Here is a 144,179-nt window from a genome sequence, read left to right as displayed (position 1 = left end):
CTCCAGGTGCTGGGTGACGATTATGATATATACAGTGGATAACCACATAACACATACAGTCACACAAGTTTACAAAGTTTGGTTCAGGGCTCGTGGCCCGACAAGAAATTCAACAGCGCTTTCGTGGCACGTAGCGCACAGGTGCTGCTTTGCCATGGGCCCAGAACATGTCGCAACTCTACGCACGATCCCCGTTGAAGATGCAAGGCTGCCTTCAGAGACTGTCTCTCTGATGCGTATCGCTTGCATTCACAAATAACATGATGAATTCCTGGGTTCGCTACTGGACGACACATTGCAGACTACCGATCGCAGCGCTGCCAAGCGGATTGACCCTGGTCTGGGCTTCACTTTTTGTACATTGGTGCTGCGGCCGTTCCGAGCACTCCCCTGTTCTAGTACACTCTAGTATAACGAACTGTTTTGCTGATGATGTTAGCGCACATTTTGCGTATACGCAGGCACTTGATGAACGCGGAGCAGGTTTTGTTTTGTTTCGTTAATTTCTTTTTCATTCTTTTTCCAGTGCGATTCACAAGTGTCCGTGTACTAGTGCAGGCGCAGCGCCCTGAGTCCACTGCAATGCCGAGCTGGAATGGCCTGCTAAGGACCGACCTGTAGCCAGCGGCATGGAGGGCGCGTCCTTCGCCAACGGCACGTGGCCATCGCCCGAGGATCCGTGCGGTGACGCAGATCAGAACGCCAACCTGAGTGCGCTGTGCTCGCTGCTGCGCAACCTGTCCCTCGAGGCGCGGCCGATCCTACGGCAACCGCGCGACCTGCTCGTCATCCTGCTCTACGGCCTCGTCGTGCTCGTGTCGGTGTTTGGCAACACACTCGTGTGTCACGTGGTGTTCTGCTCACGTAAGATGCGCACAAAAACAAACGTACTCATCGCCAACCTCGCCGTGTCCGACCTGCTCATGACCACGCTGACAATTCCGCTGAGCGCGTCGCGGTTCTTGCTCGACAACTGGCCATTCGGCGAAGCGCTGTGTTACCTCGCACCATTTTTGCAGGTGACGTTCGTGTACGTATCGACGCTTAGTATGGCGTGGATCGCCTGCGACCGCTACAGCGTCATCGTCTACCCGCTGCGTCTGAGGCGCCTCTGCCCGAGCCACCGGGCCATCGCGGGCATCTGGACGCTGGCCGGCGTCCTGTCGTTGCCGCACGCCGTCTTCAACCGCGTCGTGTCACTGTTCACTTACCGACCGCTGGTGCGCTGCCAGGTGCAGTATCCGCCACCACCAGCAGAGTTCCGCAAGTGGCTCACTCTGGCCACCTTCCTCACGCAGTACGCTTTGCCACTGACACTCACCGCACTCATGTACAGCCGCGTCAGCTACGCGCTGTGGTCGCGTCAAGCGCTCGGCGCGCTCACGCGCGAACAGCAGGCCTGGCACACACGCTCCAAGCGCAAGTCGCTTAAGATGCTCGTGCTGGTAGTGTCGTGCTTCGCCGTTTGCTGGCTGCCGTTGAACGTGTACCACCTCGTGGCCCACTTCCGCGCTGATGACGGTCCCGACCGGCACAACTCGAGCCTTTTCATATTCTTCCACTGGCTGGCCATGAGTAGCGTCTGCTACAACCCGTTCATCTACTGCTGGCTGAACGACAAATTCCGCCAGGGTGCGCTGGCCTGCTTCGCTTGCCTGCTGCATTGCACCTATCGCCGACCACCACATAAATCGCTCATGAAGCCAGCTTCCAGCCGATGTCACTCGGCCAAGCGTAGCTCCACTCTGCGAAGTACATCCATGGGCTCCACGGACAAGACCACCTCGGTTTGACTGCTGACGGGCCCCGTGTAGTGTGTGCTGGGGAAGCCAATTTTGAGAACAAACGACGGAATAGCGAGAGGTCAGCAAAAGCGTGTCATGTATTAAACAATAGTCCCGTTTTTTCGCAAGAATATTACGTTTATCTTGTTATATTTGTGACCGGAAATAATGGTTTCACGTTCGAATGAAAGGATGAGGGGTAGTGAGAATTCGACATATTCAAAAGCGTTTTCATTGGCTGCGAGCTTTGAGGGAACCCGTAAATGTAGAGTAGACCAAATCACATATGGCGCACGGGTTTCATACGGTAGTTCTCATGTCTGACCTGGTTTTAAAGAAAGAAAATAGCAACGACGATGGCGTACGATCTTTCCGCTTCACTGCCTTGCGAGGAGGGAACATACTGCACTCAAGCACGAGTGCTGCATCAAGGTAAGCGATGTCCGCGACAGATTATGGCTCCGACCAGTGTCTCAATCTGCTGGCCTTCGAAGGCTTTACCCGAGTAACTGTAATGGGGTGTCACTGCTATATCCTATCACTGCGAAACTATTTATTAAACGCGATACAGTGGTTACGGTGCTCGGCTGCTGACCCGGAGGTCGTGGGTTCGATACCGGCCGTGGTGGCCGCATTTTCGATGGAGACGAGAATGCCAGAGGCCGTCTACTTAGCTTTAGGTGCACGCTAAAGAATCCCAGGTGGGCGAAATTTCAGGAGCCATATGCTACGGCGTGCCTCATAATCATACATCGTCGTTTTTGCACGTAAACCCCGAGCAGTTGTTATTATATTAGAAGTAGGGGTATGCAAATATCCGTGTTTCGAATTCGAATCGAATACTACCCAATCGAATAATTCGATTCCACTTTCGAATAGCTACTATTCGAACTTTCGAACAATTCGACAGGACGAATATCTAAAACTCGAAAAGGCCAATGGTGCAACTTGGTGAAGGTGGGGTGGCTAAAACTAACGCTAACGTCATTACAATAGGCCTTTCGTTAAAACTTTCACCGATTTCCTGGTTCGAAAATGAGCGCATGTTTACTTTAGCGGAGATTATGTTATTTCAGCGCGTAAAAAAAAAGAAAGACAAGAAAAGTGGCAAGCCCTTCTCAACTTCGCTTCTGGACTTCTTGCATAGTTCGGTCGCATATGCCGCTAGGGCCGTAAAACATCCCGGCTTTGGCCCGCGAAGCCCTTGATGATTGGTTTCAGATGGGAACATTTGTTCACGCTGCACAGTCGCCACTGCTGCACTGACCACTCGTTCAGAAACTCCGTTCTATCAGAAACTCCCATCGTTTCGGCGCGCAGTCAAAACGCTGCTGTGAACGGGCGCCCGAAAATTTTCGGGCCCAGAGCACCCGTGGAGATGGAGCACAATAATGTGACCATTCTCAGATGAGCCGTATTGCATGGCCGTAGGAAAAAATAAAGCTATCTACCGTACCACCCTCTGTTACCCATTAGGAGGTTAAAAGTGGCGCTGCTGACTAGAATGGCGGCTCTTCTATCAACATGGTTGGACACCCATAAAAGCTGGAAAAAGTAAAAAAGAAAGACTCTCGAACAAGCGCGAAAGCTGTCACCACGCCATAGCTTCCTTGATTTTTTTACAGCGAAAGCTGTTATGAGATCATTTCAACGGCCGTTTTCGGCGCCGTAGTTGTCCGCCGCCGCCGCCGGTGTCCGTAACCGCTATCGCACGAAATAAGAAAAAAAAAAGGAAATCAGAAAAAAATTCTAGGATGGAACGAGGCTCGAACCTGGGCCCTCTGCGTGGGAGCCCAGTGTTCTACCTCGGAGCCATGCCGATGCTTGAAACTGCGCCGCAAAAAGACCCTATACAGGCTTCATGTCGGAAAGGAACCACGTTAACATATATTCGCAACTTCCAGGTACCATGGCGCCGCCGAGCGGTGGCCGCCGGAAGCTCTGTTGAGATTATTGAAATGTTGGACCCGCTTGAGTCAGCGAATGTTGTCACTTGTTTTGTCTCGTTTGGGGTCGTTTTGCGACGGTGTGCACGGTCTCAATACGTGACACTTTCGGTTCCTCAATGTGAACGGAAAATAAAAGAAAAAGGCAACTGATTTTACTGCGGGCCTCGGTGCTCACAGAGTACAGCGGGAGGCAAAGCAAAAGCCTCCCCTTCAGATTAGCGCCTCGAAAAGCCGTGAGTGGTTAAGCGGGTTAAACTTCGCAAGCAAATAACCAAGACCCACGAATGTATGCAGAATCCCATTTTGTGTTTGAGTATATGTCTACTACCTCATATCACCTTTCTCGCGCTTCGTTCCTCCGCTCGACACAGTCGCTGTGCAGACAGTACCAGAACTGATAAGGAATGCGTTCCGCCTCTAGAATATAATGAAAAGTCCGCTGTCAAAGCGTCCATTGCACCATTCCACGTCTGAAGTGGCTGTGAAGTGCCTCCGTGACCTTCACATCTCCAGCTCTTTTTGTTCTGTATTACTTGCTGATGGCGCTGTTTTTTCGTCCCTGTCCCGTACGATGTTACTTATTGCACTTCTCATAAACACCGAAAGCGTAGGATGATAACAGAAACGTCCCTTCTTAAACGTGAAAATTGCGTCTTGCGCTGGTTTCATTCGCTGCTTGTCGGCCCATTGTGGCATTCCGCTGTTTTTTTTTTCTCTTTTTTACTAAGAAAGCGCAATAAAATCGTATTTCCGATAATCGCACATGCCTCAAGTGGTTCTTGTGCTTCGGTCTCGAAGGGCAACACATTTTTTTTTTCGTTTACTTACATTACTTCGTGCTTTGAAGGGAGCTGAGCTAGCTACGCGGCAGAATGCAATGCAAGCAAAAATGAGATAAAGCATGTCTCCGAGAATGTCTCTGATATTACTGAGACATCTTTACTGAGTCTCCTACTACCATACCGTGCTAACAACACAGCGGGGGTTGCAACGCGCGATTAAGCGCCGCAAGCAACGCGACCAGTGTGTTTGCTTTATTTACAGTTGTGTGCATATTTATCTTCCTAATGAGGTTCCAATCACGTACCCGACATTCGTTTACTTATTATAATATGTCACCGCAACCCTGCTTTCACTAAAACATAAATCGGAGTGCAGCCGAAGCGCAAAGAACTGAACTCTTCGCCAAACATGTACGTTCCTAAATCGTCTGCAGCGGGCCGAACGACCGCCATGTTGGATGTACAGTCGCGCCACCTATAGGCCGTGAAAGTTGCGAATAATGTAGTGTGGTCGAAGAGTAAAATAACAACCAGGCGTCACACAAACGCGAGTTCTGTAACCGGGCGTCACACAATGCGAATTGCGCAACGAGTGGGTTGTTGAATGCTTCCAACCCATTACAAAGGCCTCTGCGATAATTCTTCATCGTCATCAGCCACAGCATCAACAAAGTGCACATAATGCCTTACAGGTGTTTAGCAGGTACCACGGTTCTCCGCAGAATGACGAAAAATTGCACAGTGGCTGCTTCCCTATTTCACAAAAATTATGATGATTTATAGCGTAGTGGGTTCCTCGCAAGTGCACTTCTATTGGTTGCCAAGGAAGCCCATAAGGCTCTCATGATCCATTTCCTCAGGCTGTCAATAAAGTTAACTCCCTCTCTTCCTCTCTCTCTCTCGCTCTCAGTTTCTCTGGTTAACGTATGTTATAAAGCGCGGTGGGACAGTTAAATAACGACCGGGTGTCACACAATATGAATACGTAACTAGTGGGTCGTTTAAAGCTTCCAACTCATTACAAAGGGCTCAGCCATAATTCTTCATCCCCATCAACCGTCGCATCAACAAAGTGCACATAATGCCTTACAGATGGTACCTCGCTTCTCCGCAGAATAACGAATAATGTCGTGGTGGGTGCTTCCCAACTTCCCAAAAATTATGATTTGTGGCGTAGTGGGTACGTTGCTAGTGTACTTGTATTAGTAGCCACAAGGGAGTTTATAACGGGCTCTAGAAATGCCGCTCTTCCAGCTTTCGCTGTGACTGTGCTGCACTTTCCGGGCAGGCCTGGCGTCTTTTTTAAAGACGATAGTCTTTCTTGGGGAACTTAAACGCAGAAGTTTTGGTCTGTCTTTCTGTCTGTCCTTCTGTCTGTCTTTCTGTTTGTCGGCACGTCCCTCGATTCAGCCACTCGGCCAAAGTCGAACCACTTGCCCAAGGGCCAGCCATCGTGAACGGCTGACTAGGTTCATACTTGTGTACATTGTTGATCAAAAAGCAAAGATTACGCATATCTGAGGCGCAACATCACTAGGTAAGTATTAGGCGGTGTGTTCCTTTAACAGAAAATACATAGATACGCAATTTTAAAGACCTTGATGGTATGCGTTTAACGTTGAGACAGTAAAGCGTTTATTAAAAGATTGCCACAGCTGAAGCGAGCAGCGGTACAAGCCGAGCAAGCGCGAGCGCCAACAACAACCGTCTTCGTCTTCTTCTTTCGCAGGCGTTCTTGTCTGCGCCCTACCATGTTACAAATCACTCCCCCGCGGAAAAGGAGCCATCCTGGCGACCTAAGGAACAGGTACAACTGGTGGGTCATAATGCGGCTTCAGTCGATCGACGTGAACAGTCTCGCGGCCGCGACGACGGCGGTGCGTAGATGATTGAACAGGCTCAATCATATAGTTAACTGGGGATGCTTGACGTAGGACGCGGTAGGGGCCTTCGTACTTAGGCAGTAGCTTTGTGGAAAGGCCAGGAGCGGAGGAGGGAACGCGAAGCCACACCAACGTTCCAGGCGAATACGACTGAGGAGGCAGGTTTTCGTCGTGACGGTCCTTCTGGCCCTACTCGCCCTACAATGTTACAACCCTGGTTTCTTAAGGTGCGCTGAAAATGCGACTGCGCTGAAACTTGTCTTCCTCCGTGCCCTCTGCACAAGCTCATGTTGTGTTTCGGTTTCGGATCAGTATTGCATTGTACGAATGACAGGGGGCGCCGCTCTGGCATTCCTGTTTTACCCAGGCGACGTGTAAGTAAGAGAGCTTGTGGAGAGTACTCGTTGAGTGCGGACGTTTCTTCTCCTTCTTCTCCTCGGGCTGGTTTCTTCTCCTCGGGCTGGCCGGCGTCCCCACCGGTCGCGTTGGTCACCGCTGGTCTTCGCCTGCCGCTGCGCCGGGACTACCAGCCCGCAACACAGCACTCGTGTTTCCCGACGTATTGCCAGATGGCGTCCATATCTCACGCAGCGCCTCTTCTATCGTCTTTAGACGACATTTGCAGCGAAGCACGCAGATACGCGGCCAATTTTTTTTTTTTTTTGTCTTGCCGTAACTGGCGGGGCACGCTTCGACACTATTCGATATTCGATTCGATATTCGATATTTTCGACCACTATTCGATTCGAATTCGATTCGAGATGAAATTTCACTATACGCACACCCCTAATTACAAGTCCCGTTGCTCCGGGCAGAGTGTTTTCTCCCACCCTTGTATTAGCTGGAGCAGAATTCGCCGTCGAGAAGATGGGAGCGTCCGCAACATGCACAATCGTTCATTTTGCTGTTTAGAAACAAGCGTTGTAAGCAAATTTCCACCGCGAGGTGTAGGATTGAACCCAGCATCATCCGGTTAGAAACATCGGGAAAACATGGATGCGATGGAGGTTGACACTGAAATGCGAATTTTAAATACCAGGAGCTGAATCCACAAAGCTTCTCTTTCGTAAAAAGTTCAGGGGAAGCTTGAAGAGATGAAAAATACTCGAACAGGGGGTGTCGCTGGAGCCTTGAAGACAAGTCCGCTTGTCGAAACGTCGGCTCCAGCGACAACCCGTGTTCACGATCGAATTTTTCATGTATTTTGTAAGTTTCTTACCACTGGCCGGCGGGCTTCTACAATGACAAGTCAACCGTCACGGTGATCTAGTGGTATGGTGCTCCAGTGCTGACCTTAAGGTCGCGGGATCGAATCCCGATCGCGGCAACCACATTTCGATGGAGGCGAAATGCTAGAGACCCGCGTGCTTAGATTTAGGTGCACGTTAAAGAACACCAGATGGTCAAAATTTCCGGAGCCCTCCACTACGGCGTCCCTCATATCGTGGTTTTGGGACGTAAAATCTCAACAATTATTAAATGCAAAGCATTTCTTAGTGAACCCAATGCACTTTGAGCGTTTCTATCTACGTATATATATATATATATATATATATATATATATATATATATATATATATATATATATATATATATATATATATATATATATATATATATATACTGTGTGCTCTCGTGATGGCCTCCTTAACTTGGTGGAGACCAAAATTATCATGTGAGGGTAAGAGGATTTGACGAATATGACTGTCGGGTCATCACATGAATAACGTGAAAAATCCTGTCATGTACGTCTTCAAATCCTTTCCTCCAGACACGTGTGGCAGATACCCGTTTACCACGGGCCGCGGTGTGCGGGTATGCGCCACAGGTGATTGACAGTTTATATCTACTCAGGAACGGCGAAAACAGACATTGGTAACTTAAATGGGAGAGCGTTAAGAAAAACCGACATCGGCAGCGTTGACCCGACTAATGGAAAGAATGAAAAATAGGATCCCAGCAGGAACTGAACCCAAGCACTCTGCGTGGCAGTTGGGTATTCTACCACAAAGCCACCCCAGGTCTAGAAACTGCTGTGTAAAAACACCCTATGCACACGTAATGTCGGTGCAACGTCAGTTGTGTTTGTGGTGCAGGCTATCTAATTTTATGACAAAGCAATAAACACTACATATGTACTCCTACGATACAAGCGTCATGTCAGGTTAACGTCTGTGGTTCCAGTGTTGGTTTCGGTTTTATAGCAGTCTAATAGAGACCCGATTTTAGGCAAAATGCCTAATTTGTTCCTTGCGCTCCTATCACGCCACTTTGATACATGAGCATGAATTATAGGCTAAGAAGTGTTTTTATAGTGTTTTTATAGTGCCTATAAATGCCTATTTTTTGGCGCTTGTGCCTAAATGGTTACAAATGCCTATAAATGCCTATTTTCTAAATTGGCGCTTATATGGGCACTATCTACCCTCAAGTTTCGCTCCCGGGTGCAGCTTGAGACCTTCTTTTCATGTCACCGCGCAACAATGACTGTTCGGAACTATGCCGTTAAACCTAGTCCTCTAGTTCAAGCTACTCCCGGGAACAACCGCTAGCAGCAGTGAAGTGGGACACGCCAGCGAGCATTCGCCGCCGCACTGACATGGCGCGAGCGGTTGACGAATGCGAGACCGCGGAGACCGCTTCATTGGAAAGGAGAGTAAAGAGCAAAAAAAAAGAAAAAATGGGATGTGCACGCGGCTTTTGTTTTGTTTGTAATTTACTGTAAAGGAGCAGCGCAAGATTTGATACGACTGGCGGATTAATTAGATGCAGCGAGGGAGAAAAAAAAAAACGAGCAGCAGGAGGTTGGGCGGGAAGGCGGAAATCCTGCCGAAGGCACAGGAAGTGACTAACGCAAATTTGACACCCAAAACATAATCCGCGCCATAGGGCACGAAAAAAAAAAGGGAAAGAAAAGAAGAAAACTTTATTAACTTCGACTCCCTGTCAGGAAATGACGAGCGCATAGAAGTTGGCCAGCTCATCGCCCCAGAAGCTCATCACAAATCGAGACTCCCGAGGAGAAAGGGGAGCGCGGGATAAAGCCACGCAGGGAAACCCGCCGCGCCGACCGCGTCGGGCAGCCAGCGGGCCGACAATAGCATTGTATGTAGTCCCGACTGGTCAATGAAATTGTCGTGGCTGCAATGGGCCTTATCACGCACCATATATACGAATGCCCAGACAGGAGCTCCATGCAGTTGGCGGAAAGGAAAAGTGCACAATAAGCGCGGGGCTGCGTTCGGCGAGCTCCAGAGAACACGCTGGAACGAAGTCAGAGATGTTGGAGCGTCTCCGTGAACGCGAAATGGCAGATTAAGCCCGTTGTGGCGAGACAAAGGAGGGATTTGAACCGAACTTGCCCACGCGCACCGAGCGCAGTGACAAAGAGGCACCGCGCGCTGCCGTCGTGTCAGTGATATACTATTCTGCCTGAATGAAAGTAAGAAAGTTTGCCGTCTCATACATTTCGTTCAGGATCGTTCCTTTGTTAGTCAAGGGCAGTAGCGGTCAGTAGGTCGTAACTAAGCTGACGTAGTAAATGAGTGACAGTTTCTGTGCGACTACAATGTGCATTTACTTTACTACGTAAGGGTCATGGTAGAAAGCGATCTCTTAAATTTAGGATATCGCAGGTAAAGATTTCAAGGGGGCGGCCCCCTGTTTCATTATTCGCAATAATCGCGTGAAGTGAGCAGTTGAATGCTGAATAGTATGGAAGATGACCAGGCCAGCACGTTTGACATCCTCTTTATATCCCCTCACGACTTGGAGCTAACGATTAACCAGAGCGCTGGCACATTCCCCACTCAAATAGTCGAACATTTTGCTGCCTCAACTGGCCAGTTCATTTATGCCTTCGTCATGCCTTTGTAAATCGCTTTGCCAAGTCGCGGTCCTGTACCGTGAAACGTATACTACTTGCGTGTCGGCGAGCGTCCTAGGGGTCCGCTTGGCGCACGGCTTCGCCGAAGGTACGATGTAATGGAGACGTAAGATTAAAAAAAACAAAACTATTCTTTCACATATATCTGTAACACACGCACACACACACACACACACACACACGTGTGTGTGTGTGTGTGTGTGTGTGTGTGTGTGTGTGTGTGTGTGTGTTACAGCATAATTCAGAAAAAAATTTTTCTGAAGCGCGCGACCGGGGATTCGAACCCGTGCAGCTTGCTCCGCAGCGCGCGGAGTTTAACGCCTCGGCCACAGAGCATACTTTCTTCAGCGTACTAACGGCGAGCTATTTATATACAACATTTACCACTGGTGGTACGCAGAGCTCGGAAGCGCTTCAGCGTGTTCTCTTCATCACCAGCGAGATGGCGCGAAGTGCACGCTTTAGTCGTCGCCCTGCTTTTGTCGTCGCCCTGCTTTAGTAGTCGCCAATTCGTCGCCCTGCTCGTTGCGATGTGTGCACACCTCCTACCTTAACCACCTGTACTTTGCCGTATACATGGCGTGGTCGCCCGTGCGCGCGGATTTATCTCGTGATGGAGGCGGTTTGTACGTATTGTGTTTTCACCGTAAAGTTTACGTTTAAGTTAAAAAGCGCACGAAGGTCACTTCGCTCGCTGCAGCGGCCGCGTTTGCGAAAGGAGCGCGCTGCTCAAACAAAAAGAAGTAACAACTGTGACAGTTGTTAGTTCGCGTACGTCCTGTGTGTTCTTTTTGTGCGTCCTTTGTGCATTGAGCAGCGCGCTGCAAGTTTCAAGCTGCTTCTTCGCGTGACATTCCAATTGGTTGCTATCGCATTCATTGCTTCGCCCTTGCGGCGAAACTGTGACTTTTTCAAAATGAGGTATACAAATTCTATGCAACAAAATCAATCATCATCACCATTGTCAGCCTGTTTTAGTCCACTGCAGGACGAAAGCCTCTCCCAAAGATCTCCAGTTTACCCTATCCTGTGTGAGCTTGCATTCCATTTTATCCCTGCGAACTTCTTAATTTCGTTACTCCATCGAAATCTCTGCCTTCCTCGACGGCGTTTCCGATCCCTTAGCAACCCTTCTGTTGCTCTTACTGTCCACCGGTTTTCGTCCTACGCATTACGTGGCCAACCCAGGTCCATTTCTTTCGTTGGATATCAACTAGGATATCTGCAACACATGTTTGTTCCCTGACCCATTCTGCTGTCCTCCGATCTCTTAAATGTTATTCCTATCGTTTTACGTTCCATTGCCCGCTGCGTCGTCCCCAACTTTTTCACTAGTTGTTTTGTTATCCTCCATGTTTCAGCCCCATATGTTAGAACTGGCAGTGTAGAGTGGTTACATACCTTTCGCTTTAATGACAGTGGTAGATTTCCTGACATTATTTGGGAGTGCCTGCCGAATGCGCTCCAGTCCATTCTTATTCTTTGATGAACTTTTTTTTCGTAATTAGGCTCTCCTGTCAAAGCTGATCTCCTGACAAAGCTGATCAACAAGAAAGTCAGTCACATAAGGAACTACAACGTCAAAGCGATAGAAGCTGCAGTAAAAAAAGGCACCAGCATCAAAACAGTGAAAAAGAGACTCTGTACAGGAAGGAGAAAAATGCACGCTCTAAAAGACAAGCAGGGAAATATTATCAGCAACTTCAGTGGCATAGTTCATAGTGACAAAGTGACATAGTGACAGTGACAAAGTGATAAAGGAATTTTACGCTGAACTGTATAGCTCGAAAATAAGTCATCCAACCTCGAGTGGAAGTGGCGACGAGCAAGATACGAAAGTCCGATATGTAACTACCGACGATGTTAGAAAGGCCATACGCGACATGCCACGCGGAAAAGCAGCTGGCGATGACGGAATAACAGCAGATCTAATTAAAGACGGAGGAGGATTTATTTGGAAGAAACTTGCTACACTTTACACTCAGTGCCTCAAAATGGCAACGGTTCCAGTGAGCTGGAAAAACGTCAACATTATACTAATACATAAGGGAGACATAAAGACCTCAAGAACTAATGCCCATCAGCTTACTTTCGGTGATATACAAAATATTTACAAAGGTAATTTCAAACAGGATAAGAGAAACACTTGACATGGACCAACCTAAAGAACAAGCCGGGTTCAGGAAAGGCTATTCTACGATGGATCAGATTCATGTGATAAATCAGGTAATGAAGAAAGGTGCTGAATACAACAAACCCCTTTATCCAGCCTTCATAGACTGCGAAAAGGCATTCGACTCGCTAGAAATATCTACAGTCTTAAGAGCAATAAGTCGACAAGGAGTACCTAAATCCTACGTCAATACCTTAGCCGACATCTGAAAAGACTCCACAGCTACCTTACTTATCCACAAGAAAAGCGATAAAATTGCGATAAAAAAAGGAGTGAGACAAGGAGATACGATATTTCCAATGTTGTTCACTGCGTGCTTGAACGAAGTGTTTAAACAGCTAGACTGGGAAGAAACACGAATCAAGGTTAACGGAGAATGGCTCAACAGCCTACAATTTGCAGATGACATAGTGCTCTTCAGCAACGATAGCAATCAATTGCAAAAAAAAATGATCGAGGAATTAAACAGAGTGTGGTGTCCGGCCGAGCGCCGCATTTGATCAAGTCGATAATGCGCAGGTGCGCGAAACAAATAAACAGCATGCGCCGCATCTTGCCGGCGCTTATAGGGACCGGGCCACGCAACGATGAACATGTGGCAATAAACGTCACTCGCTCCTAGGAAACTTGTCTGCTCCTTCTTTCGCATCAACCGACGCTGACACAACACAGAGAAAATATCAAAGTAGGCCTAAAAATTAATATGATGAAGACAAAGATAATGCTGAATAGCCCAACGAAACAGAAAGAGTTTAAGATCGAAAACCATATATATTGGAGTGTATACATGAATATGTATACCTAGGACAACTACTAACAGAAGAGCCCAATAAAATTCATAAAGGCTAGCGTAAGTGACATGGAAGCTCAAACGTTCATAAATGACCGAGCTGCTCATTATTAAATTAATTAAAATGTATTAAGGTATGTCACCACCTTATTGCAAACTTTTTTTTAATTTTGACCTTTACAATTTTATTTTAAAATGGGCTTATAAAGGATCGTTTTAAATATCAGAATGGGATTTGTTATTGACAAAATATTACCCAAACTCAGCCTTTACGCGAACAGTCATAACTTGAGAATGGAGCGCCGGAATTATAAACTTTTTGGCACGAAGGTAGCCAACTTAACACACTGTGCAATTATCTAGCATGTTTGCCATTTGATGATTGAGAATCAAGTTACACTAGAAATACCAACGAAACCAGAAAAGTTGGTGATCTTTTTCTGCAATGCTTAAAATAAAACATTTTTACATAAAAACTTACCAATCGTTTTTATTGATCCTAGTTCATTGCACAGGTCAGTAATAAATGAACGAGCATACAAAGTTTCACTGGAAAAGATATATTCTTTCTAAAGTTACAACTGTTTGTGCAGCAAAAAAGTGCAAGAAATCAAGTTTTGAGAAAAACGAGTTTAAAGGTTTCCAGTGCTTGTACAAACAGGATGATGATGCCCTAAACAGTTAAAATCCACCAGGCTCATAGCTAAGACCCTCCTTAGATGCCATGAGCTCTTTTTTGGCTTTTCTTGCTGCCCGTCTTTTCATCCAGTGTTGTTTTGCTTCGCCAGCAGACTGACGCTGGGCTTTCCTTACACGGTATTGGTCCCTAGTGTAGCATGCTACGATAGTGTGGTGGCCAGGTTCGATGCCTGCTTCTCTCAAAATAGCTGCTACACTTCTATTACCATCATAAAAATGACACACTATGCAGCAATGACAGCAGTAGCATGAAGCACGCGCAAAGTAAACAACAGAGACGCTCCTAGCTTCACGCGTCCCCCTTAGGGATATTCAAAGCAACGTTTGAAAAAACAAAGACTTACAAAGTTGTCTTTAAATAAGTTTGTACTTATCAAACCAAAACATAACAAAAAATTACAACATTTGCCGCTGATGCTCGCTAACTTATCAGTTTCTGTGACCACACAGCACTAGTTTCGGTTTCGCAACAGTTCACCACATGTTCGAAAATTGGCTATAACTTCGTAAGTACATAAGATAGAAACATAATTCTTTCGGCAAAATATCTTTGAATGTTTGGGGATTCTTGGAATCTAAAAATTTTTAAATCTGTTTTTTTGGAAAAAAGAAGAGTAAAGAGGTTCCAGTTTTCGCCACCAAGGCTAGAGTGCTCCACATCTTAGTGACAGCGAAAGTAGTTTTTTTGTACGCAGTTATGGTACGCCTTAGGCAGTAAAGTATTATTTTAGGGGAGAGAAACATGTATTATTACAATTAGTAATGAATATATTTCGTATAACATAAAGAAGGTTCGCGTTACGTACCACTCGGTAACTAATAGTGCTTAAGGTGTAGGAAATAAGTTTTCAAATGTGTGCAATGTCCAATTGATGAATGAGTAAGTGTTATACGCGAGACCTCAGGATTTAATGAAATTACCACAAAGGAAATCTTAATATTTAATAGCTAGAGTACTGAGATTATTGATGGGATTTCTGAATAACTCGAGTGCCGTATGCGGCCCTCCTTTTTTATTTAACTAATTTGCGCATTAAAGTGTAAAAAAAACTCAAGTTTGACACCGAGTAGTGTGCATTGGTCACATGTGAATACTGCATAGTCGCTGACACACAAACGCAGCATGTTACAACAATTTCTTGGTTGCGGGCGTAAAATAAAACACTTGGCTTTGTAACAAAGCTAAGCGCGCGCGCGTCTGTCTGTGTGCGCGTGCGTGCGCGCGCGCGTTTCCTCTTACGTTCTGCCTGTCTAAAACTTACGTTCCTTTGCACTCTTTTCTTCTCTGTTCTGTTCTAGCTGGCTTGCTGAGGAGAGGTTGACGTGTTTATAGCCTCTCGGCTACTCCATTTCTATCGGTTTTGCAGCGCAAAAAAAAAAACGAAAAAAAGAAAATAAAGGAAAAGATCAAAAAAGGAAATTGTTACTCGAAACCGAAATGAACAAGTAAAGAAATAAGATATACCGAACTGAAACAAATAAAGAAAATAACGTTGCAATGGACAGTTCGCTCGCAGGAGTTCGCTTTGCAATAAAACATTCACACGCACAGATTTCTGTCCAAGTTTACCCCTTTTCCGCCACCTGCGCATCATGTCATATTGGCACAATTTAGACATGGAATACTTACACCAGAGCCAGCCTTCTTCGTAGCAGCCATCTTTGTAGCGACATGTCGCGGTTGTCTCGAGCAATAGCGAATACCGATCGTTATACTCGAAGTTATGGTGTCGCGTTTTAATCCGTAAGGACTGTACATATGTTTTATCAACTGTTCGGAGATTGCGTGATATTTGATTATACATATAATGCTTTCCCTTGATTTTTTCTGCACAACCCTTGTTTTAGGTTTATATGTAACCGGAATTTACCTCCTTACCCAAAGGAGAGAGTCACACAGGCGCTAAGGTATACCGCTCGTATCCGTCTTGTCTTCTATACGTTCGTGTCTCAATACTCTGCACTAAACAGTGCAAGAAGATAACAAATAACTGCACAGCGAGGACACAAGGCTCACAATCCGACCCGACCTACAAGAGCGGCATCCCGACCCTAATATCGCAAGCTGGAGAATTAAGTTGCTCGCATATACCATTTCGCGGCAGCAACGGGTCGAACGGCTGTGTTTGTCTCGACAGCCACGCGATGGCGGGTGTGCACGCGAGTGCACACCCGCCATCGCGTCTCAGTCTAGACGTGATGTACGGGCAAATGCAACAACCGTGATGAAGTGGAGACCCGCGACCACTTGTCTTGCGCTGCGGTGCATTTGTGGCATTCCGGGAAGCACTATATAAAGCGGTTAGCGTGAGCACGGGCTGGTGCCTCTGCACTTCCTCGAGGAGCAGGGCCTGAATTCCCGGCTGCCAGTGTGTACAGGGTCGGGTGACGAACTCCCTTGAGGAAGCCACTAACCAAGCGAACTGCTCTGCTGTATACCAGGCGCCCAGCTATTATGCGTCAAGCTAAGCTTCACGAAAGAAGCGAATAAGTTCTTGCGCATGAAATCAACTGTGTTGGTTGTCAGTGGCAACCTGAGGAAGCGTACAGTATCTTTTTTTTTCATTATACCTAAGTATAATGCTAAACAACAACCGCAAGTTTCTAACATTTCAATTGGTATATACAACGTGGTATCAAAAGGTTTCGAGACTATATACTCTAAGATAAAATCGAGTACTTGGGGAGTATTTCTGCCGCACAACTCTAATCTTCATCTACCTCGCGTACAATTCCCTTGCGTTATCCCCGCGGTCCCGGCACTTCGCGGTCACGAAGGGCGCACGCGCTACCAGCGTGACATAGCACTCTTGATAGGAAAGTGGCGAGAGCAGGGTTTTCAAGACCGGAAACGCGAGTGAGCCAGATGACTATAGTATATGTCTGTTTTCAGGAAAGTAATCTATTTGTGCACAACACTGTCACCTACGAAATTGTCCTCTAGTGCTGATATGCTGCGCCTTCAGCGTCCTTGAACACTTTGCAAGTATACGTCCCGGAAGTCTTGTTTTCTGCACCGAGAAAGTACCATCTATGATTTGCAACTGACTTCAGAAAACACGTCAGAACAGCGTCCTTTGGGTTGGGTTTTTAATTTCGAGAAGAGAGCGAAGTCAGTGGTGAGAGCCGCGAAAAACCGTGTCGTAATACAGAGCTGCCGCAGCACTTCCCCCTTCCGACGACCTTGCTCCGAATGGGGCTTTGATCAACGCGGCACATTACGGTCATTTCAGCAGCAGGCGTAAGACGGATCGCCTTGACTCACGGTACGGAAAGCTCCCCTTTAGGCCGCCCTATTACGTCCCATGCAGGGTCGAGCCACACACTTCACGGTGTCATGCGTGCGAAAGATGGGAGATTAAACGAATAATTTGACACATATATACACATGGACACCTCGGAATGTAGAAACGCGGAACTGAGCTATCATGACAATTCCCTACAATTGCCTTAAAGTTTGTAAGTAAAAAGATTATTGATATCGTTGGTAGAATCGCTTCAGTTTTTTTTTTCTTTTCATGTGATAGCCGTCCTTTCTTTTTTCAAAGATTCGAACCAAACACACAGTGTATATAAAAATATTCTCTTGTAAATCATACCAAGTCTTTCACGAAATACACTCGAAATTGCTTTAAAATAGGAAATAATAGATATTTCATGAAGTCGATAAAGTCTCACCCAGCTGTTAGCAGCACAAATATATGAGGAAATCCACACGAATTTCTCAGAAAGAAAGCTTCCCAAGTGAAAAATTTGTCCTAGTTTGAGGGTCAGGCCTGGAACCAACGCCTTTCCGGGGCGGTTGCTATCAGGAGCAGACTGAGCGCGGGGGTGAATGAATCGAGACGTCGAAGCACGGACAGTACACATCGCAAAACCAGTTCCGCGGAAGCTCGCAAGGTAGAAAAAAAAACCCATTAAATTCTGGGGTGTTTCGTTCCATAACCACGAAGCACACCATAGTGGGGGAAGAGAAAACGATGTTTCTAATATTACCAAATTACTCTTTCACAATTCCAAAATCAACACGCTTGCCACGAGAAGACGCTTAATACCTGAGAAAACGCGCAAGAAAATGCGGGTGGCGACGCTGGCTTGAAATTCCCGCACAAAATATCGTGACGTCATATATTTTGAGACGGCATTTACTAGGTCCTACGTAGTTCCTAACCAATAAAAATAAAGTATATTGTCCTCCTCTGAGGGGGCCACAGACCTAACATACAAGTTTCAGGAAATTTAGTTGAGCCAATGTCGCCAAAATACGCAAAATACGCTTTGAAATCCGTGACGTTATGGAATGGCACGAAATTTAATAATGAAACATTGACCTTGACTTTCTCCTGTATTGATAAACCTATGATGATTAAATTAATGGCATTAGAGTTCTCAGAGTACAATTTATCGATCTAAACCGATTCCTTATTTCACTTTAGTGTCCCTTTAACGTGCGTCCAAACTTAAGAACCCGGATTTCCTTTTCTTTTTTTTTTTTTTGCATCTCGCCCCCGGCTACAACGAAGCCCCCGTGGCCTGGAATCGAGCCCGCGGCCTCCCGCTGAGCACTAAGTGGTGTTTATAGAGCGCTAACCCAACATGATAATCAGAAGTACTGCTCCTCCTGCGTAATAAAGGGTACGCTAAATGAGCCAAGACGATTTCCTTATTATTGCATTTCTTCGTTTTATGGGCAGCATATATCGCTGGTTTTATATACTGCAGATGTCAGTAAGGTATTTCTGCCCGTATAAATGTAGGTGGCAATTTACGGTTGTTTTAATGCACTAACCACGCCACCATTGTAAAGTCCTTATTACATAAGGGCATTAGGACTTTACTTCAACGAATGAAGGGCAGCAGTGATGAAAGCATTTTTCATTAAGGTCACCAACGCCCGCACAAATAAAACGAGAAAATGCGTACGCACTTTTTTAGAGCGCGTGCGGCAAAGGACAGCGACAGTTTTGCGTTTTATTTTCTTAATGGCGACTGCCATGCTAACTGACATAGCAGCATATATTTTCTTTCATATATATATATATATATATATATATATATATATATATATATGGGCGCATATTGGGTCGCATTTCTAATAAGTATTACAAATGCAGTTTAGAAATATATAGTTTTGAGCCGTTGATTGCACAATTTATTCCTCTCCTTTCTGCCACTTTCAGAACTGCATCATTGTCTTAAATTAATTTTTGCTATCTCGTTAAAGCATAGAATGGTACATTTTTAAAAATAATTTTGTACAACAATACATAATTACGTATTTGCATATGTAGAGGTTCATGGGTTCAGTGTTGGCATATGGGCGAACACTATCATCGTATCTTGTCCTGTGTTAACTTTGGCGAGGTTTCAGTGGGCATCATCGCGCACTCGCACTCCTTCCTGCACGCTGACGCCGGAATACAGTGACCGATGAATCGCGATACACTGATCGATGATCGCGATGCCGGCAAGCATCGTTTATTCTCGCGAGCAAGTCATTCTATTTTTTTCTCCGTGCAAAACGGCGGCGGCTGTAGGGTAGCGGTGGCATCGAGGCACCTACATCAGGGTCGAACGCACGACCCTGAGGTTGTATATTATATGACAAGCGCGTGACAGTGCAATGAAAAAGCAACAGCAACACCGCAATGAAAAGCACCAATGTACTAGATTATTCACGGGTGAGAGAATTAAACTTTATTGTACGACCAGGCACGCGTTCTCTTCGCCCAGAGGTGGGTGACTTATTAATTCCAGGTAGCCATGGCTAGCATCCGAAAAAAAGAAAAACTTAGCGCAGTAGGCGCTACCAACAGAGAAATCAGTGCAATGCGACAGTAAATGTTGCCTAAAGTACTCGCTGCAAGGCCTTTCCTTTCTCTTTACCAAAGCGCTGAAAAAATTTCAGCTCTCTCTCACGAACGTCTGACAGCGCGCGGTAGCGACACCAAGGAGCATTTCGAAACTATTACAGGGCCCGGAACACACCACGGCTGAGAGAGGTCGTACGCACGCATCGGGTTTCCCCGATACGTGTGAACACGTTGGTTTCGAGATCGAGCGGAGTCGCCGCCTGGCGGCTACTGGCTGAAGCGCGCCTAGTGTGGATTGCTCCATGCGTCGTCTGCTAGCCGCGATGTGTTTGCATGTGCGCGTACGTCATGCAGGGCCTCAAAAGGCGGTTTGTTCCGTTGCGTTGGTGCAACTTTAACCGCTCGTACGTATGCCTAACAACATGTAAAGAAGCATTTGGCCTTGATCGGCTGTATATGTACTGTAATAAGATCAGTGAGTGCACTTGTCGAGAGTGCTGTGTGTGGTCGTCGTACCGTCCGTTCACGAGAGTCATATCAGTGTAGGTGCCGCTGAGTTGCCTTGCGCAATTGTAACTTGTGGCGAAATGTATACAAAGACACCCGTGTACTCGCGAGGTAGCTTATGCCTGTCAAATTTGCGCTGTGGCAAGTTCAGTGTCGGAAGTGCGTCAGGCCTCAATCTCTTCCGCGAAAACCCTTAAAAAAAGAGAGCGAGCGAGAAAGATATATTCATCAAGACAAGCAGTGGCGATAAACTCGCTCGCGCATTTTCATCGCTTACGTGCGTGTGAGGGCTCATAAAACGATACCCTTTACTATGCACCAGATCATGCATACACACTTGCCGCGTTTCGGTGCACGTACTTGCCCTGCGGAATACTGAGAACTGTTCTCGCGGCCGTGTAAACACAATGGAACATGCGCGAACTACAAAAGGGCTCGGGGATTTTCGTTTAAACAGACTAATAGCCAAGCGCGAACAAACCTTGCATTCACAGCGCAGACGGTACATGAATGACAAAGAATAAATTCCATGAATTAATTTTCTTCTTTCTCGACCGATTCTCGCTTAATTTTCCTGCGGAAGTGTAGGAAAATCAAAGCACAGGGAAGCTTCCCCGAGTGTTCGCTTACTGCGACCGTCTTCACGCTCGTAGTGCACAGCAGCAACAAGCATATAAATGCGCACATTAGCGAAGTTATCGCTGACTACTCACCATTCTTTCTCGTCTGCGAATGGGAATGCACCGTCGTCGAAGTGCTTGCTGCACACCATCGCGTACTCGGAAGGAGTCCTGCCATTACGAAGCCTAACGAGCCACAGTCGGCGACGTTCCGCGTCGGCGGGATAAAAATGGAAGCTTATCCCTGGCTCTCTGCAGTATGTGCGGCATTGTGGCACCGAACAAAACCTCACCATCGATAACGAAGAGTTTTCTGCGGGTACGGAACACAAAATCACGATGTGAAAACAGAAGCCCCGTGCACTTCTACACACACCACACGAAACCAGTATCCACACTAGAGGGGTGACGGTGCTGCCACCTATAGGTCGATCTCGCCGCGAATAGTGAGCTAAACCGCGCGGAGCCGATCGCCCCAGGCTAGTCGCTCAGCGCGTCGCCTACTCAACTCCCGCGCTTGCTACACCGTACGCGCGCTTATGCCGCTCCGTTCCTGACCGTGCACGGGCGCGGCGAGTAGCCAAGGCGGCGAAGGCGAGCTTCCTGCAAGCGACAAGCACTCCGCATACCTGCGATGCACTAGCGGCCTTGCACAAGGAGGCGGGAACGAACGGCACGGCGCGTCTGATTTGTCGCCTGCTAAAACCGTGCAGTACGCTCAGAACAGCGCTACGCGCGTTTCCCGTGGTAGTGTCAGTGCAGCACTGGCGTAGCCGAGGGGGGGGGGGGGTCAACTCTGTTCAGCTCCCCCCCCTGAAAATTCCTGAAACGTTTAAACCACGAAAAGCACGTGCTGACAAAGTACGAGTACTGAAAACACCCCAAGGTAATGCTTGCTGAAAGCTTCAGCGTAAAAAATGCTGCGCACTACACCGGCCGACGATTGAAAAGCTACCGTCTATGTCTATGAAATGCTAGACTGCACCACCAACCGACGGTGATAAGGTGTGTTCGTTTATTCCAGGCATGTCAGGAGCACTACAGAGCACCGTCACGTCGACGGAAACACCAGATGGCGCCCTCACTTTTCCGGTTTTGCTCAATAGCCAATCAGCGCGCACCAAAGGCGATACTTTTGCGATTGTCGCCTTTTGCGATCGCTTGAGAATACGGCCGCTGGCGACACAAATGCTTTTTTTTTTTTCGCTTACTCTCGCCCTGTTTGCAACTTGGCTGCGTCGTACGGTGCTGACGCATATAAAAGTCGGCGCTCGCGCACGATAGTTAAAGATTTGGGCGGCTATAATAATAATATCTGGGGTTTAACGTCCCAAAACCACGATATGATTATGAGAGAAGCCGTAGTGGAGGGCTCCGGAAATTTCGACCACCTGGGGTTCTTAACGTGCCCCTAAATCTAAGTACACGGGCCTCAAACATTTTCGCCTCCATCGAAAATGCAGCCGCCACGGCCGGGATTCGATCCCGCAACCTTCGGGTCAGCAGTCGAGCGCCATAACCACTAGACCACCGTGGCGGGGCACAGTTTCGGGCAGCTGTACATATGAAACGAGCACGTCTGATGCGCTTGCAAACCAAAACCGAAATCGCCCGCAAACGGACTACTTGGCATAGTAACACATGTGCAGAAGCTCCGCCCACGTAGCTTTGGCTGTGCTGCCACAGAGACAGCAGCCCGACAACAGAGCGAGAGGGGTGACGAAAAATAGTCCTCGCCGGGTGCCAGTCGTGGTCAACCTCCTTGGTCGTGGTATTGTGCGCGCCCCGCAAATCTCTGACGTCGACAATACTCGCTTTACTCGTGGAACGCCACACGGGGCCTCGATCTACGTCATACGAGTTGCGATGTCGCGAGGTGCTGCCAACTCAGATGAGCATTCACGCTTCATTTAAAACCAAATTAAAATATCTTAAAGCTAACGTCCGGTACTAATAATCGACCAGAAATGCCCTTGTATACAGGACAATCAAACAACACAAACATCTTGAGGTTTCAATTTTAGTGTCAAGGGTCCTTTAATCCGTTAAGCCATCGGTGATCAAAGTAGGCTCCATTATATTTTCTCGTATTATTAATTTAATTATTATTGGACAAGAAATAATTCAACCCCCTATTTTACTTTCAAAATATTAATTCTGATAAAAACTATTTTTATGAAAATGACTAATATTTATCTTTTCAATATTTTAAATATTTTTTCTAAGCTACCCGATTCTTGGCCAATCCCCCAGGGTGGGTGTGAGCCAAAACTTTAGAATCTACATTCACATAAAACTTGTGCTCCGGCATGCAAAACTCCTCAGGTGGGTATGCGCCACAGGAAATGGGCAAGCCCTACTACCGTGTACAGAAGTTGCGAGTGCCATACGAAAACGAACACGTGAAAAAGAGAGAAAGAAAGAGGAAGAGAACAATAGAAATAAACGGAATAAAGACAACAAAAAAGATAAAAAAGGCTGAAAAACACAGACAGAGAGAAAGAAAGCGGAAGAGAAAAACAGAGAAATAAAAAGAATAGAGTAATAAAAAGATAGACAAGACTGAGAAAGAGATATGAAACAGACAAGAATAAGAGATGAAGAAAAGAAACAGGGTAAGGTAGAAATAGCAAGAAAGAGACAAAGAAGTAGAGAGAGAGAGATATATACAAAGACAGAGAAAGCGAGAAATATATAGAAACAGACACGAAAAAGAGATAGAAAGAGAAATAAAGAAATAAATAAAGAGAAACAAAGAAAGACAGAGAAAGAAAGGAAAGAAATACATATAAAAATAAAAAGAGCGAAAAAGAGAAAGAAGCAGGTAAAGAAAGAAATGAAAGAAAAAACTGATACAGAACGAGATTCACGAAACAGAGAAAGACAAGAAAGAAAGAAAAAAGTAAAGAGAAACAAGGAAGACCACTCCAGCGACGCTCCTCCTTCAAGCTTGGCACCACAGAAAGACCAAGCTAGGCCAAGTTAACAAAACCTAGCAAAGCTATGTCCAACTTCAAGTTGACAAGTTTCGCTGTGTCACGGCGGAACCGCATGGCGCGTTTTTCGCGCGCAAAAACGTGACGCGCAGAGAACGCCCGCGTGTCCGTGGTCGCAAGTGCACCCGCACGGAAAGAAAGCAGCGGCGTATTCACACCGCGTTTGCTGGGTTGCTAGATTTTCGTCAGAAGCGCAAGCCAGCTTGAAAAGGTTCCGCCGAGATGCGTGGAGGTTAGCGTCGTCTGGCAGCATTGGAAGAAACCAAACACGCGTCTGGGTGATTCCACGAGAGATCGAACATGCCTGTCCGATCGCAATTTTTGTTTTGCCTGGGTTTTTTATATGTTATGTGGGCACATTCAAAGTGCACGGAACTGAAAATTTTATTTCCAAGAAACGCTCCCAGCGCGCCAAAAAAATATTTGAAGGTGGCGGCGCGTGCCTCCTGTTTTTGCTCACTGCAATGTTTTCGGATTTCACGGCTGAATTTAGCGCGAACTATAAATGATGTGTCGAAAATTTCTTTTGCTGGTTTTAATACGCATTACTGTGAATTACATCCATGCTTTTTTTGTGCCGTCCTCAAAAAGAAGAAAATGTGAAAAAATGGCAAACACGGCTGAGATCAAAAAAAGGTCCTAAGTTTGAGGCGCCTTGGCGCCTTTACTATTTCAAACAGAAACTTGAAAACAGTGTCAACTATAGAAAAGAGCCTTTGCAACATTTATACGGAAGATCAGTTTCCTACAGGTAGCGAAAAAAAAGAAAAAAAAAGTTAAAAAGCGAGTTTTTTCAAAAAAGTACATTTTCAAAAAATAAAATAAAAAAAAACTCCGGTCTCAATTTTGACGGCAATTTCTTATCGAAGAGCGCTTATGTCAATGAACACACGGTTTTAATATCATATGTCCTCATTTGCTTTGTTTACGAGATATAACTGGCCAAATTGACCCTTGCTGTGAGTGCTCACTTCAGCGCGACTGATGGTTGTTAATAGGTTGCATTATGCGTAAATCGCAGTTTTAATTATCCTGCTGCAGCAAAACCTTGCTCTGGTGGCTTTTCGTCAAGAAAAATGTGTTCTTAGATTTTATTTGGTTCTACCGTGTGCGAAAGTGGGCTGCGAAAAGGGTGATTCCACGAGAGATCGAACATGCCTGTCCGGTCGATATTTTTGTTTTGCCTGGGTTTTTTGTATGTTATGTGGGCACATTCAAAGTGCACGGAACCGAAAATTTTATTTCCAAGAAATGCTCCCAGCGTGCCAAAAAAATATTTGAAGGTGGCGACCCAGACCTCCTGTTTTTGTTCACTGCAATGTTTTGGGATTTCACGGCCGAATTTAACGCGAACTATAAACGATGTGTCGAAAATTTTTTTGTTGATTTTAATACGCATTACTGTGAATTACATCGATGCTTTTCTCCAAGTATTTCAAGGAGCCTTTGCAACATTTATGCGGAAGATCGTTTTCCTACAGACCGCGCAAAATAAGAAGAAAATAGTTAAAGAAGCGAGTTCTTTTCAAAAAAGTACATTTTTAAAAAATAAAAAAACTCAGGCCTCAATTTTGACGACACTTTTTTGTCGAAGAGCGCTTTTGTCAGTGAAAACACCATGTTAATATGTATGTCCTCATTTGCTTTGTTCACGAGATTTAACGGGCCAAAATTACCCTTGTTGTGTGTGCTCACTTCAATGCGATTGATAGTTGTCATCAGCTTGCATTGCACTTAAATCTAGTTTTAATTATTTTCCTGCAGTAAAACCTTGCTCTGGTGTCTTGTCGTCAAGAAAAATGTATTCTCAAACTTTAATTGTGTCTAGCGTGTGTGGGGGTGGGCTGCTGCCGCTCTCTAAAGGCGGAACGCGTACGCAGTTTGCAGCTTACAACCTCAACTTACCCCGCCAGTATTCGCTAATCAGAAGCACGCGAGACACCGCGAACACATGGTTTAGGTCACTTTGTCAAAACTCTCCTTGCACACAGAATAAAGCATCTGTATGCAGCGAGTACCAACTTAATCTGTAACTAAATGCCACAATCAGCAGGCGCGCTGTTATGCAGTTGTTTTCTCACTGCCTGCTTGCTTCCCTTCCATTACATGCATTGTACGCTCTAACCATCTTCCCCATTCGACGCACACTGTGCCTAAACAACATTTGTAAAAAAGTTAGCCTAATGATTTCCGAGCCGTTTATTTCACTTCCCGCAATCACATGTTTTCGGCGTCGCAGATAACGTCTTCCTGTATCATCTCGACCTTTACCTCAGCGTTTCAGCAGCCAGAAAACGTGCGGTGCGGCATGATTAAGCCATGAGTGGCCGAAGCTGCCCAATTTATTATGTTTTGTTGCCACTTTACTAAAGTGCTTTCCCATGTCGGTCGAGGACAGCAGAGGTCATTGGTGGCACCAGAAGGACATTACCCTTAGTTTTGACAATGAGTGCGGCCTAGAAATTAAATATTACAGCCCAAAGCGCTTAGACACCCTTAATCATGAAATGTTAAACCGTACGCAGTTCTGGAAAGGCATTCATGACAGCTGCGCAGATGTGAGATAATTTGTGCGGCGCCGTTCAGTATAAACGTTTCTGTTCACTACACGCGATGCGCGCGGCCCATGGCTACGCCCGATTGTTCTGTGCCGATTATTTACGCGTTCACAAAAAGAAGATTGCTGAGGAAAACGTTTTCGTTGCGCAATTTTTTTTTTTGCTCTTTTTGTTGTTGCCTACCTCCGGAAGCTACTGTCATAGGCTGAAGATCTTCGCGACACCTGCGAGGTCTGCTTGCATTGCTTTAGGCTCCTCAAGGAAAACCTGTCTACATCTAGCCGCGATGAGGTAGACCAGGCATTCCTTCAGGAAGAAGAAGCGGTTGATATCTTGAACAGGTGCGCCCATCTTCCCTCTGATGATTGTAGGCGAGGTTGTAGGCTGCAAACTGTTTACACGTGAGCCATTTAGAGGGCGGCAGCAGCCCACTTTTGCACACGCTAGACACAAATAAAATCTGAGAACACATTTTTCTTGACGAAAAGCCATCAGAGCAAGGTTTTGCTGCAGCAGAATAATTAAAACTGCGATTTACGCACAATGCAAGCTAACGACAACCATCAGTCGCACTGAAGTGAGCACACACACCAAGGGTCATTTTGGCCAGTTATATCTCGTAAACAATGCAAATGAGGGCATATGATATTAAAACCGTGTGTTCATTGACATAAGCGCTCTTCGATAAAAAATTGCCGTCAAAATTGAGACCGGAGTTTTTTTTATTTTATTTTTTGAAAATGTACTTTTCTGAAAAAGCTCGCTTCTTTAACTATTTTTTTCTTTTCTTGCGCTGCCCGTAGGAAAATTATCTTCCGTACAATTGTTGCAAGGGCTCTTTTCTATATTTGACATTGTTTTCAAGATTCTGTTTGTAATAGCAAACGCGCCAAGGCGCCTCAAACTTAGGATCCTGTTTTGATTTCGGCCGTGTTTACCATTTTTTCACATTTTCTTCTTTTTGAGGACGGCATAAAAAAAGCATGGATGTAATTCACAGTAATGCATATTAAAACCAGCAAAAGAAATTTTCGACACATCATTTATAGTTCACGCTAAATTCGGCCGTGAAATCCGAAAACATTGCAGTGAGCAAAAACAGGAGGCACGCGCCACCACCATCAAATATTTTTTTGGCGCGCTGGGAGCGTTTCTTGGAAATAAAATTTTCAGTTCCGTGCACTTTGAATGTGCCCACATAACATATAAAAAACCCAGGCAAAATAAAAATTGCTAGCGGACAGGCATGTTCGATCTCTCGCGTGGAATCACCCTAACCCGAAACTAGGGTAGTTAGCCTACCGAAACTCTGCTTGGCGGTCGAGCAGGCGACGCGCCGCGCGAGGCGTCTTTATTTTTTTTTTTTTTTAGACACCGGGTGGGAAGACGCAGCGGCGGGATTTCGCGAAGGCGTTCGTCAAAAGAACGCGCGCGCCCCTCCAACCACGCGTCAATCACGCCTGAAATCGCGCCATGCGGTTCCACCTTTAAACCCCCGACACCACATTTCGAACCTCTTGATGCTTGTGTTGTGTGATAGTCCTGCATGCGTGGGCACTTCTGACCGATTATGACTAATGAACGTTGCCTTCAGGATATTTTCATTTGGTTTGTAAAGTAAGCGTAAGGGCTCATCTGAGTGTTCAGCACCTCGCGACATCGCCACAAGTATGACATAGACAGCTGCCTCTTGTGACGTTAAACAAAAAAAATTGGACCATCTCCCCGAAGGGAACGCTGATGGGATGCAGCAGCAGCGTTGCGCACGGGTGGCGTCACGGGTTGAACGGCGCTAACGCTGGTGCTGCGGTGAGCGCTGGAAGATTCGTTTGAAGCGAAACTCGGTGTAGCGTTTACTGGTGTAAACGTTTGTTTGAAACGCGGACACGGGAGGTGAGCGGGCGTTGGAGCCGGCAGCTGCGGCGCTCCGGCGGGTGAGGGAGAGTGACGTACGCGCGCACCTGCGAGGGAAGCGTGCGAGGGATGCGTGACGTCAACGCCCAGCTGCGGCGTGACCTACTTGGCACCGCTCCAACACCTGCGCCGAGGGAAGCGCGTTGCCTTGCGTTTGTGCGGACGGACGGACAGCGTTACACAGGCTAGTCAAAGAGCTGCTACGCATCTAAAAAAAGCGAGTATTGTCGACGTCGCAGAACATTCACGGGGTGCACACGAAACCACGACTGGCCACGGCCGGTCTGGAGCAATCTAGGTGGTGTTGTCTGGAGGCGCGCCTCCAGACCGTCCGTGGACTGGCACCCAACGAGGGCTATTGTTACTCGGCCCTCTCGCTCTCTTGTCGGGCTGCTCTCCAGGTGGTTTTGGCTTCTTACGCCAAGAATGCTTTTCTTTTTCCTGAAGGGGACACGCTCAAAGCACACACATCGTTTCATTCTTCACCGCGCGCGGGTCCCCCGATGTGAAAACTGCGCGTTCAGCCTCACCGAAGCTTCAGCGCACGTTTCAGGCGCTTCCCCCCCCTGTGGGGCGCTAGTTTCTTACGATTTTAGGCGGGCGTTTTGAAGTGACGCTAAAATTGGTCACAATTAACGACACGCATTAATTATACGACACGTCAGAGCATTTACGATTCATTACCAGACACAAGACTACAAATTACAGTGAAAAAGTCACGAACAAAAATTTCGCTGTCGGGTGTCCTTTTCGCCATTTTTTGTAACCACATTTTTAACCGAATTTTTGATGTCAGTTTCATTGACTTTCTTTGCCATTTCCGTTTGACACTTCAAAATGTACAGCGCCATCTGCGACAAGCCCGTAAGCTCGATCTGCCATGTTTTGTTGGGCGCGAAAACGAAACCAGTCGCATACCGCAGCCTTCCAGGTGCTAGCTGCTGTTTGTTTTTTTTTTATCTTCGTTCTGCGATGGCTTCCCAATGCTTCATGCGCAATTCAGGCAACGAGGGAGCCGTGACAATCCCGGGAACAAGGTAACACTATATTTAACCGAATTTATTAGTTACCTGAACGAAGAAAAAAAAAGTACCGACGCGAACGCTGTGGAGGGCTCAGAAAATTTTGACCACCCGGAGTTCTTTAACGTGCACCTAAATCTAAATACACGGGTCTGAAGCATTTTCGCCTCCATCGAAAATGCAGCCGCCGCGATTGGGATTCGATCCCGCAACTTGCGGGTCAGCAGTCGAGCACCAAACCACTAGACCACCGTGACGGTTTACGTTTCGGTTTAGGCAAGGACGACGAGAAGTCCACGGGCTTCGACTACACGCCGCGACAAGGGAGGCAACGTGTCGCACCGCAAGGCAACACACAGGCGCTACTTGGCGCCGTCGACGCGAACGTGCCGCACTAGCCGTTCGCGGTGAGCTATTTCGCCGGCGTTCATCTTGGCTGAGCTTGAAGATCAGATTCGCGGAGCGAGGAATTTTCTCAGTTTGTAGCTGGAGTAGAGCTATCGCTCTCAAACGCGTCCACGTGGTGCACTCCCGGACTAACCACTACGTCCGAAGGCGGCGTTTTGACAAGTCCACAGCACGTGCGCTGGTGATGTCACGTATGACGTCACCTGTGCAAAAACGGGCCAAACGATGCGTACGCTTGCCAGCGTGCGGTCGCACGCCTACACGGTACGGAGTCGCAGGACGTGATGCATTGACTGCCCCCCTATTCATACTGAACAGTGTCGAATTCCGCTATTGGTCAAGTTCAGGGGCGCAGGCAGAAATTTTTTTCGGGGGGGGGGGGGGGGCACCTCCTTGATTTGAAGAGGGGGCCAGGCAGGCAGATGTGGTCAAGTGTTATTTTAGGCTCCGTATGCCATAGCAAAAAAAAAAAAAAAAAATTCGAGGAGGGGAGGAGGGGGGGGGGGCACGGGCCCGGTGGCGTATATATAGCGGCGCAGTATGGGTCCCAGCCATCCTAGGGGATATGTTTCGGATATACGCGGCCCCCGTCGCCTAGGCCTGTGTGCCGAGGACGGGGAGTAGGGGGCCTCCTTTTCTGGCGGAACAATAAAGTTGTTATCATCATCATCATCAAGCGGAGATTAAAAGAGCCGGTCGTCTGTCTCCATCGCACGGAGAGCGCATGCATGAGATATCTTCGCGCGTGCGGGCCTGCCGTCGATTGCTCATCAAACAGAGAGGAAACGCCCGCCCGTCTTTCGTAAGGAGCATCAAGGGACGCGCATCAAGGGACGCAGGGGAGGGGGGGGGGGAGGGGAGGGAACCGCATCATTCGAAGGGCGCAGTCGCTTGCGCGCGCACTATCTCGAGGCATCAGGAGACGGCTCGTAAACTTGCTGTGCTCTCAAAGAGTCAACGCTTACTTCACGTTTAGAGAACTCACAGCACGAAAAGGCTTCGGTTCCTGGAGCGGCCATATGCGTTTTGTTGAGTTACGCGAGATCGCGGATCCAAGAGTAGCTGCTAGCCTTACTTCGTATGACAATACAATCTGCTGGTATCGTATTCATTACTTCACCCTTAAGCGAAACTGTGAGTTTTTTAACTGTCAGCTATTGACCCTGGAAAGTGAGGGGCGGACGTGTAACATGGAGTAGCCGCTTCACTGTGAGCCGTCAGCGACGGGCCCGCTGACAGCTGCACATATTAAAACGCAATTGCGGCTGCTCCGACCAGGAGGCATGTTTTATTAATGAGATGAGATTTTTTTTAAAAAGCAACCAAAAATTCGAATTGGAATCTTAGCACTCACGAGTTTGAAAGGGCAGGGCCTTTTAGGGGGTATTCACCGCAGAGTGATGACAAACTCGGATGTGCTGGTGGAAGGAATTACGAAAAAGCTCTTCTGGATGGAGATCCATGGATAAAGTATATCTGAGGAAAAGTGTCAACGCGTCCCCGCCGTTCACGTACTCTTCCATCGACGCGAAGCACGGATAATTCGATATTGCTAACGATCCCAGATTTCATTCCGCGATGTCCAGAAACAGAAGTGCCAGACATTTTAGCGGCACGTGTGCAGTTATTACTGAACATGGCTTTCCTTACGTGCCGTGCGACGCTTGAAACGAGCTATCAGCAGCGTTTCTGGAAGAGACGACGTCCGCCGATGAATCGCCGCCACACTTTCTCGCTACCGATAGGCCTAGACGTCACGAGCCTCTGCGGAGAGCGCGTTTTGCTGTCGAGCCGACTTGCAGAACAGAAGCTGCGTCGGCACCGTGCATGGCACCGTGGCTTACTCGGGACGCACACGCGAGCGCTATTTATTCAGCGGAATAATTCTTGGTCCGTAGTTGCGACTTTGACGGCCCCAAGATCAAGCTACACATGTTCTGACGCGCCGGCGGCGCGATTGCCGGTGATAGACGCCCACAAACCCGAGACTTTGGCGCAGTTTGGCGCAATTTTCGTTTGTTGATAACCGTCCCTGCCGGTCGAACCCGAATACATCAAAACAAGACAAGAAGTGGGCGTGGCAATATTATCAGGATGGCGCAGTAAATATAATTTGGCGCACTTTGGCGCAGGAGTGGAATCACTGCATTACACTTTTACTACCGCTCTAAAGCCAAGACCGCTCTCCCTGTGACTTTTTCCCGTCTCCAAGGATGAAATGCGCGTTGAAAGGACACCGATACGACACCACTGAAGACATCCAAAGGGCCCTGATGTAGTTTCTCAACGAGGTTTCAGAAAAGGGCTTTTGCAAATAGTGGCAAACTGGGCTCACTGTGTTAATGAACAAGGTTCCTATTTTGAGTACCAGGTGTACTTAAATATTTTTCAAAATCAAGCGCGTCTTCTATATTCAGTCTCCTTTCAGGACAGACCACGCATGTATGCATGTGTGTATGTATGTAGAGAGAGAGAGAGAAAGAAGTATTTCAGAAACAGCATATCCACGGAGTGAATGATGATGAGTGGGCGAAGCTGCGGAGGTTCATCGGTAAACCGTGAATCTTCCGTGAATTCTGCCCAGTACATCATCACCGACGTGAGATCGGGCGCGTTTATACTAAAGGTTCGATGAGTTATGACGACTTGCAGCTCACTTTAATTTTACATGTACGCTGTGAATTTTCATTGTTTAGAAAACCATTGCTTTAGAAAACACCTTGCGTCTTTTTCGTTTTGCTTTAGAAACATCTGGCGTTCTTTCGTTTTGTTTTTACAAAACATCTGGCGTCTTTCGTTGGTTTATTTCATCAATCAACGGCGTTTTGAACAAAATTTTTATTGTTTAATCACGCACAGGAGAAATCTCACCAGGCACTACCTTGGAGGTAAACAATGGCTGCTAATGGGAATGAGAGACAGAAGAAGTCGGCTTTTAGCTAACACTTACACTTCTACAGAGACAGAAGAATTCGGCTTTTAGTTAACGCGCACGCTGCGAATTTTTTATTGTTCAACAACGCACAGGAGAAATCTCCCACCGGCACCACCTTGGAGGTCAAAGGGTAAGACTTGTTACTCACTACTACGAGCACGACGAGGGACGAACGGGTGCCGCCTTAAGGAGCTTCGCCCCTAATAATTTGGGAGGTGGATGTGGTTGGACTCCACCTGGGGGGAGTCTATCCTCCCGAGACCCAAAGTATGGCATAGTAAAAACCAGTAACTCTTTTTCAAATTATTTTATCAGAATACACAGAAAATTATGGTGCTATTTTTTATTTTCTATGATGCTTTGTTGCAAAGTTGTCAAGAAAACAATGGAACATGATGTCATGGTCACAACTTTTATTGACTCTTCTATATGCCTATATCTGGGGTTTAACGTCCCAAAACCACGACATGATTATGAGAGACGCCGTAGTGGAGGGCTCCGGAAATTTCGACCACCTGGGGTTCTTTAACGTGCACCTAAATCTAAGTACACGGGCCTCAAACATTTTCGCCTCCATCGAAAATGCAGCCGCCGCGGCCGGGATTCGATCCCGCGACCTTCGGGTCAGCAGTCGAGTGCCATAACCGCTAGAATTATTGACTCTTCTATTCATAATTTACATTCACAGCATCGGAACTTCATCCTTTCGCAGCAACCGGAGGTTTCGACACCAGTACACAGTCTTTCGGTTTGTCAACTCAAGCATGTGGGAGGCACAACTGCTGGCTTCCGCAATGGAAAAACTCCATATTCAGTGTCAGTTGTGGTGAACCCATTTCTCTGTTGACTGTTGTCTTCCTTGCAGAGCAGCCAAGAGCTCACAACTCCTACATCCATCATGATGATGATGGTTCGCTTTGCATTGTCCACTTTTTTTGTGTGTATTATTGCAGGGCAACAGCTGCGCATTCTGTCAGAGAGGTCAATACAGCCCACCTATGCATTATGCTGAGTGACAACTGCTGTTCTCTTGACCGATATATTTTTTTCTCTTCGTTTGAGAAGTGCGTGCACTCATGAACAGGCTCCATTCCCACATGAGTTGGTGCCAAAATGGTAGGTTTGTTCTCATACCAGTTTGTGACACACATGCGCAACAAACTGCTGACACATTGAGACACAGCCCCACACCCTTCCACACGCATTTCCCGAATTGCTCTCAAGTTTCAGTCCTATTGCAAGTCGAGATTTCATACAGGTGCCTTGTCCCACTCATATTTCTTTAGGACAATGATTCGAGAAGATGGGTGCCTGTGAAACATTGGTTGAAACACAATGAGCTTCCATGTGGTAAACTTCCAGCAAGCATCAGCACTACCGCAGCCCCAATTCCATGCTTTTTGTTTTGAGCAAGACTTCCTTTCCCTTCAAAGATGTCAAAGTCTAAAACAACACCCTGTGGAATTACCAAAATGAATTTCTCCAGGGCAGTTGCATTTGTCTGCCCAGGAAGAAACTGCTTGACTAAGCACTGGTGAAGGGGATGATTTACCTATAAATGTGGATGTTTTGCGAGTACTGCAGAGTGAGGTGGGCATTTTTAATAAGACCAAGACATGGGCAAACTTTCAATAGCCTATCGCTTTCTTTATATCTGTCAGAAATATCAAATGCTTCAGGACCTTGAAATTCAATGGGAGTACAAAAAACAATCCCTGGTTATCTTGTCAGATATGGAAGCCACATCAGATAGGGAAGCCAAAGAATTCGCACCGCTCACTCCGGATTGGTGGAGTAGAGCCACTTGAACTGCACCCACTCTGGTGGCTGTTGACCTCGTTTATTCATGCCACCAGTTTGATGGACAATGCGCCGCTTCCACAGTCCTCCAGCCAGTGATTGTTGAAGACAGGTGCCTGCGCCATCCACATCCGCCCATTTGGGGAGGGGTGGCCTTTTCTCCCCAGGTAACACGAGCCATCTTTTTCTTTGGATGTTGACAATGGTAAATCAGGTCAGTTGGGTACAATTGAGGAGTAAACTTGCTTCTGTGGCTACATTTCACCAGGAGGTATCACCAGGTTTGAAACACCATCATCACCATCATGGATATCCGTGTCAGAATGGTAGTGGCAATTTTCGTGCCCTTTACCTGTAATACACAACATTTCTCTAAAGGACAGAAGTGGGGTGCAGTAAAATTAAGAAATGCAACGAGATGCACAAACTTTTACGTGGAATTTCGCCACACTGCTCATTCGATTCGCTGTCATTCATGGGTTCCTCAGAGTCCAATAGGTACAAGTCAGAATTGTTCCAGTTTGCCGCAATCCTTTCAAGAATTACTAGAGCAGAGGTGTTGGTGGCATCCAGAGATTTTTAAAATTACTTGCGATAAAATAGACAGACAGATGGGTTCTACCACACAATTTCACCAAGAGTCAACATTGTCCTGACATGCAAAACGTTTCACATGGAATTTACGGCCGCAATAGGGAAGAAAGAGGAAGAGTTATGGCAAAAATAGTAATGCTAAATGAGCCTCACTTTCATAAGCCTGTAAAACTGCATTCAACAGTGTCCGAGCATTTTTTTTAATAAATAAAGGGGATTTACCTTGGCTGCACCAATAGAAAACCTGAAAACCTCTGTCGTGAAAGATTCCACCTGCCACCTACAGTTGAATGAAACAACAACAGATGGCACCATTAGGTTCTGCTTTAGGTATAGACACTGTTTCAGTTTCGCTATCAGCCCATTTGATCTTCGGAAGGCTAAAATGTGAATGTACGATTTGTTGCATGCAGAGAAATCCCAGCATTGGTACCAGCAATGTAACTTTAATGAATGCACTTCCACACTTAAGTCCAAGGTTTTTGTCGGTGTCGAGAATGAGCCAAAAGTCAGTGGGATAACTGGAATTAAGGACCTATGGAAGAAGACCAATTGAGGCAGTGCAGGATGATATGGGCTGAGCTTTTTCTGAAGCGAGAGAAGTGCAGAGCAATATGTTTTGGAAAAGCCTTTGAAATACTGATGAAAAGAAATACGCAGCTAATGTGCACAATCATCTGCACCTCAAAAGCATGGAAACAGTATGGAGGGAGAGGTCAAGAAACTTGGCAACCAGGCAAGTTTTTTGAAAGAGTAAAGAGACAAGAAGAACTTAATCTACCACAATTACCTGCACAGTCATTAGAAAGAGAGAAACACACAGTAAATGGATGCAAAGGCAAAAATCTATATGATGACCCTAAAGGCAGAGTGATATGTGAGGGCTAAGGTGGCTGCATGAGGAAAAAAAAAAATTCAAGAACGTCAATACTAGATGGCACTACTTGTTTGCTGTAGTGTTGGTTAATTTAATCATTTTTTGTTGATCTTTGTAGATCATTTGCGTGTGTTTTCCACTCGTGAAATGATGTCAGCAGGAGGTGAGTCAATGAAAAAGTGTTCATTATTTTCTTTAGGAGCCATGTCAGCCTGAACTCCATAAATAAAACTTATTCGTTCTGATTTCCTGAGAATTTTACACCACCGAGCAACATCTATTGAACCTAGAGCGGTAGTTTGCATAGCACCTGCCCACATAAAAAATCGTCGCAACGGAAGGCCCGGCAGTGCACATATTTGGTGGCCAAGTGGATGAACATAAGACCACATATTTTTTAATGTACCAAGGCTACAGCAGGCCCTCTGAAGGTTAAAAAAAGCTAGTGCCAACTTAAAAGGGCAAAGCAAGCTGGCCCAATGGCCTATGCAGTGCATCAATACACAGCTCCACTTACAACTTGGTGCAGCAATCCTATCACCTGAAAACACCAGCTCAAAAACTGCAATAAAAATGTTTATTAATAAATCAAAATGTATATAAGACATAACAGAGCTAGAAAAAAATGTGGCAATAACGAATGACAAGTCACTTATAACAGGCTAAACTGTGCGCCATGTAAAATAAACACTATGTAACGCCTTCGCCAAACCATGCAGAAACAATCACCACATTGCAATTAGACCCAAGGGATTTCAAACCTGCAAATAAAAATGTCTTGGCATTCTTTTTAAAACTGCACCCATACACAAACACAAAAAAAAAGTCTGCTGGAAGCTCAGTACAGGAGCTTAGTCACTTGCAGCAGTTGGTTTTTGCTCTCCTGCTCATGTCACATGTTCATGCATGCTAGCAGCATGAAAAAAGATTCCAACTAGCCTACCATGCCACTGAGAAAAGAAACTCACAGTAGGCATTTCAAACAAAACTGACATACAAGTTCCAATACAGATTTGCTCCCTACTAGCCCTGAGAATGAAACCCACTGCTAGAACATTATCACTAAACTGCTCTTGAATCATACCTAGTTGTGATGACACACAAAAAATCCAGAAACACTACCAGAGTTTCAAATAGCAGATGCATGGATTCCTGGCAAACATGAACATCTTTGCATACGCAGCTCCGGTACAAATCATCAGAAGTGCCCATTAGCCTGTCTCCACGAAAGTGGTGCAACTATACAGTTCCGCAAAATTTTGGCTAAATTGGCGTTCTGTTTCGGCAGTAGTCACAAGTGCTATGACCAAAGAGTTCTACAGCCATGAAATACAGTCCATGAATGTGAAATATGCCATAAAAAAACTAGGGTAATAACAGTTCCAGCAGCTCCACAAGCAAACACAAAAAACAAAGTTGGCACAAGTGAGGTCTGTTAAGAGCCACCCCAAAGCATTATCACAGGAAAAGGATATAGGAGAAAATAGACCAATACAACTCTTAAGTATCTGCTTCAACAACCTACCCATTAAATATATATATTATATATTTCATATATATATATATATACATGTATACATATACAACTCTTCTTATTCGCCAAAGGTGACTCATTTGAAACAAAAAAGATAATAAACAAACACACCTGCTGTATATTTCCAAAGCATGACAAAAGTCTAAGAAATGTCCCATTTATGAATAAAAATCAAGAAGTTTTGAAAGTAACTGAACCAAGACTGCCCAAGCCTACAAAAATGAACTGTGGCACTTCATTCAAAATTCACTTCATTGGAAATACTGTATGAAATGTGTGCACAAGTAAGGACGGCCTCAAATCACAATACATGTGAATGGAACCAGTGGATAAGATATTTTTTTTTTAAAGGGTAAAAGCGTGCATGTAGAATTTATTAGAGTTGGCATGCTTCCTTTATGCCTATTGTGCTGGAAATGGCATTATGACAATATAAATTGAGAAAGAAAAAAAACCTTGTTTAATTAATTAAAAGTGGCGGTTACTACATACTTTAAGGTCTCATGGATTGTCAATTGAAATGCTACTCCTGAAAATGCATAGAGATGCATTGTTTTCAGCACAGTAAGGTACATATGCATACACTTGCAACACACAAGACAAAGTATGCTGCTGCACATCATTAAGTACCGAGACACACCTCCATAAACTTGTTTCACTCCACTTCGCTGCAAGAAATCTTACAACATGCTCAAGCCTGCAGTTTTTTCTTGCTTTTATGTGATGACAAAAGCAAAACACAATGAAAATTTTTTCTAGTCACTGAAGAAGTCACTGAAGACTGTGCTGCAGACACTCGTATGTTTATCTGTTTGTATGCTTCTACTGCAAAAAGCTAGACGTCCTTGTCATGAAAATGAAAAATAATATTCATAGCGCCCTCACATTTAAAAAAAATAATCACTACCGAACCCTTAATTAAGCATCCACTCATCCATCATGCACCAATCTCATGCATGCCACATGTTCTAATTTCCCACATCTCTCTCTTAATTTCATGCTGTCACTAGCCAAGTTTTGCCCCTCTGGGTGCGTTTCAAACTGTAGCGCAATAAAACTTTTCATACACAATCTGGCCCTCTATCAAGCTATCGGTCATTCTGCCTAAGCTTGTGTTTCTGAGCATGTTATGTCGAAAATTGTGGCTCATTATTTATTCTACACTAAAAGAGTTAAACTGCTTGCCCCTTGCCCAAGTGTCCCCCCACAGCTTCCTTCAACACTTGACTAAAAAAAAAAACCTTAGTTGCTAAGTAAAATCTAAATTTCTAATAAATTAGGAACAAATATAATATTTAAAAAGAGCACCCAGCTATATGGAGTGCTAAGAGTGCTACAATTCCAGCCTACCACTACAGACAAACTCCTCCCTTTTACTTGCAAGTCAGGCGATCCTGACATGCACCTAGTTAGCGCAATGACCTTGTAACAAACTTGCGATAGGACCTATCCAGAACTTCTGCATAGAGGTATGCTTAATACTAGCAGCATGTAAATGACAACAGGATTCAAACCAATCTTCTCTTCCAGACCTTCTGCAACCTGCAGTGTACTTCTTAAGCATTCGTGTGCGGTAGGAAGAAGAGGCTTTCTCGAATACTGGTATCATAAAGTAGAAGACTTGCAAGAGGCCCAAATTGCTACAAAGCTCATCAGAAGTTTGTAGACAGAACAGACTCTAGGAATGTAAAGTGTAAAAAACACAGAAATCTGCCCTGACAGAGACAATGTGAAGGCAGTAGACACTTGTGCACTTGCATTCCTGAAGTATTGATAAGTTTAACACGGAAGATAGGTAGTGCACTTCGAATGAAACAACCGACGAAAGTCGACAGTTAATGCCAAATTAAACAAACACAGCAAAGCAAGAAATACAACCAAGCAAGATCGCATCGTACGCAACTATCAGTCGGAATGACGACATGTACAACCTTAGTACCAGCACATTTACAATCTGCTACATAGTTCTTGGAAACATCCAGTGCTTGCAGCTGCCTACCTATACATGTAATATCTATGCTTTCAAAGAGGTACAGCTGGAGGTAAGAACAAGCTTGACTGGCATTCAGCAAATACAGCACTCAGAGTAAAAATGACAAGATTGTGCTATGCCAAGGAAGGAGGACCTGCCTTTCATTTAGGCAGGTAAATTTATGTCATGATAAAAGTATAAAAGAGACGTGCAACAGATTTGCCCAACAAGGCTGCAGAGCAAATTAACAGTTACATTAAGTACACGGTGTAAAATCTACTCACCTACCTGCAATACAACGTAACTTGTTGTTTGGTACCAGAATGTACCAAGCAACCAGTTTAAGCTAAGAGCACCTATTACTGGATGAACAGAAAAGCAAAGTCACAGGGACGAAGAGTGCACAAGCTGCTGGCACAAGGGCAACGAAAGGTCACATCCACAGTGCACAAAACACAAGTGGGGCTCATGTATTGCCTCATCAATGGTGCCAACAACTATACACGTCCACCTCCAAAGCTAGTGTAGTTCTTTTCCTATAAGTACCTAGTAGAGGTGATAACTTTTGGGAATGTTGTAGCACATTTCATAAAGGACATGCTCACACATGCAAACTTACTTATGCTGTGGCAGCACACCAGCTCAGAAACATCCAGAACAGTTGATTATCACAAAAGCCACCAGCAAAATGCCATCAACTTGAAATGCTGAGTGGAAGCTTAGAGCAGGATGAGAGATGGTTCCAATAACATGGCTGATCTCATGACATGCTTCTGGCAAGCACACAGAAACAGAAACTTGATCCATGGTCCCTTGGGGACAAAGACTTGTACAAGCCACAGAACGAACCCTCTCAAACCAAGCCTACCTGCATCTGGAGGACTTTCTGTTCTCACAAGCCCATGCAGGAACAGCACAGCACCAGGAAATGATAAGGTAGTAAATGTCTGGGACAGACCACACTGTGCCGTTAAAAAAACAGTTTTCTCACCCTTATCTAAAAATTTTGCCTCCTTCATAATTTCTGCCAGAAGTGTAACATTTACAATCGTAGAAAAGGTGAGTTTGGCTGGAGTACTGTTGTCAGCATGGCCTCAGACATCCAGGGTGGGTCCCTTTGAATTCAGAGGCCCCAGCAGTCACACTTCAGACCAACAGCTTGGGCTTTTCACCAATACCACCAGCAAGTTCATAAACCTTCATGCCAACTTCATAGGCAAGCTTGTTGGCTGCATCCTGAAATATAGGGGAAATCATGTAAACATAAAGATCAGCTTACATGGAAAGATTGTTTACAAGCAGTCGAAACAGTAGAAGGCAGACAGCAAAGTAATATATATAACTGATTTCGAATGAACAATTTAGAAGCGCACTTGGAATCACATTACCTGCAGTTGTCAATAAGTTGCACACTTAAACTCGGTTTCATTTACCCATGCTAACGTCATGTTTTTGACTTTACAGCTACCCACCGTGATAGCTAGGCAGGCAACACGTTACACTGCTAAGCTCGAGGACTGGGGTTCAATTCCCGGCTACAGCAGCTGCATTTTGATGGGGGCAAAGTGTAAAAAATACCTGTGTACTTAGATTTATGTGCACATCAATGAACCTATGTTGTCTAAATCAATCCCAAGCCTCAAGCCATGCTGTGCCTCACAATCATATTGTTGTTTCAGCACATGAAACCCCAGAAATTATACTTATTACACTACAGCTGTGCTGAAAAGCCAACTCAATATTATTGCAAACAGTTGATTAGTAGGTGACCCACAAGCACTTGTTGCTACTGCATACACGTAGACAACAAAGCACATTTTGGGTTATGGATTTCACTGAAACCTAAAGATAAATAAGTAGTGCATACAGCCACAACCAATATGGAAGCAGAGGAGCACCCACCCTTGCTCATTTCACCACTATTTTAATTCTCCTGAAGCATGCACCGCAAGTACAAAAAAACAAGAATCTGAAGAGAATCACTGTATTCATCATCATAAAATAAAAGCAGAGTGCAGAAAAGACAGGACATAGAAAGACAAGAAGACAGGACAAGCGCTCACTACCAGCAGCTGTTTATTTCGTAATCAACCAGTTGGTAGTAAGCGCTCGTCCCTACTTCTTGTCTTTCTATGCCTGGTCTCTTTTGCACTCTGCTTTTAGCACTTTTTTACCATGAACAAACTTGCCCAGCAAAGCATCTATTATGTATTCATCATGATCATTATCAGCCTATTTAAGTCCACTGCAGGATGAAGGCCTCTCCCAATGATCTCCAGTTTACCCTATCCTGTGCAAGCTGATTCCATTTTATCCCCAGGAACCACCTTATTTTATCACTCCATCTAACTCTGCCTTCAACTGAATTCCCCATCCCTTGGCATTACATGGCTGGCCCTGGTCCATTTCTTTCTCTTTATGTCGACTGGACTACAGTTACCCCTGTCTGTTCCCTGATCCCCTGTCTCTTTCCTGATCCTGTCTGTTCTCTGACCAGCCTTCTGATCTCTCAATGTTATGCCTTTTCCATTCCACTGCACGCTGCATGGTTCTCAATCTTTTCTCTAGTTTGTTGTTCTCCATGTTTCACACCCATATGCAGCAATTGCATACTTTTTGCTTTAGGGCAGCAGCAGATTGCCAGTCATTAGTTGTGACTGCCTGCATATGTGATCTAGCTCATCCTTATTCTTGGGTAATTTCCTTTTCTAAGTAAGCTCTCCTGTTAGCAATTGACCTAGGTGTACATATTCTAGAACAGAACTGTTGGTTTCCAATCGTGAACTCTTTCTCCAGGCTATTGGGCATTATCTTTGTCTTTAGCATATGAATTTTTAATGCTACTTTTATACTTTCTCAGTTTAAGTCGTCAGTCATTTTTTGCAATTTGTCGCCATTGTTGCTAAAGAGCATTATGCCATCTGCGAATCGTAGATTGCTAAAATATTTTCCATTAATTTTTATTCCTGTTTCTACCCAGTCCAGTTGTTTAAATACTTTAAGCATGCAGCGAACAACATTGGAGAGATCATAGCTCCTTGTCTAACCCCCTTTTTTTCATCGCCATTTTATTGCTCTTTTTGTGAAGGAGCAAGGTATCTGTAGAGTCCTTGTAGGTGTCCGCTAGGGCATTTATTGTTACAGGCACTCCTTGCTGACTTAGTGCTTTCAAGACTGCTGGTAATTCTAATGAGTTAAAGGTCTTTTTGTAATCTGTGAAAGATAAATAAAGGGGTTTGTTCTACTCAGCAGATTTCTGAATTTATTTGGCTGATCACATGACTATGATCCAACGTAGAGTATCCTTTCCTGAAACTGGCTTGCCCTCAGGTTGGTTAAAGTCAAGCGTTTCTCGTACCGTTTGAAATTATGTTTGTGTATATTTTGTGTATCACCGAAAGTAATCTGATTGCCCTATAATTCTTCAAGTCTTTTAAGTTGCCCATCTTTTGTATAATATAATGTTGGCATTTTTCCAACTTTTGATGTTTTGAGGCACTGAGTGTTGCAAGTTTTTCCATATAAAATCCCCTGCATGTTTAATCAAATCGGCTGTTATTAGTGACCTCCGGCCGCTTTTCCAAGGGGCATATCGTGTAGGGCCTTTCTAAACTCGTCAGTAGTTACGTATGGAACTTCTGTGTGTTTCTTGACTTTGCTTTCGCTCAATGATGGTTGATTTATCTGTGAAATGTACAGTCCAGAGTAGAATTCCTCTGTCACTTTTACTATGTCATTGAAATTGCGTACAATATTGCCCTGCTTATGTTTTAAAGCATGCATTTTGATCCTTCCTAAACTGAGCTTTCTTTAAGCTGTTCTGAAGCTATCGCCTTTTTTTACTGCTGCCTCTATCTCTTTAACATTGTAGTTCCTTATGTCACTGACCTTTTTCTGTTGGTCAGCTTTGTGAGCTCTGCGAATTCTTTTTTAGATCTTGAGTTAGTCAGTTTCATTCATTGCCGTTTCCTTATTAAGTCTTTCATGGTTTGAGAGAGTTTGCTTACTTTCTGCCTTGAGCTTTACCTCCAACTACGATTGCTGCTTCAAAGATCAGTCTAGTCACTGTTTCGTTAATTCCTTTTACGTAGGCATTTTCTCCTTGTTCTAAAGCATCGTATCTTTTCTCAATCACAATCCTAAATTTTTTTTTATTTTATTCTGACTAGGTTGACCTGTTTTTTAGTGGAAAATTTTGCTCTAATTCTCCTCAGATGAAGGACTATCCCTGCTCTCACTAACCTACGATCACTGCATTTTACCTTGCTTATAGCAATATTAGAAAATTACTATTCTACAACACCACAAATTATTTCTCCGGTGAAAACAGGGTTCACAAGCCAAAAAAAAATGTAAAAACAAAGAATACGTAGCAATGCTACTTCGAAATTTCCTTGCGAGCTTGCTGTGATGTCATGAATTTTGAGCGCATTTGCTCGGACTTAGTCAGTTTTTATCAACAATAATAGACTGCATTCCCTACATTTCTATTGTATCAACATTGTTACATTAGTACATCTTTGTTTATGAAGATGACTATTCTAAATGAGCCATACACTGAACTTGGGAAGTTTCAATATGTTTCACTCAGCCAAGATGACCCTCTATGCCTTGAATACTTTCCCTTAAACCAAGAGACTGATGCACTGGTATTGGACATTGCACTGGACATTGAACTTAATTTTCTGTTCTAATAATCAACCTGCTACTCCACAATGAACAAAAAATAGAGTACAGGAACAAAAAGCACTTTATCATTTAAAACCAGTTTAGGGTTTTCCTTTGCAAACAAGCAAAAATTCTTGCTTGTATTAACTTCAATGGCACTATTTAAATGTGTCAAAGAGTGCTAACCAAGTATGAACCTCTGCTAGTAATAAAAAGGCTAAACTCACCTGAGTGCTAGCCTCTGCATAAACACGGATAATATCTTCAGTTCCAGATGGCCTAGAGGAAGATTGGAAGCACTTAAGATTCCAGAGCAAATGCCAAGGCAGGATGGATTTCAGATACACCATTTTGTTAACGTATGCGATGCCCATAGGTCGGCAAAAAATGTGGAGCTCACTCAGACTCACTCACGAAATATATTTTGCCGTTAGGGCTCACTCGGACTCAGACTCACAGAAATTTTCCTCACCCGGACTCACTCGGACTCAGATTCACTAAAATTTTTCTCAACCGGGCTCACTCGGGCTCAAATTCACCAAAATATTGTGCACTCAGACTCAGACTAATGGATCGATCCGAGTCTGAGTGGGTCTGAGTGAGTCTACTCATGAGTCTATGATCACACAATTAACTTCTTCGACCCTAGTGTCAATGCTCTTTAACATCAATATCTGATATAATTGGTGCTCTTCTTGGTGCGTTTTGATCTCGTACCTTCAAATAAGTGTTATCAATGGTTACAATGCAGTAAGGACGTTTTTATTGAAAGAGATGACTCACATGAGATATTTTTGTGAAGAACTTTCCGTGAAATATTTTGCCAGAGGGAGGTAAAAACCCCCTCGCCACCGCCTCCGTAACTCAGGAATTTGATCGCTAAATATTGGGATGGCTATGAACGCTACTGTATTGAAGTATGTATGAGCAGATGTGAGCTTAAACGTGAGCCGACATAAGACTGTTAGTAATGCTGAAGTTGTGTAGGTAGGACCATAGATCGGCAAAAAAATGTCATTAAATATATTTTGCCCTTAGGGCTCACTCGGACTCAGACTCACCAAAGTTGTCCTCATCCAGACTCACTCGGACTCAGATTCATGAAAATATTGCTCACTTGGACTCACTCGGACTCAGACTTACGAAAATATTACTCTGCCTGACTCACTTGGACTCAGGCTCATGAGTGAGTTTGCCGACCTATGGCGATGCCTGAATTAACATTTCCGACCAGAACTTTTTTCTTGGCATGAAAAGTGTATATTTTATGCAAGAAAATATACAAGGGGTGTTCAAATGAAAACGTACGAAACGTCGTAACAACATGACCGTTAACATAGATGCCTACGCCACTATGGGAGAACATAGCGAGACATCTATGAATGCAATTGAAGTCTCCACCATGGATCGGAGCATGTGGGGACGCCCGCATACGCAGTAGAGCGCAGAGGCTCTTATAAAGAGCGCCGTACAATTGACACGCCAGTGCATGTGAGGATAGGATGGCGTTCACATTGCAAAATTTGACAATTGAGGAGTAGCAGGGCATTATCCGATTTCTGGCAGAGGAAAGTGTTTAACCGGCCACTGTTCATCGCCTGCTATTTCCATGCGTTTGGTCCCCTGAAAAAACACTTGAAAGGGAAGCGCTTCAACTTGGACAACGAACTCAAGGACGTCGTGGAGGACTGGGTCTTGTCACGGCCACAGGAATTCTGGGAACAAGGGATCCTTCGGCTCGTTCATCAATGGAATCGTGATCAGGCACATAGTGTATACTTTGAATAAAGTCATCATTTATACCCACAGTGCCGTTTCGCACCTTTTCATTTGAACACCCCTTGTATAAATATATTCACAATTGCAGAAAGCTTGCAACGTTTAGAATTAGGAGTGAGTAAATATTCAAAAAATTCAAATATTCGATTCGAATATGTCCATATTGTAAGGGGATGCAGGCTGTCATCTGAATTTCCAGCTGTTTCCCCAGTGTACAGTGTCAATTTTTATGAAAGGGAACACGGGAGCGCATGGCGTGCGCGCTCCGGCAGCTGCCGTAAGCTCCGTCAACCGACAGCTAACGAAAGCTTGCCCGCTTTTGGCGTCATCTATTGGCTAACAAAATAACTAATCATGGCTGGTTGAGAAGCGCCTTTAGATAACGCTGCCTCTCGGCTCGCGTTAAGGGCAATTCCTGCAGCTCGCGCAGTGCTGGCGCGCCACGCTCGATTTGTTGACAGGCAGATGACGCGCTGCCTGCATCGCCCGTTACGCGAGCCGAGATGCAGCGTTATCTTCGCAACCGGCCATGATTTGTTATTTTGTTTGCCAATAGATGACGCCAAAGCGGGCGAGCTTTCGTTAGCTGTCGGTTGACGGAGCTGAAGGCAGCCGTCGCAGAGCGCAGGCCACGCGTTCGCGTGTTCCCTTTCATAAAAATTGACACTGTACATCACTTTAAAGGGACACTAAAGAGAAACAATGACTCAGTTTAAATTGATAAATTGTACTCTGAGAGCTCTAATATAGTTAATCTAGCCATCATAGGTTTATTAATATAGGAGAAAATGAAGCTCAAATTTTCATGTTTAAATTTCGCACCAAAATCTCTGCGCGTCATAGATTTCAAAGTGTACTTATCGTTTTTTGGCGCCACTGGCCCAACGAAATTTCCTCAAACTTGGTATTTTAAGTGTATGGCCCCCTCAGAAGACAATGTACTTCATTTTTATCGATTAGGAACTACACAGGCCCTAGTAGGTGGCGTCAAAATATGTAACGTCACGGCGATTGGTGCGGAAACTTCAAGGTGGCGTCGCCACCCACATTTTCTTTTGGCGCGTTTTCTCACTTACTAAGAGTCTTCTCGCAGCAAGTGTGGTGTTTTTGGTATCGTGAAAAAGTAGTTTACTAATACGAGAAAAATCGTTTGGCTCTTTAGTGTCCCTTTAAAGACACCTCTGTCAGCGCACTATCTATGCAACACACTTGTATGTTTGCAAAACCAAACCTGGTGAGGGGATACCTTAAGGCTCTTTTGGAGAGTAAATGAGAAACATGAAAAATGCAATGTGGGAAAACAAAGGATTGCAAAATAATAATAATAAAAATAAGGGGGGTGGATGGGGGGCAGTGTTTGGTCTACAACATATAACCTCACCTGACAAAGGCCCTTCCATTGTGATAGCTCTGAACTAATTGGTCGATTGCAGGCTGCAAGTCACTTGGAGAGAGGCACCGGCGCTCTGCATTGGTGGTTGTAATTACGTTCCGATTTGCTACCTGGACAAAGATGACCATCCATCTTTTAATACAAAGGCAGACTTCGGAGGAAGCATAGTAAAGGCACAGTAACTCACATGAACTTTGAGTTGCCTGTTTGGAAGTTCCGTGTAAAAGGAGTTCCATTCAGGGGCACAGATGCCTTTGGCATGAAGAACTGTCTCCACTAGTAGCATGTCTGAGATGGCATCGCCTACAGTCTGCATAAAGAATTCACCAACTTGAATCCATTAAAGAGTTATCAAAAAAAAAAAAAAAAAATTAGGGCAGCTTCACACTAGTGGTGCCAAGCCTGAAGAAAGTACGGAGCTGGGTGGCCTTCCTTGTTTCTCTTTTTTTTTTCTGCCTTTCTCTCTCTTTTGCTGTTTTTTTTTCTATCTCTTTTTTGTCTGTATATTTCTATTTTTTCTCCTCGCCCTTTCTTTCTTTCTATTTCTCACTTCCCTTTTCTATCTTATCTCTCTCTCTCTCTCCCTTTCTTGGATTTTCTCTTTTTCTGTCTTGTTCTCTGTTTTTTCTATCTCTTTTTTGTCTCTGTTTATTTCTATTTCTTTCTTTCTCTTTCTCGCTCTTTATTTCTCACTTCCTCTTTCTTTCTATCTCTTTCTCTGATTCCCTCTCTTTCTTTCTCTTTTTTTGTCTGTTTCTTTTTATCTCTTTCTCTGTCTTTCGCTGTCTTCCCATTCTTTCTATTTCTCTCTTTCTCCCTCTCTTTGTACTTGTTCTCTTGCCCATCAGAGTTACCGCATCCCACGCCAGACAAATCGGCACACGTGTTCTGGCAGCGAAGCAGAAGATGAAGAGGACGAAGAGAGAGTGCACGTGCCAGCTTATGAAGATGATCATTTTTGTTCGCAACTAACAAAGTTTCTCTGAGCTTAAACAGCCCCGCTGTTAAAAGTTCATCCGCGGCCACTCGCTAATCCATGAGGTCCTGTCATGTGATCCGCAATCCCCGCTTCTCCCACAAGGATTTCTCCCCAGTGTGAATACCCCTTTACTGTCGTAGGATATTCATAAAATTTTTGTATTGTCTAAGAAAAAACACCCTGTATAATATACCAGTTGTCCCAGCTAACTTGGACCAAGATTTTATAAAAAATCACTTTAGGAAAGTTCTAGCTCTTGTATATTAGCGGTAGTCGTGTGCACATACGCCATGTATTTTTTTCATGACTAAGTGCTACTTAATTAATTTAATTTAATTAGCAAAGTTTTTTGTTCTTGCTCGAATCGGTAAAATATTAACCTTATGTTGTACGTCGCCTAAAATAACCCCAGAATCAAGCATTTATTTTTTGCTGAAATCTGCCTGGTTGTTTTTTCCGAGAAAAAACAAAAGCGCACAAAAACGCCAATATCAAATAGACGCATGCTCGCACGCCGCTACTCCAGCGCTTCCAAGCATTGTTTAGTTGATACATGGCTGCATTCATTCATGACCGCATTGTACAAGGCTTCACGCTCGATGATGGACGCGTCAGCAGCGTGTTTTGATGCACGTCCATCAAATAGTGTGAAGCCCTGTACAATGAAGGAACACAGCCGTGTATCAATCAAGGAACGCTTGGAAGCGTTTGAGTAGCGGCGCATCTATTTCCTATTTGGCGTGTTTCACGCGCTTTTGTTTTTTCTCGGAAAAAACCAGGAAGATTTCAGCAAAAAATAAATGCTTGATCCTGAGGTTATTTGAGGCGAGGTACAACATAGAGTTAATATTTAACCGATTCAAGCAAGAATAAAACAGCTGGATAATCAAAGTTAATGAATTAATTAGCGCTTAGTCATGAAAAAAATATGGGTTGTATGTACACACGACTACCGCTAATATACAACAGGTAGAACTTTCCTAGAGCGCATGGTTTTTTTTTAAATCTTGGTTAAAGTTAGCTGGGACAGCCGGTATATACACACACACAAAATGTAAAAATGGGGGGGGGGGGGCATTGAACCCACAAGACACCCTTCTGGCTACACTATTGGTAAAGGCACAACAAAACAAAACTTACCTGATTTATGAGGTCTATCGTGTACAAAAGCTTCTTGGCAGCCTGTTGCCTCTCAACATATTGGCTAAAGTTAATAAAGAAAAAAAGTTAGGAAAAGCCAACTTAAACCTAAAAGTAAAATAACAATGCTACAAGCCCACCATACTTGCTATCGTTGGCCAAGTCTTGGATGGCCTGTTGTGCCTTCTCACTAAAGAGGACCTGTTTTGACAGAAGAGCACGGCACAACGGGGTTAACAGCATCACTAAAGATAGCTGGAAAAAAATTCACTTTAAAAATAAAGCATATTTTCTTACAGTGCCATGACCATTGGCCTCAAAGTAGATTCCAATATCTGCCTTCTGGGCCTCCCGGTGCAAATGCTTAATTCCTGTGGGTACACATTTTACAGGTACCTTCTGCAAAAGATAGTAAGAGCTGTCTAGGCAAAAAAAGGAAGGTTAACAATTTGCAGATGTATGCTCAGATTTACTCAAGCTGCATTACTTAGTAAATGGCATGTACAGGTGAAACATGATTGAGAAATTAAAAAGCAAAAAACTCTTAGAGGAATAGTTTGCAAATGCAATTTCACATTAGTAGCCATTTTCAAAGATGGTGCAGGCTCCAAAGTAAGTATGATAAGTTAGAGGCAATCAAAGTTCCAACACATATTGCAAAGTAATGTTGGCCTGTCTTGAAAAAAAAAAAAAAAAGCATTCTAGGGAGCTTTTTAGAAGTGGAAAGGTGCAGGGAAAGTACGTTACTGCAGAAAGGTAAAATATTTTTTAAAAAATGATGGCAATACTTTGATACAGCAGCTGTCTCAAAATCTTGCTCAGTCTCAGTATTACTTTAGTTTCATTGTACATAGAATAAAAGCCAATACAAAGTCAGCGCAGGGTTAGTTGAGCCACACGACCACTTGCTTCTGAAAGTCAACCAAATAAACCCTTTCCACTAATAGGGAAGCATTTTTCAATTTAAGCACTTTTTTGTAGACAGTGTATAACCTTTCGAAGAGACGAAATGTGAATTTTCAGAAAGGCTTTGTGCATCGGCCACACCTGCATACACTACAAAATAAAATGGGGGAGGGTCTTTCTGCCTTTCAGCCACATAACAATAAGCAATGTTAGGGGTGTGCGAATATTCGAAATTTCGAATAGTTTTCAAATAGTGTTTGCTATTCGGTTCGATTCGCACTGGAATTTTACTATTCGAACTTCCCAAAAACAAATACAGTCAATGTCTGACTGAAAGTGACCTTTTCAGACTTTCAATATGCTTCACCTCATTACACTCTCGTATTGCGGCAAAGCTGCCTTTCAAGCTCCGTTACGGTCGAACTTTGCTAAGACAGTCAACGTCCGATTGAAAGTGGTCCCTAGATTTTCAATATGCTTCACCTCATTACACTCTCGTATTGCGGCAAAGCTGCCTTTCAAGCTCCGTTACGGTTGAACTTTGCCAAGACACAGTCAACGTCCGATTAAAAGTGGTCCCTAGATTTTCAATATGCTTCACCTCATCACACCACGGTATGGCGGCAAAGCTGCCTTTCAAGCTCCGCTACGGTCGCAAATGCATTAACTTAAGAAAACGCTGGTTCCAACATGGAGATGAACGATGTGGCAGAGTCGGGGGCTCAATTAATGCTGTTTTTGGCCTGAAATTTGGGCAGGAAGTACGAAAAATCGGGCGCCGAAGTGCTTTAGCATTCAAAATTTCAGATGTTCTTATGTATCGACGTCTACGAGGCAGATTTGGAACTCCGGACTTGATGGGAGCGCACCCTTGTCCGCCGCATCAATTGGGCTTCCACAGAAGTTGAAAGAGGAGGAGAGGCTGAGGAAATGGCATCTTTGCCTATCACGTGTAAAGTGTTGTCGGCAACACTTTGGTTGCACCAAATCATGTACATAAATAGAATTCGGCCTCTACATTGCCTCATTCTTGATAAGACAACTATGACACACCACCCCACCAGTCCTTCATCAACCTAGCGAAAAGAAACACTTTCATGTTGCTATCTCATAAGAATATGCTTAGGAATCCTCTCTTTTTTTTTCCTGCAATTTCGCTTCGAAGTATTTGAAAAATATTTTATTCAATTCGCACTCAGACTTCAATGTTCGAATTCGCTTCGCATCCAAAATTTTGCTATTCGCACAGCTCTAATAATCATAAAATGGCTTCGTAAGACTAACAGCACGAACATGAAGACCAGGAAGAACACGGCTTCAACTGGTTAGTTGAAGTCAGCACTCTGTCCCATGTTCTTTCTGGTCTTCTTGTCTAGTGTTCATGCTGTTATTCTTACGAAGTTCTGCACCGTCAACTAGCCTGCCAACAATCGTTACTAAAGTTTTCACATCACATGGCATCTCCTTTCTTGAAAACTGTGCACTCGCTAGTTTCCTATCAAGAATGCTACGTCATGCTCATAGCGCGCACCGTTCATGACCTGGTAGTACAAGGCACACGGCGATAACACAAGCAAAGCACATGAAATAGGTTATGATCATTGTTGTGTGCCAAAAATATGACCCAAAGATGCCTCAAAACACAGTATTTCTGCCCCAAACTGGGGGTACGAACATTGGAATTCGTTTGTGCTTCTACCAGCAACAGCCAGCAGAAGGCACACTCACAGTGTACTACATCAAAAGAACTTGGAGGACGCCTGAGCTTTGCTTTCAAGAGTAGAACGCGATAACGTAATTGGACCGTGTTCGTATCGCCTTCCCAATCATTAGCCTGGCTTCACTTTTCAGTGGAGACCTAAACCGTGCCGCAAGGAAAGCCAAAGTGTGGATGCCCTCCGGTTCCAATATCCATGCATGCGGCGTGACAAAACACGGCCACACGGCGGGGCGATGCCCTTTAAAAGCATGTCCGCCGGCCCTTTGATAGTCAAGCCGCTGAAGAACCTCCGAGATGTGCGTACCACCAACGGTAAATGGTGTACAGAAATGAATGAATGAACAAATGTAAATTCCAGCAAAAGATACAGGAAATGGGCCTCGAGCGAAAAAAAAGTGCACGAGGCCCAGTAGAGCAAAAAAAAAAAAAAAAAGGAGAGAGAGAGAGAGAGAGAGAAAAAGGACAAAGCAGCAGAAACGTGCACATTCGAAGGTGAGCCTACAAAAAAAGGAAAAGAATAGCTCGCCATTAGTATGCTAGAGGATGTATGCGTCGTGGCCGAGCGGCTAAACGCATCGCACCACGGAGTGAGGGGTCGCAGGTTTGAATCCCTGGTCCCACTCAAACTGAAATTTTTTATTATTTCTTCATTTGCATCTACCTCAAATTTTCGCTCACAGGCAACGCTGATTTTTTGCTTGCAACCAAAGACGCCGCCGCCACTACCGACCCCTACACGAGAATTTCTGCTGCGAAACGAGCTCATTAAAGCTATTGCATTAACAGTGACTCAGCTTGCTTATAGAGCAATACGTAGCTCAGAAGAAACAAACATGTAGATCAAGGCAGCCTTATGTGTGACAAGATTTGGTGCCAATGAGAGACTTGTGCTCTGTCCATGGAATGAATTGGCGATTTAGTTTGTCATAAAAGTCTACTTTCATTCGTACAATTCAGGGGCAGAAAAGCTGCTAATGTGCAGCACAAATCAGCACACAGTTTTTGGAATCAGTACACTATCCTTCCCAGTGCAACTCCAGTAATGACTCATGCAGTGGTGTAACAGTGGCTACAGCACATGGTGTTCTATGATTAACATGGTGTTCTATCATGATGTTTATCAAATAACTTATCACATGTTTTATCAAATAATAACCGAATGTGTACTCAAAAACTGTGGCCTCTAAAATTCGGATATAGGAGTTTAGATCAGAAGAGCAAAGGAAACCAACTTACGATATGCAGATGACATTGCATTAGTAGCAGGAAGCATACAAGACTTTGAAAACCTTTATTTTGAAGGTAAAAACAAAAAAAATCACAGTTTCGCCGCAAGGGCAAAGCAATGAATGCGATACACTCAAACCTCATAACAAAGTCACATCTGCCACGAAAATAACTTCGTTATATCTGAAAATTCGTTATAACCATTTATTTGTAACACTGTAGCTATGACAAGACTATTCTTCATTTAATTCGTTATAACCGATAATTCGTTATATCCGTGTTCATTATATCGAGGTTTGAGTGTAGCAAGAAAAGCGGCCCGCGATGGATGCGCTGCTACGCTGCAGAAACATCTACCCCCTAGCAGCAACTACCGCACGAGCAGACAGCTGAAGGGCAAGGTTCTCCCTGCGCAAATATAAGAAGCGAGCGAGCTGGCCGACGACTTTTAAATGTGCCCGTTGCGCTCCTCGCACCATCTCGCTACTAATGAAGAAACGCTTATAAGCGCCTGCCGTCTCCGAGTCCTGCCACCGGTAAAGGGTGTGTATATAACGCTCGCTGTTAGCTGCCTGAAGGATCTGCGCTTTGTGGCGTAGTGGTTAGCGCCACGCGCTGCAGAGTGAGAGGTCGCTGGTTTGATTCCGCGCTTCGGAAGCATTTTTCTGAATTATTTTTCTTTGGGACCTTATATATATATATATATATATATATATATATATATATATATACACATATACGGTGCACAATGGCGGCGGCAAAAACCAGCCGAGACTGTCCATATAATTGCTATCGCAATAAAAAAAGAAAACGAGAAGGCTGCTCCTTTTCCAAACATAACTTATGTCAACAGGTGAAGCACAGAGCATTCAGACAACTAATGACACAATAAATGTCGTGGAATGCTTAACTTTCCAAGGGTCTAGAATTCAGACAGGTGGTGGCTATAAAAAAGAAACGCAGTGAAATGCAGTACTAGGAAAGAGAGCAATCTGTGGACTTTCAGATTATAAAAGACAGAGACATCGATGGAGTTCTGCAGTTCCCTTCTAATTGACATTGTTTGCTCACAATCCGTGCAGACATTCATATCAACACTCCAGTTGCACCTCTAGTCTTTACTGAAGTGATAAAAGCATTGTTGTCTAGCATGCCACAATATTTTTGCCCCTGTGCAGAGTCATATGACTGTGTTTCTTTTTTTTTTTTTTTTCATTCTATTGGATGCACATGTTAATATTGACTGCTCTTGAAACTGCTTATACGTTAAAAGGCACACCCATAGCGCCTTTTTTTTTTATTGACTACTTTTTGCACTTTACATGATTTGCCCATAGTACATTTTGTCATTTTTTTTCCTTGTACTTTTTCCTTACCTGGCATGCCTAATTGTATATCATCGCTGTTTTGTTCTGAGCTTGTTAATTCCCTCTGTGATAAGACGCCATGCCAGTACGGTTTGTTCGCCTACTCTTGTATGAGGCTTTCATGGCTTACAGCCTTGATAAGTAAATTAAAAAACAATTCAGTCTTTTCCAAGGCAGGCGAGGACCACAAATGACATAAACATGACATACACAGCGCTGAATTAAGCCGTACCAACTAGCCCAACGCTCAACTTTAGTAAAAAAAAAATTCACAGGGTCCCTTATGGCTTTGCCTAAGACAACTAGAAGGTGAAAGCCATCTTCATCTTCTCAGTTGATGTATTGATCCTCCCCCGGCTCGCACTGATTTCTGCACCTAAAGTGGCTTTGCACTCCCTCCAGCATTGGAGGCATTGCAAGCTTTCTGCACCTCACCTGGTCTTGCATTGCCTCTGTGATCGGCCCCAACTTTGACCAAGCGACGATGTCATGTGATGACATTACGCGACGTCATGGTGACGTCATGGTTACATCACAAATTTTGGCGATCTGTGACGTCATGATGATGTCATCACATGATGATGATTTTTTGCATCACTCGTGTTGGCACCGACGCCACTGACGTTGGATGCCAACGGTCAATTTTCACATATGATGAAGCATCTAAGGCTTTCGCGTTAAAACAAATTGTTCTGGTAAATACCCTTGTCGTAGTAATGTAGGAGTGCAAGTGGTAGACCTTGCGGAGATATGTATGAAGGAAAGTTAGACTCTTTTGAGCTACGGCGCTGGTGTAGAGTTTTCGGAATCATATGGACTATTAAATGAACAAGTATCTCAGTCCTAATAGAGATCAACTCTGAATGTTCTTCTGAAGAAATGGTAATGAAACTAAAACTTTATTTTGGTCATGTCATGCAACCTACCAGTTCAATGGAGCGAAAATCAATGTTAGTCAAAGTGGAAGGTAGGAAAGAATGAGGCTACCCATGCACAATATGGTTAGATGAAATTCTTGAGGCCACATGGAAACATCTGGATGAGCTTGAAGAACTTGTATTAAAGAGGCCTCACTGGCAGTCATATATGCTCACGGTGTTACGAGGAATCATCAGCAACTAGACAGTACTTAACCTACACTGAAGAACTTTTTGAAATCATTTGCAATTTTTCTAGAACAGTGCTGTTTCTTGGTAGAAGCATTTGCAAACAGAATACAAGAAGCTGACCAATGATTGCAGGATCATAAACATTGTCATAAGCGGAGTAGATCTGCAGCTACATGCGACAGCAGTGGTGCCCACAGGAAGTGGCCACTGTCACAAGGCACTATGCAATCTTTCTTTTGTTTTGCTAGCCATGAAGGCTACAGGCAGAGTTAGCATGAAAGTTTGATGAACTGCTGGATTTGAGAAAAGGCTCAATACTTTTGCCACCTTTCAGACTTTCAGGCTGCACTTATCACAGTACATACTATAATACGAACAAACTGTTGTATGGTCTTACTGGCTACAGTTACAATCTGCTCAGAAATTTGACACCAACTGTAGTACATGCATATCGTGCAGTCGAGGTTGTAGAGGAAAAGCGCATAACTTAATCACATGAAAAAAAAAAGGGATACAAATTAAGTATGAAATAAGCTTTCCTCTCGTAATCCCATTAAATATTTTTAAATAAAAGTTTACTACATCATATAATTCAAACAAGGTTTATTATATCTGAGCTACACTGTGATGCAAACGTACTTCAGGGCCTGCCTCCTTCAGTTATATTAAAATTTATTCTGCTAACACATGTTCGAAACCTAGAGTTTACGCCACAGAAGCCTTGAAGCAAGAAACTACTATACCAGGCAAAGTGGCTTACCAACACATTAGTGATGTAGTTTGTTGAGCTTCCATTGGCATAGGCTGTCTGAACAATGACCATATTCAAGGACAGCATTGCTGCATCAAGCAATTCCTTCAAGTAGCTGGCCACCTGGGGAAAAGCACAACTAATTTAGATCTTTACACTTACAGCTAAAGGAGCGCAGAATAAGATGCCATACCAGAGTGGCAATCTTGTCGCCATCGAGAAGATGGAAGACGAGGTTTTCATCATGATAAAAATAAATGACTCGGTCAGCATCACCATCAAATGAAACGCACCTCACTCCAACATCAAGTGGAATTCCTAGATCACATGGAAAAAAACAAATTCAATCAACTCAAGCAAGGGCCACACATCATAACTGTCACTCACCTTCGGGAGCTTTCTGATATATTTTCACAAAATCTGCACCACACTATGGGAGAAAGCAAGGACATCAGTAACACTACTGGATCGCTAGTCAATTATATACAGTAAAATCTCAGTAAACGGAAATCATTTAAACAGAATTGCTGCTAAAATGGAACAGCTACCTTTAATTTGGATCATTTTGTACTCGACTCCTTCACCGCTATACATCTTTCGCAGTAAATGAAGCTCCTGCTAAATGGAACATATTTTCCTGGTGTCTTCAAGTTCCATTTAACGAGATTCTGCTGAACCTTGATAAAGAAAGGGCAACGTACCATGTGGTTTAACCGGCCTTCCGAGCCATCATTGTATGTCTCTATCTTCAGAAGACCTCCCAAGTAAGGCAGCAGCGTTTTCATCTTCATAGCTCCCACTCCATTGGCACCATCAAGACGAATGAAGGGGACGTAGTTGCGTACAGCCGAGCCCTGAGATAACAAAAGTGCCTTGAAATAACATACGTAATGCAACAAATGGAACTACACATAGAAAAATGATGCATATTATTATGTGAGCAAAATATATAAGAATGGCAACTTATAATGGCAAACGAAATCTGATAAACGATGGTCTAAAGACCTTTATGCACTATAAACTATTTATTATTATAGGGTGCTCTATCTGTGGACAAGCAAAACAAACAGCTTGCTGAATTCACTGCTGCTTAACCCAGGCCGAGAATTATTTCCACTACTGAAAAGCCATGCAATGAACCTAAATAACTTTTTTTAAGGCACCCACAGACACATCCATCCATCAACACAATAACTTTGTTCATGCCTTATTGTCATTTGCCAATGATGACCATGAATGGATTCTGTATACAATGTGCTTATTTGAAATGTGTAAAAAAAGGGGAGGTGGTTCAGGGCCCTGATATTTTCCCTCAAGATACGTAATTAATCAGACACCATAATGGTGTACGATATTCAAATCCTTCTTATTCTTCATTTCATTCAAGAAAATTTACACAGGAAGTTATCTTGGGCGACATGACAAAAAGGCATACAGTGCCTGACAAGGCCATGCCACCCTTACAGCAGCATCGCAGTGAGATAGAGATACAAAGAGCAAACACTCCATAAACTTACAATACAATTCTAATGTAAGCTCCAACAAGACAAAGCCATAATATTCTTTACAGCAATAAAAAAAAATATTAGAATAATGGTTTAAATATATCTTACAGTGTAAATAACAAACAAGTATGGAGAAAAACTTGATGTGATACAGTAAAAGCTCGTTAATTCGACTCTCGTTAATTCGGAAAATCGGTTAATTCGGACACGTCATCAGGTCCCTGTAAATATATGCATCCCTCTATGAGACTGGGCGCTCGTTATTTCGGACAGATTTGAGCACAAATCGGATAATTCGGCGACTTTCGGGCCGCTGGGGAGGCTCGAAAACGAAAAAAGAACCATTCGGAACAAAAGTGAAGCTCAAACGCTGCATCGCCATGGACATCAATTATCAGCTTGGTTTGACTTGAGACTGGTTGAACGCCTTTTGCTTTGTTCCTGTTGGTGTGCAGCATCGTTGAACGCCGTTTTATTGCGATAGCAATTATATGGACAGTCTCGGCTGAATTTTGCCGTCGCCGTCGCCGCCGTCATGCACCGTATATGTATCAGTATGTATATATAAATAAAAGCTCCAAAGAAAAATAATTCAGAGAAATGCTTCCGAAGCGCGGAATCAAACCAGGGACCTTTCGCTCCGCAGCGAGTGGCGCTAACCACTACGCCACGAAACGCAGATCCTCTACGTAGCTATATAACGGCGAGCGTTATATACACACCCTTTACCACTGGACGGACTCAGAGTCGCTAGGCGCTTATAAGCGTTTCTTCATTACCAGCGAGATGGCGCTAGTAGCGCGACGGGCGCGTTTAAAAGTCGTCGGCGAGCTCGCTCGCTTCTTCTTATATTTGCGCAGGGAGAACCTTGCCCTTCCGCTGTCTGCTCGCGCGGTTTTCTCGTGCCGAGGGGAAGAGGGATGTTTCACGCTTTCACCGTGATGTCCGCGCTCATGTTACGGAGCGTACGAAAGTCACCCAAGCTCAAGGGACGCCGCTAAACGAACAAACAGAAGATGAGCGCGAACTATCAAGTGTCACAGCTCGACACTTGAAGCACTCTAGTTTCCTTCGCTGCTTTGGCCGCCTTTGCAACAGGAGCGCTGTTCAAACTGAGAGTATCCATTGGCGAGCATCACTTCGTATAGTATTAGTTTCTTGCTATCGCATTCGTTGCTTCGCCCTTGCGGCGAAGCTGTGACTTTTTTTTATTGAGGAACGATTCAGTACGTCTCCTTTAGCTTGATCGTTGCTGGTGCTTTTGTGCTGATTTCTCGTGTGAACGCACTCTCCGCCGATGGCAACGCCGGCGAAGCGGCCCAAGTACGAGGCCAAGGACTTCACCACCAATGTAGAAATTTTGCGTGCCACGAAAAATGGGCTCTCCCGACAAGAAGTAGCTCCTGTGAAATGACGTCGGCAAACAATATGACGCGAGTCTCCTGAGCGCTGTTAGCATTCTTCGCGTATGTGTGGCAGAGCACGCCTGTGCACGCCATTGCCAACTGTTTCAGGCACAGTGGCTTTGTTGTACCCGACTCCACAATGCCGCAGTGGCCGAATTGTCGCCGAACGATGGTGCCGACGACGGGCAGGATTTCGGAAGTGTTATGCCTGATGCAGTGACACTCGACGATTATATCGGCATTGATGGCGTTGCCACTGCCGGCTCTCTGACTGATGAGCAAATCGTCATCGTCAAGGAAGTGATGTATGGCGACGAATCCGAGAACGTAGAGCCTGAAGAGGAGCAGCCACACTATGAGCCACACAGGCCCCCTCGTACTGCGAAGGAAGCCGCGGAGGCCCTCGTCATCCTTAAAGAATTTTGTTTTGGCACTGCAAACAGCATGCGAGCTGCTGAGCACCTTGAAGGGCTCAGAAAAATTGTGTCCGCGCAAATTTCTGCTCGAAAACAGAGACGCATCCGCGATTACCTTGTAAAGTAAAGGTATGTTGAAAAAACTCTTGCATTTATTGTGTTTATTTCGACCATTCGATAATTCGGACATTCGGTTAATTCGGACATTTTTTCCGGTCCCTAGAAATCCGAATTAACGAGCTTTTACTGTACACCAAAAACAGGACACAGCTGATTGATATTCTCATCAGAATGCAACTTACTTGCACAACGAAATGCGAGAGTAAAAATCATACAATAGCAACATACAATAGCAACAATTAATGCAAAAAGGACATTAGAGTGCCTAATCTACATAGAAATCAAACACATACCGGATTTTTTTTAGCAAGAAAAACATTCTGGCAATACAAAAAGATGAAACCAGGTAACTTTATTTTCGCAGGATCATCACTCCTATGCTGCATTTTGTCGCTATGTTAAACTACAATACATTACCCTCCGCATGGTCAATAGCACATTACGTTTAATGTGCTGCAATGATCAAACAAGCCACCAACAATCGCAAATGGAAATACAGTTAAGCCTCGATATAAAAAACTTCAATATAACGTTCAGTAATGATTGTTGGCAGGATAGTTGGTGATGCATAACTTCGTAAGAATAACAGCATGAACACAGCAGATGCAGAGGCCGGGATAAAATGGCACGTGAAATCATTGAAGCTCGGGAAATTGACAGGGTGGGTTTGTCGCATGTCAGCACTCCTCCTACTTTGCTAACAAAAAAAAAAAAAAAAAAAAAGAACATGAATTTTTATCATTAGATAGGAAGTGAATGTTTGAAGTGGAAGCAGATGACACGGTAGCTCACACTATCTTGGAGGGTCTTTTGTTTTTCTTGTTTATTCTTTGGTTCTTTTTGGTGATATATTGTTGATATTGATAGGGTTGCCCATAGATATGCAAGCCGAACCAAAATAAACTGTTAGTTGAAGTCAGCACTGTGCCGTGTTCTTCCTGGTCGTTCTGTCCAGTGTTCGTGCTGGACACCATATTATTCGAACACTCTTCCGGCAGTTTCAGTGTAAAAGTGAATCCTTCGGTAACTATACCTTGCATAATAAAAAAAAAGCCACAGTTTCAACGCAAAGGCGAAGCAATGAATGCGATAGCAACAAATTACAAAGTCACAAGAAGAACACCAAGCAGCTCGATAATTGCAGCGCGCCCATCAAGCGCAAAGGACTCACGAAAAGAACACACACAGGATGACCACGAACTAACAACGGCAACAGCTTGACACTTGCAGCGTGCTGCACTACTCAAACACAACGAAGGACGCTCGAAAAGAACGCACAGGTATACACAGGACAAGCGCGAACTAACTGTCCTGCTTACTTATTCGTATTTGAGCGGCGCACTACAACACAACGCTCTTAGATATTTTTGTTTTCTTGAAAACTGCAGCGCGTGAAGTGGCGTCTCCTGCCACATGCTGGCATTCGACGTATTGTTTAGCCCGTATTCCACATCGTGTGTGGGTGCTGAAATGGGCCACATTTAGGTGCACGTCTCAAGGGCAGCTTTCAAACAGAAGGAAAATCTAGCAGCATTGCTTTAAAGCACGCCCTGTGGGCATTCTTGCGGGTGATACTGCACACGCGGAAGAACCTCCGGGATCTGCATACCGCCAGCATTAAATAGTGTATATAAATAGCTTGTCGTTAGTATTTTACACAACCGGTGGCGCATGGCCGAGTTGTTTAAAGTGGCGCGCTGAAGAGCGAAGGGTCGTAGGTTCGAATCCCGGTGGCGCACTTCGAAAATTTTTGTTCCGATTCATTTCTCTTTGTGTGTGTGTGTGTGTGTGTGTGTGTGTGTGTGTGTGTATATATATATATACACACACACACACACATATCCGGGACATGACGGCGACGGCAAAAATCGGCCGAGAGTGTCCATATAATTGCTATCGCAGTAAAAGGCCAACCTTTAATTTAACAAAGTTTCATTAAATGAAGTAAATTGCTGATATTACCGACTTCGTTATATTGAGGTATAACTGCAATTGCCCACACCGACACTAGCCACTTCACTGGATCCTCCTCCTAATTTTGTCCCATAAACACGGGTACCCACTCAAACCTTTGGTCTAGGTCAAAATTAACAAAAGTATATGACAGTCGTATGCATCAAACTAAAGGGCAGCCTTTCAGACAGAAATAATGTTACAAGCATAGATGTTACAAGTTATAAATTAAGTGCGGGAGCGTGCGCTTCTTTGAACACACACACTCCCGCACATATGCAGATCTCCCATGTGCATCAATACGTGGTGCACACATGGATGTCTGTTCCAGTCAGATATCACACTTGGAGCCATCGAGCTATGCATGGCTTTCTCCTTCACCAGCCAGGCCAACATAAACGAGCCAATTCAGATTGCTTTTCTTTCCTTTTCACACTTATTTTAACACTCTATATAAAACAAGTACACTTATAGATACTTAGGCATTTTGAAGCAATATTTATAAATAGTTAAGCATATTGAAGCACTATATTGGCCCGCATCACTGTGGGCTGGATGCACTCAGTGCATGGCACATTTGGGCTTGTGATTGCGTTGTGCATATTGCTACAATCTGCATGACGCACTCGAGTACACGCTCGTGTTCGTACGATTGTAGTACGTGTTCGTACTACAATCGTACTACATGGTGCGGAATGGCTTTGTTCAGCACCAGCTCAACCAAAGAATAGTAGCCAAATCTGTACTGCAGATTTTGAAGCTGTATTAATAGCTCAATACAAAGATACTATATGCCATGATATCTGTCTAGCCTGGAGTGAGCTCATGCCCATAGCAAAGCAAGTGCGCCGACGTGCAGTTCTACAACCGTATGTTTTCTCTGGGCTTTACGTCGCATGATCCCACTTAAATACTGTTGTGCTTCAGACACCACCAACATAGGTAGCAATTAAGGGTGTGGAAATAGTGCAATCTGCTGAATGAATCTAACACAAGTATTTAAAAAAATACGGGGTTTGAATACTGCATAAAAGAATTAAATCTCGATATAAATATGGTAAAATCACTCATTTACTTCATTATATCTGGACTTTGTTATACTGAGATTCGGCCTGGTGTGCAAACTATAGCTGCTCAGAGATTCTTTTTTTTTTTTTATGTGGAAAGTGCAGCAAGAAATGCCCATGTATTAGCGCAGCAAAGAAAATTCAATTAAAAGAAGTAGAATGCTGAATCTGAGAGCCGATGATTGGATTTGCGAGTTCAGGGAGTGAACTCGTAGATGCGGGGAAAAAAAACAATTGAACTTTGGTGACAAAATTCAGGGGTGTGATCATTATGCGAATGCGCATTATGTGAGTACATAATATGGTATCAGCTTCTGGGCTCGTTACTCATCCTTTTTAATTGAACAAAATTTTACCAGTCCAGTCAGATTTATTGTGACTTAAGCGCTCGTCAACGGAAAAGGATGCGAAGAAAACAAATGGAGTTCTGATGGATTTGTGGTAACTTTCAAGACCTAAGTCTCACGAGGTAGTGCTCAGTAAGTTCGCTGACACAATAAGTAAAAAGGAGAAATATTAAGTAATACCACTGGCCTGTGCACACTTACCTCAACAGAACTGTGGCTATGAAGTACAGCAATTTAAAGTGTTGTAAAGAAACAAGACACATCTATGGTTAGAAAAATGCAGTGTCAGACTAGAAAGAGGTAGCCTAGTTTGGCAACTATAACAGAAAAACTTGGTAATATTGGTTGACATAAATATTACAACACTGCCGTGGAACTACGAAATTTGAGTTTTAGGAATGCAAGGAAAGAAGGAAAGAAAACCATATACAAGCCTTTTGTTGTTACTCTATACTGTGTTGTAACCAAAAGGCGCATAAACTAGTAATAATGTCTCAAACTTACATTCGCTCTAATCTGCATAAAGGCCTTTGTTAGCTTCTTAAAGTAACCTTCTTCTGTGGGCTCCCCATAGCTTGGGTCATTGCTGCAGCGTACAATATAGTGCAGTTGGGGTGTGGTCAGATGGCCTGTAAAGTAGAATTATGTATTAATCTTGGATTTATAGAAGCAGTCAGAAAAGAAAGTGCAACATGAACAAGCACTTGAGATGTCTGCATGAAGTAGCAAGTTTTGACCACTTACTGAACACCGAGGGATGAAAAAGGAGAAAAAATAAAAATGTATATACAGTAGAACCCCGCTGATACGTTTTTGAAGGGACCGTAGGAAATAAACGTAAGAGACGGGAAACGTAAGAGCCGAAAAACAGGAAAAACGGCAAAATATTTAGTGGTACAGAATTTTATTTCAATTCTTACGAGCAGCACGAAAATTGGCACGCTCAGCCGCGATCTAGTCGATGGATAGAAACGCGGAGCTTAGGACGGCCTTATCCACAGAAATGTAATCAACGTATGTGATTTTTTTAACACCAACAGCTGTAGGCATGAAAGAACTAAGCACACGCACGACCACGCGAGCTCCAACCAGCTCGAACTCCTCCCGTTCTCCGACAAATAACGATGATGATGAGTCTACGCCAACGCGATGGCAGAAGTGAATGCCAATCTCGAAGGCCTTGCTTTCGCAAGCAATTACGTCATACACGCCATGTTTGTGCAATGCAAATCTCAGAGGCTATGCTTTTGTCAATAGTAAATGCCAATCTCGAAGGCCTTGCTTTCGCGAGCAGTTACGTCATAGACGCCATCTTTGCAATTTGAATCTCGAAGGCCATGCTTTTGTTTGCATCAATTGAAAGATTCTGTTGCTTGCGCCTCTCATGCAGCTAATATTACGGTCAAACGAGGCCAAGCTGCGTGAAAATGCGTCATGGCCGCTCTCTTTGGTAGTCACTCGGTCGGCTCCGGGCGCACTTCGTGACGTATCATACGGGAACGGTCCGACAGTTACGACGTAACGGCGGGGTTCCCAATACATTGTATCCTATGGGAGCTATGCCGGGACCGGCGGAAAACGACGTAACAGCCGGGAAAACGCAGCAGTGAGGAACGTAACAGCGGGGTTCTACTGTATAAAGCAAAGTAAGAGGCAGGACAACAAACACGATACTCTTTTTTGATACATAGCGTGCAATACTGTGGAAGCTAAGCAAGAAGTTAGGCCATCAAAATGAACAAATCCGTCCATTTGTGGTGGGCATTCATGGTTGTAAATGCTTGTGCAAGCCGAGCACGATCCTGCATGTGAGGTACTGTGACGAGTGGCAAATGAAGAACCAGGAAACAAAAACAATTAAATGCTAAGTGATCTAGAACAGCATATTAAGCCTGCATAACAGAGTTTATTTCTAAAGTACAAAACATTTCCAATTATTGCTCAGCCTAAATAAAACAAAGAAATCATATTATGGCTTGTAAAAACACCAAACTATTTCTTGGTGCAAACGCATCTTGTTAGAAGTCTTGCTAGCCACCACGGTGTTGCACACCATGTGTGACACAAACTACACAAAAGAAGCTAAAGTGCTATGAGGATGAAATCCAATAGTTGAGACATTGGCTCCAGTGATATCCCTTACTTGACCACTGTTAATTACTCTAAGATGGCCTATGAAATGCTTATCCTTAAAAGAAAGATGTGAAATAGTTTGACATTTTTTTTTTCTCGAGTAGTATGCACAGCAAAACGATGGTGTAAGAAGGTGAATTGGGAGAATTTCAAAGTACAGTGAGTGCATGTTCTCCTGCAGTCGCCTTTGTCCCTTCTCTTGTCCAGTGTAAAATTTTTATGCTATATGAACAGTTATGCATCACCAACAAGCCCAACTTCACACTTTAGTGGGTACCATCCTAACGAATAGGATGGATATGGAAGAGGCAACTCATGTTTGTGGAATGCTCTGTGCCAGGGTGCATTATCGCCATGCAGCATCCACCTCCTAGTGTGCCCAGATAGGGTCATTTTCACCATAAAACTTGGGAATAGCTCACTGCGGATGATCTGGCCATTCACGAACAACTTCTCATGCACATTGTCATTACTGTTAGAGAAGGCAATGACCCTGCACACTGTTGAAATGCAGACCTGCCAAGCTCTTTAGTACTTCTGGCACTGGAGGCATTGGGCTTCGTCTCATGGCTGTACCCGTTCCACCATAATTTTATCCTTAGTGATGATCATCAATGTGAAAAACAGGTCATTCACCAGGTTTCCTCCTTGATTCCCAAGAATAAAAGTAACCAAATTCAAAGACCCCCCCCCCCCCCCCCACACACACACAGTGATACGACGGCTGAAATCAAGAGTGAATCGTAGAAAGTGGTCAGCTCATTCCAGAAAGGACACTTTCAGGACTCATAAACTTATAGTTGCAGGAATGCTGGGAGTGCTGTAAGGCCTGTAAATGCTTACCAAATGCCTTGACGACTCCACCAACGCACTTGACACCGTCACTGACAGCCTGCGCTAGCCCAGGACTGCTCGCTCGTGTGTCATTAGCTAGGCATACATTAGAGGGTTCCTGAAGGTTGATGTTTGTTGCTGCCACTATTCGATCCAGCACAGATTCCAACGAGCTATCCCTGGTGATGAAAATGCAATCAGGTTCATGCAAAGCATGGTTTAATCATCCAGCTCCAGTCAGCATGCACCAGATAAAATTTATAACACAAAGAAAGGGTATGAAACAAATATGACAGCATGTTTTAAGGCACTGTTATATTGTACATAGCTTCTAGGCTAACACAACCGCAGTGTTACAACATAGTTTGAAAGGCTTTTCAAGAATAACTTAATAATGCAGCTGACTGGGCTAGTTGGTTATTCATACTGAAGATAAACAGCATGAAAAAGCACGGCCAATGAAAAGCAAACACAGGACAAGCGCTCCGTTGGAAGACAGCGCTTGTCGTGGGTGTTTGCTTTTCGTTGGCCATGCTTTTTCGCGCTTTTTATCTTCAGTTTTTCAAGAATGCCTATAAAAAAAAAGGGAAGTATTGTAGCTGCTTCAGCTACGTTAAAGCGAATGGAAAAACTGTAAATACATGCATTCTAGCTGAAACACCTCATTCTCACAGCCTCCATGCATTGTCACCTGTTCTCCCAAGTACTTGTTACTTAAGAAATCCCACTGCACAGAACTGAATATCTATTCAGGGATACGCACACACACACACTCAGCCTTCACCTTTAGGAGCTGCACAAAAGCAGGAACATACTTGGAACAGCAAACAGCGACAGACAACAATTTTTTTTAGACTGCAACGTTTTTCAGCAGCTTTGGTATTGCCAAACTTACCTACTTCAAGAACTTGTCTGTATAAACATGTTTGAAGCAAATACCCCTGTCACTTCTTTTCACCATCTGAAGGCTTCAAGGTACAGAAACCAGCAAGCAAAACTTTTTTTTGTGAACAGAATTTCTTTTTCACAAAAGTTCACACAACATTCACAAATTGTAAAATCAGCCAAATTTAGGAACGTCTAGAGAATATCTGGGAGACTTGACAAATATGGTTTAAGAAAGAGCAAAGCAAGATAACAGATGAAAAGACTCACTTCAGCACCAATTAGAAATGAATATAATGCCAGACAGCACTGCAACAAGATCTTCTGATCATAATTGTTAGGTAGAAAGTGCTTGCACACTAAAGCAATTTAGTGTGCAAGTTTAGTATTAATTATGCAAATATTAAGGGAGTTGCACACAACTCTTTTCGACCTCACAACATCCATGCAGCCCTCTAGGTTCAATTGGCACAGCAGTGTGTAGCATCCTTGATTTGCTTTTAAGGCAGAGTAGGCAATATATGTAGAATATATGGATACAATGGTATGAACCCAATGCAGTAATGCTGAGCCATTTGATGTAAATCTAGCAAAGCTCAATAGCCTGTTCTGTGATATTCCAAAAAAAAAAAAACTTTCAAAATATGTATGCTGCAGTGCAGTTCCCAGTCACAAATTTGAATAAAAAACAATGAATGCAGGGAGTTTGGTAAGCTGCACAGTAGACACGCCAAGGACCATGTTTTTTGTCCACTGATGATAATTTATCATTAACACAGATAAGATCGAATCCTAAACTGCTGAACAATAACACAAAAATGAACGAAAAATTGTAAGAAAAACGGGCAGCTTACGGAGCATTGGCCAGCTCGGTTGCCAATATTTCCCAGTCGGTTTCCATCATTTCACCCATTGGATCAATAAGCTTGATTCCATTGTCATCTTCCGGATTGTGGGATGCGGTGATCATGACGCCAACCACGGCTGAAATTCAGCATGCAGGTCTGACTAAATATGTTTGAGATAAAGGCAGAGACATTGTCATACAGCCACACAGCACAGCATTGACTCAAAACTTCATCTCTTAGAGCTGGCTTCTTTTCTTTCATATAATGACAAGTCTGATTAAGCCAAAAGCCTCTGTCACATAAAAATCTCCAATAACTCCTGTCTTTCAGCAATGAAAATCAGCCAGAAACAATAAATTTTATCTCATCAGTGTCATACACGATCCTCTCCAGCCATCAATTGTGTTTTGCAATTTTTGGCATTTATTCTGTTAATCCATATCTGCTCTATATATTGCAAAATTTACCAAAATCCAATATGCATTGACCCCAACTAGAATATGATCCACTTGTGTTTGATCCAAAGTCCACTTTGTTTTTCTTTTACTGTTAGCACACCTATCATTTCCTTTACAAAGATCACTAGTAAGAAAACAGAAGCACATACATCCATTCCAGTTTGCATCATAGTGATTACTTTCTTTTTTGATAATACTTTTCATATGCACTTGTTTCTGTTTTACTTTATAGTAATTCTGTCAGTACCAGGCTAAATGTTTGCCCAGCAGGAAACTTGACAAATAGAATGCATCAGTAACAAAAGAAAAGTCTTACTGGACCATCAAATGACCTGACCAAAAAAAAACCATAATGCATTGACATACTACTTTAGCAGAAATGACATTTGTGTGAGTCTGGTAAGCTTCATCCTGGGTGTCCACCTGTCTCATCACTCCTTAAGACATTTTGTCCTCGTTTGTCTTGCACTGTTACCCAGAATGACATGATACTTGTGCAACAGAAATTAGCTATCGATAGCACATTTAAATGCATATTTGGCACTTGACATGTAGAAAGTAGCTCAAGTGGAAACACTTCTACATAACATTGTGCACTTTCTGCTACTGCCAGAAATAGCTCAGTAACAAACCATTGTAACCTCTCTGGAAAGTGTTTCCAGTTGGTAAGAGCCCCACTTAGATTGCTGGTGCTTACAATTTCGCATGTGTTGCCCTTGGCTGGTTGCAACAGCTACTGTCTATGTTTGTTTTTCACCTGTTTTCTACAATTTATTCAAGCTTGGCATTTGTTGCAACAAGACTGTACAGTACAAACAATGACAGCTTCTGCAGGTGCAAAATGAGCAAGAAAGCTGCCTACCTTTTTTGTATTTTGAGCGCAATGCAGCAAGAATACCCATGCGAAACATGCACGATCCCAAGATTTCTCCTCTGTAAAAATAGTGAGGCATTTAGTAGCAGTATACACACTTGCTTCAAAGTACAAACATTCAATAATGGAGGAGGAAAATGTGATTATAGGTCATCATAGTTCCAGTACTGGGGGGAAAAAAAAAGAGAACAGTATGCCTGACCTTATTTTTGTTCACAGAAGTACACTGAGGTGGTACATCCTTTCGCCTTAGGCGCATACAAACACACACACACACACACACACACACACACACACACACACGCACGCACGCACGCACGCACGCACACACACACACACACACACACTTCAAGAAGAGTACAAAATTGCAGACAGCGGTTGATAAAGCGACATTTTCACGTGCGTGGTATAGTTTAGGTTCTAGTTTAGGCTAGCGCAAAACAAAAACAATACAGGAGAGCGAACAGATACGCTGTCTGGGTCATCGGCTCGACTGGTAAAAGTATGCCATGCAGATCAAAGTGATCACTGCTAAACCAGGCAATAAATTTAAAAAACTCTAGTCTGCTTTGACTATAAACCGGGCGAACGTCCGGCACTAGTTTGCGTAAACTCAGGGTAGTAGAAAAAAATAAGAAGTGCAGCGCCCGGTACAAATTAGCCCGCTTTTTCATTTAAGAACCACGAAACGGATCTCAGCCGTTGCAGAACGACAACCGCACCTTTTTAGATGTCTTACGTGGCTCAAATAAGGCATAAAAAGCCGAGAGATGTAGGAATATTAATGAGAGCAAGTCACTTTCGAAGCCACAGTTATCTTGGAGATTCAGAAGGCTAGCTAGAATGGGCGTATATTCCTGAAATGGTACCGCACACTGATCTGATGCATTACTGCACAAGGAATTGTTCTTCGAGGTGTACTGTGGCCGTTTAAGGCGCATTTATTACCGCTAATGCGCCCATTGACGACAATGCTCTGCCACGTCTATTTGACGGACCGGTTCTCGAGATGCACAGCAACCGCGGGAACAAGAAACGCTCCTTCCAGCAAGCTGCCAAATTTACAAGCCCCGAGCTTTAAACTTACTTGTCTCGAATTCCGGCAGTCCCATAGTGAAGAGGCTTTGCAACGGACTTTGAGTAATTTTGCAGAGCAGTTTTGACAGCTTGCTCGAAGAAGAGCGCCATCTTGACGTCAACGTGATTCCCTAGCGGGAAATTCTACGGGAGAAACAAATAAATGAAAGATGGAGAGGTGCATAGAGTTGGAGAGGTGGGAATGGATGGAAAAACGCAACAGCAGGAGAAGACTACAAATCAGTAACCAAATGTCTGATAAATGTAACAGCAATAAATTATCAAATAAACAATAAACAGCAATAAATTATCAAATAAACAATAAACATTGTAGCAGTTGAGGGACCCCAACGAGAAGCCTGTGTATTTCAGTGGGTTCATAGTCGAATTTGTATTCCGCGAGTGGCAACACTGGAAGACGGATCTCCCGTTGTCGCTGTTGTCGTTTCGTTTGTATGTCGTTTGCGTCTTAACTCGTAGGCCCTGTCTTCGTGGCTGGACACTTGGACAGGGCACCTTTAGTTTACAAAAAGAAAAAAAATATATATATATATATATATATATATATATATATATATTCTTACCGTAATATCTTGTGCGTGTCTTACATGTTTTGACTTTAGGAGTAAGTGTGCTGTATGTCGCTGCGTCCATTTATGGCGTAAGTTTGGTATCACTTGTGTGAGGACATCGAAGCTTGAACAGCGGAAGTGTTTTTCAGCCTAGAATTATTCCTGCTTCTCCATGGGCCGAAGCCGTTCTCGTTCACCGCAGCGAAGAGGTGAGCAATATAACATACCAAATGTCAATGCATTTCGAACTCGTTTGTTATATGAAAAGCCACGGCACTCGTGTTGTCTTATGGTAGTGGGTTGCTTTGGAAGCAACTCGGTCGTTCCACACCTGTATCTTAGCTTTCTGTGTGCTTTTATATGAGAGGCTACGCCTGCGTGCAACTGCGTTCACTATTCAATGCTAGCTAGCCCAAACTATTTTGGTGGCAGCGCTTAGGATTGACTGTTCAATGTGCACGCATGACATAGCATGCACCACAGTTTGAGTAGCCCTTGTCGCGCTCAGGTTCATTTAATACATTAGCTGGCTACGTAGCAACAAAATTACAGTAAAAGTGGTCAAAACAATGCTTCCATGTCTTCATGTTGTAGGCTAACCGTGACACTTGTCAGCGCGGGTGAGCATTTTCGCAAGCGCCTATTGTTATTTACATGTATCTTAGCTTCAGAAAAAAGCCGGTATTTATTGCTGTTTCACCTCATGGTACCCAGTATCGGTAAATCAGTTATGCGTAAGCCCGAAAGGTTGAGGACGGTTCATGAAATACAGAAAACGGGTGGATGACAATTTTTCCCTTTCAGGTAGCCATTGATTAGTCCATGCCAGACCCCGCCTGTCTTCTGTTTCTCACTTAAGTGTTGTGATCTACCAGTTAGATATCCCTGTGACGTGTGACTGCTTGCTAGGACAAGCTACCACAGTGTAGATAGTTAAATGTGGTGAATAACGCTGAAAGATTTGAAGCATGTTCTGTTGCTCGGAATGCGGAAACACATGTTCATTTTACTGTGTGGTCGCATGTTTAGTTTGTAAGACAACCAGAAGCATATGTACTTCATGAGATCATATATACTTGGTCCAGCAAATCAAACGTGTCCGCTGAAAGAACATCTGTTCACATGTGTAGAGAAGAAAAGGTGTGGGATATAGTTGCATATGATATATATAACTGGAAAAACTAAGTGGCACATTTACAAGAAAAGTACATCTTATAATTCATGTTCCAATATCACCTTTTCTCCTTCTTGCTCACCATCCCCGCATTAACTTTCTTGAGGTCATGATTACTTAGATAGTTGCAAATTGATAACTACATGGTTCAGGAAAACCACTGTTTGACACAAATACTTGCAATTCACTCATTGTCACTTGAAGCACTGCAAAACTACCATCTTGAAAATGTAGGCCATTTGACTTCAGAGAATGTGTTTCGGTAATGTTGAGCTTGCTCAAAACTGTCAAAGTTCAGGCAGCTACTTAAAGGGTCACTAAAGGCAAATGTTAAGTCGACGTTGATTGTTGAAATAGCGTTCCAGAAAACTCGTAGTGCTTGTTTCGTGCCAAGGAAATGCTTATTTTGAATGCAAGTCACATTTTAGTGGTCCATACAGCGGTAGCGGACTTCAAATCGCACGCCTGAAAAGGCCTCCTGACGTAGCAGTTGCCTTGCCCAGTGTTGCCCGCCTTTACTGCCCGGCAGCCAACGCTGTGGTTTCTGCTCTGAAGGGCACATTACACACCGTCACGTGGACACAGCATTTTGTCCGACTTTTCGTTAGAGCGACTTTCATGAGTGTGCAAGGCACACGCAAGCAGTACGCGATAACGAAACTACCACCGAGACGTGACCACGCGAGTGGAGCGCAGCCCTGCGAAAATGGAACTTTTGTACAACCCGCGTCGTTCTCCACTGTAACGTCAAGTTCTTTCCATGAATCAAGCAGAAACGCACAAGCAGCATTTTATTACATCTTGCAATGCTCTCAGTGTTCCTTTTTTTTTTTTTTTCATAAGTAGCTTGAACACTAGTGATAATTTGTACTCGGGACTCTTGACGTCATCGGGCTCGTTCCAAAACGTTCCATTGGTAGCGTATGTAGTGTCTTGCATTTACCTTAATTTCTCGATTACTAGAGCACTGCTATTGATTGACATTTGACATTTTAGATCTTGTCAAACATTGACCTTTAATTTCTCTCTGACATAAATTTTTATTTGCCTTTAGTGTCCCTTTAATGTTGAGAGTCCACACTGCATGTGCGGACAAGTTTTGTCTTTACACTCATTATCAGTCCCAAGAGTAGGTCATATTATGAAATAAAATTGTGTTGCCATCTCGGACCTTATATGTCCAGCAAAGCTGTGGAAAATGACCATGACAACTGCTGAGGGGGTATGTAATGTCCAAACTATGTGTTGCCTGCCTGAAGCAGTGGTGCAACAACAATGAAATCAGTTGCTAGGTTGCTTCTTTAAAATGTGAATGGCTTAGTGACTTCACTGCCCCTGCCACAAGCTGCCATCACAACAGCTTGCAAAAGAGTGGTTTTTACTTGGAAACAAATGGAGAGAGCACTGTTCTCAATCTTAGCAGGCATGCCTTATCATCAATTAGATGTATGTGGTGTGGGTGCTTGTACTTAATTAAAACAAATGCTGCACTGTAAATTGCATGTGTGATACATACCAAAGAATGTCTGCACTTTTCACTTCAATCGCCACACATAAATTTGATGTCAAGCAGATATGTATGGACCTTACAACACCCTAGCTTTGGATTTTGTTTCTACAACCACCTGGCGCATGCCATAAGCATTTCTCATCATCCATTGTCGAATAATGTTAATATGCCTGGCCTCTCTTTTGTCAAGAAGGTTAAAGCAACAATTCTACAGTCAAGCTTTGAATCACATCACGGGTGATAAGCTAAAAATCATTCTTAATTCATAAGTTTATTGCTATGCATTGGCGTATTAAGTGTGAGAAAAATTGCTTACATTTTATTGCTGTCAGTGATCAGCACGGTCTCACAAAGGTCATAATTTTTTTTCCCATCAATGTGTATATAATACATTATCAGTGCGCTTAGTGTTCATAGTTTGTTTCACGTTATTTGATTATCCTTTTCAACTGTGGGCTTCTCAGTTTCTATCTTATATGTACTTTTTTCCATGTGGATCATTCTATGGTCCATTCCTGTGCTCAGTAGAATTTTTTTTCCCATCAATGTGTATATAATACATTATCAGTGCGCTTAGTGTTCATAGTTTCTGTTTCACATTATTTGATTATCCTTTTCAACTGTGGGTTTCTCAATTTCTATCTTATATGTACTTTTTTCCATGTGGATCATTCTATGGTCCATTCCTGTGCTCAGTAGAACGAGAAAGGGCTAGATCTCGATCTCGTGAGAGAGATGGCCCTCGTGACCCGCAGCGCGAGCGAGATCTTGATCGAGAACGCAGGCTACCAAGGGGTATGTATTGGATGGCCTTCACTGCAAATGTTCTTTTTCATATTCTGTCTAGATATGTTTATTCATTTCTTTTTGCTTGCCTTGTTTTATAGCATGCTGTTCAAACAAGAATACACTAGGACAGCTGTCAGAAAAGGTATGCAAATTTACACAGATACCCAGCAAATATTAGAGAAGACAAGCATTTCTGCATGTATCTGTGTCGATTTTCACCCCTCTTCTTATTGCTGTCTTTACTGGACTAGGCCAAAAAACACTTACATGCCAGGACAAGTGCTAATAAATTGCTTGTGCTTCATTTCACTATTCTGCATGTATGCAAGAAAAGATGTCCATTTGTATACACCTTTTTGTTTTGATAAAGCCAGGTGGCCTGCACATTGTTAGAGAGAAGTTGCTTGATTGTAAGGGGCAGCAGTAGAGATTTAATTCAAGTTATTTTTTCTTCACAAACATGTACCCAGTTTAAGCTTTTACATGTTATAGTCATCTCATTGTTTTATAGTATGTGTACTGCTGCACAGTTATTCTTATTTGCTTGTAGTACCTTAAAGTAGGGATGTTCAAACAACAAATATCCGAAATTGAATTGAGCAACAAGAAATATCAAGTTTGTGTGTAGTTCTAGTAAAAAAAAAAGTCATGTTTATACCTTATATGACATCTTCATGTTCTACCATCTCTAATTAAACATCTGGGCAACTGGAGGTTCCTAATGGTAGACAACTGATTTCAGTCATCTGGGGCATAATGACAGTAAAGGAATACTAGTAGCATGCTATCAGATGTACATACAGCGCTTTGTACGAAAGAGAGCAGTGGGACACTACAGCCATTGCTCATTGTTTTAAAGGGCTGCAAAGAAAACATTGTGAGACAGGCCAGATAATAAACCGGAACAAATTTGTATATATAGTCCCAAAAAACAAGCCATTCCTTTTGAATGACTCGAAATGTTCTAGCTGGAGTTATCTACCCCATGCGTTCACTCGGATACTGGTGTCGCTGCTCTATCCACTGCTGTCTCTTGGCAGAACCGTTTAGAATAGTGTCCTCATCTATTGCTTTGTCTCATTAGAGACTGCAACAATGACATCCTTAGTGAATTTGCCAGAATTGCTTCAAAATCTACATTAAACATGAAACCCAAGGTTGAGCAGCAACAAATACAAGGACAAAATTTAACTCTTCCTGTGCACACTGCTAGTGAGCAGTTTGAATGTGGGCTGCTGAGTTACACAAGGAAGTAGTTGAATGGCCTCATGAAATCAGGGGCACTGAAGCATGCCGAGCAGCATGGCAATAATTTTTTTAGAGGTCGTCTTTCAGTAAACAAGCTCAAAATCTTGGTCCTTCCGTCTTAGTTTTTTTCAGGCAGCATGCTGGCACACCTATATATCCCATAGCACATACTCATTGTGTAGTTTTGACTGAGAGTGTTCTAGATGCCCACTTGCACATACCCCGTAGTGTATTGCCCAGTTGCACATACCCAATGACCCAAATTGTCTGTTTGGGCATGACGTCATAATGGTACTCATGTAGCTGGGGAATGACTCAGTTGACCTGACTACTGCACTCGCAATCCTCCTGTCCTCACAATTTTTAAGGCACTGTATGTTTGCTATGCACACACACACAGACACATTGGTGTGATACCTCCCCATACGCAATATATAATCCTGACTGCACCCCTGCCCAGTTGCACAAGTTGGCATGAAACAGGTTGGGTACCTACGACATACCGAAAAGTTCCTTTTTGTCAGCTTGGTGCATCCATTCTGGGGGATTGGCCAAGAATGAACATTTACTAGATCGATATTGCTACATGCATATTGCCAGCCCCTTGAACCACTGCGCGTGTGCGCCGGACGAGGAAAAGGAAGATCTCTCTCCGCTCGGGCTCTGAGCTGAACCGGTCAGCGCTGCAACTGCTACTGAAAATATATCGTGTAAATAGTCTACGGTCTAGTCTACCGAGTCGTCATTCACGTAACATATTTGGTGGAGGTGCGGGGTTCAAATCCTCCGTTGACGCTCACTACGAACACGAACTTAATTGATCTTCAAGTGGACGGTATTTCTATGACGGCGTTAATTGATACTGGAGCTCAGGTGTCGATCATCAGCGCGCATCTCTGCCGTCGGCTTAAAGGGGCCCTCCAACACTATTCAACCCCCCATTTTTTACTTGCGGGTTGCGTAGACTGATGGCTGGGAATAACTTTAGCATAGGTCTAAGCACCTATATCAAATGATTTAGTATTTTAATCACGCGTTGAAGTTGCTACATCGCTGCTGACCGCATCAGCGCGTAGTGGCGCTTGCCAGAACTATTGCGGGCGGAAATGACGATGATGAGCGCCAGCCTATGATTGGATAAATGTAACGTTAGAAGCGATCGTGGCGTAGCATCAAAGTTGAGATTACTATTGTGTTTCGTTTTTCTTTTCTGTGCTTTTTCAATGAACTCCAAATAGCCGCCGTCGCAACAAAAAAATATCACTACAACCACAAAGTACGACAGAGGCGCTAGCTGCCATTTCGCCTCTGGTTTCTTCTTGCCTGCGCCGGTCGGATGTCCATATGAAACGCTTGTCCCTCTTCCTTCTTTTTGCGTCTCTACGTTTGCGAGCTGCCTCTTTCCGCATGTGCGGTAGGCTCATGATTGTTGTTGAAACGGTGCAAGTAATCCTCTTCGTTGAATTGTTGTCGCTGCACAGTCGGGCTGCTCACCGAACAACCTGCGTAGGGGCGACCGTGTTTAACCCCCCATGCCGCTCCACAAATTCCCTTCTCAGAATGAGAGGAGGAAATGACATGGAATGTCCTTGTAAGGAACAGCAGACAAAGCCTTGCCAGCCACGCTTCGAAGCTGTAGCGCCCGCTCAAGTTCTGACAAGTCAGGTGTCAGGAACCACATTTGTTACTATGGCAACGACGTCAACAATACGTCGAAAAGGAGAAGCAACAATGGTGTGCGAGCTTCCCCTACGTAAGAGCTTTCAGCCCATTTCATTGGAGCGCCATCCGACGTCACAGCAGAGAGTGAAATGTGGTCACGTGACCCCGCGAAAATCGAGTTGAGGGTAGGCATTTTTTTTCTTGTATTTTGAATTTTCTAAATTGAATAACTTCGTACTGCGTGCCACTATCGCTGCCGTTCTTGCTGCACTAGTTCGTCCGTACTTCAGTCTACGCAATCCACGAGTAAAGAACGTGGGGTTGAAGAGTGTTGGAGGGCCCCTTTAAGAAAGTACTGACGCCTGCTACAACTAAAGCCGTACGCGTCGCCGATGGCGGAACTGTTGCCGTCACGGGCATGTGTACCGCTCGAATAAGCATTGCCGGCCGCCACGTTCCCGTCCTCTTTACCGTGCTCAGCAGTTGCCCTCACGACCTCATCTTAGGGATGGACTTCCTCTCGACACGTTCTGCCCTGATCGACTGTTCTGCCGGTACTCTTTGCTTGGAACTTCCTCTTCTGCCAGATACTAGCCCCAAACTCCAGACCAGCCTCTGTACCACAGAATTTATCCGCATGCCGCCTAAAGCCCTAACATTCGTCGAATTGGCAACGTCTTCACCGGTGCTTGACGGGGACTACGTCGTCACGCCTATTGCTGATGTCCTTCTGGCGCACGACATCACTGTACCACACTGCGTTGTCACCTTAGCCGCTAACCGGATACATCTCCCTGTTGTAAATTTCGGCTTCACGAAGCAAGTGCTACCCCAAGGCATCTCAGTCGCCACGCTCCGATCCTTATCAGTGCGACGTGTGCTCAGATGTTCCTTGTCGGCCGCCGGATACCACATACCTCGACATGGCATTGCGTCACATGATCGCCCCGGACCTCGAACCTGAGCAGTCAGCCGCTCTAACCCGCCTTTTGGCTTCTTACCGCGACATCTTCAACGTCGATAATCGACCACTAGGCCAGACTTCTCTTGTAAAGCACCGCATCAACACCGGTGATTCTCTTCCCATTCACCGCCGACCATATCGGGTGTCTGCCGCCGAGCGCACGGTCATTCAACAAGAAGTGAACAAGATGCTAGCCAGAGGCATTATTGAACCCTCATCGAGCCCTTGGGCGTCACCCGTCGTACTCGTTAAAAAGAAAGACGACACGTGGCGCTTCTGCGTTGATTACCGCCATCTGAATCGAATTACGAAAAAGGACGTTTACCCTTTACCTCGAATTGACGACGCTCTTGACTGCCTACACGGCGCGCGCTACTTTTCTTCAATAGACCTACGCTCTGGCTACTGGCAGATTGCTATGGATGAGAAAGACCAAGAAAAGACTGCGTTTGTAACTCCGGATGGCCTATACCACTTCAAGGTTATGCCGTTCGGTCTGTGCAACGCCCCAGCCACGTTCGAACGTATGACGGACTCTCTGCTACAAGGATTCAAATGGACAACCTGCCTTTGTTACCTCGACGATGTCCTTGTATATTCGCCTACATTTGAGACCCACCTTCGGCGTTTGGCAGCTATTCTTGACGTCTTCCGCAGAGCTGGCCTCCAATTGAACTCCTGGAAGTGCCACTTCGGCCGCCGGCAGATTACCGTCTTGGGCCACCTCGTCGATGCTTCAGGTGTGCAGCCGGACCCAGAGAAAATTCGTGCAGTCACGAGTTTTCCTGTACCCCAATCAGCGAAGGACGTCCGGAGTTTTGTGGGACTCTGTTCCTACTTCAGAAGGTTCGTGGAAGATTTTGCAACAATCGCTCGACCACTCACTGAACTTCTGAAGAAAGACGTGCCTTTTACGTGGGGTCCCGCTCAAACCGCCGCTTTTTCTCGCCTCGTCACACTTTTGACAACGCCGCCTATATTGGCCCACTTTGACCCATCCGCTCCGACTGAGGTCCGAACCGATGCTAGTGGTCACGGGATCGGAGCCGTCCTAGCCCAACGACAACAGGGACACAACCGCGTTATCGCCTACGCCAGCCGCCTCCTTACAGCTGCCGAGCGCAACTATTCCATTACAGAGCGTGAATGCCTTGCTCTTGTCTGGGCAGTCTTGAAGTTCCGCCCATATTTATATGGCACGCATTTCTCTGTAATAACGGACCATCATGCGCTCTGTTGGCTTTCCTCACTAAAGGATCCTACGGGCCGGCTTGGTCGCTGGGCTCTGCGACTCCAAGAATATACCTACACAGTGACGTACAAGTCGGGCCGCCTACACCAGGACGCAGACTGCCTGTCCCGCTACCCGGTCGATGAATCGAGCAGCGTCCCTGACACCGACGCCGACGCTTGCGTCTTTTCCGTTTCCTTACTGACAAACATCGGCGACGAACAACGCAGAGATGCGTCCTTGCGTACTATCATCGAACGCCTAGAATCATCGTCTACCGACCGGTCCCATCACTCGTTCGTCCTCCAAGATGGTGCACTCTACCGCCACCATTTTCACCCAGATGGACCAGCCCTGCTGCTTGTTATTCCGAAACACCTCCGCTCGGCTGTCCTTCACGAACTTCATGACCTTCCAACGGCCGGTCACCTTGGTGTATCGCGCACTTACGACCGGATCCGCCGACGCTTCTTTTGGCCAGGGCTTGCACGCTCCGTCAGAAGATACGTTGCGGCGTGTGAGAAATGTCAGCGCCGCAAAACACCATCGACGCTTCCCGCCGGGTGCCTTCAACCCCTTGACATTTCGTCAGAACCGTTCTTTCGCGTTGGCTTAGACCTACTTGGCCCGTTTCCCCTGTCTTCCTCCGGCAACAGGTGGATAGCTGTGGCCACAGACTACGCCACGCGCTACGCCATCACAAGAGCTCTTCCAACAAGCTGCGCCACAGATGTCGCCGACTTCCTCCTACACGACGTGATTTTGCAACATGGAGCTCCACGCCAGCTGCTTACGGACCGTGGCCGCACATTTCTGTCGAAGGTCATAGCTGACATTCTGCAGTCATGTGAAACGAGGCACAAGCTCACTACGTCCTACCATCCGCAGACAAATGGCCTAACCGAGCGTCTCAATCGAACACTTACAGACATGCTTACGAAGTATGTTTCCTCCGACCACTCTGACTGGGACCTTGCTTTGCCGTACGTGACATTTGCGTACAATTCTTCGCGCCACGACACTGCCGGTTACTCTCCATTCTTTCTATTGTTCGGCCGACAACCAACGTTGCCCCTAGACACCATCATCCCGTTTCCCGCCGTACCGACCAGCGAATATGCCCTTGACGCTATCACCAGGGCTGCTCATGCACGTGAAACCGCCCGCACTCGCCTCTTGACTTCTCAAGAAAACCAACGGCGGTTGTATGATCGCAGGCACCGAGACGTGCACTTCTCGCCCGGTTCTTTGGTCCTGCTGTGGTCTCTCACCCGTCACGTTGGGATGTCGGAAAAACTAATGTCTCGATACACAGGTCCATACAGAGTCCTTCGTGCGGTTACCCCTGTAACCTATGAAATCGCTCCTGTCGCCTCGTCGCCTTCATCGTCTATACAGGCCAGCGATATCGTACATGTCGCACGCTTGAAACCCTACCACTCTCCCAGTGACGTTGACGTCTGATGCGCCGAGACGGCGCTCCTGCCGCCGGGGATTATGCTACATGCATATTGCCAGCCCCTTGAACCATTGCGCGTGTGCGCCGGACGAGGAAAAGGAAGATCTCTCTCCGCTCGGGCTCTGAGCTGAACCGGTCAGCGCTGCAACTGCTACTGAAAATATATCGTGTAAATAGTCTACGGTCTAGTCTACCGAGTCGTCATTCACGTAACAATATCATGTGGGCAGTGTCAAAGTTCTATATTTGGGCGCATACATAGTGGTCCATGTCTTCTCGGCAAGACAGCACATTGCCTACCCACCTATACCTGAATGTATTCTCCTCCCAGTTTTTATGGCGTGAGCAATGCATAAAAAGCGTGAGTTTGCATTTTTAATTGCCTCAGGAGATTACTGATATGGAGTCATTATAAAGTGAAGAACTATAATAAAGTGTATATAGTATAATAGTGATAGATGACCAACATGATGGCACTATGATAGGTCTCCTTTGAATGCGTCATTTTGATGCAGAAAAGAATAATTGAGCAGCATGGTTTTGCAAGGCTTACTGACATTATTTCAGTGCTGATGGGGTTATGATACCAGATGGAAGATGCATTTTGACCTTAGGCTGAATCAGTATTGCATAAGCTAGTTTGTGGAGGTGACAGAGGGCATTTTTCATGTTGCATATGAGCAAACAACAAAAATGAAAGGTGTGAGATGTTTAGTGTTGGTTTTCCATGTTCACTTGTATATTGAGTGAGTGTGAAGTACAGTTAAACCTTGATATAACGAAATTGACAAATTCCCGAAAAAGTTTGTTATAAACAGGTTTTCGTTATATCCAGTTTTAGCACGAAAATTTGGAAAATGAACGCACAAATTAAACACAAGGAGAATTGAAAGCAGAGCTCACCTAAAACTTTTATTTAGTGGCAAAAAAACTGCGTATTTTGCTCTATTGCTTGGTTGCGAGGGATGGCAATACTCAATGTTCATAGGTCATCGATGCAACACCGCTCCGTCATAGTCTAGCCGTGGCCTCCGATATCGGCTTCGGCAACGTGCCATCGCGTTGCCGGAGCCAGTCTCGGAGGCCACGGTCTTGCGAACCCGCGGTACGGTGCAAGGCGGCAAAGCGCGTGATGACAGTGACGAGTTGACCTCCAAAGATCCGTCGTTGTCACCGTGGTTGCGAACAGTTTCCATTAGTGCCTAATCTGACATCTCCTCGGTAGTGACGACAGTTGTCAGCATTAAAAAAATCTGCAAAAGCTGCACGTTGTCGGGGGCTGCTCCATGCGCGCGCAGTGAAACCACGCATGCGTGCATGTCGTTGAAAACGAAGAGCGAACTCGATATGCGGTGCAAACTTGAAGTGTAACGACACAGAGCAAGGATTTTTTTTTTAGTGGCGTCACCTGGTGTCACGTTAAAGGAGTGCAGTTCAGAGACTACTGCAACAACTGAAGAGTGGCACTGACAACATAAAAGCCAATTTTCTTTCTTTCTCTTTTTTTTAAGAAAGACTGCGCGGTTAGCGTAGTGGCACCCACGACCGGCTGGATGAGGTTTGAAGGGGGGGAGGGCACGCCTGCGCACACGTTTGCGGCGGCACCCCGCGCACATAAACGAGCGCTCGCTCTCTCCTCGCAGTCGCCGACGCTTTGCGCTCTCATCGGCGAGGTAACTGCAGAAGGTGCATGCGGCTCCTGCTCGTGCCAAAATGACAAAATTTGGGACAAAATCCCTAGGTTGTCGGCAGCGAAAATTCATTATATTAAGGGTGTCTCCCGCTGACACTGTTACACAGAGGTCGCAAACACATGTGCTTCTATGGAGCAACGGCGGGGAATAGAAAAACTTCGTAATATCGAGGAATTCGTTGTATGGAGGTTTGTTATAGGCAGGTTTAACTGTATTTGTAAGCAGTGACCCTCCTTTGTTTTACTGCCTAGCAACATAATTATTTACTTGTCATGTACGAAATCTTTTTTTCTTTTACTTTTCAGAACGTCATAGGAGCCGGTCCCGCTCTTTGTCTCCTAGACTCCGCAATCGTTCACCTAGACGCCGACGGAGCCGGTAATGTTGTTTTTCATTTAGTACTGTATTCAAATTCACTTACAAAATGACTGTAGACCCACAAAAGTTCAGGGTTTTTTTAATACATATTTTTTAATAAAAATCCTATGGCAGCCAGGCTCCTGTCAATTTTGCACACGAACTCTACATCGATGCGGAAATACTTTCCACAGCTAAAACGACATGGAAGTGACTAATTAAGAAAACCTCATTAATCCACTTTTTTATTTTGACTTTAGGGCAGTAGTTGTTTGTATTAGAAAGTTGTAGTGCATGACAGTTTATGGCATACCCCATTTTTAGAACTCTCGAAAAAGTTGCATGTAATTGAGATACTGTATTCATCATCGAATTTAATGGCAGTATAGAAACTGACCACGCCCAACACATGCGAAACGCGGAGCCTGTTACGTCAGATTGGAACTACCTGTGACAAGAAAGGGACGAAATTTGGATCAAGGCATGCCCAACAGGATCTAGTTAGGAAAATCTACAAGCATTTTCAAATACACAAGTGGACAACTTATTATTTGCTTGCGATGATTGGTGCTTATCAGTTTCTTTCTTAAAGGGACACTAAAGGCAAATAACAATTTATGTCAGAGTGAAAGCTCAATGTATGACAACGTCTAAAATGACAATATTATCAACAGCAGTGCCCTATTTACCGAGAAATTAAGCTAAATGTATCACGATGAGCGCCAAGAGCGGGATGTTTTGGAAATGATTCCGATGACGTGAGAGAGTCAGACTGCAATTAATCACTTGTAATCAAACTAGCTGCAATAAAAAAGAACCTTCCGTGCATCAAGAAACGTAATAAAATGCTGCTTGTTCGTTTCTGTTTGATTCATGGAAAAAAGTGGTGTTACCATGGGGAACGGTGCGCGCGGTTCAAAGGTTCCGTTTTCGACGAACCACGCCTCACCCGGCACCCTGCTTCGCTCACACGGTCGCGTCTCAGTGGTAGTTTCGGTGTCGCGTACTGCCGCATGTGTTTTGCGCGCTCATGAAAGTCGCTCTGACAGAAAGTTCGACAAAATGCCGCATGCATGTGATGTTGCCGGATGCCCGAATGGTGCGCGCCGCCAGTACACACCGCCGCGCAGTAAAGGTGGGCAACGTTGGGCACGGCAACAGTGACGTGGGAAATACCGCTTTCAGGCAGGTGACTTGAAGTGCGCTAACGCGATGCGGACCACTAAAACGTGATTTTATTTCAAAATAAGCACTTCCTTGGCACAAAATAGCACTACGAGGTTTCTGGACCGCTACTTCAACAATCAACGTCGACTTAATATTTGCCTTTAGTGTCCCTTTAAGCTATCAACAGGCATGAAAAACTATTTTGCCTGTTTGCAAGAAGCGCTTCAGTGGCTGCCACTGAGTTTTATGCGTCACAGAGAAAGAAAAGGTTCATATTGCAGTTTACTTTTGCACACATTGAAAGAAACGGATAAGCATCAAACACCATACGCCAAGGTAAGGTGATCTGCGGCCGAAAGCGAGATGACTTGCTGATTTTCACAAAATATAAGGCCGGGACGTGCCTTCATTCAAATTTCGTCACTTCCTTGTGACTGGACATTCTGGTCTGATGTAACAAAGTGGCTGCATTTCCTGCGCATCGAGCGCAGTCAGTTTCAGTGTCGCCACTGAAATTCGGTGATGAATATCTCAAATTACATGCAACTTTTGTGATTTATAAAAAATGGGTATGCCATGAATTGTCACGCACTACGGCTTTCTAGTATAAACTGCCCTAAAGTTGATCTGCTGCGGTGGTCTAGTGTTATGATGCTCAACTGCTGACTCGTAGGTTGCAGGATCCAAATCCCAGCCGCGGCGGCCGCGTTTTGATGGAGGTGGAATGCTAGACACCCGTGTACTTAGATTTAAGTGCAAGTTAAAGAACACCAGATGTTCAAGATTTCCGGAGTCCTCTACTACGGCATCCCTCATAATCACATCGTGGTTTTGGGACGTAAAACCCCAACAATTATTATAATTGCTTTAAAGTCGGTAATGAAAAGGTTAATTGAGGAGTTTTGTTCATTAGTCAATTCAATGTCATTTTAGCTGCGGCAGAGTATTTCGGCCTCAATGTAAAGTGTGTGCATGAAGACAACTGGAGTCTTACTGTCATAGAATTTTTATAAATGATCTGTATTGCGTAAAAAAGAACACCCTGTATGTCTGGATTGTTGACATTAGGTAATACAGAACAGCTGTAACAATATCGTTGAACCTGCTTTAGCAAACTTTCTAGTTGTTCATTATCAGCAGGTTCACTTTAGGACCACTTACATGAAAATTTCAGTTAAGTTGTTTGTGTTTTTCAGTTCTCCTACACAAATAGGTACTTCTGACCAATTGTTAGTGGCCCACGTTACTTCGAACATATGCTTTTAAGGTGGGTGACCCGCAACGGTGGTCTAGTAGTTATGGTGCTCGACTGCTGACTCGAAGATTGCAGGATCGAATCTTGCCCGCGGTGGCTGCATTTTTGATGGAGGCAAAAATGCTTCAGGCCCATGTACTTAGATTAATGGCGAATTCCATTGGGAGAGCAGGAGCACTCAAAAGCACGCTGAAAGTGCTCTCTTCAGAGCCGGCGTGTTTCAGTGGTCGAACAGGAGTTGGAGCACCGTCATCCATTGGTAGAGCGAGAGCGCTTTTGCTGCGCCGAGAGCAGCGAAGAGCAGTTCAGTCTGCTCCCCGTTGAAAAGCGGAGTGAGCGGAGAACGCAGGAAGTCACGTGACTTGTTAACGTCATATCTGCTCATACCCTCCCAACAATCCTCCTCACTTGTTTGTATTTCGCTTGCTCGTGTACGGCGGCAATGGCGACAGCGAAGCTTGTGTGGTGCTCTGGCTCCAACAATTTTGACGTCGTTGCGGTAGATTCTGGTAGTGTTCGTCTACCTTGCCTGTCGTCAAATGCACGGGGGACGGTGGCAGCAAAGCGCCGTCGTCTTGCCGAAATACTTGACAATCTTGAATTTCGGTTCGGGACAAGCAAGCCCTCCACTCCCCTTCAAATCTGGTCGGATTATCCTTCCCCGTAAGGGGGGCGCTTGCTCGGCATTTTATGGTAAGACTAGTGGGCTAGGGTCCCTACAAACAATCACTAAACGCGTGGCCGCGCGCGCTCAAACAAGCAAAAAAGCAATCAAATTCACTTTAACTTCTGTAGTAGATGGTGGCTGACGTTGCATCAAAGAAAGCAGGATGCGCTGAGCTTGCGATTCCATCATGTAATAGTAGGAAGCGGCAACTTTGCAGGATGGCGAGTAAGCGAGTGCGTCCTACCGATCACTGCCACATGTGCTTTCCCCGACCCCGACCGCCCGGCTGGCCTGGCTCAGATCACACGTGCTTCGCAGCAGAGGATGCTGGGATGCATAACATTTCTCCTCACTCATTTTTTTTTTACTCCCTCCCACCTGCTCTCTGGAAGCGTGCTGCATTCCAGTGGCAGATCGAGTGACACTGCTCTCAGTGCTCTGGCCCCCACTCCTCACTGCACGGCGCCCCTACTCCTGTTCTCTCAATGGAATTCGCCATTAGGTGCACGTTAAAGAACCCCGAGTGGTCGAAATTTCCGGAGTCCTCCACTATGGCATCCCTCATAATCGTATGGTTTTGGGACATTAAACGTCAATTAATATTATATTATTAAAGTAAGTGGGTATGCTTATCTGGTTTGGTAGAACCTCGTGACATCATGCCATTTTGGAAGTTCCACGAGTACTTTTGACGTCATAAATGGGTTGTGTGGAGCACTTCTAGATTGTGTTAATGGTGTATGTGCTTATAAACCAAGAAGACATATGATATTTGAATGCTGACTCTGGGTCTACATATCATAAAATTACTGTTTTTAGCGATATCTTTCGAAAGTAATAGAATCATCGGAACTATGCATGGCCTTCTTTTCCTTAAGATTGTGTGACTGCGAAGTTACGAGAAACATGCACAGTAGTGCAACTTTCATTTGAAATTAGTGGGAATTATTACGCAGTGCTTTTGCCGGTAAACGCAGTGGTCTTTTCTTCAAACTGCTTCTCAGATTCTGTGAAGAAAAAGCATGGTACAGTGAAGTCTCACTTGTACGAACGTCTGTTTAATGAATATTTCAGAACAACGAACTTTTAAAAAATCCCCGGCTGTTTTCCTATGCATTCTATGCAAAAATCTTTCAGTTAAGCGAATTTCTGAATAGTGAATATTTCAGTTTAACGAACTTGATTCGTGGGTCCAGGCTCATTTTTTAATCAAATCAACGAAGTTTTGCTCACTGCAGCTGTATGTTGACAGCAGTGCTTCGTTTGAAGACTATGTACAGTGTGACAGTGAGCTTGTTACCTGTGCAGAACTATCAGATTTGAAAATTGTTTCTAGTGTTGTTTTGAAATTGTTTTGAAATTGTTCCACACCAAAATTCACGTATAACCCACACTCCAACTTTGTCCCGGATTTCCTGTATATTTTGTGTGGGGTTGTATGCGACAAAATACGGTACACAGGAAAATGGCAAGAGGGCTGATGCGCCACCCAAAAGTTACATTGCCGCGCATCATGGCCCTAAGCATTTTCACTTTTTTTTTTTGACCATATTGGCCACTGCTTCTGCTTCAGACGTGCCTTTATACAGTGCGGCACATGGCCTCTGATAGTCTGCCAGCATCTGCCCATTTGCTGTGTAGTTGGCGTGACATTGTGAAGGAGAGAGCAAACGACTTTTGGCTGTTTCTGTCACAAAATTGTGTATGCTATGTTGCATGCAGTGCAATAATGTTTGGCTCACAGGTTCACAGGACTCATGACTACAGATCAGCACCGTTTTCTGTGTTGAAAAAGTGTTGTAGGGCCTTTTTAAGGCAGTGCACTTGAATGCACTGCTGTAGAATTTTTGCCACGGGAATAGCTGCTATGTAACAGTGATTATCTGATTGGTGAACACTAATTTTCTGTTGCTTTGACGGCAGATCTCCCAGAAGGCGCTCTCGTTCTCCAAGGCGGAGGTCTAGGAGCAGGTGAGACATCATTGTTTTTTGCCTTTTCTGGAGCCATACGCTAAGCTTCAGTAATTTGTTTCTTTACCCTAGGCTCTTTTTGTGCTTTGTTTTGTCATGAGGTAGTACTAGCAGCGGTGAGACAGCTGCGCATATTGGACATTTTTGATACGATTCTGTTTTCCTGCGCCAGGCTGCTCCAAAAGCATAAAATTTGCAAAAATTGTGCCGAACTGCTCCAAAACAGCCTCAAAAGGAAGAATTTTGATGCAGACGTCAGCTTCAGGTGGAGGGCGAGGCTGAGTTGGCAACATGATTTTCCGAGCAGCACCTACAAGGATACCAAGAAAATGAGGCATTCGCAGAACACATAGATGCACCCAAGCGTGTCTATTCCACTGACCTCTGTGGTCTCTTCTCTGCACCTTTCTAATGAAGGCCCCCATGGTGCCGCCATAATTTCCTTTGTGTTATTGTAAATGTGCGTGACCTCCCAAAAATCTTCTGCCGTGACCTGAGCTTGCTTCCTTCTTGGTAGGCTATGTGTTCAGGCACTACTGTTGTGTAGCGAAAATTATCAAGTGGCATGCGTAGCATGTGTATCTGGTTGCGCCAGTTTTCGTGTTGACGCTCCAGTGTGTGTTAAACCTACCTATGTGCGTGTTTACCGTGGGAGTGTTCGTACCGCACGGCTCCTTACTGTGCAAATGTGAGGCGAGTACCTTGTGTCAACGTGGCGACAACTAGCTTCCTGCATGCAACGTATATCCACAATGATGTAACAATTTTGCATGAGAAGATGGCAGCGGACTGTTGCGAAGTGCGTTTGTGTCATTCCCTAATAAAAGTGTGCAGTACGCTTACAGTGGTGCTACACTTGCAGTACCATACATGCATGTTTGATGAGATATTGTCATTTCGGTGAGGTTTCTCCGCGCCACACTTTTGAAGGCGGTCCTGCACAAGGTGGCAGTGCGCTTGTGTTGTCACCTGTTAAAAGCATGCTGTACACTTGACGCTATGCCACCTGCATGGCCGAGCTGATAGCTGAAGGCGCTTATTGTGATATTCTCCTGACAATGGAGAACACTGACCTACAGGAAGCTCTGGGGAAGCTTGAAAACTGAAATCAGCAGACCAACAAAAAGTCAAAGCAGTGATCTGCTAAATCACATCACTGATCTTAAGCAAAGGCCTACTGCTATGTAAAACTACAATTCTTGTGCACTCACAATTTTGTTTGAGAAGTGTAATGTTTTTTCGTGTTTTCTTTTTTGGCAAATGTTTACGAAGTGAACCTTGTTTGCAGAACCTTTTTCAATTGTTTCATATGTTGTTATCAGGTTGGATAGGTCACACTGTTTATAAAAAGGTAGTGTAGTTCATCCCTCGCGACAAACAGTTAAAAATTTTCTCCAAAGCTGTTGCAGTGTTATATGTATTCTAAGCCCAATATGCACTTCTCCCACCAAATTGCTACAAATTTGTTTCTTCAAGCTCCTAGGACGACATATTAAATGCCGCTAACTGCTCCAAATCAAGGTTCTGCTACAAAATCGAAATTTTGCTGCTCTTCTTCCAATAAGCCACTGCATGCAACACATGTAGTGGTGTGTGGCTTTTAAAGGCAGTGGTTTTAGATGCTGAGAAATACAAATTGGTAGGGATGGGCGAATATTCGGCCGTTTCGAATATTCGAATGAATATTACAGTATTTGAATTCGCTTCAATACAAATTTAGATTATTCTAAATTTCGAAGTATTCGAAATGAACGAATATATGTATACATTTGACCGCACATAAGCCCCTGTAAAGGTGGTTTCACTGCAACGTCTGGTTGCTATGCCGTGAAACAACCCATCCAGGGGAAATCTGCACTGCCGCGAAGCCACACTTCAAGGTTACATGTACATATTTTTTTAAGTTTAAAAGCGTGTTATATGGGCTTATATGTGCTAAGTATAGTAATTTTTAAATTGTAACATATGATATTGCACCACTTATAACTTGCACCCTATTGCTATTCAAATCTTGATACTTCATTTCTAACCAAAAAGTGACATTCACTCATACCTTGTTCCAATCCGTAAAAATATTGTGCAAGGGTCATGACAAAATGCTCAGTTTTCTTAATAATATGCGGTAAATACTATTCGAACTATTCGATTTGAAATTATTTGACCAAATCGCTATTCGCTTCGGATTCGCTTCGAACCTCAAATTCACTATTCGCCCATCCCTACAAATTTGCATGTAGCCTTTATGATGGAAATGATAGTTTCTGCCACTTTAACTGGAAGCTCTGTACTTTTAGATGTTGTCCAACAGCTAATTTTATTATTTACATTATGACATACCTTCTGAAAGTCTGAACCACAAGACAAGCCAAGCCATTAAGTTCTCAAGACCTCATTTACAAGCTTGCCATGTGTCCCATGCTTTCAAACTTTCTACCTTTATATTCTTCAGACCTGAATGCCACTACAGGACATACTGTAATTGTTTCAAATTTGTTCTTAATACTGACTGGTATGATATGAACGTGAAAAAGGCATTTTTGTTAAAGCACCCCTGTTTGCCGTTGAAGGCAGCATCACCATGTAAAGGGAGAATGCAGCAGTCTCCTCATGATAGCTGTCACTTTTATTGGCCATCAACCCACAGGGATGACCTGACGTTGGCATGTTGACGCTGCATCCTCAATAATCATATTTACTTGTGGCATTGAAGAAGTACTTTTGGACAACACAACTGCCTAGACCAAATTGAGACACAAGATATGCAAGAAAGCTGAAATCTTCAGGGTGTCTACCAACCGGGAAAACCGGGAATTCTCAGGGATTTTGGGTAGTCTGGAAATTCTCAGGGAAAACTCAGGGAAATTGTGCTCCCATCAGGGAAAATCCATAGTATCTTAATTGAAAGGCGACGAAAGTAGCGGTAGCGCTTGCTCGATATTTTGTGAACGCATTTTTAAAATCAAACGGCCGCTGCGGCTGCGGGGAAGTGGCGCACCTTGATGCTGTCATCGCCTTCGGAGCGGTGAAGTGGGAGAGAATCCGGCTAATGCGTTGCATGCGGGAACCGCGAACCACGACACATCGTATCGCGCAATGTTGTCAGCATGTTCTGGGAGTACGCGGTGTAGTTCTGTAATCTTTCTTGCGCGTGCTGTGCGTTAGCGCCCGATATGGTGTTTTTGTTATCGCCGTGTGTCAAGTAACAACCATGATTAGTTGTAGAAGCGGTAGCAGTAGATGTAACGAGCTTGGGTTATCTTGCAAGCGATCGCGATCGCGCAGGAAGCGGATGCCTTCGACAAGGCTCGTATCTGGCAAGCCATCCCGATCGGCGAGAAAAAAGACGCTTGTTGGCTGTTATCGGAGAGCTCACTCGCTCTGATCCCGAGCTTCAAAGATGCTATTTAGGACTCTGTGAAGAATATAATAAATTTCCAGGCGAGAGCTAGCGTAACTAACGGGCCCATTCACAGCAAGTGAAAGCTTTTTTATTTCTTTTTTTCCCGATGAGGGCACTGCTGAAACAAGTTTTAGGCAGTCGACTGAAATTTTTTGGGGCTGCAGCTGGCAATTACCAGCCACACCACGTGGGTGTTTGCTACAAAGCCGAATTACAAAACTTTTTAGAGCCGTGGCATAGCGGCGACCGAAATTCGCGACACCGGCACGGGTCCCACATGCTCGATTCGGCGCGCGATGTCGGAAAACAGTAACATTTCCACCATAATCGGATGTGCCGTAATTCAGGCTGTTGCCGTGCTTTCATGCGATCTTAGCCCGCAGCTATATTGCTTTTTTTTTTTAGCGATAGCAATTATATAGACTCTCCGACGCGAATTTTTTGCCTTCGCCATGATCTTCCCTATCAAGTCCAAATCGCGATTACATCACCCCGCGCGTCGCATGCTCCATGTGCGAGTGAAAGTGCGCGAGCGCTGCCGACGAACGGGGCTTAAGCAGAGATGAAACGAGCCGACCGTCTCATTCGCGCGATGGGCACATGGATAGGAGCCGGCGCGTTGGGAAGGGTGGGGGGGGGGGGGGGCTGAGTCCGACAGGAAGTGCGTACTTTGTACCAGCGGGCGTGGTCGCGTGCGCCGCGGTATCTTTAGTGGGGATCAGCATACGGCTCATACCTTTGTAGGTGTTGTGCTCTAATTGCAAAACTTCCGTTGAAGCCATAGCAGTGGCAGATCCCCAAGCCAGCCCCCGCCCCCTCCCTTCAGTGCCTGTCGTCCACCTCCTTTGTCAGGCTTGCTTGTCGAGTTTGCCCCCTTTGTCAGGTTGCTTTGCCTGCCACTGTCCAAAAGGGGTAAAGAGAATCTTGTCCCTGCTCTCTACCTCTCATTGCTCTACCCTTTCTTGCTTCGCTATGCACATTTCCAACGAAGACTTCTTAGACACCGCCATAATCCCCTCTGGGCTGTTGTAAATATGCGTGACCCACCAAAATGCACTGCTGAGCGTTGGCTTCAGCCTTTGTACCCCCCCCCCCCCCATTATGTACCTGAATGCGCCCCTGAGCCATAGATCATAGATAGGGCACTTCTCTTAGTGCAGCGGCTGCGTTTCCTGAAGGAGCGAGCTGCTAGCCTATATTCATATAAAATTCCTCTTTGTTGCTATCGGATTTACTATTTTGCTCTCGCGGTGAAACTGACTTTTTTTCTAACGTGGGATGGTTTTCGATGTTGTTCGTTCGTGGAGAGCAAATAGTTCGGTTGGACAACATGATAGCAAAGGCGTTGCAGCAAAGGCGTTACCACCCGCAGCAGCAGAACAAGCGCAATTCCACAGTGCATTAAACCCGCATTTGTTTCGTCTTTACATGTGACACTCTGGCAAGGCATCTAACTGTGATTGCTGCATCTCATGCTCAACAAAATTGATTTTTTTTTCACGCAAAAAAATAAAAAAAAAGTTTTTTCATGTTGCTATATTAGTCGAGCATTCTTGTGGCCTTTTCAGTTTAAGATTAATCCTTCAGTAACTATGCCTTGCATGAAAGGTCGAATTTCAGTTTAACGAAGTTTCGATATAACGAAGTGAGTTGCCGCTTTTACCAACTTTGCTATATTGAGGTTTATCTGTTCCATGTACTATTCAAATGGGATTAAGTCGTTTTCATTTTCTAAAATGCGTATTAGAGAGTGACATCACCGAGCGATATGGTCTCTACCCATCTTGACATAAAACAAAGTTCTGTTTCACTCAGGGAATTTCAGCAAAAACACTCGGGGAAAACCTGGAAAACTCAGGGAATTTAGAAATGTCACCCTGAATCTTGCTTGGCCTAAGAATGTGCCCTCTAACTGAATGTTTCAGCCTTGATTATTACAGTAGACTCTTGTTGAACGGAACCTGAAGAAACCAGGAAAATATGTTGCGTTTAGCAGGAGTTACTTTTACTGAGAGATAGATGAACAGGGGTGCAGAATTCAAGTATGAAACCAATCATATCTGAGGCAGTTCCATTAAAAGAAGCAGTTTTCTTGAAGAGATTTAAATTTACTGAGAGTCTACTGTAGTAGTTTTTGCAACCTACATAGTTATCTGCTAAATTAGAAGCGTCATGCAATAATAGGTCAGAAATTCACATTTATCATGGAGCCCATGTCCCAGTTTGTTGCCGAGAGTTCAACCATATCTTTGTGCAAGAGCTCGTTGACGAGCTTTATTGGCTACTTGTGGAACAGACACTTGCAATGTAGCTGATGGGCACGTGAACTTGGGTGCATCTTTGAAAGACTCTAGAACAAGCTGGCTCAAGTTGTGCACTGCGAACAGCATAAAAATGTGCAGATGCTTTACTGGTGTCTCCTCTGTTGCGTCAGATGGATTGTGAAGAACTGTCGCTTCTTATCTTTTATATAATTAGGGAGCGTAAAGAAAAGGAAACTCCTGGGGCGCTTCCCAAATTCCTGTTGGAACGGCCACCCATTACAGGTAACACAGCTTTATTTGTGGTATATAACCGCTCTTCCCTTGGTGGCACATTCTTGAATTCATTTTATTTTCTTTGTTTTACAGCTAAAGACCTGGAAGGAAAAACTGAAGAAGAGAAAGAGATGATAAAGCTGATGGGATTTGCAAACTTTGACTCATCAAAGGTTAGTCTCAGTTCATGGCTGCGAAACTCTGCCTACGGATGGACATTCCACACATTGGAGCATTCATGCTTTTCTTTTTCTATTTCAGTAACATGCAGGTACATTCAGTAACAGCCAGTGCCAACACATTCTGTCGGCACTGGCTTGTATTTAGGGCTCCGTGTTTTCGGAGTTTATTTTCTTGAGGGAAATTTGGCGTTTATCAGAGTTAATTTTTCATAAATCCCCAGTTCTCCAAAAATCGGAGTTTAATTTTCTCATCATTCTCAATACTCCAATGTCTTAGATGAAATGATATCCGAGCACGAAAACATCAAAACACATGAGGCGCGTTTTAAATATCTGGAAGGTTTGAACGAACTAATGCATAAGTTTGAGCATATTACAACTTCAAAGCTTTTTGTAATCGACGCAAGCATACTTTACGATGTCTGTATTTACGATACCGTCTGGTGCACCCCCAGTGCCGCCAGGGCACCGCATATCAAGATATCATCTCGCACTGGATAACTTATTCATTTATGCACTTTAGGAGCCATGTAGTTATCCTGCTCTCATATGTCATTTTACAATGAGTAATTTTTTTTCATTAGTAAATATATCACCGGTCTAAGTGGTGGCCGAGTTTCGCCTTACCTTAGATGGTGTGTTGGATTTACAGTACATACTTAACTGCAGCTGTTGGTGTCTTAGTAGCTCCTTCATCAGGATCCTGTGTATTGAATGAAGAGTAGTACGTAGGCAAATAACCTATGCTACTGAGTTAAATGTCGTTATTTTTTCCATGAGCATTACTTTTCAATGGGCATGCTCACACTAATATGTAATACGTTTTGTTACTTGTTTTTTAGGGAAAGCACATACCTGGCAACAACGTTGGTGCTGTGCATGTCATTCACAAGCGAAAGTACCGGTGAGTGTTGTCAAGTTTTGTTTTCAGAAATATAATTCAGTTGCTTTTCTTAACATTTTCTTTCTTCTGCCATTCTGCCTTCCAGTCAGTACATGAATCGGAAGGGAGGATTCAACCGCCCACTCGACTTCGTTGCATAAAATCCTCGTCAACTGTGATCGTCCAATCTGTCCCACCATTATTCTGTATAGGAGCTTCAATAAACTTAGTTCTGTGTGTCCACGGTAATGTCATTCACAAATACTGGAAAACATGGTATATATACTTCCTGTTTTGTATGCTTTCCTGGTGCCAGCGTTCGTGACTGGAAACACACAAAATTCGATTGTGCGTGTTTTTTACCTGTTAATATGTTCCTGGGAGGGGGGTCAACCACCCCCCCCTTCCTTTCCAAAATCTTTCAGTTATGCATGCGTATATACGTATATGTGCACACACACGAACATGCATAATGGCTGTTCAGCCCTACCCCCATCAAATATTTCTCGCTACGCCACTGGGGGGCTTCTACAAGCAACTGCAACTGAGCTAGCTGCGCCAGTTCACTGCCTTCATAATATTTCTGTGGTGGCAGACATCTTAACATCAATTACAACAGTAATTAACGTTATAATTAGCGAAAACAGGCGCTTCGGGTTTAATGGGGGGATTGGCAGCCTTCCTATGAAGGGCCCATTCCCGCTTTTAAGATATCCAAGGAGTGGGCACAGTGGGCACTGGTAATTTTAACAGAGGTAAAATCTGACCAGTTTTGCCAGCGAAACCACAACGTGCAAGGGTGCAACTTGCATACTCTTCCGAGACGTACAGAATGAGCGGGAGTCGGTGCATCAACGACAGATTTCGCTTCGTGGGTGTGCCAGCTGTGCTTGCGATTATAGCACGCACGGCGTACATACTAGAGGTGTGCACGGGCTCCGGGTAGCCCGAAAGCCCGCCCCGGCCCGCGGGCCGGGCTCGGGCTACTTGGAGTTTTGTTGGGCCAGGCTTGGGCCCGGCGCAAAGCCCGACTCAAGCCCGAAATATAGAGAATGAGCGGGAATTGTTTTCGAGCACGCATATACAGCGCCTTTTCCACGACTGCACTTTACCGCTCTTCCTTTCCATTCGCTACTCTAAACAAAAGGGAAGCAGGTAAAGCACTGCCTCTGTTGCACTCCGACAAACAGAGAAGTAACACCACCTGAGCTAGTGACGGCGCCACGCGACTGTTCGCGTTAGATTTAAGGCCAAATCCCATATGACGTAGATAGCCTTTTGTGCAAGCTGACACTTGCATGGGCATACCCCATGCACGTGACGCCTTTGGCGAGCGAACTCCATTGTTGCTGGCATGAGGCCATCTACTTGTATAGCAAAAGTGCCGCACTGTCGCAGGTATGCAATGCAAATAAAATATTTGTTGCATGTTGGTACGTAAAACGTTTACCGTTTTCCCGCAGTGTTTTTTATATGCACGTGCATAATTATTACGTTATTTGTTGGTGTACAGCATGATGTGCTTAGTACGTCACTGATTGTTTTCGCAGTGAACCTTCAAAAAGCCGGGCCGGTCTGGGCCCGGGATTGTGTTTTCGTACGTCGGGCCGGGCGGGCTCGCAGCCCTTTGCCGTCGGGCTCGGGCGGGCCTTCGACAAAGTCAGCGGGCCCGGGCCGGGCTCGGGCTCGGAAATACGGCCCGTGCACAGCTCTAGTACATACGTTAACGTATGGAGAACACCACTGCAATCGTTGTCATGCACAGTGACATCAGTCTGGTCACCTGCTAGTTGCGCTCATCGGCGTTTCGGTTTCGCCGGTGAATTTGGTCAAATTTGATTACTCCGAAATAATTACCAGAGGCCACATTTCGAAATCTCAAAGCGGCTATGGGCTCTTCGCAGGAAAGACTTCTCCCCTCCATTTGGCCCGACCGCTTCTATACAGCCACCAATTTCAATATTAAATTTCTTCAGTTACGGGCCTAATTGATAGTCTCTAGTCGTCCCAACGTGTATGCCACTACGGAAAAAGTCATTGTGAATGCAGCGAGCCAATATTCTGTTTCCTACATTTTTTCGAGTTTTCGGATACGTTTCTTAAACACCCTGTATATAGTTGAGAAGGCAACACGCGAATGGAAGGCGAAGCGCAAGCATCCTTTGGTTTTTGTGGCGAAAAAGGAGCTGTTATTGCAAGGTGCAGATGAGCTGGTAATTACATCGCGTTATGGTCAAATTCCGCAATTTTGTCAAATTTCGTAATGGCGGAATTGTAAGCCAATCGGAGAGGCCGTAGCAGCCTGCCGGGCCTCTCAGATTTGACCAGTGACGTAGCCGGGGGGGCCCATACGCGGCACGGGGGCCGGCACCTCCGCGATTAGAAGCAGTCGAAGAGGCCTTGACTCCTCGCGGCTTCTTCCGCCAGGCGGATGGCATGTTGCTGTGAAGCGGGTTCCTCGCTCCGCAGCAGGGCTTCCCAGGCCTCTCTACAATTGATATTTGATTTAGCTCCTGGGGAGCTACCACACCCCCAGATTATGTGGTCGAGGGTCCCTCTCGCCCCACAGTGCTTGCACCTATCGTTTGGCCTATCATCTTTCTGAACATTATATGCCCAGACCGGGTTTACAAAATTGCCAGCTTGCAGGCGCCGCCATGCGACTGCCTCCCTATTGTTCAGGCTTTTATCCGGTGGTGGCACCACTCTGCGAAGTAGCCGATAATTTTCAACGATTTCGGTGTAACTTTGCAGACGCTCGTCCATGTTCTGGCAGTCGGACGGCTCCACAGTCACCCGGAAGTAGAGAGCTCGGGCTAACTCGTGGGCCGCCTCGTTGCCAGGAACGGACGTGTGTGCTGGGGTCCAAATTAGGCTGATTTTTCTGTTCAGCCGTCTACCGGACAGAACCCTTGCCGCTTCGGGCGAGATCCGACCTTTTCCAAAATTCCAGATGGCCGTTTTGCTATCGCTAATTATAAAATGAGCTTCCGTTCCAACGCAAGCGAGCGCTATTGCAAGTTCTTCAGCCGTCTCCGTGTTGCGGCTTCTAATGGTGGCGGCCGATACGGGGGCACCTTGGCCGTCGACCACCGAGGCGACCGCCGCGCCCGACTTGCCACTTGCCGCGTCCACGTACGCAACCAACTTGTGGTCCATTGGTCCAAAGCGTTTGATTAGAGTTTGCGCTCTCTTTTCCCTCCTCTCTGCGTGGAATATGGGATGCATCTTTCGAGGGAGGGGGGAAATAATTAGATTTTCTCGGTAGTCTTTCGGGATGTTTGATTTGCCTCGTGGTCCCCTATCGGTTTGCAGGCCTGCCATATCGAGGATAGCTCTGCCTGTGATCGTTCGGCTTAGGCGATCGAGCTGTGAAATTTTAACAGCCTCCGCTATTTCGTTCCAAGTATTGTGCACTCCCATAGAGAGAAGCTTCTCTGTGGAGGTGCTCGAAAACCCAATCGGGAATTAGACTGTTAATCTCCGCTTAAGCCGGGTTCGTCGCCAGCGCTCGCGAGCTTTTACCCGCGGCTAGAATACGCTAGAATGCGCGGGGTGACTGCGCGTGGTGACTGCGCGGGAAATTACGGCAACGGCTACGGTGACGGCAAAAACCCGCCGAGAGTGTCCATATAATTGCTATCACAATAAAAATTAAAAAAAAATTGAGCCATTCCACTCTGTGAAGTGGATGATAAGCGAAGCTGTTTCGCGCACGGCACAGAGGTGCCATGGTGGAGGACAGTTTGGTATGTAAGGTCAGGTTGTTAACGGCCAGGCTGTTAACATTCAATACGCAATATTATTGCGAAAGCCTATAGATGCTTCATCAAACACGAAAATTGACCGTCGGCGGCGTCAGTCGATTGATGCCAAAGATAATCATGTCATGGCGTCGTCATCACGTCATATATGACGTGATGATGACGCCATCACATGATTTGACGTGATGACGACGCCATCACATGATTATCTTTGGCATCAATCGACTGACGCTCGTCAAAACTTGTCATGGCGTCATATATCTGGATGTCACGTGATCACATGACACCGTCGCTTTGCACTGCTTCCGTGATCAGTGCGCCGATCATGGAGGTAGTGCAAAACCAGGTGAGGTGTAGAAAGCTTGCAGAGAGGGAGGGGGAAGATCAACACATCGATTGAGAAGTAAAAGAATCCTGGCTTTCGTCTTGTAGTTGTCTTAGGGGAGTGCATTAAGCACAGTATGGCTCTTTGGCATTGAGGCACTGCTATACGTACGTCACGGCGTTGTCTACGACGTCTCTGTATTTAGAGTGTTATTTCATAAAGTTCAATTTCATTTATTCGGTATTCTGTTTATTTCCTAGTGTCGAAAATAATCACCGAAGAGGTTAATCCAGAACACAACTGCATGAGCCCTTATTTTTGCATTATCGAGTGAAATATGGAGTTCTCCTGAGATGATTTTTTCCATGAGAGTTGCAACGAATCGAAATATTTCTAGCTCTTCATAAGAGCCCCATAATAATTATTCAGTAGCTTGAATGTTAATGGAATTTGCTTCTCTAGTGCACTCCAGGATGTAAAATTTGCTGCTCCAGAGTGCTCCCAGATGCAAAATTATCTGCTCCAAAGTGCTCTGAGATGAAAATTTTCGCTGCTGCAAAGTGCTCCGAAATGCATATTTTGCTGCCCCAAAAATTGCTCCAAATCAGAAGTCCTCGGTAGCATCACTGAGTTATGCCTTTCGCTGCCAAAACTTCGCCTACGGCGTGTAACGTATGTGTTGGAACACTTTCAGTGCAGTTGTGAGCTCAGTCCCCGAAGCACTTCTACGTGAAAATTCGCATTTACCCTTGTCCTAGAGGGAACAAATCCCTTACGGACGATTTCCTTGCAGTAAATGAACACGGTCAACATGAATTTGGCTTCGATTTTTTTTTTTTACATTCGCGCCTCTGCACACGGAGATTCATCTGCATTGGTTCAACTCCGAGCTTTCTTTTTTCTTCTGCATCAAGCTGGAAAACAACAAGGAAAGAACCGACCGTGACAACACCTTCGCACCCCAGAGATAGCATTGTAGTATCAATGTAAACCTCGTCAAATGCAGGCCTGTCCAGCTTATTGCACTGGGACTAGTGATCATGATCTTTCCATTAACCTAAAGCGGTTCGCAAAGCAAACCTCACGCTTTTCCGGCGAAAACGCAAATGTGACGTATCACACGAGGGCAAGCAAATGGCCCGATTTCTAAACCGTTACAAGACAACGCCCCCTGTTTGCGAGTGTGTAAAATACACAACGTAGCAGATGATTTTTCCGTGTCAATCGCTGCTATCAGTGGCGTGGGCATGCCAGAGGACATGCATTGTGACACGGTATAACGAGTTTTAGATGTGAAGCAGCTTTTGCTCGGGGCTGTGTCCGGTGGTGGCGTCCGCGCTCCACTGCGCATGTGCGTCCCCTCCCCCTCTCCTCTCCTACGCCCCCCCCTTTCGCGCGCCTCATTCTCTCCTGCGACGAGTAAAGTCCCTGGATATTTTTGGGGAAGTACCGTCTTTCTTTTAACCGAGCCGCCACGCCGAGCACCCTCCTCTCCGGTCTTCCACCTCCCCGCTTCACGGGCCGTCGCCCGGGAAACGCGCGCGTTATCAGCGTGACATAGCATTCTTGATAGGAAAGTGGTGCGAGCCGGGTTATAGGGCCGGCGCCCGCACGGTGGCCGTTTGGGAGAGGATATAGATAAGGTTTGGACACTTGGGAGAGGGGGGTTGGACACTTCGGAGAGGATATGGAGGAGAGTGTCGCTACTTTCTCTATATAGCGACGAGTAGGCAGCAGCGACGCCTCCGGCGTCTTGACGTGGCACGAGCGGCCGATGGCCGCCTCTGCTTCTGTGGCTCTAGACGCGGGGCGCTCGTGCTCTCCTTTCCTAGCTGAAGAATCCCACGACGACACCAATGACATGGACTGCAGAGATGCAGATGCACATGATCTTGCGACTTTGCGGGAGTCGAATACCTCGGACGCCGGCAGTTCCACGCAGCGGGAGCTGAATATGGAGACTGGAAGACAGTGCTGATTCTACGCCAGAGGAAGGCACAGGCTCGAGAACGCAAGAAAAAAAATTACACCATCTCCGGCTCAAGCGAACCATCTTCGCGCTGCTTCGCATCCACACATGGCTCCCTTTAGCGGGAGATGGTGTAATTTTTTTTTTCATTTCATGGTGTTTGTAACGCGATGACTCCCCCCCCCCCCCAAAAAAAAAAACAACTTCGAGGACGCTTAAGCTTCGCCTTCCAATACGATGGCGTATATCGCTTGCCATGCTTCGCTTCTCTCTGTGGACACCTCAACCGTGATGCAGGGAGAGGAACGTCTGGGTGCCTAACATTGGCCGTTACGCGCACAAACGTTCCTCCCCTCGAACTCTCCTAGAATGCCTACTGCAAGTACATTTGCGAAGTGCCCTCTATTAATTCATCATTTTGCAAAGTAGCGAATTACCCATCATCATTACGCGCACCTACACAGCTGCACACTTTGTTGATGCTGTGGCTGATGATGGTTAATTATGGCTGAGCCCTTTGTAATGGGTGGGACGTCTGTGGTAGAATACTTGAATGTAACGCAGATTGCGTGGGTTCGATTCCGCGGCTCGAACCCCTGATTTTTATTCTTTGCATACACGGAGATTTTTCGCTCACAAACTACGCCACCGACGCTGACGCTGGATTTTTGAGACACGGGCTCGTTAACGCTGTCACGTTAATTTAAACGCTGTCTGTCATGATCCGAGATCGCAAAAGTGTTAGGAGAGGTAAAGGGCAGGAAGAGATTAAGCAAATGGCGGCGGCACGCGCACCCACCGCGATAAGGAACAAGACGGAAAGGGCAGTGGTGCTTATTAAAGCGGCCTTTCGTCTCGGCCCCAGTATGACCGGGCAGATCCCCGTGGCCCTGCTGATCGCCATGCTCACCGCCATCAGAGCAAGCAGCGCGCCTCTGTCCCTTCACTGGCTTCACTCACACTTCTGGATGGCCGGCAACAAGGAGGCTGATGCCGCGGCCGCCAAGGCGGCGCACCCTGATGACGCACCAGCCGGCTGCTGACAACTTCACGCGGCAGCGACAACTGCTGACCATGATCCGTCCGGACTAGCGGGTGGCGGGCATCGCCACTACCGGAGACCCGCTTCGAGAAGCACGGGAGTTGATTTTGCTGCTGCGTTTGTGGACTGGTAGCGCCAGGCCTGCTGCGTACAAGTACAGCAAGGGACGCTGCTCATCGCTGTCTTGCAGCAGATGCGGGTCTCTTGACATCCTGGAGCATATCATCTGCTTTTGCCCCGCCCTTGCCGTCCTGCGGCAGAACATGTTTAACGCGTCTACTGCCGGCTCGGCCTTCCAGCTGCGACGTTGGATTACCAGCTCTTCCCAAAGGAGTCCCGGCCCTGCAGGTCCTACTCGAGATTGCCGACCCGGCTGGTCTTGCTTCCTTCAAACCGGAAGCCACAGCCCACAGCTTCGCCCTCGCCGGCGACATGACGGTGCTGCACTTATTTCTTTACAATATCCTTAATTCCTATAATTTTTGCACCACTCCATGCCCTTCCCCAAAGGCGCTGATCCGTACCCCGCATGGGTGGCAGAAAACAGCGTCTTTTTCCCTCATCTTTCTGAACACACACACACACACACACACACACACACACACACACACACACACACACACACACACACACACACACACACACACACACACACACACACACACACACACACACACACACACGGCCGATGGGCCCGCCTAGGTGTCGTCTAGGAGTCCTTGAATCCTGGTGGCTTCCTCGGCCCACTGGACGGCCCAGAGTTGATCCTCGAGGGCGGTGTCTGAGTAGCGCGGCTTCCCAGCGTGCGCGAAGTCTAGAGGCTGGCGTTCTCGTTATTGTGACTAATCCCTCGGCATTCCCATAATATATGCTCCAGAGTTTGTAACCGCCGCCATTCGACAGACAGCTTTTTTGTCAATTTTGGGTGAGGTGGCGGAAATATGACCCTCTGTAACCTATAACGTTTTGCGATATCGTTGTATCTGGTCATTCTGTCTTCCCACTCGTCTACCGCGCCGTCAGGTCCGGAGGGTACTGGGGCAGCACTTGAGGTCGCAGCTAGGTCCGTAAGCCCCCGAGCTGCGTCGTGTACCGCCCCGTTGCGGCTGTCCTCCGCGAGGCCGTGAGCGGGTGTCTATATATTTGTTTGGCACGCTTGACCTCCTGCATGTAGAACGCGTATACCTCCGGGGAGATACGGCCGTTGGCAAAGTTTCTTACTACCGTCTGACAGTCGCTGCAAACTATCACAGTTGCGTTTGTCTGAGCGCTATGGCTACCTCTTCCGCTGTCTCGTTACTTGTGGTGCGTATCGTCGCGCACGCCTTACAGCGTTTGTCGCTATCAATTACGGCTGCCGTTGACCCCCGCCTGCGCTTGTATCGAGCAGCGTCTACGAACACTGCGTCCCTGTCATTGCCAAACTTCTTCTGTATTTTCTTTGCTCTGTTCTCTCGTCTGTCCTTATATTGTGTTCTGGGTGCATGTTCTTTAGTATGGGGGGGGGGGGGGGGGGTATTATTATGTTTTCCATCGTCTCTTTTGGGATGTCCACCATGGCGCCGTGTTGTGTGTGATAGCATATGCCTAGTCGCTGTAGGATGTCTTCCTGCTCGTGTCTTAGAGAGGCCTAATTGTAGCAACTTGTCCTTGCTGGAGCTAATCGGTAGCCCTATGGCTAGTTTGAATGTTTTCTGAATGAAGCATTCTAGTTTGATCTTTTTCGTGACCTGCCATTTCAAGTACGGTGCTGCATATACTGTTCTGTTTATGATGAAAGCCTGTATTATTAACCTGATCGTTTTTCCTCTCTTATACCGGCCGCTGTGTTTATTTTCTATTCTTTTGATTAACCTCATTATCTGAACTACAGTTCCCTCCAGTGTTCTGTGGGTTTCTCTGTTGTTGCCCTTGGCTTCGATGAGCAGCCCCAGTGCCCTGATCCTGTCAACCTTGGGTATGGATTTCCATCGGCCGTTCTTAACTGTATATTTCCTCTCTGTGAGCGAGATCTCCTCTGTAGTTGCCTGGGTTGCGACCTCTGCGAGTCGGTCTATGCAGGAACAGCTCCGATTTTTCCGCCGAGCAGGCTAGCCGTGTCCGACGGAGCAAGAATTCTTGAGGACGCGAAACTGCGCTCGCTCAGGCGTCCTAATAAAGTCACGGAATCGGGCACAGCATTGACGCGCCCTCTGTCATGAGAGTCCGCTAGCGGAGAAGGAAAAACGCGCGCGTCGTGCTCTCCGACGAAGCTTGCCGGTTCAATGCCGTTTGGCGCCGATTCGCCGTTCGCGCTTTACGTCCAAGTGGGTGTGTTTCTTGTGCGTTCTCGCTGGCTCCATATTTTCCGGTAAATTAACGAAAAAGATGGCGTCACATACGGGAAGATTGCCTGAGTGATATATCTTGTAGAACGCGAAATCTATAGTTTTTGATAACGTGAACTCTATAGGTTAGGTTAATTTTTAAGGCCAGAAGCTTACATGCAAACGCGAAAATTGACCGTCGGGGTTCCGCGTCGGCGGCATCAACATGAGTGATGCAAGAAATCATAATAACGTGATGACGTCGCCACATGACGTTATAATGACGTCACAGATCGCCAAAATTTGTGACGTCATCTAGACGTCATATGATGTGCCGTGATCACATTACATCGTGTCTTTGTACTGCCTCCGTGATTGGTGGACCGATCACAGAGGCAGTGCAAAACCAGGTGAGGTGAAGAAAGCTTTTGCAATGCCTCCGATCCTGGAGGCAGTGCAAAACCACGTTAGGTGCAGAAAACTTTTGCAAGAGGTGAGGCAGGACAGACACATCGACTGAAGAAAAACAATGTTGCAGTGGCTTAGCTCGGCTATGCCAGGATAACGTAGCGTTAGCAAAGGTTCAGCTGATTGTTCTTAGCTTTCCTGATTGTCTAGGATTAGCTTGATTATCATGCTTACTGCTGCTCCAATGACACACACATGGTATACATATTATGTGGCATATGTATATTTATTTTGCCAGGCAACTACATCGGGATCCGATGAGTTAAGCTTCTCCGCTCTTCTGCGCCGTTGAGCATCATTTGCGCTCTCCTTCTCCATGGCTAAACCACACTGGCAAACGCCAGTCAAAGGCGCTGTCAAGCGGCTCCAGCGCAGTGTCAGACGGCGACTGCACAGCGAAGGCGAATAGCTGCGCGCGCGCCGGCGCCAGTACGTCTAACTCGGCTACGACGTCGCTCCTCTGGAAAGCGCAGAGCGGCGGCAGCGAGTCGCGCGCGGCAGCGGCGGAGTGCGTGGGAGTGCCGGCTCCGATGCGCCATCTGTGTGACATCACTGATGCTCGCGCATGCGCAGCACGGCTCTTGAGGAACCAAGCGAAACTGGCTCGGCTAGGCCAGTGTTGCTAACGCTACAAAAGAAGATGATGACTTTCGCCTTCGAGTCGTCTTAGTCTAATGCATAAGGGACCCTGTGAGTTTTTTCAACAAATAATGGGACTTACTGTCCGAGAAGTGCTTCTCGCAAACGTAGTCACGAGGCGTGAGCTCTCGATCTTTCCTTGGTATGGCACTAGCCCACGCTTCCAACCTCACTGTGTCACTAGGAGCTTATTATTTTTATTTTTTTTATTTTCACCTACCGCAGCCTGGCTACTGGGCTATCGCAGGAGTGGGTACAGAGCAGTAAATAACAATAAAAAAGAAAACCGAAAGCAGGTGAGACAAACACAAACAATGACAGGTTAGAGAAATGCGAAAATACCATAAACATAATTTTATAAACATTGGAAAGCAAGAAGCAAGGATTAGGGTATACCGTCTATTAATGCCTTCAAAAATTCATCTTTCTGTAACGAACGAATGTGACCTGGTATGGTATTCCACATTTCAATGCATCAGGAGAAGAAAGTGTATTTGAAGAAGTCTGTACGATGATGAAACACAGATTCGTACACAGATTCGTAGCGACGTTTTGGAACTGTGTGTTTAAGGGAGATTAATACGCCTTTGTGATCAGAAATACCATTAGTATCGTTGCATGTGTTTCGCTCGAAGGGTCTCGTTAGGTCCAACCCTCGAATGGCCTTTACGATCTGCCCGGATCTTCAATAATCCGATGTTTTAGCTGCAACATCGCGTCCTGCGTCGAGAGGTTTCTCCTGAATCCTATCAGTGTGAGTGGGAGCGCATCCCGGTCCTCGAGGTAGGTGGTTATCCGCGCCGTGCCCACAAAGGCTTACAAAAAAATAAATAAATAAGAAAATAAAGGCTTGAATATGACACAGCAAAATGTGAACACAAAAGTTAACGCCGCAGACTCATGTACGTACACTGATTGATTAATGCGTTAATTTAAAATATACATATTCGCGAATTCGTCTCGCAAATGGCAACGACAACTTACAAACGAGAAACTTTGTGAATTTATGGCCTGGTGAGTACAAATTGCGGGATGCGAATACGATGACACAGGCCCGTAGCCGGGGGGGGGGGAGAGTTAGGGGCCCGCTTCCCCACCCCCCCTCCCGAAATATTGGTGAAGTAGGGTGTTTTTACCAGAAGTAAATAATAAAAATCATTGTTTTTCTCAAAAAGTCAAGGTTTTCAGCAAGTGCCCCCCCCCCCCCCCCGAAAAAAATTCCTGGCTACCGGCCTGCGATGACATAGCGTGTCAATTCAGAAAAATAAGACAAGAATATTGAAAAAAAGTGCAGTGTTGTTTTACTATATTTCTGACCACAGGCCTGCGCAGGGTTCCCCATAAGGGGGGGGGCGAAGTCTCACCCCCCCACCCCCTGGTCGAGTTCGTACGAAAACAAACTTCGTAGTGGATACAAAAATGAAAACGAAGCGATGACGTGCTTCCCACAACGGCATGCCTTTGGTCCCGGCATTCCGGGGGTAAAAACGAGAAGTAAACAGCTCTTGAAATGCATGCATCAGTGGTCCTCGGCCGCCATTATCGTCAAAAACCTGCATGGCCATAACCTTGCACTTTAAACAACGAGACAACAGGTCCGACTGGGTGGAGGTATGGGGCAGACTTGGCGCCCCCGTCAGATGATTGGGGAGGGGGGGGGGGGCGTCCCAGTGCCCCCCTCGTGCGCACGTCTATGTTTCTGACCTCCTAGTGACTAAGCTCAGATGCTCTTATCTATCCGCTTACTTTCTTTGCAGCTGTCACTCACTAAATGATAATAATATCAGGGTCTAACGTCCCAAAACCACGATATGATAATGAGGGACGCCGTAGTGGAGGGCTCCGAAAATTTCGACCACCTAAATCTGAATACACGGGCTTCAAACATTTTCGCCTCCATCGAAAATGCAGCCGCCGCGGCCGGGATTCCATTCCACGACCTTCGGGTCAGCAGTCGAGCGCCATAACCACTAGACCACCGTGGCGGGGAGCCGCTCGCTAAATGAGATGGTAAATCCTAATTTCCACAGTAACTTGAATTCCTCGGTTAGATCTAACATTAATGAGAACAGACAACCAAGCCAATGGCATGTTATTTGTAGTAATTGTGACATAAATGTGAATCCTCCATTCTTGATATAGAGAAATCATTGTTATTATTAAGAAATGTGCCAGCTCGTAAAAAGATCACGTGCTTCGTAACGCCAGCAGGCAGAAAAAGTGTTCCATACTCGCCGTCATGGCTACGGGCGGCGCTGATTAACACTCCCAGGTTTAAATGTACAGATATACCCCATAATGTGGACGGGAACATATGCGTGCGCAGGGTTCCCCTTCAGGGTGGACGAAGGTTCGTCGCAGCGCCCGCCTCCCAATCATGTCAATGTATAGCGCTGACATTGCCCCCCCCCCCTCCGAATCGCAGCGACCCCCCTCCCTATTATGTCAATGTGTGGGGCTGACTTTGCGCCCGCCTCTTAGGTGAACAGGGGGGGGGGGCGCCCCCGCTGCCCCCCCCCCCCCTCCCCGTGCGCACGCCCATGGACGGGAAGATGACCATCGCCGTAGCTCAATAGGTATATAGAGCATCGGGTGCGTTATTCGAAGGTTCGGTCCCTGCTGGCGGCAACTTCACACTTATATCCCAACCACTACAAATAACATCCCCTGTACTTTCCTTGGCTTGTCTGTTAGTTCTCATTAATGTTGTGTCTAACAAAGAAAAACGAGCCCTAAAAAAATTCCTCTTTCATTCATAGCAAGGGTCTCATTCTGGCAGACTTGGTGCCTTCAGGTAGTATGCGAGGGATTATTAGATGTGAAGCATCTTATAGCGGAGTTCAATCCGGTGGTGGTGGTGTGCGGCGTGACCACCCTTACTGCGCATGCGCAAGCCCTCTCCACAAACCTCCTCACCCTCTCCGCTTTCCCCCTCTCCCCTCCCCTCTCCACCTTCCCTCTCCCCTTTCCCCTCCATTCTCCACTTCCCCTCTCCCTTTTCCCTCTCCCCTCCCTTTCTTTACTTCCCCTCTCCCTTTGCGTCTCTCCCCTCCCCTCTCCACTCCCCCTCTGAAACGCGGGCTCTACATGCCGAAACGTTGCTTCGCATCGCCTCAGGTCCCCTTTAGCGGGAGATGGTGTGATTTTTGGTCACTTGCCAGCTTGTAAAAAGATCAAGTGCTTCGTGACGCCAGCAGGCAGAAAAAGAGTGTTCCACACTCGCCGTCATGGCTACGAGCGGCGCTGATTAACACTCCCAGGTTTAAATGCCCATAAAGTGGGCGGGAAGATGACCGCCGCCGTAGCATAAAAAGACCATCCGACGCGTTATTCGAAGGGTGCAGGTTCGGTCCCTGCCGGCGGCAAGTTATATTTTCGTGCGCTTCAATTTCTTCCCATTTATGTCCCTTATAAGGGTACTTGCTTGGGCCAGTTGATATCTATTCATTGTTACGGTATTGCGCACCGCTTAGAAGACGAAGACTGAACCACACGAGCACAATTACTACAATAACATCACCTATACTTTCCTTGGCTTGATTGTCTGTTAGCTCTGATTAATGATGAGTCAACAAAGAAAAACGAGGCCTTAAAAAAATTCCTCTTCTTTGCTTACATCTAACCATACAAAACACTGGGACTATCAGAGACGCCATAATGGAAGGCCCCGGGTTAAATGTGATCGACTGGGTTTCTTAAATGCTCACCGGAAGCTAAGTATGCGAGCGTTCTTGCTTTCTGTCCCTTCGAGGGTCTCAACTCTTGGGAATCGAGCATGCGACCTTTTGCTCAGCAAACGAGCCGCCGCGGCGGGTGTGGCTTCGTGAAAAGGTGCTGGCTTGGATTTAGCGCTAAAACTCGGTTGTGTCTGGAGGCATTTGAAGTATTCGCTTTTCTATAAAAGTAGTCATAGTTTCGCCGCAAGGGCGAAGCAATGAATGCGATAGCAACAAATTGGAAGGTCACACGAAGAACGGCAAGCAGCTCGACACTTGCTGCGCGCTGCTCAAGCACAAAGGACGCACGAAAATAACACACATAGGGCGAGCGCTAACTAACAACTGTCACAGCTCGACACGTGCAGCGCCGTGCTCAAGCACAAAACAGGACGCATAAAAAGAACGCACAGGTATACACAGGACGAGTGCGAACTAACAAGTGTCACAGTTGTTACTTCAACAGCCCCTACTTTGGCTCTCGCAAACGCGGCCGCTGCAGCGAGCGAAGTGATCTTCGTGCGGTGTATAGCTTCAACGCAAGCTTTGCGGTGAAAGCACAAGACGTACAGACCTCTCCCCTCAAGAGATAAGCGTGCGAGCACGGGCGACCACGTCAAAGCGGTGGTGGTGGTTTCTTGGCCCGCGTCAGTCAGTTGGCGTGCGTGACGGTGCAAGTTGTAGCGAGAGCGAGGCCAAGAAACCACCGTTAACTTTTCGGCGTACCGCTGCAACGGAGCCGGCGAGTCGCGGCCGCAGCTGATTTCGTTCGCTCAAACCACGGCTGAGAGTAGCACGTTCGCTGCGCGCGAATTCGCTAGTCATGTGGTTCTTTTTGTATTTTGCAGGATTTCTTTGCAGCTTGTAAAAAATGGTATATGGGAGACTTTCTTTATCACAAATAATGCAACGGGGGGTTTCTGAAGACGCTCTCGAACTTTGCAAGTCGCATTTCTTGCCTAGTGTCATTATTTAGCAATTTAGTTAAATAATCCTAATTAGCAAATTAGTTAATTACAAAACAAAAATTGTCTGTTGTGCGCAAGGTGACTGTCAGCAATTTGCAACTGATTTCACTCGCCTGCCTCTAATATTGTATTTTTTAACCCTTGGCTAAAGATAGCTGGGACCCCCGGTATATACTAACCATTACGAAATTTTATTAACAGGGGAGCTATTTAGTCTGGCAGAAAAAGCCACGGTGTAACGCGAAAACACCTCGCCGACCTGTGCCTAGCTCTAACGTCACTGCGAGTTGCCTAGCAACCACTTGGCACAGCTGCGCCTAGCTTCGCAAAGCCGCGCCGAGCCTCGCATAGCTTCGCGCAGTTGGAAGGGGTGGGAAAGGGAAGTGAGAGTGAGGAGTGACGTGAGGGTGAGAATGAGGGTAGAGGGTGAATCATATCATAGCCTTGTATAGTATAGTGCAGCAAGGTGATGGAAAGGTGAGGGTGAGGAGGAGGGGAGCGGGTAAATCAATGCGTAGCCAGTTATAGTATGGCATAACAAGGTGGTGGGAAAGGGAAGTAAGGGTGAGGAGGGAGGGGAGAGGGTAAAGCGTGGCATAGCCTTGTGTAGTATAGTATAGCAAGGGGGAGAAAGGGAAGTGAGGGTGAGGAGGAGGGAATGGAGCGGGAGAGAGCCACCAGCTCCGCCGTTTCCTCAGTCTTCGCACCATTGGTGTGTAGCTGGCCCAATTTTTTTTTACAGCGGGCTTGATATCGAAATTTTGAAAGCGCATGAATCGGTTATGTTCGTTTTGCAGGCAGGTGAGGGATTCTGTTCATTGCGGTACTGGGAACAAATAACTGCAAGCCTGAAATCGTTGCAAAATATGGTATGCCAACCTTATGGGGGTAACCAAGGCGATGCACTCTATGAAGAAGATGCCCTGCCCCTCTCCCCCTGGCTACGGGGCTGGTAACAGTATTAATGATAGCAGGGAAAGGCAAAAAATTATTTTCAGGTATCCTAAGGTTTGGTTCGCTTTATCTATTAAGTGACCGACGTGTTGATTCCAGGACAAGTCATTGCTCATGTAGACACCAACGTAGTGATGGGATGCGGCTTGTAGGGACTTATTGTTAAGGAAATAGGACGGACATGCGTGTTGACAGGCGCTTTACGGAACATGCATACAACCTGGGGACGACATCTCAAACTCATCTAGCAACGCATTGTCGGGACCCCACGTGCCGTCCACAATTCGACTACGTGCAGGTGTTGTTTCGCCAGCGAGAGCAGATGGCGAGCGAAGTTGCGGAAGCCTCCCGCAAAAAACAGTCTAAATGTGTTGGCCAGCCATCAATAAAACTCTTTGATTGTGAATTAGCTATCTCTATCCTCCGTTGTGCCTTAGCTGCTAACATGTTGCGCTCCAAAGCACAAGGTCGCGGATTCCATTCCCGGCCGCGATGCCCGCAGTTCGATGGGAGCGAAATGCTAGAACGCGGTGCGCTTAGATGTAGGTGCACGTTAAAGTACCCCAGGTGGTCGAAATTAATCCGAAATCCCCCACTATGACATGATTTATAATACCGTGGTTCTGGCACGTGGGGTTCCAAAATTTAGAATTATCTACTCTTTTTATTTCTGATGACAACGAAAGAGCGCGGTTGCATCTTGCTTCGTCGCTTCTAGTCTATCACAGTGCACGCGTTTCCGCTATATCTTATTTTTATTTTCGTCTTTAACCATTACCTTCCAGCTATGATGACGTGTGCGTGCTTAGGATGTGGTGCGCACAAACGGTTTCCCAACACAATTTGTCAGTTGGAAGTCAGCACAGAGTCCGCCGTTTTGTGTCTTGCGTCCCATGCCGGTTTAGCGCAACCCCTAATTCCTTAACTACCACCGCTTGTCCCGTCCCCTCACTTTGTCCGTGTCCCAGTTTGCGCTCCTTTCTTTTCTTCAATATGCACCAAAAAGCCGAGCCACAAGTATTGCTAAACTGGCAAATCGCCCAGTTTGCTATCCTTCTTATCGTATATTTTTATCTATAATATAATTTTCTTGCATAATTGAATAGTGAATGCGTTTGTAGCAACTAGAGCAGGATTTACTAAGTACATGTTCCTTACCTACCACTCTTATATTGCTCGTGAATTGGGCCAATGTTTGAACAAAATAAATAAATAAGACAGGCATACTAATTAATTACTTTCCACCGTGGTGACTTACCGGCTATGGCATTGCGCCGCTAACGCAAACACGCCGTGAGATTTAAGTGCGTGTTAAAGAACCTCGGGTGGTCGAAATTAATGCCTAGTCCGCCGCCAAGGCGTGCCCCGTAATCATACCGCCGTTTTAGCACGTAAAACCACAGCATCTAAATAAATAAATGTCAGTGAGATTCCGGAGTTACAAAAGAGAGATCCACGGGCTGATTAATAGTGTCACGTGGTCGTGACGTCGACGAAGACAGCAGTCGGCGTTTGCAGGATGAAACTGTTTATTTGGCCGAACTTGTGGCCGGAAAATGAGAACTAGCACTACAGCAATACACGCTGTACAATGATAGCGGCGAACAGGGCGTCGTCCGTCGATCAACTGACAAGCGGTCAAGCGCGTCGGCTTTTATACAGGCGCTATCGAACTTTCCAGCGATATCGCTGGTGGTTGCGCAATCTCTAGAATGAGCTCGAGCGTTCGCGTCTTGCGCGCAATCTTAACAAAATCATCTACAATAATCGTGAAGCTTCTCGAAGAATGAGGCGCGGTTTGCGCTGAGCGTTGCCGACAGCCTTTGTGGGCGAATGCAGCAAAGGTGATCAGAAACGTACGTGGCAATGCCCCCCTCTGAAAAAGCATCGTCCCGATGCTTAAAAACAGAACATGAATACATGCAATACTAAAGAAAACTAAGCAGACAAACATTAGAGTCCTCAGGTGCGTTAACGAGCATAGTACGGTTTAAGGCGCACCACATGCACGACCTCGGGTCGAGCTCGGCGCCTCCGAGAGTTCGTGATGCCGTCGGGGACAACCTCGTAGTCGAGTGCGCCGAGACGTCGAAGTACCTTGTGCGGTCCGAAGTATCGTCGAAGAAGCTTCTCGCTCAGTCCACGTCGTCGTATTGGCGTCCAGACCCAGACACGGTCGCCGGGCTGGTACTCCACGAAGCGTCGTCGAAGATTGTAGCGACGGCTGTCGGTGTGCTGCTGGGTCTTGATGCGCAGGCGGGCGAGCTGTCGAGCTTCTTCGGCACGTTGTAAGTAAGCGGCGGCGTCGAGGTTTTCTTCGTCGGTGACGTTCGGTAGCATGGCGTCGAGTGTCGTCGCCGGGCTCCTTCCGTAGACGAACTTGTACGGCGTCATCTGCGTCGTTTCTTGGACGGCCGTGTTGTATGCGAAGGTCACGTACGGAAGGATGGCATCCCACGTCTTATGCTCGACGTCAACGTACATGGCCAGCGTGTCGGCGATGGTCCGTTTGCAGAAGTGTTGAGTTCTGACACATTGGTTTCTGTCGACATGCCGCGTTCGAGAATTCTTCAAGACCCCTATTACCTGGCCTTTTTAAGCTGGGACGCATCACGCGTCATTTTTTATGCACTGCCGCGAAAGGCATGAAGGGAAAACGAAGCCTGACATGTATGTATCTGCTTGACTTGTGGCCGTATCTTGGAAAGAGGCGACTATAGGGAGCGACTAAGACAGCGTCGCCATCTCTGCGCTGCTACAGAAAACATGAGCGAACCTTGCAAACAAATCTTGCTAAGCCTTCTGCAGCGCAAATCCACTTTGTATCTCAAAAACGGACCTATTTTATCGGCGGTACGTGGTTGGCGAAGCCTCATTACTCAAATCTAAATCAAATACGAACATTATTAGGAGATGAATAAGTTTAATAATGCAGGACGACCGCTACAAAGATTCGAAGTGGACGGCTCTCGCTTCAACAGGCACCGCCATCTTGCCCTACGTACGGGATCTCTTGCGTGCGTTAGCGTTGAACGCTATATTCCAGAAATAGCGTTCGTACGTAAGAGCTCGGGCTACGTTTACGTTCTGCTCACGCGCAGTTAGGAGCACGCAACGCTAACGCTAACGCTAAATCCTTGCGTTTGCTGTTATCCGCTATACTAAAACTCGCTATTTAGCCGCTCGGTGAGGCCATTGGTTTGAGGGTGGTAGGCAGTGGTCCGGCGGTGGCTTGTCTGGCTGTACCTCAAGATCGCCTGAGTTAGCTCCGCTGTAAACGCCGTACCTCTGTCGGTGATGAGGACCTCTGGGGCGCCATGACGCAGAACGATGTCTTCAACAAAGAACTTCGCTACCTCGGCAGCACTGACTCTAGGTAGGGCCCTTGTTTCGGCGTAGCGGGTCAGGTAGTCGGTAGCTACGACGATCCACTTATTACCGCTAATCGACGTTGGGAACGGCCCCAGGAGGTCCATCCCGATCTGCTGGAACGGTCGCCGAGGTGGCTCGATCGGCTGAAGAAAGCCCGCTGGTCTTGTTGGCGGTGTCTTGCGTCGCTGACAGTCTCGGCATGTCCTTACGTAGCGAGTGACGTCGGCGGCAAGGCGCGGCCAGTAGTACTTTTCCTGTACTCTTGCCAGCGTTCGGGAAACACCGAGGTGTCCTGCTGTCGGGTCGTCGTGCAGGGCCTCGAGGACTTCTGGTCGCAATTCTTGAGGCACCACGAGAAGGTACTTGGCTCGATGTGGCGAGAAGTTTTTCTTTTGGAGAACGCCGTTGCGTAAGAAAAACGACGCCAGTGCTCGCTTGAACACTTTCGGAACGACGGCGTTCTTGCCCTCGAGGTATTCCATAAGGCCTCTGAGTTCCGGGTCGGATCGCTGTTGTTCAGCGAAGTCGTCGGCACTTATGGTTCCCAAGAAGCAGTCATCATCCTGGTCGTCTTGCGGCGGCGGGTCCACGGGGGCACGAGACAGGCAGTCGGCGTCAGAGTGTTTTCTTCCGGACTTGTAAAGGACGTGAATGTCGAATTCTTGCAGTCGTAGGCTCCACCGTGCGAGGCGACCTGAAGGGTCCTTCAAGTTAGCTAGCCAACACAAGGCGTGGTGGTCGCTCACAATTTTGAAGGGCCGGCCGTAGAGGTAGGGGCGAAACTTCGATGTTGCCCAGATGATGGCCAGGCACTCCTTTTCCGTTGTGGAATAGTTGATTTCTACCTTTGATAGCGACCGGCTAGCATAACTGATGACCCTCTCCAGCCCGTCAGTCTTCTGCACGAGGACGGCGCCGAGTCCTAGGCTGCTTGCGTCGGTGTGGATTTCCGTATCGGCGTCTTCGTCGAAATGCGCTAGTATTGGAGGCATCTGAAGGTGTCGTTTAAGCTCTTGAAATGCCTCGATTTGCGCCGTTTCCCACTTGAATGGCACGTCGGTCTTCGTCAGGTGCGTTAGTGGCTGCGCTATTCGTGAAAATTCCTTGACGAAGCGTCTGTAGTAGGCGCACAAGCCGAGAAAACGGCGTACGGCCTTCTTATCGGTGGGTGGCGGGAAGGCAGCGATGGCAGCTGTTTTCCGCGGGTCCGGGCGAACACCATTCTTGCTGATCACGTGACCCAAAAACAAGAGCTCCTCGTACGCGAAGCGGCACTTTTCAGGCTTCAGGGTGAGTCCGGAGGTCTTGATTGCTTGAAGTACAGCTTCAAGGCGTCGAAGGTGTTCGTCGAAATTTGAGGAAAACACATCGACGTCGTCCAAGTACACAAGGCACGTCTGCCACTTCAAGCCGGCCAGTACTGTATCCATAACGCGTTGGAAAGTCGCGGGCGCCGAGCAAAGACCAAAGGGCATGACCTTGAACTCGAACAGGCCGTCTGGTGTTATGAAGGCAGTTTTTTCTCGGTCTCTCTCGTCGACTTCGATTTGCCAGTAGGCGGTCTTGAGGTCCATCGACGAAAAGTACTTGGCGTTGTGGAGTCGATCTAGGGCGTCGTCTATTCGTGGGAGAGGGTACACGTCCTTCTTCGTGACCTTGTTCAGGCGACGATAGTCGACGCAAAAACGTAGGGTTCCATCCTTCTTCCTCACTAACACCACCGGTGACGCCCACGGACTCTTGGATGGCTGGATGATGTCGTCGCGTAGCATTTCGTCGACCTGTTTCTTGACGGCCTCGCGTTCTCGCGTCGAAACTCGGTACGGGCTCTGACGGATTGGTCGGGCACTTTCTTCTGTTATGATGCGATGTTTCGCGACTGGGGTCTGTCGAATTCTTGATGACGACGAGAAGCAGTCCTTGAATTGTAGGAGCAGGGTTTTTAGCTGGTCTTGCTCGTGCTTCGGGAGGCTCGGGTTGACGTCGAAATCTGATTGGTTTCGTCGATTCGTCGAAGCAGGTTCGGTAGCATCGAAGAGGGCGAGAGCATTGCTGGATTCCACGAATTCGTGGATGTAGGCGACCGTCGTACCAATGTTGAGGTGCCTATATTCGTGGCTGAAATTTGTCAGCACTACCTTTGCTTTGCCATCACGCAGCTCGGCTATGCCTCTTGCGACGCAAATCTGACGGTTGAGAAGTAGGTGCTGATCGCCCTCGATGGCACCTTCAAGGTCTGCGTGTTCTTCGGTGCCGACGGAAATGACGCTGGAGAGAGGCGGAATGGTGACGTGCTCTTCTATCACATTCAATACGGGCTTTCCTGGCGTCATGTGTGGTGGCAGCGCTTTTTCTGAGGTTAGTGTTATTGACTCAGATCTCAGGTCTATTACGGCACCGTGTTCACTTAGGAAGTCCATCCCAAGTATCACGTCCCTAGAACAGTGCTGCAGGATAAGAAAGCTCGCAGGATAGGTTCGGTCACTGATGCTGACTCTTGCTGTGCGACTCCAGCCGGCGTTATCAAATGACCTCCAGCAGTGCGGATTTCAGGACCTTCCCAGCAGTCCTAACTTTCTTCAACTTCGCGGCGAATGACCCACTCACGACGGAATAGTCGGCCCCAGTGTCGACGAGAGCGGTAACGTTGTGTCCGTCGAATAGTACGTCGAGGTCGCTAGTCCACCGTCTTGCGTTGCGTGTACGTCGCGGCGTCGGGTCACGGCTACGTCGGTTTGCACCGCTGCTTCCGCGTTGCGTCGTCAGGTCTGCTTCCACGGGTCGCAAAGTTTCGTCGTCAGGACGTCGTTCGGCGTGCGGCGGGGGCTCGGAACTTCGTCGCGGCGTCGTCGTCGACGGCGGAGGATCTTCAACGTTTCGTCGTTCAGCAACCGCACCTCCATCGGTTGCTGCCCTTAGTTTTCCGGATACGGGCTAGGCGACCGACCCCGGTTTGGGCCAGTGTACTGCCGGCGGTGCGGTGACATGTAGCGGCCGGGCGACGGCGAGCGGGAAGGTCGTCGTTGTTGCCACTGTGTTCCGGTGAGGTAGTCGTCGATGTCGCGAGGCCGTTCGCCTGGCTGCGGGCGCGGCGCGTTCACGGCGAATCCGCGTAGCCCCATCTGTCGGTACTGGCAGCGGCGGTACGTGTGGCCGGCCTCCCCGCAGTGGTAGCAGAGCGGGCGGTTGTCAGGGGCGCGCCAAACGTCGGTCTTCCTCGGGGTGTAGTGCTGGCCGCCAGGTGGGCGGTAGGGCGTCGATGATTGCGGCGGTGTCTGGCGACGGAACTGCGTCGATGCGGTGTCTTGACGCGGGCGCGGCGGGGGAGCGTAGCGTCGGGCGGCAGCGGCGTAGCTCAAGGCTTGCGGCTGAGGCTGTGGCGGTTCGAGGGTGCCCAGCGATTGCTGGATTTCTTCTCGAACGACGTCTCGCGATGGAGTCCACTTGAGGCTGGGGTGAGGGCAACAGCTTGCGCAGTTGCTCTCGCACGATCGCTCGGATTGTTTCGCGCAGGTCGTCGGAGCCGAGCGCATGAACAGCGGGGCTGTCTTGGATTGATCGGCGATTATATTGGCGGGTGCGCATTTCTAGCGTCTTCTCGATGGTCGTGGCTTCTGAGACGAATTCCTGGACGGTATTCGGTGGATTCCTTATAAGTCCAGCGAAGAGCTGTTCCTTTACTCCTCGCATGAGGAAACGAACCTTCTCTTCAGGCATATTGGGGTCAGCGTGGCGGAACAGCCGGGTCATTTCTTCCGCGAAGATGGTCACGTTTTCGTTCGGGAGCTGAACCTGTGTCTCCAGCAAGGTTGCGGCCCTTTCCTTTCGAACGACGCTTGCAAACGTCTGCAGGAAAGCGCTTCGAAAGGCGTCCCAAGTTTGAAGAGTGGACTCCCGATTCTCGAACCAGGTCCTTGCTGCGTCTTCAAGGTAAAAGTAAACGTGACGCAGCTTGTCCTCGGAGTCCCAGTTGTTGAATGTTGAGACCCTTTCGAAAGTCTCGAGCCAGGTGTCCGGGTCTTCGAATGACGACCCGCGGAAGGTTGGCGGCTCCTTGGGCTGCCGGAGCAGGATCGGCGCAGGCTGCACGGGGTCGGTCATTGTCGCTGCGGTGGGTGTTGTGACCTGGGGCTGCCTGGTTTGTTCGGGAAGGAGCCCGTGCTCTGGCTGCAGTCCCTTCTGCCTGCGGCTTGTTCGACGATCCGGGTTTTATTTGCTGCCGTCCTCTTCGCGGCTTGGGCTTGGGTCAGCGCTTCGCGGGGGCGTCCGGATCATGGAAGAAGCAGCACCTCCACCAGATGTCACGTGGTCGTGACGTCGACGAAGACAGCAGTCGGCGTTTGCAGGATGAAACTGTTTATTTGGCCGAACTTGTGGCCGGAAAATGAGAACTAGCACTACAGCAATACACGCTGTACAATGATAGCGGCGAACAGGGCGTCGTCCGTCGATCAACTGACAAGCGGTCAAGCGCGTCGGCTTTTATACAGGCGCTATCGAACTTTCCAGCGATATCGCTGGTGGTTGCGCAATCTCTAGAATGAGCTCGAGCGTTCGCGTCTTGCGCGCAATCTTAACAAAATCATCTACAATAATCGTGAAGCTTCTCGAAGAATGAGGCGCGGTTTGCGCTGAGCGTTGCCGACAGCCTTTGTGGGCGAATGCAGCAAAAGTGATCAGAAACGTACGTGGCAATAGTATTGTGATTCTTTAATCGAGATGAAAAAGAGCCTTCTAAATGACGCTTAATTGAAGAAATTATTTACGGCAGAACCCGTATAATAATAAATAGCCTCTAAGTGCAGCCGATCAATACATCTTCATATACGAATACTGAATAAGCGTGCATAAAATGTAGAGCACATATCAGACTTTCATTTTCTCCATGCCTCGTTTGGCCGCTTTCAGCCGTAGCAGGCAAGTTCTAATTTTTTTTTTTTTTGTTGCCGATGATGTTATCACATGGCTTGATTAACCAAGTTCTGCATTAGCTTGTTTTTCTCGTCTGATGTCGTTGTCTGAGTGAGTGAAAATTAAAACTACCGCCTCCAGTCGCGAAATGATTGAAGCCGGCAGATACGGTGCGGCACGGCGCCCTAGAACCAATATTGGTCTGGGCAAGGGCTGTGAGAAAATAAATTGCGTTCTACATCAATTGTCCCGAGACGCGCATGTCTGCAGAACTTTTCAAACATGAATCTCAAGACAGTCTTAGATATCAGGTATAGTGCACGTGCACGATCTGGGCGTATTTGTCTCGGGTCCTCATGTGATCCGGAATTGCGATAGCGACTTGATACAGCACTCTGCGTTCCTCCTCGTGGCCCTACTCAAACGTTAGGCTTTTCCTCGAGCACTGTCACTTTGCTGTGAAGCGCGCTTCTCAGGAGAGACGAGGCCAGCGAAACAAAAATTGGCCCGAGAGAGGGATCTAGACGCTACCTATAGCAGAGGAAAGAAAGGACCACGATTGGGAGTGAGAGGCAAATAAAATAACATTTGGCCCATGAATAGAAGATAGCGCGACGTACATGCGCCTTCGTTCAGCCTACCGCATGTTCCTCGTGTGCTCGGTAATGAAAGAAACTAAAATAAATTGTCAGTCGGGAGGACAAGAGCGAATGAATGTTTTCCATTGATTGGCTCAACCCAGGCGCCCATTTCTCGTCAGCTTCGAGGCTGTCCCGCGGCGATTGGTCAGTTGGCGTTGGTTCACTTGACGTCACTCCTTGGAGATCGTCCCTGAAAGGACAGGCGCGGACGGACGCCCCACTTTACTCTCACCCAACAGCCCTCGCCGCCCTCGTTTCTCGCAAACTCGTCGGTCAGTTTTGCTCCACTTTTAATGACCAAGTTTTTTGTCCTGCTTTTATTTTTTCAAGTTCACCCAGTCGCGACTGGCGGCGAGAGAAGTAAGGGTGCAGAAGAAGAGAGGGAGTAGTGAGACAAAGAGCCGCGGGTGTCAATACTCACGGTCGTGGCCGCTGTCATTCCCGAACCGGGACCCACGACAAGGATGGCGGCATTTGCGCTGCCTCTCTTTTTACTGGGCCTCGTATGGCCAGTGAACGCCCTTGACGTGAACCTGGGTAAGTGACCCCTCTTCAGTGAAGCGTTTCACCAGGGTAGCTGTTTCCATTTTACACCTCAAAAGCTTTAATGTCAACTACAAGGGACCCCGTAGCCTGAAGAGCGTCGGATCAAGTTTGACCACATGGACTTTGCTAACGTGGGCATAACTACAAGTGTCCACTTAATTATGCGATTCAATTAACAAGGGGCGGCTTCGGCGCTGCCGTTGAACTTTCAGTAGCGCCGACGCCGAATCAGCGGCTGTACGTGTGCCGACATATTAGTAGGGCATGGTTCTCTCTCGTGTTTGTGAGCTCATATTTATTGTTCATTTCACCGCAAACAGTGGAGATTGCCAGCTCGTAGTGGCTAGACTAGATCAAAAGAATGTTTCTTTTCATGATTTAATCATAGACCGAACTGCTTTCCTTCTGCACTTGAATGCTCAAGTAGCGCCTATAGGTATGTCTTGTGGCATTTTTTTCTTGAAGAGGAGGTTGTTTAGGACTCATAATGGTCATAAACCACCTCACGCTGCGTCAAGACATTTCTCGCTTAATAGTGTTTCTTCTATGGTCGTAATAAGGAGACGGCCACTCACGTGCAGCACTTGTCTAAGGGAAGTGTATTCAGGCCATGGCGCGGAAGTGGTGTTGAAGTTCATCTGGTGCTTGCGAAAGTAGCGGCATTGTAATCACACGCTGACAGGTTGACCAAAATTAATGTTAAGATGCTGGGGTAACGGCGATGGCCGAAAAATTAAGAACGGTTGTGCTATATGAAAAAAAAAAGACTAATGGGACTATCTGAGCACCCCTCATGGGGCATATTGTTATGAACAAAGCACGCCACCTATTGAGGGCCGCATTGTCGTTTATATCAGCTTCTTATAATATGTACAAAATTTGAGCTCTCCGTTGTTAACGGTTTTCGAGAAAAACGTGGGACATATGTGTCTCACTGACCACTGAAAGACAGTCCTTTCAGAAAAAAAAAAACGTACGTTTATTTCTTTTTGTGCGAACTTGCTGCTGCCCTACGAACCACAAAGGAGAGATCCTAGAAACACCTACTCTTTATCACACACAAAAAAAAAAAACTCAACTAAATATCCATTGTATCGTCTTATGTGGTTCTTGTCTTATTGTCTCGTCTTATGTGGAGCGCTCGTCTTATGTGGTTCCTCGCTTCGTCCTTTTTGTTTTTTCCGCGCTCACAGTTCGCTAAACGAAGAAAAAAAAATCCATTGTACATCCACTTGCTAACGGCACTCGAGCAGCAGATATGGGTACTGGGCATGCCCGCAACAGTCTAATTTTTGTCCGTGGTGGAAGCTCAACTGCTTCCTCCACTGGAAGAGACTTCCCTGCGTGAAGCAGAATGAAAATTGGAGGCTGCAGTGAGCTGCACACAATGTTATACTGGCTACGCTTTCGAAAATATATCACTAAAATGTTGTCAACTTTGCATTGCACAAATTTTTTAGGAAACTGTATGGGTAGGAACGAATAAAACCACTATAATAGCACATTTAGGAACTCGTGAGTATGAAATAAACTTTTCAAACTTACCTCTCGTGCTGAATCGGGTGAAGAGCGCGCCAAAATTTGATGAAAAAAGAATACAGCGCGTGCAAGCGGAATGGTTCGTTTGGAACATGGGTATGTGCTGGCACCTTGCGAATACCATGAAAACAACGACCAAAACCGCTTTCTAGAACATCCACGTGGTCGCACTAAAAGTCTGAAAGCAATCGATTCAGTGGTGTTGATCTAAAAAAGCCGGAACATGACGAAGAAAAAAGTGGTAATAAGAGTCCCACTGCCCCACAAAGGGTTAAAGCAGAAAAAATGACTAAGATATTGTTTGGGTGCAGGCTCTCTCTCTCTCTCTCTCTTTGTTTTTCACCGGCGACGTCTAACACCCCCCCCCCCCCCAAAAAAAAAAACTCACGAGCGTCCCTTGTGCATTCGCCCATGACGACTCGAAGGCGAAAGCCGTCTTCTTCTTCTTCTTCTCAGTCGACATTGATCCTCCCCCGCCCCCCTCCGATAACTTTCTGCACCTAAGGTGGTTTTGCATTGCCTCCAGGATCGGAGGCACTGCAAGCTTTCTGCACCTCACCTGGTGCAGAAAGCTTGCACGGCCTGTGTAATCGGCCCACCTTTGACCAACCGACGATGCCATGTTATGACGTCATCATGACGCCACAAACGTTGGCGTCTTGTGACGTCATCACGTGATGATTTTTTTCTTCCATCACTCGTGTTGACGCCGACGGTCAATGTTCGCGTTTGATGAGACATCTAAGGCTTTCGCCTTTAAATATTTCTGGCCACGCCCCTGATAGACGTGTTCCTCGCGTGAACATCTTGGCACGCGTGCGCATCCCAGCAATTTCTGTGTTCTGGAATACCTGGCATAAAGCGAGAACACCCACCTGCCTGATCGAACACGTAGCCTCGTGCTTGTCGGTGCAACGCCATAGTCGCTGAGCAACCATGGCGACTCGTACTACTCTAGTGGATGCCTTACTTGGTCTTTAAGGTTTCGCTTGATGCTTTAGTTATACAGATTATACAAGTAAAATTCTGCTCTTCATGCTAATATTGTATATTCTTGCATGTCACTCTGCATAGTGTATATAATTCATTTGAATATGCTTCAGCAAACACATTGAAACTCACAAGTGAATGTTCTATTTATAGCTGTATATGAGATTACCTTTGCGAGCACTATATAACTGCTGTGGGTTGCAGTCTCATAGGCTAATAATTTATTATTGCTGCCGTCGTCATTTAATATTATTGTGTGATTAGGTTTGCATTTACATACCTTTTCATCTTTAAGGAAACCACATTTGAGGATATCATAACGTGGGGGAATCTCCACTGTTATAGTGTTCATACTGTTTCTGTGAGAGCAGAGCTCATTTGATTGCACATTGTAGCAGTGCGAAAGAAGGTCCACATTCTCCAGCCCTAATCGTCATGCATGGTTGTCCTTTATCCTCAGTTCTTGGTGTAACGCATCATGCAGTTCTGATGCAAGGACATTAATATTATCGTAAGTAGCGCAGCGACACAACAGAAAGGTAGGCGATGCAAGGGTTTGTTCAAGTGTTACCTTGGTCGCACTAACATAATTTTTGAGTAGATCATTGAAAGAAATAATAACTCTACACCTGAATTCACTACGATTTCCTGTGTTTGTCTTTCTTCTTTCCATTGTTCCGGACACAATACAGGTCACACTGTTCCGCTTTCTTTCCTGTTGTCCATATCCCGGGCACAGATGTCAGCCGTTGTCACACGCGCAGCGCTCTTTCCAGGTCTATACCACAATCACAAGACGCATGCGCAGATGTTTGTGTGCCATTTCGTCTTCGAGCCGTGGGCGGCACGAAATGACACACTCGCCGAAAGCCAGAACAACGGCCGACAGAAAGGAATGAGACAAAAGAAAGACAAAAATAAAACGACTCATAAGACGCGAAACGAAAAATGAATCCGGGAGAGAGGGTGGAAATTGTTTTCCCACCCCATCACGTCATCGACGTGGAGACGCTTTCAAAAGCCACGGGACACAAAGAAGGGGTCCGCCGTCTTCGATCCCGCACCTCGTCTTTCGGGGCTGGCGCGAGTCAGGCACCGGAAGGATTTCCAATCGATGCCCCCGACATGAGTTTCACGGTTTTTCGTCAACGCGGTTCACTTTCTAGAGTGTTTCACGAGCGCTGACAAGAACGAAAAAAATGAACGGAGGGGGGTGAGTGGGTGGGTGTGGGGGCTGTAAACTGACGCAAGACCACGTACACATGTGAGGCATGTATATACCTTACAGAATTAAGGAGGACTCGTCTCCATCGCTAATGAAAACGGCCCTGCGCGAGGGCTGAAATCGCTGACATATACTCTTTCGTGCTCCGATAACAGCACATGATAAAGCGTAGTCTTTAAACTAATAGGTTCATTCTCTCTCTCACACCTTTAACTAACCTACCTTCTCTTGCGCAACGGCTCAGTGTCACTATGAAAATTTCCACTAAATGTTGTTCTTCTGGTACCTCTTGAGTCGAGAGGTTTGAACACTTTCAACTTTTTCGTTTCTCCTATACATATATACTCACCCGAAGCGTTTGAAATATCAGTCAACATATTTTTAAATGTCTGTTTTTATAATGCCTGCACTTCCAATAACTCATTGGCTACCGGATCCAGAGATGCATTACTCCATTCATCATATATACACTCAAAGAAAAAGTTGGGTGAATTTGGTACTCATAGGAAAAGAGGCGGGTACATGCCGAAAATGTGGCTTTATTTTGTGGCACGACCGGAGCATTAGAAAGTAGAAATAGTTTTTCGTGGGTGTAGTGTAACAGAAACCCAGAAAGTGCGATAACATGCACATATTAGACACCCAGAGAAAGCGTAATCCAGGAAAGTGAACTAAGAGACATTGGTTATTTTGAGGATTTAAATAATAAATAGTGACGTGCAGGCAGGCACCACATATTTATATGAAATAAAATAACGCTACGGAGATCAACTCATTAAACATTGCCACGCACTACGTCACTGTGACTAAAGAAGTGTTAATTTTAAGGGCTCGTTTTTCTTTGTTATACACAATATTAATTAGCCCTAACAGACAATAATGCCAAGGAAAGTCTGGGAGATGTTATTAGTAGTAAATGTAAGGTAAATGTGAAGAAAGAAAAGTGGACGAAAAGATAACTTGCCGCGGGCAGGGAACGAACCTGCGACCTTCGAATAACGCGTCCGATGCTCTACCAACTGAGCTACCGCGGCGGCCATCGCCCCCGTCCACTTTATATGGTATATATATGTACGTTTTAAACGTGGGAGCGTCAGTCAGCGCCGCCAGTTCGCCAGGTCGCTGGTTCGGTCCCTGCCCGCGGCAAGTTATCTTTTCGTCTACTTTTCTTTCTTCACATTTACCTTGCATTTACTACTAATAACATCTCCTATACTTTCCTTGGCATAATTGTCTGTTAGGGCTCATTAATATTGTCACTGTGCCTAGCCGTTCTGGTGCGATACGAGAGCAATAAGAAAAATTTAGGAGAAAGCTTTATGACGGCGTTTTCAGCATCTTCACTCTACAGACACTATTCACGGCGGTTAGCGTGGACGCCACCATGTTTTGTCACGTGTTGATACTGTCAGCGCCTAAGACTGCCTCCGTTACCCCTGCTTAAGATGGCAGCACATGACGGCCGTGCGCGCACTCACCGCTGTTTCGTCGGCTGTCAGTAACGATCGCTCAGTGAACGACATGAAGTTTCGGCCAAAGCTGCAGAGGGCATGTCGCATATTCGTATTTGCATGTTTGTTACGCCTTGCCCAAACAGTTCGACCATTTGTCGTTCCACGTACCTGATTCTCCTAATTAAACCACGATCACTGCTTCTTGCTCCCCGTTTTTCTTTAACCTGCAAATCACACGCCAGGGCTTCTCGCATTCTTCGGACATTGTCATTCAGCACGATGTCATTTGATGACTTCGCTTTTCTCCCTAGTCCCCCACGAATGTGCCCAGTCACTGAGAATTTGTTTTTCACGCACTGCGAGCTTAAAACGTACGTGTTGTGAAGTTGAAGAAATGACGCAATATGACAACATTGATCGTTTACGTTGTGGCTCCTAACGAAACGTTCAGCTTCGAACATTAGTATCAGACTTGCCAGTAACAGAACTACAGTAATAAAATTAGTCATTAAATTACTTTTTGCTGTAATGAGTAATGTAGTGAATTAGTTTTGTACGCTGGTAATTCAGTAAAGTAATCAATCACCTAAAGCGAGTAATTTCAATAAAATTACTCACTTTCCCAGTTGTTTTTGAATAAAATATAGCATGTCCGCTTCCATTATGGCATAATAAAGAATTGACCAAAATGGGAAAGAAAAATAACAAAGATAAGTTAGTCTGGGTCCCAAACCTCAAACATGGGAAGTTGAACAAAAATTCGAGATTTAGATGTATATGGGTTGTAAATAAAGCGCACGTGAGTTGTGTATGAATGACGAACTTTGTTCAAGTAATTTCATTACTTTTCAGAAGCAATAGCAATGTAATGTCATTACTTTCGGCCAGCTGTAATTTGTGGTGTAATTTAATTGCATTTGCGGAAATCTTAGAAAACTAATTCGTAGGATGATTTAATTATTTTAGGAGTAATTCTGCCACCTCTGATTAGTATATAATTTATTTAAGCAGAGCCCATTGGTCGGCTAACTTACTTATGCATGCACTCATTCCTAGTGTACGTGAGCAATTGAGTGGACGTGGATGGGAGTTTCGGTAAATATAAGTGGCTGAGAATGGACGGGAGTGGACACTGGAGAAATATATATATATATATATATATATATATATATATATATTGGTTGATTAGCGCGAGCGAGTGCTCATTAATTTATCCGAGCTGTATCTGGTCAACACAATTTTCCTATAAAATATTTATTCATTGTGCCACAGCTGTCAGTCCGTTAACGACGACGTAGCTTTAGCGAAGCGTGTATCACATTTACACACACCGGAATCACATTTAACAAGTTACATTTATATCATGTTTATGTACGTACGTACATCGGCCTTGTTGAAGTATTTACTCGGGATTCGAACTAGTTCAGATTGCTGCCTAGAAATGTCTGCACTGCACTCGCGTCATCCTATACAGCTCTGTTTCTGCTGTTTAAGAGCGCACTCTAAGATAAGCCAGCTGCAACTTTGCAAGAAGAAACAAAAATCTCTTTGAACAGTGCTTGTGCTGGAGGTGCACTGCGCCAGTGTAGAAATAAATGCACAGTGCATTCAGACCTGAGTGCAGCATAGTGCACTTTGGCTTCAAAAACGAAATCTCAACATATTATGGTATAGATCTTTCAAGAAATGTGTCCAAAATTATCAGAAATCGGCGAAATGCAATATTCGTTCGATGCCTTAACAATTACTTCTTCTGTAGCCGCAGGCATCTTAAGATGGCTAAAGACATCATTTGGGACAGTAATTAAGAAAGTTAAATTAACTATATAATTAATTGAGATAGGCGGCTATGTCAAATAGGGAGCGGCCCACATCAGTCCTGGACTGAATCCTCAGGACACCAATAAAGTTATTCATACCATACAATAACCGCCTAACTCCACTAATTAAAAAGTTAATTAATTCACTTCCTTAATTACTGTCCCAAACGATGTCTTTAGCCATCTTAAGATGCCTGCGGCTACAGAAGAAGTAATTGTGAAGGCATCTAACGAATATCGCATTTCCCTGATTTTTGAGAATCTTGGACACATTTCTTGAAACACCCGGTATAGTCAATGTACCAAACCAACTCACGGACAAGGGAGCCGGTAATGCGTGTCTTAGGATTAATTTTAACCACAACGATGTTTTAACGTGCATCTAAATATGAATGAAGGTGTGTTTTTGCATTCCACCCGTATCGCGCAAAGCGGCCGACGCGACCGGGGAACGTACCGCCTGTGAAGCAACGTGGTGGGTCTTAAAGCATCTCATTTTTCATTTGCGAATACTTTTTCTATGTTTTTCTTCCAAATTACACTCTGTAGTTAGATGACGTTTTGTTTTCAGCGAAACATTGTTTTCATTTTTTTTTGTTTCTTTAAATTCCTGCTGATTCCAGGCACGGCGCATTGGTAACAAGTGGTCAGCGAGAAGCGAACTTTTCAGCCACGCTAAGGCCAACCAATACTCGCGCCTCCGCAAGTGTTTGGAGCCTCCCTATGTTTTGAAGTACGCATGTGGTACTGTAATTCGTCGTGCCATTATATAAAGCCAGCAGTGAGTAGCGAATAGCTCAGGACGGACATCGACAATGTCGCGTAGAAGTAAACGTACGAGATACTCTGGGGCCCCGTCAGTTAGGAAGGACGCATCAGTGGCTATAGAAGCCATCGGACTAGCCATCTTGGACATGGTGGTGTATTGGGGGGGGGGGGGGGGAGAAAGGTTGTTGATGTCAAGTAAACGTGACATTGCCTCTGCTGTGTAACCTTCCTTCATTTTCTATTTTTCTCTTTTATGTAGGTTACAACTAGTCTCAGGGTTGTCGTTCAGCCGTCACAGTGCGAAACCTTTCCGGAGTGACCTGCAATAATTTTCAGTCAGGTGTGAGGAAATGCCAATAACGTGCTTTGCAGGCATTGTGATTTGAACACGTTTTAAAGCACGAGGCGAAATAGCGTTCGCGGTACCACGAGAAAAAGACCACGTACGCGAACCGCCACATATGTGCAGGCTAATGTTTGTTCGAAAGAGAATTCGCCAACATCTCGTTTTCGCCTGCGCAGCCATAGTGAGCATGCCCAACATCCAGCTGGTCGGCGAAAGCTCTAAGGACCGCTTCCTCGAGCTGCAAGCCAACTACAGCGAGCTGCTTGGTACAGGCCACCGGTTCCGCGTGCTAGCCGACCATGCCGAGGACGCCGAACAACTGCCGGCCATCATGGGCAGTAAGTATGCACGAGACTTTTCCATTCGAATCAAGCTGCGCCAAGCCTTAAGTATGTTTCTTTTATTTATTCGACATACATAAAATATGGTTGAACCCTCCCCGAAAAAAATTTCTGCCTACGCTACTGGCGTGCGGTGATCCCTTCCTCCCTGTCCCTGTTCCCTTTATGCTTTGATGAGGGTCCCCTCTCGTCGGCCACTCTGGACCCGCCCTTCATCTCAACCGAAATGTTCTATTGTGTCGTACTCGAGAACTAGATGAAAAATTCGTGAACACGGAGTGTCGCTGGAGCCAAGGTTTCGACAAGCGGACTTGTCTCCTTCAAGGCTATTGATACAACTGCTTTCGAGAACTTGTAGTATATTATTTCTTAATGCATTTACCTCTGAATGATAATGGTATCTGGGGTATTACGTCCCAAAACCACAATGTGATTGAGGCACGCCGTAGTGGAGGGCTCCAGAAATTTCGAGCATCTGGTGTTCTTTAACGTGCACTGACGTCGCACAGTACGCGGGCCTCTAGCATTTCGCCACTATCGAAATGCGACCGCCGCGGCCGGGATCGAACCTACGACTTTCGGTTCAGCAGCCGAGTACACCTCTGAATGATCGTCTCTCTCTGAGTCAATTATAAAATGAATATACCATAAGCAATGTGCATCTCAACGCTGAAGAGCACGCGGCCATATTCACGATTAGCACCGTGATATATTGTTGTAGTAAAATTTTTTTTATAGATTCATTCATTCATTCGGTCATTCTTTGCAGAGAGTCACCTCGATGCAGCGTTCACCGTTGTTGACTGCCAGAAGACGCAGCACGCTTACGATGTGGTCAAACGGCGCATGCCCCAAACGTTCCTTGTGTCGGTCATGGACCGCTACTGCCCACGACTGGAAGATACATTTGCTCTAGGATTTCCCGTCACTACGGGGCCGCTCGACATCGTGCCGCTGCTGTCTGATCTTCGTAACACCCGCGACCTGCGTTACTGGAAGAGTATTGTCATGCTGCATGACCCCGACTACAGTGAGTACAATAAAATGCTCTGTAATATAGTTTCTTTTAATTTGTATGTCACTGTAACACAGACAAACGCAGAAATATTCACATAACGCTTCGTGGCATTAATCATTCCGATGTGTCGTTAAATTGCCCGTGCTGCGTTTGCTGTCTTGTTCCATATTGTGTGACATCGGGCACCCACTTTTGAGTTTGCTTCTTAAGTACGACTAACGTTTCTTTAGCTAGCGCACCGAATTTCAAGCGGACAATGTATCTTGCCAGTGATGTCACCCACACACGAGTGAAGTCATCCATTCGCAAGTATCGTCATACGCGCGCGAGTGACGCCTGCGCAGTATATATTGTGAGCGCCTGGCCGCGTGACAATATGTACACCGCATAAACATAAAGATGTTTAAAATGTCCCAACGGTGGAATTTAAAACGCAGGCCTCTTGCACCGAAGCTCGATCCTCAAACCACTGCTCCACAAGCATATGCCTCAACAGGTGGTACGCCTTTCAAAATGCCCCGCGTGTGCAAGAAAACGCGCTCAAACGCTTGGCGCATCTTTCACGACGCTGACTGCTTCCCGTCAAGTGGCCGTTATGCTCTTAGCATTGAAAATGAACACTGACACCAGTCAATTTATACTGTAATGTTCTTAATGTTATCTAGTTATTATTGCGTAGCATAACTGCAGTTTTTGTTATGAAGCTTACACAAACCCTTTTGAGACGATAATGCTGGGATGTTAGTACAGCATAACTTCTTGTTCACGAGGCGGCGATGTGATTTTGCAGATCCAGTGTATGTGGAGGATATGGTAAGGGCTGTGCGAGGTCTGTCGTCCAAAGTAAAGCCCGCGGCGGTCACAACGTACCGTGTCTGTCTGAGCAGTTCTTGCGAACGTGGGACCACGTCGATGGACAACATCGTCGAGACTTTTAGCGAGCTAGTGCACGTTCGCCATTACATCATTGTGGGAAACATGACACTTGTTCGAGGAACTCTCACAAAGGTAGAAATTGTTTCACACGTTCAGAACCGTAAAGTCGTAAGCCTTATCACAATCAAAAGCTCATCAAAAGCTATTCTCCTCCTTGCAGATAAGAGATAGTAGCATGATGACCTTTCATCGCGACTTTATGTGCATTGTCACTGAAGCAATCAATGAAGAGTTCGAAAAGTTCACTAGGACTTTTCCTGACGGCGCCAACGTTGCCATTGCTTACGCTGAAGTCGCAGAAACAGACTGTCCCGTAAGTTTGTGAAGGCTTATCCAACTATATTTTTTAAACTATCAGACTTGTGCACGTGTCATATTTACTGTTCAAAATCTACCGTTTTTTTTTTTTTTTTGGTTAGCATGACGTTGTTCGTAGGTTACCTTCTGTAACAAATTGCACTGCAGGTCGAGGAGCACTGCCAGCTGCCCATGGCAGTCGAAACTGTGGCCAAAACCATCGGAGATAAGCTTGCGAAGGACACGTATAAGAGAACACCACGAGACTTTTTTATGACGAAATACGTTTTCGCAAACACGTCAAAGGTGGGTTACAGCATGGCTGTTTGTGTTCCATTTCTTCTTAAATAAAATCGCATGGCTAGGTTAAAGAACAACAAATGAATGAAAGGTAAGAAGTGTATCTTGTAGCATTATGCGCTGACTAATGAAAGGCACTCGTAATTCACAAGATTGTCGTGCGGTTCTATATTTCTTACTTGTCATCTCGCTTTTATATAATTGCAATAATATCCTTGTCAGTTTCGTTTCGTATTGCAGCACGACGCCAAGCCCACTGTACGATTATTACGATCACCTCCGTTGATCAACCTAACAGGACAAGCACAATTCATTCAGCTTTCTCGAATCCCGAAAGAGAACAAACTATGAAAAACAATAATCCAATGGGCGCGTTTGGGGCTTTTGCATGTCATCGAATTGAAAGGTCGTATCAAGTGAGACAATGTCAGCCCATTGTACTATGTAACTTACGATTTACTTAGTTTACTGCTTCACGTGAGCCATCGGCTGTCCTTATTATTTCCCAACGTGATGAGCTGGTGTGTAAAATAATTAACAATAAATGCAGGCACTGCTGTTGGACAGCGGCCAGTGTGGCCAGTGTTCCCGCTTCGCACTGAAGACGGTGGCGAAACTGCGTGGAGAGCAGGTGCTGCTAGACGTCGGCCAGTGGACGCTAGTGGCCGGCATTCGAATGGAGCGCAAGGAATTCTTTCCTGGCATCATCGGGGATCTGGGCGGCATCAAGCTCATCATCGCCGTCATCAACGTATGTCACCCTTGTGCCACAAACCGCCCATGCCCAGCCTGAGTGAGCGGGCGCGCACGTTTCTGCAGGAGGAAATAACCCTGCGTCGCCTCAACCCATTTTTTTCTCGAAATATGTGAACTGCCTGCATTGCACGTGCGCCGCCGCTTACTTTTGGTGTGTGGTGGTGGCATCAACTTTTATTTGACTAAAAGTCACCTGTCTGGCGCCTCAGGGTGGCTCCACGCGAGAAGCGACTCTTTCGGCCCAGGAAACGATGGCCAGCTGTTTCTCCCGGTCGGGAGTTCTGACAAGTTCATCCCATGTTAATATTGAGGGAGCTGGTAGGAGCGATTTTGGAGGGGAAAACCCCCACATCCCCGCAAGATGTGATCTTGGGTAGCTATTGCATTTGGATTAAAATTTTGACAGTTTGGTTCTAATTATCCGTTCGTGATAATTGCCAGTATATGAAGACTGGTGAAAGAGTGCGTTTGTATGCGGCGTAGGATTGTGGCCTGCACTCTCGTGAGGTCGTCATCTGGCGGAGGGTAAAGCCTCTGCTCGTTCTTGTAGTACTTTGTGACGTCGTCACAAGAAATCGGTGCCTCACCAGAGAAAACAGGGCCCGAGGGGCGCACCTCCCGATTTGTTATACCTCAGGACGCACGATGCGCCTCCTCATTCCCCGAGTTCCCCGAGTGGGCAGGGACCCACACAAGCTCGACGGTTGCTTCACCCCGGTCGTTTTCAAGGATTCTTGCCTCAGGGACGGCTACGCTGCCTTTAGCGAAATTTGTTATTGCTCGTTTAGAGTCGCTTATGACCGTCCGAGCGGAAGCGCTCGTGATGGCTAGCGCGATGGCAGTTTCTTCCACCTCCAGAGCTGATGAGACTTTAACAGAAGCATGTGTTTAAGATTCGCCTCTCCCCGGTCACTACACTCACTACGTAAACAGAACGTACTGTGCGTTCTGTTTTGCTGCATCTACGTACACTGCAGTTTTGTCGTTCTGATACTTGTCCTGCAGGGCTCTAGCTCTGGCAGACCGCCTTCCCTCATGTCTACCTGCTAACATGTTCTTTGGAATTGGCTTCACTACTAAACGACGCCTAATAGCTTGCTGCAATGGAGCTCTTCCCGCCGATTCCATGAGGGGGTTCAACCCCAGATTGTGTAATATTTGCCTACCCACCTCCGTGCGAGATAAACGGGCCTGCTGTGCAATTTTGTGACGTAGAGAAACTTTTCTGTACGTGGCGTGTGAGGTCTGTGACTGACTCGTGCATGCGTGCGTGCGTGCATGTGAGGGTGGGTGGGCGTGTGTGTAGACTTGAGTGTCAGAGAGAAAGAGAGCGAAATGCTTTTGCACGTCAGGAGGTCAACACAATCTACGCGCAGCATCCACTGCTGGCACACTTCAACTCGTACCGAACGCGACAGTGCACACTCCTTTCTCAAAGCTTAAAGGCGTCTTCTACTTACAGGACCCTCCCATGTCTGTGGTTGAAATGTCCGCAGATGGCAAAACAGTGAAGAATGTCACTGGTACGATGGCCGAAATGGTCGAGTCACTGGCCAGAGGACTGAACTTTACGTGAGTGACGATTGGTTGATGCTCGCCATTCTTATGCGTTGACACCAGCCGCGTTCCCTTTGTGTATTTCATTTCTAGTTTAGCGCTTATCCTGTTGCCTGTGTTTCCTTCTTCGCCTTAGCCACTTTTCTTCATGCTCAAACTGAGCTGCGCTATACCAGTACGATTTGTGTATGCTGTCTGTGGAAGCCACTTGGCCTAAATGACTGACTCGTCTAGGAAGCGTGTAAACGACTACCGTTAGAGTCAGAGCACCTATAACCTTGCTTTTTGTCTATGAAAACTTCCTGTGCATCGGCACGCTTTTTACTATATTTTTTTTTCTCATGCCAGTGTACATCTTTTTATGTAAGTATTCAGGACCTTGTACTTTGCACCCTAAGCACATTCTGCAACATTTTCTCTCCTATACCCGTCAGTGCAGGAGAATAAGAAGATACACCTAACCAGACCCTAATTTCAGATTTCACATAGCGGAGCCAGGAGACTACAGATTCACTGCTTTGCGAGAGATACTACAAACCATATATAATGAGACTCAAAACCACGACTCTCATTGGACTATTTATTTATTTATTTATTTATTTATTTTGAAAAAAATTATTTACCTGCTGCTTTATTTTAGGTACGAGTGGCGAGTGCCAAGAGAAGCAATTCCCGGGTCATTCGAAAACGGCCAATGGACTGGTTTGATCGGGATGCTTCACAGAAAGGTACCAATAGGGCTACGCAAAGCTTCGAGTTATTAACTAAGTCCGCGCTTCATGCACGCACAGCCGAAGGGATTCACTGCCACAGATTCGTCGTGGCTGCATGGCTCGAAGCAGCCATTAGCAGACGTCACCGAGGTTGTAACGGACATTATATATATATATATATATATATACATCCCTTATACTTTCCTTGGCATTATTGTCTGTTAGTTCTCATTAATATTGTGTATAACAAAGAAAACGAGCCCTTGAAATTAACACTTCTTTCCTTCATTCATAGCGAGGGCCTCGTTCTGGCAGACTTGATGCTTTCAGGTGGTATGCGAGGGATTATTGGTCAGCTGCCAGCTCGTAATAAGTTCACGTGCTACGTGACGCCAACAGGCAGAAAAAAGAGTGTTCCACACTCGCCGTCATGGCTACTGGCGGCGCTGACTGACGCTCCCACGTTTAAATGTACATATATACCCTATAAAGTGGACGGGGGGATGGCCGCCGCGGTAGCTCAGGTGGTAGAGCATCGGACGCGTTATTCGAAGGTCGCAGGTTCGGTCCCTGCCCGCGCCAAGCTATCTTTTCGTCCACTTTTCTTTCTTCACATTTACCTTACATTTACTACTAAAAAAAAAACATCCCTTATACTTTCCTTGGCATTATTGTCTGTTAGTTCTCATTAATATTGTGTATAACAAAGAAAACGAGCCCTTGAAATTAACACTTCTTTCCTTTATATATATATATATATATAATATATATATATATATATATATATATATATATATATATATATATATATATATATATATATATGTGTGTGTGTGTGTGTGTGTGTGTGTGTGTGACGCTAGATGTGGTAGACGTGCTGTGGTTGAGACGCCATACTTTTATTCCATTGCACGCGCACTTCTTCGTCGGCTTCTACCAGCGATTCCTTCCTTCTTACGTCACAGGATTCCCCCTCCCCCCGAAGAGTGCGCGAGTTACCAACAGCAAAAAAATGAACGGAGAGAGTATTATATGAAAAAAAAAAAAAAGCACGGGGACAGTTCTACGTCCCAAGGGAGTTCCGTAACCTTGCCTGTACTTTCACAAAGATTTCAGCAGTCCAGTGAAGTCCAGCACAGCTCTGGTGGGCGAGGCTGGCTGTTGCGTTCTGGAGAAGTTAACCATGCCCCGCGCATGTGCACTGGTCCGGTTTTCTTTGCAAGTTGATGTGATCGGTAGATAGTTGGTACTCGGCGCTCTATACTGCAAGGCTTATCTGGTGATGAAAGTAGTGTGGGAGAATGATCAGAAAGCTCCTCAGCGGGTTCTAAGATGCCGTTCATTATAGATGCTCCTGGCCGCTGGCAATGCGCAGGGTTTGGTGATTCCGAAACTTCCGCATTACTTCGACTCTCTGGTGGTTGATCACTGGAAGCTGACAACACCGCAGATATGGCTTGACTAGGTTCCATTTGCGAGTTTTGGTAAGACTGTCGAACTGTTGAAATACACCCTTGTGGCGAAAGACACTTCTTGGACTGGTCCTGGAGTGACTGTGTATTCTCCCGATGCATCAGCTCGTTTATCGTGGACGCAGCGACCTTGTGAGGCATGTGGTAATCGTTATGAAGAACAGTTGAGCCACTTGATGCAATGCCAGGCGGTGGGTAACGCGTGCGACACGAGGAATTAGCTGCATCGGGTTCAATAATGCCTTGTGTCTCATGGCGCAGTGAAGGGGTAGGTGATGACGATCTTTGCGGAGATGGAAAACCTGGTGGAAGGTTGAGTCTTTTGGGAAAACAGCCTGAATGTATTTCGATCAGTACAGGCTTTACCTTGTCTGTTGAGAATTATGAATTCCTATTCGACGTTCGAACGCACGTGGTATACCCGGAGTATTCATAGGATGGGGGGATCGTCGACGGTGTTCTCACATAAGACCTTGTTCGGCAAATATGCTTGCTGCGTGAAGAATTCGCGTTATTGTCATGAGCACGTTGAAAGGCCACCAGCTGATGGGTTATGGACAAGTCTTCATCATATTTTTAAATCGGATGATCATTTCCTCTTCGATTTTGTTTCACGATTCGTCGTTTTGAAATACGTGTGTCAGGTAAAATTTGAAAGCCTCACCGGCGACGTAGTTGTTGAAATTGGCGACCATGTCCTGTTCCGACCGTGATGCAGCGGTGGCGTGGAGCTCGAATAGGTCGAACCAGTCCTGTACGGGTCCATCGTCCGCTGATCCGGTGTACTTCGGGATGCCGAGGTCAGTTGATGGTTCTCTCATGGTGCTAGTCGTCATGTGTCGCTAGGATCTGCTTCTGTGGTCCATGTGGGGTCATGGCGTCTTGTTGGGGATTTCGTAGATAATGTGTGGCTGATGAAGTGGCGGCCAGGTCTTCATCCTGTCGACTTGTGTGACGCTAGATGTGGTAGACGTGCTGTGGTTCAGACGCCATACTTTTCTTCCATTGCACGCGCACATCTTCATCGGCTTCTACCAGCCATTCCTTCCTTCTTACGTCACACACACACACACACACACACACACACACACACACTATATATATATATATATATATATATATATAGTACTTAACTTGCACTCTTGTTCACTCTAACGGGGGAGAACAGGAAAAAAAAAAGAAAGGCAGAGGAGTTAGCTAGAACCACACCGTGGCTAGAACTAAGACCCGGTTTGCTACCCTACACTTTGGGGTCCTGCGCGGTCTGTATTCCATCATGGCTTATTCCGACCAAATATCTGTCGTCAGTGTGTCAATGCGCATTGTCCCTGTACACCGTGTAGCGAGGACTGTGGTACAAAATTTGTTCAAATGCCTCCTCATGGACCACCATCATTGCTGGCACCATTGCGGTCCATTCCAATGCGAGAGGCGAATATTTTTTTTAAAGAGCACTCCTGCGTGCAGCCTCCAAAGCGATGTAGCTTCGCGTCGGTGTACTCCTGATGAGATGCAAGGGCGAAGCGAAGAGTCCAGGCGGTGCAGTCGGTTCGCTTGAAAAAAATTCGTATGTTCCGCGCAGAGAGCGTGATGTTTTGTGCAAGCGGGAGAGATATTCTAGCTGCGTCTGTCCCCGATTACAGTCGATTCCTCTGTTGTACTGTTTTCAAAAGCCGACCAAGCAGTGTTACCAACGGGCTCGTTACGCATGGTAACGCAGCGGCTTGGAAGCCACTGAAGTATGGATGAGTTCTTGGATTACTGATACCAGGTGTTCTAGTTTCTAGCGCCGCAGGCTCGTAGTAAACACTACATTGCCGATTTCAAGCCGCTTCACTAACTTAAGTTCTTCTCGGCGGAGAAAGAGAACGTTGCAAGTTCCGCAGCCGTCTGTTACTTCGGGTTGCACGTTTCCAGATGAATTCATGGACCCTCACCGGGCAAACAATAGCTCTGACAGTACTCTCCCGATAGTGACCGATTGATCAGTATAAACACGGATGTGGTCGATATATACCCCCTCATAAAAGCCTACAACATGATAAGTAAGATTAGCGTATGCGCTCAGCTAATAAGACAGCTCTGCGCTAAGCAAAACGAGAGCTACCTCCGCTCATTAAGAAATTGTCTCGCTCGATTAATGTCCTATCATCCGCCTTTAACGGCCGGTAGATCGAAGTGATAACGTAATCGGAGTACCGTTCGTCCGGCTGATAAAGCTCTCAAAGCAAAATGATTGGAATAGAATTATTACATTGTCCCGGCATTTGTTTGCTGCTGTGTCCGGGTAACTTTACTTTCTCTCCTTCCTTTATCTCTTTTTTTTTCTTTTGGTACGTCCGTGTGCTCGGCATGATATTTGCGATGTGCTCGACAGTCGGGTACCAATGTGCGTCGTCGTGGTAAAGAAAGTATTCGACAACTTTTATTTTTTTTTTCAGGAAGCCGACCTCGGAGCTTACGGCTTTTCTGTAACAAAGGAGCGGTCCGAAGTCGTCAACTTCACGTCAGCGTACGACGAATCTCCGTACAAGATTCTCGTGCCGAAACCAAGGGCGAACTACAAGTACCTTTTTCTCGATCCCTTCACCTGGGACGTAAGTTGCACTTTTCTGCAAATATTGGCGCTGTAAATATTAAGCGTAGCCTCAAGCGTAACCTAAAGAGGTTGCGCTTAATTGTTAAGCCACTCCACTTGCAGCAAAAGCGGTCTGCGAGGCTTAACCGGGCTTGCGTCGCGGTTTCTGCAGACATGGGTGGCCGTTCTTTTTTCGCTGCTTCTCATTGGACCCGTCCTGTGGGGAATCCACTGTGCCAGCCCTTATTATGACTATTACGGCCTTCGGAACGACAAGGGACTCTTTCTTCTGCAAAACTGCGAATGGTACTGTTTCGGAGCAATCATCCAACAAGGTACGTTTCCAGACTATGGGTGCAACGGCGTAGCGCGAGGGCGAACTTTTCGTATAGGCCCTATTTTAAAACGTTGCCGCCTTCTGCCGACGGCCCGAGTCATTGCCTCTGTGTTTTGAGCCCACAGCCTTGGTAGACTCCCGCATGGCTGACTTTGGCGTGCAATTAACGGCCATGCGGCTATGGTTTAAAATCGGCACAAGCTTTCCAGTCCCATTCTAAGTTCACATTGGGGCTGAAACATGGTGCGCGTTACTCACCCACAGATCTCTTTTTCTTCCGTGGGTGAGACGACACTCTTCGGTCACTCACCATGGCGTTACCACGAACGCACTAATCTTCAAGTGACCGTCCGGAGGCAGATATTTGGCTTCCTTTGCTCGACATTCACTGTGCGGATTGCCGGGCACTCGCAGGTGGCATCCACCTGCCGGACGCCATCTCAGGCCGCATTCTGGTCGGCTTCTGGTGGCTCTTCGTCATCGTCACGCTCACCACGTACAGCGGCAACTTAGTTGCAGACCTCACTTTCCCAAAGATCCGGAACCCCGTGGACAATGTGGACAACTTGGTTGCGCACCGAGGGTACATGCGATGGGGCGCCTTCAAGGGACAGGCCGTCTTCGACCTGCTCAAGGTGAGCAAGCCCCTGGCGACAGTATGTCGTTCGCGTGGTCTCTGTGACAACGTCATTACTTCAAGAGCCAATGCCTTCTGTATAGCGCCAGAGCGCAGCTTATGGAACGCTGAAGTGCCATTTGTGGCACACCGGAGGCTTCATTTCGTACCGTTATTCCGGATGGGTCTGAAATTTCTGCATAAGTTTGGGCGTAGTGTATAAGGCGAAAAAAAAAAGTACGCAATACTATCCGGGCTGCGTCTACCGAAATGTAAATATGACCTAAATTTTGTCAAATGCTACACAAGTTGGCTTTATCCGCATTTTTCAGTTTCCTGAGTGTAAACTCGGAGAGGATTACTATTCACCGGACTGAAGAAAAGCGACGGGGCTTGGTGCAGTGGTTCGCGTAACTGCGCAGATTTATTTAATAACGCTTATTCGGGCAGCAGTATTGCATAACTACAATCCCGGGGACCTCCGGTCACTACCAACATAATAAAAAATAACGGCGCAGCACTTGCCTTCAACTATACCTATGTATTGTTTATTCACGCTTCTCCTAACCAGGCGTAATGCCCTTATGCTTGACTTAAGGCCTGCGATCTCTTGGGACACGCAACACATAAAATGTCTGTCCCGTAGCCTCGCTTATTAGGAGAACAAGTGTCAGCAGTTAGGTAATGCACGTGAAAAACCATTCCTGCTTACTTGAAAATTCCTTCTTTTTTCACGTGAATAAGGCTCTGTGGGCACAAATGCGTGCACCAGGTAAGGCGTCAGCTGCGGCTGCAACCACCCAAGAACGGTTTATTCGCTAGTGTATTTTAGAGATGAGGCCTACTCGTATACCATTTGTAATCATTGAGCCTTCGCCTCTAAGGTTTGTTTCTGATAAGACTTCTTGATTGTTGTCTGTACTAGAACGTCAGTAATTACGAAAGTGTTTCTGATGAATACAACGACTATACGGTCATCCTTGATTTTTCGTTAAAGTTTTTCTTTTACACTCCTGGTACTGTACTGAGTGTCGCAAGCAAGCAGCCTCCCTTTTTGCCTCTTTGCGCAGACACAAGAGCGTGGGTCACTCAAGGTTCTGTCGGACCGGATGATGACATTCGAGCCAAATCACGAAATGTGGGTGCTGGACCAAGTGCGCATGGGATACATGGCGCTGATCGGCAGCGAAGTCACCATGTTCCACTACTTAGGCCGTGAACTCAACCGCACCGGCCAGTGCGACTTCGCCGTGGCCCGCGGAGAAGTTATACGCGACGTCAAATCTCTGGCCGTGCGCGTCGGCTTCCCGTTTCTCGACCGCCTAAACAACGAGTAAGCATATAGTACTTTGAGCCTATTTCTTGCCTGCCGTTTGTTTCTTTCGTTGCTGCTGCTGCATAAAATAGAACTTCTTGAAACTCTAGCCTGATACCATTAATAACGGTGCCACTCGCTTAGCCGGAGGCATTCGTTCTACTTCTATGCACCAAGAGGCTGACAAACGATTTTGCCCGATGTCACGAAATTAGAAAGTCCAAAATAATTTCCACATGATAGTTCTTGTTCATCGTGCTTCTGTGATTTTATGGATGAACTAATTGAAGAGACTCCTCGCCTTAGCCTAGGGGCTATTGCACTGTGCTGCAGAGTTCTAGGTCGCGGGTTGTATCCTGGCCACTATGGCCGCATTTCGAAGGGAGCGGTATGCGAAAGCACTAGTAAAGTTATTTTTAGGTGCACGATAAAGAACCCAAGGTGGTCGTGACTAATCTGGAGTCCCACGCGTGCCTCATAATTAGATCGTGTTCCAGCCTGTTCTGTAGTGCGACCTTCACTCTGGAGTGTCACGTAACACTCCAGAATTTATTCGCGAGATGCATGTCGTATACTTGCCTCGTACCGTCTCAATAAGCATGACCGCCAGTTTTCGATTTTTTACACGCACACGGGCGGCGCGCTAACGCGAGCGCACGGCACGCAGGCTGCGGCGTCTGGTCGAGTCCGGTCTGGTGATGCACTGGAAGCGCAAGCACTGGCCTCGGGACAACGAGTGCACCGTGGAGTCGAAGCCTCAAGCTGGCGACATACGTAAGATCACGCTGAGCCACATGACGGGCTCCTTCTGGGTGCTGGGCGTTGGCTTCGCCTCCTCATTCACGGCGCTCTTCATCGAGTTCGTGCGCCGCAAGCGCGAGCTGACCGCGCCGCCGGGCCACAAGCCGCCCACGGTGATACACACCAAGAGTCCGTTCTTCACGCGCACCGAGTACACCGGCGGCAAAGACAGCCTGGGAGACCGATTCGCCACCGACTACGGCGGCCGCGGCATACGGGACAACGCCGGTTTCGCCTTCAGCCCGCCCAACAGCCCGTTCCGATACAACGGCTACCCGAACAACCGCAGCGACCTCATACCGTACAACTACCCGGCAAGACGCTACTAAACGCGCTGTTTTCTTTTCCTGAAGATTGGTCTGTTAAAAGTAACAGCAGGCAGTATACAAAAGAAAAATGAAAGAGTGCACACACCGTTCTGCTAACGCATAGTGGGACCATAAAGCCCGAACACTGTTCTAAATAACGCGAAAAATATAACGCGATAAAAAAAATGGGAATACACTAAAGAAACTAGAGTATGACAGCGTCAGCGGAACAATTTACCAAAGTCAATGTCGAGGGTCACTTGCGGGCTGATACAGACATAGCTCACATAATAGTACAGCGTGCGGTATCAAAGTTAGTGCGCATAGTGAGAACTGCCTCGGAGAATTCACTCGCCGCAAGTGGCAAGGGCTGTACCAGGCGCCGTACTTTATCAAGACGTCCGGCCTACTAGGACAATGCACGTTTCAGTCGCACACCGGCATCCTTTATAATGAAACAGCTGCTTAGTGCAAAACATGTCTAGCTGTTATGTTTAGCAAAAGCACCAATACCAAACGTGATGAAACACCACCAAGCTGGAAAACACCCAAGCGTAAACAATGACTGTTCACATGGTTTTCGTGATACTGATTATAGTACAACTCTATAATGCGCTGTATTCAAGTGTTCCCTGTTGCCATGGGAATGCATATTGTCAAAACTAATCAGAAAGGGCTGTTCAAAAAGTGTCAGAGTAACTGAGTGCGCATATTTAACATGTTCGATACATTCCAGAAAATTCGCGGTCCCTACAGCATTATCTCTCGTCTGTGCAAGCATTTAGCATGGATCTTCGCTAAACTCAATTTAGCGCCCGAATTAATGCTGCGACCCCGGCTTACAGTCAGTGGCAGGTGGTATGGAATAGCCACAAAACACGAAGTTCAAGATTGTTGTTCCAAAATTCAGCTGATCATTTTACTGCAGAGAAGCAAAGGATAATTTGACGCAAGGAAAAAAGAAATAAACACACTGCTTTCGAAACAGCCAGCAATTATTTTGAAACGACGCTGAACGAGGAAAACGGCGGGCGACGGATGTTTATACTTTTCTACGATTTTGAGGTTTTGGTTTTATCTTAGTATCACAACAGTGTACTGAAATGATAAGAAAGCGCTAAATAGAAAAATATATACTTATACGAGTTCAACCCCAGCAACTACGCACTGGTTCAATAAAAACATTGGCGTGGTACTCGAAATAGTGATCTTCGTGCCACTACGCCCCATTTAGCTATAGCGCATGCGTCTCAACTCGCACACACCTGGGGCACCGCTAGACTACAACCGCTCGATGATAAGTACCTTTTCAATCATACTGAAGACCAACTCGCATAGTTTTCTCCTGGACTATGTCTTGAATTCATCAGCTAAGGGGCAAGGGGCACTGCGATATAATAACCACTGAGACTGAGTCGGTGTAGACAACTGCGCACGTGTATTTGCAGGAGCTAAGTTTTCTTGTTTCGTATCGAAAAGCATGGTGGTCCCGTACAAATACGTTTTCAGCGATTCAGAAAGTGTGTTCCCTAACATGCACCAAAGCTAGTTACTTTTACTCAATACCTCCCGAACCAACCTACAAGCCATCCATCTAGGATGAGATTAAACATTATATATCGCTACGGTATGAGTCGGGCCACGGTATGAGCTAGGGAAGAGGAAGAAGAAGAGGTTGAATGACGGCATCAAATAATTACAAAAGACATCTCTAGAAACGCCGTTACGCATCATGGGATTAGAGTTGAGAACCTCAAATTTACTATCTCTAGGTGCACTTACCCTTGGGCACAGCAGCGGGAAAGTATGCGAGGCCATGCAAGATTTCATAGAACAGTCAAAGAGATGTACACAATAACCACAGTTCAAAAGTTCCATAGTTACCAGAAGC

General features: G+C 45.9%; 4 protein-coding genes and 1 non-coding gene across 7 annotated transcripts; 3 read left to right on the top strand and 2 right to left on the bottom strand.

Annotated features, from left to right (window-relative positions):
* Positions 1–458: 458 nt before the first annotated feature.
* On the top strand, positions 459–1,906 carry LOC119388233 (G-protein coupled receptor 83). The gene has a single exon (XM_037655899.2). It carries the CDS (start codon positions 630–632, stop codon positions 1,791–1,793), a length of 1,164 nt encoding a protein of 387 aa, XP_037511827.1. The 5' UTR covers positions 459–629; the 3' UTR covers positions 1,794–1,906.
* Positions 1,907–36,548: 34,642 nt separating this feature from the next.
* Positions 36,549–70,614, bottom strand: LOC119379149 (phosphoacetylglucosamine mutase). The gene is made up of 16 exons (XM_037648344.2): positions 70,469–70,614; positions 69,370–69,440; positions 68,056–68,185; positions 66,326–66,495; positions 63,854–63,978; positions 57,237–57,389; positions 56,923–56,965; positions 56,729–56,853; positions 56,545–56,658; positions 49,753–49,854; positions 49,601–49,656; positions 49,456–49,519; positions 47,524–47,646; positions 47,325–47,446; positions 44,392–44,443; positions 36,549–40,732 (listed from the first exon to the last, which is right to left on the bottom strand). The coding sequence occupies exons 1-16, from the start codon at positions 70,567–70,569 to the stop codon at positions 40,643–40,645; spliced, it is 1,641 nt and encodes a 546-aa protein (XP_037504272.1). The 5' UTR covers positions 70,570–70,614; the 3' UTR covers positions 36,549–40,642.
* A 322-nt stretch (positions 70,615–70,936) lies between these two features.
* On the top strand, positions 70,937–95,384 carry LOC119379147 (U4/U6.U5 small nuclear ribonucleoprotein 27 kDa protein). Of its 3 annotated transcripts, none has more exons than XM_037648343.2 (9): positions 70,937–71,119; positions 71,180–71,239; positions 74,414–74,509; positions 83,067–83,139; positions 88,131–88,178; positions 94,057–94,124; positions 94,209–94,288; positions 95,140–95,201; positions 95,287–95,384. In XM_037648343.2, the coding sequence occupies exons 2-9, from the start codon at positions 71,203–71,205 to the stop codon at positions 95,339–95,341; spliced, it is 519 nt and encodes a 172-aa protein (XP_037504271.1). In that variant the 5' UTR covers positions 70,937–71,119; positions 71,180–71,202; the 3' UTR covers positions 95,342–95,384. The 3 variants fall into 3 exon arrangements, with proteins under 3 accessions (XP_037504271.1, XP_037504270.1, XP_037504269.1); XM_037648342.2 differs by having other exon boundaries at positions 74,411–74,509; XM_037648341.2 differs by having other exon boundaries at positions 70,938–71,239; positions 74,411–74,509.
* Positions 95,385–120,602: 25,218 nt separating this feature from the next.
* Positions 120,603–142,318, top strand: LOC119379146 (ionotropic receptor 93a). The gene is made up of 14 exons (XM_037648340.2): positions 120,603–120,792; positions 129,120–129,281; positions 130,054–130,314; positions 131,093–131,310; positions 131,399–131,551; positions 131,704–131,841; positions 132,386–132,586; positions 134,054–134,163; positions 134,789–134,876; positions 138,775–138,930; positions 139,084–139,246; positions 139,663–139,883; positions 140,935–141,197; positions 141,847–142,318. Exons 1-14 carry the CDS (start codon positions 120,720–120,722, stop codon positions 142,307–142,309), a joined length of 2,670 nt encoding a protein of 889 aa, XP_037504268.2. The 5' UTR covers positions 120,603–120,719; the 3' UTR covers positions 142,310–142,318.
* Trnat-cgu (transfer RNA threonine (anticodon CGU)) lies at positions 125,517–125,589 on the bottom strand. The gene has a single exon. It is a non-coding gene; the product is annotated as a tRNA-Thr (tRNA).
* Positions 142,319–144,179: the final 1,861 nt, after the last annotated feature.

Source organism: Rhipicephalus sanguineus, chromosome 1, assembly GCF_013339695.2.
Source record: "Rhipicephalus sanguineus isolate Rsan-2018 chromosome 1, BIME_Rsan_1.4, whole genome shotgun sequence".
In the NCBI taxonomy this organism is placed as follows: domain Eukaryota; kingdom Metazoa; phylum Arthropoda; class Arachnida; order Ixodida; family Ixodidae; genus Rhipicephalus; species Rhipicephalus sanguineus.
The sequence above is the reverse complement of the archived record's forward strand: the minus strand, read 5'-3'. Positions and strand labels throughout refer to the sequence as shown.

Excerpts from the sequence above, each read along its gene's own strand:
- LOC119379146 (XM_037648340.2), top strand. The coding sequence starts at position 120,720 with ATGGCGGCATTTGCGCTGCCTCTCTTTTTACTGGGCCTCGTATGGCCA. Across the intron at positions 131,311-131,398 it reads TTCGAGGAACTCTCACAAAG|ATAAGAGATAGTAGCATGAT; the intron begins GTAGAAATTGTT and ends TCCTCCTTGCAG. Across the intron at positions 134,164-134,788 it reads GCCAGAGGACTGAACTTTAC|GTACGAGTGGCGAGTGCCAA; the intron begins GTGAGTGACGAT and ends GCTTTATTTTAG.
- LOC119379149 (XM_037648344.2), bottom strand. The coding sequence starts at position 70,569 with ATGGCGCTCTTCTTCGAGCAAGCTGTCAAAACTGCTCTGCAAAATTAC. Across the intron at positions 49,657-49,752 it reads AGGCCAATGGTCATGGCACT|GTCCTCTTTAGTGAGAAGGC; the intron begins GTAAGAAAATAT and ends CTGTCAAAACAG. Across the intron at positions 40,733-44,391 it reads ATGCAGAGGCTAGCACTCAG|GATGCAGCCAACAAGCTTGC; the intron begins GTGAGTTTAGCC and ends CCTATATTTCAG.
- LOC119388233 (XM_037655899.2), top strand. The coding sequence starts at position 630 with ATGGAGGGCGCGTCCTTCGCCAACGGCACGTGGCCATCGCCCGAGGAT.
- LOC119379147 (XM_037648342.2), top strand. The coding sequence starts at position 71,203 with ATGGGCCGAAGCCGTTCTCGTTCACCGCAGCGAAGAG. Across the intron at positions 94,289-95,139 it reads CAAACTTTGACTCATCAAAG|GGAAAGCACATACCTGGCAA; the intron begins GTTAGTCTCAGT and ends CTTGTTTTTTAG. Across the intron at positions 95,202-95,286 it reads ATTCACAAGCGAAAGTACCG|TCAGTACATGAATCGGAAGG; the intron begins GTGAGTGTTGTC and ends TCTGCCTTCCAG.